This window comes from Lycorma delicatula, chromosome 5 (genome assembly GCF_047948215.1).
Source record: "Lycorma delicatula isolate Av1 chromosome 5, ASM4794821v1, whole genome shotgun sequence".
In the NCBI taxonomy this organism is placed as follows: Eukaryota; Metazoa; Arthropoda; class Insecta; order Hemiptera; family Fulgoridae; genus Lycorma; species Lycorma delicatula.
In genome coordinates, this window is record NC_134459.1 from 39953984 (window position 1) to 40089290 (window position 135307).

The 135307-nt window shown below is 30.1% G+C and overlaps 2 protein-coding genes across 2 annotated transcripts; one reads left to right on the forward strand and one right to left on the reverse strand.

Annotated features, from left to right (window-relative positions):
- Positions 1-48144: 48144 nt before the first annotated feature.
- BBS1 (Bardet-Biedl syndrome 1) lies at positions 48145-90042 on the reverse strand. The gene is made up of 12 exons (XM_075367702.1): positions 89917-90042; positions 83546-83728; positions 82684-82783; positions 80394-80668; positions 77013-77150; positions 74471-74686; positions 70681-70918; positions 66036-66200; positions 59608-59729; positions 55519-55653; positions 50070-50205; positions 48145-48179 (listed from the first exon to the last, which is right to left on the reverse strand). The coding sequence occupies exons 1-12, from the start codon at positions 90040-90042 to the stop codon at positions 48145-48147; spliced, it is 1869 nt and encodes a 622-aa protein (XP_075223817.1).
- A 1251-nt stretch (positions 90043-91293) lies between these two features.
- Positions 91294-120740, forward strand: LOC142324869 (uncharacterized). The gene is made up of 5 exons (XM_075365941.1): positions 91294-91446; positions 94332-94467; positions 109496-109718; positions 113985-114738; positions 120401-120740. Exons 2-5 carry the CDS (start codon positions 94343-94345, stop codon positions 120667-120669), a joined length of 1371 nt encoding a protein of 456 aa, XP_075222056.1. The 5' UTR covers positions 91294-91446; positions 94332-94342; the 3' UTR covers positions 120670-120740.
- The last annotated feature ends 14567 nt before the right edge of the window (positions 120741-135307 follow it).

Consider the following 135307-nt stretch of genomic DNA (forward strand, 5'->3'; position numbering starts at 1 on the left):
ATTTTTTGTAGAACTCTATTCATTAATAAATGTTTATCTTACTGTATTGCCTTGGTTTTGTTGTTCGGTTTGCTTTAGAAGAGCGAGTTGTGGAGTTGTTTGGTTTTTACACATGTATTGCGCATGTTCTGTGTGTGTTTAGTTGAAGTGCCTAGAAAGTGTGCATTGTTAAAAAGAATGTTGCTGGGATACAAATATACGATCAACCCTTCAAAAGTACAGCCTGATTCTGATGCAGATCCTAAATTTCAAGAAAATGTTAGTGATAATTTTTTACTATCATCACCATATTTTATAAAAGGTAATAACAATTTGTTTATGATTATTATTAAATAACAACATAACATTAATATCATAAAGATAAATTTTCTGACGACTAAATTTTTTGTTTTTTTTTCAGGTACATTTCTTGCATATAAAAAAATTTGCTTAATATTAAATTCATTCTATTTCAAAGAGCTGTTCGGTGTGACTAATACATGATGGTCAGTATTAATTCCATAACGGTAGAAAACATTTTTCTCAATAAGTTAGTGCTATATTTTTTGTTGGTGTATACATGTTGATTTATAATTTTAAGATTTTATTGGAAAATATTCCGTAGTTAATTAATATTATAATTGGTTATTGTTTGAGATTTAAAAAATATGTTTATTTGTGTTTCAGATGCATGAGTTGTCATTTAAGTACTGTACTTATTTTAAACTTATGCCGCTTTTAAGACTTTCGAGCTGATTAATATATCATGTTCAGCATAATTTAAATAGCGGTAATGTACAGTTTTGTTAGCAACATCATATTAACTAACAGTTTTTTATTATTATACGATTATTAGATATTATTGGCTAATAGGCACATAGATTAATAATAAAATCATAAATTATTATTTAAGACTATTAAAATACTTTTAAAATTATTATTATTTTTTGTTGTTTCAGATATAATTGTTATCATTTAACACCCTACTTATTTTAAAAATTGATGCTTTCAAGACTGCCTGACAGTGAGTAAAACACAAGGGACGATCAGAAAGTAAGTTAAACCCGGTCTATGAAACAACCATATATTAATAAGACAAACCTACATATTTATATATATTTTTTGACTGCGTGTATTTTTGTGTTGCTCATTCAGTTTAGATAGTGTAATGTAGCACAGAGCTCTCATCCCCTAAGCGGATGTCTTTCAAAACATGTGTTCCAGTCATGGAATAATGTTGACGAAAATAAAAGAGCTGATGGATAAGGTTGACGTTTGTGGTTGTCGGCCAACAGATGTGGCACAATTTGTGCATTCATGTTGGGGTAACCACGCTGATCGTGAATGAAATCGCATACACAATACTTTCACAGACGTTAGCTTGACTTGCAATTTGTCCAAATTTACTGCGCCGGTTACTCATTATCATTTCATCGACGGTTATAGATTAACCCATCGTGTTTTCAGTTAAGTGATCCCAAAAAAGTGAGCTTGTGATGAAAGTTGGCACCGTGTAAGTCGTGGGTGGTTCACCCTATGGCTACTTTGTTCTCTTTACCCACACGACTCGGTGGGGAATCTGGGTTTACTGATGGTGGGAATGGTGACCCTTGACATATGATGAACCTGTGAGGAGTGCGGGAAGGACAAGTGCTAAGCGAGTCTGGATCTGATAGGCTGCCCCGGGAAGGTTAACCCTTCAACAGATTAACACGCCGGTAATGTGGAAAAGTAAGTCGGCGTGTTTCAATGTAGCGGGAGGGATCCGGACGGATAAGCTCCTTAGATAGGAGCAAGAAAGGGTGGGCAAAGACTTTACTCATAGCACTTCAAGGTGATAGTGTTATCCTAAAACACGAAGAGCACTCTCCTTGTGGATGCTAAAAAATATTCATGGAGGTTGGGAATGGCTATGAGGGGTGAGAGGAGGCCATCATTAAAAAAAGAATTTATGTACGACTATCAACCACCTCGTCAGTCACATTTGTCCTCCCGTTTCTGAACGTTTTGCAGGTTTTTATGATCGTGAGGTATGATATTCATTCTCATCGTATATCTCAACAATTTGATGAGGAATTTCACAGCATGTGTAATTATTTGCTTACAAAAATCGGACTACCGAACGCAGTTCTGTAATCGACGAAACCTCTCGAGGAAACGGCGTGTTGACACGATAATGCATATATACTGAATGATGTACAGAACTGCTGCTGGGGGAGTGCTGCATCAAACACATTAGTGTATTCCTTTCAGTTTAAAAGACGGCAAAGGTGTAACTCATTTTTGATGCACTTTTTGAATCATGTACAGTAATGATACAATGTGGTAACGTACAGTTTTTTCAGCATCATCATATATTGCAACACATTATACTTCTTAGATGATTATTAAAGTTTATTGGATGATACCCATATTGTTTATTTATGTAATTTATTAATTTTTGTTTTAGAAAATAAATTTTTTTTTTTTCAGAAGTATGAGTTATAATTTTTACTCTCTACTTTTGTAAAATTATCTCACTTTCAAAACGTCTGGACTCTCGGTAATGTATCATGTATTTTATTAATTACATAGTGGGAATGTACAATTTTTCAGCATCGTCTGGTATTCTAACAATTTACAGTTGTATGATAGCTAGATAGATTTTATAGGATAATAGCCCTATGTTAATTGATTTGAAAAAAATTTTAAAACACATAATTTGATGTAGAATAGCGTCAAACCAATTAAATAACAAAAAAAAAATATTTCTTATGGCGGTATAAATACTATAATAAGTAGCTCATTTTATCAGTGCACGATTTAAATCTGCAGTTCTATTAGATAGCATATTTTTAATTGAAATCTGCATTTGTAGATTTTGAAAAAAAAGGTGTAAATGTTGCTTCTATACTTAGTAATTATGAAATATTTATGTTTGACAAATAGTAATTTTCTTTTAATTTGATTAATAAATAGGGTTTTGTAGTTTTTCTTATGATTATAACTTGAGGAGATTGATTATACTATTATGTTTTGAATGGTGGTGCAGATGTGTTGTTTTAATTAAACTAATAAAAAAATTAAAAAAATATTTTTTTAACATAATTCTTTTGTTCTACTGTTACAGGTACGATACAAGTAATTTACTTCATTGGTTAAAAACTGTGGATTATTTGAACAGCGTTAACTTTACATATATTATATGTTATATTTATCTATGTTAATGTAATACTAACAACTGGAAGGAGAAATATTTATTTTGTAGCAGGTGGTGCTTTTTCCAGAATGTTAAATTAATTATTTTACTGTTTCATCAACAAACATGTTTATAATTATTTTGTCAATATGTGAATATTCGGATAAATAATTACGCATGGTATTTTAAGAAAAATATCGTGTTCGCCCAGGTAAGTCCCTCTGTAGGTTGTGTTTATTTTTTATTTACATATTTTTATACATGTGTGTTTTTTTAGGGTTTTTATGCATTTAATTCATTCAGTTATGTTTTAGTTTGAAGTCGTGTTCGTATCTTACCCAGTACAATTTGGTAAAGGTTATTAGAAACTGGATTTTTACTTTATTATTGATTATTATATTTTAGAATTAGCCGTACATAAGTATGTAAAAAATGACTATATCTTGAAAAGAAGTGGAAAAAAATTTTTTCATGCATGTTTTTTGAAAAATTCCAATTCCGGATCATACAATTTACTTCTCGCATTAAATAGTTTTACGGGGATTTTCTTTAATTCTAATATTTTTGTATATCATGTTTGCTATTTTTAATTTTTTGTAGAACTCTATTCATTAATAAATGTTTATCTTACTGTATTGCCTTGGTTTTGTTGTTCGGTTTGCTTTAGAAGAGCGAGTTGTGGAGTTGTTTGGTTTTTACACATGTATTGCGCATGTTCTGTGTGTGTTTAGTTGAAGTGCTTAGAAAGTGTGCATTGTTAAAAAGAATGTTGCTGGGATACAAATATACGATCAACCCTTCAAAAGTACAGCCTGATTCTGATGCAGATCCTAAATTTCAAGAAAATGTTAGTGATAATTTTTTACTATCATCACCATATTTTATAAAAGGTAATAACAATTTGTTTATGATTATTATTAAATAACATAACTATCGTTTCATTAATATCATAAAGATAAATTTTCTGACGACTAAATTTTTTGTTTTTTTTTTCAGGTACATTTCTTGCATATAAAAAAATTTGCTTAATATTAAATTCATTCTATTTCAAAGAGCTGTTCGGTGTGACTAATACATGATGGTCAGTATTAATCCCATAACGGTAGAAAACATTTTTCTCAATAAGTTAGTGCTATATTTTTTGTTGGTGTATACATGTTGATTTATAATTTTAAGATTTTATTGGAAAATATTCCGTAGTTAATTAATATTATAATTGGTTATTGTTTGAGATTTAAAAAATATGTTTATTTGTGTTTCAGATGCATGAGTTGTCATTTAAGTACTGTACTTATTTTAAACTTATGCCGCTTTTAAGACTTTCGAGCTGATTAATATATCATGTTCAGCATAATTTAAATAGCGGTAATGTACAGTTTTGTTAGCAACATCATATTAACTAACAGTTTTTTATTATTATACGATTATTAGATATTATTGGCTAATAGGCACATAGATTAATAATAAAATCATAAATTATTATTTAAGACTATTAAAATACTTTTAAAATTATTATTATTTTTTGTTGTTTCAGATATAATTGTTATCATTTAACACCCTACTTATTTTAAAAATTGATGCTTTCAAGACTGCCTGACAGTGAGTAAAACACAAGGGACGATCAGAAAGTAAGTTAAACCCGGTCTATGAAACAACCATATATTAATAAGACAAACCTACATATTTATATATATTTTTTGACTGCGTGTATTTTTGTGTTGCTCATTCAGTTTAGATAGTGTAATGTAGCACAGAGCTCTCATCCCCTAAGCGGATGTCTTTCAAAACATGTGTTCCAGTCATGGAATAATGTTGACGAAAATAAAAGAGCTGATGGATAAGGTTGACGTTTGTGGTTGTCGGCCAACAGATGTGGCACAATTTGTGCATTCATGTTGGGGTAACCACGCTGATCGTGAATGAAATCGCATACACAATACTTTCACAGACGTTAGCTTGACTTGCAATTTGTCCAAATTTACTGCGCCGGTTACTCATTATCATTTCATCGACGGTTATAGATTAACCCATCGTGTTTTCAGTTAAGTGATCCCAAAAAAGTGAGCTTGTGATGAAAGTTGGCACCGTGTAAGTCGTGGGTGGTTCACCCTACGGCTACTTTGTTCTCTTTACCCACACGACTCGGTGGGGAATCTGGGTTTACTGATGGTGGGAATGGTGACCCTTGACATATGATGAACCTGTGAGGAGTGCGGGAAGGACAAGTGCTAAGCGAGTCTGGATCTGATAGGCTGCCCCGGGAAGGTTAACCCTTCAACAGATTAACACGCCGGTAATGTGGAAAAGTAAGTCGGCGTGTTTCAATGTAGCGGGAGGGATCCGGACGGATAAGCTCCTTAGATAGGAGCAAGAAAGGGTGGGCAAAGACTTTACTCATAGCACTTCAAGGTGATAGTGTTATCCTAAAACACGAAGAGCACTCTCCTTGTGGATGCTAAAAAATATTCATGGTGGTTGGGAATGGCTATGAGGGGTGAGAGGAGGCCATCATTAAAAAAAGAATTTATGTACGACTATCAACCACCTCGTCAGTCACATTTGTCCTCCCGTTTCTGAACGTTTTGCAGGTTTTTATGATCGTGAGGTATGATATTCATTCTCATCGTATATCTCAACAATTTGATGAGGAATTTCACAGCATGTGTAATTATTTGCTTACAAAAATCGGACTACCGAACGCAGTTCTGTAATCGACGAAACCTCTCGAGGAAACGGCGTGTTGACACGATAATGCATATATACTGAATGATGTACAGAACTGCTGCTGGGGGAGTGCTGCATCAAACACATTAGTGTATTCCTTTCAGTTTAAAAGACGGCAAAGGTGTAACTCATTTTTGATGCACTTTTTGAATCATGTACAGTAATGATACAATGTGGTAACGTACAGTTTTTTCAGCATCATCATATATTGCAACACATTATACTCCTTAGATGATTATTAAAGTTTATTGGATGATACCCATATTGTTTATTTATGTAATTTATTAATTTTTGTTTTAGACAATAAATTTTTTTTTTTTCAGAAGTATGAGTTATAATTTTTACTCTCTACTTTTGTAAAATTATCTCACTTTCAAAACGTCTGGACTCTCGGTAATGTATCATGTATTTTATTAATTACATAGTGGCAATGTACAATTTTTTCAGCATCGTCTGGTATTCTAACAATTTACAGTTGTATGATAACTAGATAGATTTTATAGGATAATAGCCCTATGTTAATTGATTTGAAAAAAATTTTAAAACACATAATTTGATGTAGAATAGCGTCAAACCAATTAAATAACAAAAAAAAAATATTTCTTATGGCGGTATAAATACTATAATAAGTAGCTCATTTTATCAGTGCACGATTTAAATCTGCAGTTCTATTAGATAGCATATTTTTAAATGAAATCTGCATTTGTAGATTTTGAAAAAAAAGGTGTAAATGTTGCTTCTATACTTAGTAATTATGAAATATTTATGTTTGACAAATAGTAATTTTCTTTTAATTTGATTAATAAATAGGGTTTTGTAGTTTTTCTTATGATTATAACTTGAGGAGATTGATTATACTATTATGTTTTGAATGGTGGTGCAGATGTGTTGTTTTAATTAAACTAATAAAAAAATTAAAAAAATATTTTTTTAACATAATTCTTTTGTTCTACTGTTACAGGTACGATACAAGTAATTTACTTCATAGGTTAAAAACTGTGGATTATTTGAACAGCGTTAACTTTACATATATTATATGTTATATTTATCTATGTTAATGTAATACTAACAACTGGAAGGAGAAATATTTATTTTGTAGCAGGTGGTGCTTTTTCCAGAATGTTAAATTAATTATTTTACTGTTTCATCAACAAACATGTTTATAATTATTTTGTCAATATGTGAATATTCGGATAAATAATTATGCATGGTATTTTAAGAAAAATATCGTGTTCGCCCAGGTAAGTCCCTCTGTAGGTTGTGTTTATTTTTTATTTACATATTTTTATACATGTGTGTTTTTTTAGGGTTTTTATGCATTTAATTCATTCAGTTATGTTTTAGTTTGAAGTCGTGTTCGTATCTTACCCAGTACAATTTGGTAAAGGTTATTAGAAACTGGATTTTTACTTTATTATTGATTATTATATTTTAGAATTAGCCGTACATAAGTATGTAAAAAATGACTATATCTTGAAAAGAAGTGGAAAAAAATTTTTTCATGCATGTTTTTTGAAAAATTCCAATTCCGGATCATACAATTTACTTCTCGCATTAAATAGTTTTACGGGGATTTTCTTTAATTCTAATATTTTTGTAATATCATGTTTGCTATTTTTAATTTTTTGTAGAACTCTATTCATTAATAAATGTTTATCTTACTGTATTGCCTTGGTTTTGTTGTTCGGTTTGCTTTAGAAGAGCGAGTTGTGGAGTTGTTTGGTTTTTACACATGTATTGCGCATGTTCTGTGTGTGTTTAGTTGAAGTGCCTAGAAAGTGTGCATTGTTAAAAAGAATGTTGCTGGGATACAAATATACGATCAACCCTTCAAAAGTACAGCCTGATTCTGATGCAGATCCTAAATTTCAAGAAAATGTTAGTGATAATTTTTTACTATCATCACCATATTTTATAAAAGGTAATAACAATTTGTTTATGATTATTATTAAATAACATAACTATCGTTTCATTAATATCATAAAGATAAATTTTCTGACGACTAAATTTTTTTTTTTTTTTCAGGTACATTTCTTGCATATAAAAAAATTTGCTTAATATTAAATTCATTCTATTTCAAAGAGCTGTTCGGTGTGACTAATACATGATGGTCAGTATTAATTCCATAACGGTAGAAAACATTTTTCTCAATAAGTTAGTGCTATATTTTTTGTTGGTGTATACATGTTGATTTATAATTTTAAGATTTTATTGGAAAATATTCCGTAGTTAATTAATATTATAATTGGTTATTGTTTGAGATTTAAAAAATATGTTTATTTGTGTTTCAGATGCATGAGTTGTCATTTAAGTACTGTACTTATTTTAAACTTATGCCGCTTTTAAGACTTTCGAGCTGATTAATATATCATGTTCAGCATAATTTAAATAGCGGTAATGTACAGTTTTGTTAGCAACATCATATTAACTAACAGTTTTTTATTATTATACGATTATTAGATATTATTGGCTAATAGGCACATAGATTAATAATAAAATCATAAATTATTATTTAAGACTATTAAAATACTTTTAAAATTATTATTATTTTTTGTTGTTTCAGATATAATTGTTATCATTTAACACCCTACTTATTTTAAAAATTGATGCTTTCAAGACTGCCTGACAGTGAGTAAAACACAAGGGACGATCAGAAAGTAAGTTAAACCCGGTCTATGAAACAACCATATATTAATAAGACAAACCTACATATTTATATATATTTTTTGACTGCGTGTATTTTTGTGTTGCTCATTCAGTTTAGATAGTGTAATGTAGCACAGAGCTCTCATCCCCTAAGCGGATGTCTTTCAAAACATGTGTTCCAGTCATGGAATAATGTTGACGAAAATAAAAGAGCTGATGGATAAGGTTGACGTTTGTGGTTGTCGGCCAACAGATGTGGCACAATTTGTGCATTCATGTTGGGGTAACCACGCTGATCGTGAATGAAATCGCATACACAATACTTTCACAGACGTTAGCTTGACTTGCAATTTGTCCAAATTTACTGCGCCGGTTACTCATTATCATTTCATCGACGGTTATAGATTAACCCATCGTGTTTTCAGTTAAGTGATCCCAAAAAAGTGAGCTTGTGATGAAAGTTGGCACCGTGTAAGTCGTGGGTGGTTCACCCTACGGCTACTTTGTTCTCTTTACCCACACGACTCGGTGGGGAATCTGGGTTTACTGATGGTGGGAATGGTGACCCTTGACATATGATGAACCTGTGAGGAGTGCGGGAAGGACAAGTGCTAAGCGAGTCTGGATCTGATAGGCTGCCCCGGGAAGGTTAACCCTTCAACAGATTAACACGCCGGTAATGTGGAAAAGTAAGTCGGCGTGTTTCAATGTAGCGGGAGGGATCCGGACGGATAAGCTCCTTAGATAGGAGCAAGAAAGGGTGGGCAAAGACTTTACTCATAGCACTTCAAAGTGATAGTGTTATCCTAAAAAACGAAGAGCACTCTCCTTGTGGATGCTAAAAAATATTCATGGAGGTTGGGAATGGCTATGAGGGGTGAGAGGAGGCCATCATTAAAAAAAGAATTTATGTACGACTATCAACCACCTCGTCAGTCACATTTGTCCTCCCGTTTCTGAACGTTTTGCAGGTTTTTATGATCGTGAGGTATGATATTCATTCTCATCGTATATCTCAACAATTTGATGAGGAATTTCACAGCATGTGTAATTATTTGCTTACAAAAATCGGACTACCGAACGCAGTTCTGTAATCGACGAAACCTCTCGAGGAAACGGCGTGTTGACACGATAATGCATATATACTGAATGATGTACAGAACTGCTGCTGGGGGAGTGCTGCATCAAACACATTAGTGTATTCCTTTCAGTTTAAAAGACGGCAAAGGTGTAACTCATTTTTGATGCACTTTTTGAATCATGTACAGTAATGATACAATGTGGTAACGTACAGTTTTTTCAGCATCATCATATATTGCAACACATTATACTCCTTAGATGATTATTAAAGTTTATTGGATGATACCCATATTGTTTATTTATGTAATTTATTAATTTTTGTTTTAGACAATAAATTTTTTTTTTTTTCAGAAGTATGAGTTATAATTTTTACTCTCTACTTTTGTAAAATTATCTCACTTTCAAAACGTCTGGACTCTCGGTAATGTATCATGTATTTTATTAATTACATAGTGGGAATGTACAATTTTTTCAGCATCGTCTGGTATTCTAACAATTTACAGTTGTATGATAACTAGATAGATTTTATAGGATAATAGCCCTATGTTAATTGATTTGAAAAAAATTTTAAAACACATAATTTGATGTAGAATAGCGTCAAACCAATTAAATAACAAAAAAAAAAATATTTCTTATGGCGGTATAAATACTATAATAAGTAGCTCATTTTATCAGTGCACGATTTAAATCTGCAGTTCTATTAGATAGCATATTTTTAATTGAAATCTGCATTTGTAGATTTTGAAAAAAAAGGTGTAAATGTTGCTTCTATACTTAGTAATTATGAAATATTTATGTTTGACAAATAGTAATTTTCTTTTAATTTGATTAATAAATAGGGTTTTGTAGTTTTTCTTATGATTATAACTTGAGGAGATTGATTATACTATTATGTTTTGAATGGTGCTGCAGATGTGTTGTTTTAATTAAACTAATAAAAAAATTAAAAAAATATTTTTTTAACATAATTCTTTTGTTCTACTGTTACAGGTACGATACAAGTAATTTACTTCATAGGTTAAAAACTGTGGATTATTTGAACAGCGTTAACTTTACATATATTATATGTTATATTTATCTATGTTAATGTAATACTAACAACTGGAAGGAGAAATATTTATTTTGTAGCAGGTGGTGCTTTTTCCAGAATGTTAAATTAATTATTTTACTGTTTCATCAACAAACATGTTTATAATTATTTTGTCAATATGTGAATATTCGGATAAATAATTATGCATGGTATTTTAAGAAAAATATCGTGTTCGCCCAGGTAAGTCCCTCTGTAGGTTGTGTTTATTTTTTATTTACATATTTTTATACATGTGTGTTTTTTTAGGGTTTTTATGCATTTAATTCATTCAGTTATGTTTTAGTTTGAAGTCGTGTTCGTATCTTACCCAGTACAATTTGGTAAAGGTTATTAGAAACTGGATTTTTACTTTATTATTGATTATTATATTTTAGAATTAGCCGTACATAAGTATGTAAAAAATGACTATATCTTGAAAAGAAGTGGAAAAAAATTTTTTCATGCATGTTTTTTGAAAAATTCCAATTCCGGATCATACAATTTACTTCTCGCATTAAATAGTTTTACGGGGATTTTCTTTAATTCTAATATTTTTGTAATATCATGTTTGCTATTTTTAATTTTTTGTAGAACTCTATTCATTAATAAATGTTTATCTTACTGTATTGCCTTGGTTTTGTTGTTCGGTTTGCTTTAGAAGAGCGAGTTGTGGAGTTGTTTGGTTTTTACACATGTATTGCGCATGTTCTGTGTGTGTTTAGTTGAAGTGCCTAGAAAGTGTGCATTGTTAAAAAGAATGTTGCTGGGATACAAATATACGATCAACCCTTCAAAAGTACAGCCTGATTCTGATGCAGATCCTAAATTTCAAGAAAATGTTAGTGATAATTTTTTACTATCATCACCATATTTTATAAAAGGTAATAACAATTTGTTTATGATTATTATTAAATAACATAACTATCGTTTCATTAATATCATAAAGATAAATTTTCTGACGACTAAATTTTTTTTTTTTTTTCAGGTACATTTCTTGCATATAAAAAAATTTGCTTAATATTAAATTCATTCTATTTCAAAGAGCTGTTCGGTGTGACTAATACATGATGGTCAGTATTAATTCCATAACGGTAGAAAACATTTTTCTCAATAAGTTAGTGCTATATTTTTTGTTGGTGTATACATGTTGATTTATAATTTTAAGATTTTATTGGAAAATATTCCGTAGTTAATTAATATTATAATTGGTTATTGTTTGAGATTTTAAAAATATGTTTATTTGTGTTTCAGATGCATGAGTTGTCATTTAAGTACTGTACTTATTTTAAACTTATGCCGCTTTTAAGACTTTCGAGCTGATTAATATATCATGTTCAGCATAATTTAAATAGCGGTAATGTACAGTTTTGTTAGCAACATCATATTAACTAACAGTTTTTTATTATTATACGATTATTAGATATTATTGGCTAATAGGCACATAGATTAATAATAAAATCATAAATTATTATTTAAGACTATTAAAATACTTTTAAAATTATTATTATTTTTTGTTGTTTCAGATATAATTGTTATCATTTAACACCCTACTTATTTTAAAAATTGATGCTTTCAAGACTGCCTGACAGTGAGTAAAACACAAGGGACGATCAGAAAGTAAGTTAAACCCGGTCTATGAAACAACCATATATTAATAAGACAAACCTACATATTTATATATATTTTTTGACTGCGTGTATTTTTGTGTTGCTCATTCAGTTTAGATAGTGTAATGTAGCACAGAGCTCTCATCCCCTAAGCGGATGTCTTTCAAAACATGTGTTCCAGTCATGGAATAATGTTGACGAAAATAAAAGAGCTGATGGATAAGGTTGACGTTTGTGGTTGTCGGCCAACAGATGTGGCACAATTTGTGCATTCATGTTGGGGTAACCACGCTGATCGTGAATGAAATCGCATACACAATACTTTCACAGACGTTAGCTTGACTTGCAATTTGTCCAAATTTACTGCGCCGGTTACTCATTATCATTTCATCGACGGTTATAGATTAACCCATCGTGTTTTCAGTTAAGTGATCCCAAAAAAGTGAGCTTGTGATGAAAGTTGGCACCGTGTAAGTCGTGGGTGGTTCACCCTATGGCTACTTTGTTCTCTTTACCCACACGACTCGGTGGGGAATCTGGGTTTACTGATGGTGGGAATGGTGACCCTTGACATATGATGAACCTGTGAGGAGTGCGGGAAGGACAAGTGCTAAGCGAGTCTGGATCTGATAGGCTGCCCCGGGAAGGTTAACCCTTCAACAGATTAACACGCCGGTAATGTGGAAAAGTAAGTCGGCGTGTTTCAATGTAGCGGGAGGGATCCGGACGGATAAGCTCCTTAGATAGGAGCAAGAAAGGGTGGGCAAAGACTTTACTCATAGCACTTCAAGGTGATAGTGTTATCCTAAAACACGAAGAGCACTCTCCTTGTGGATGCTAAAAAATATTCATGGAGGTTGGGAATGGCTATGAGGGGTGAGAGGAGGCCATCATTAAAAAAAGAATTTATGTACGACTATCAACCACCTCGTCAGTCACATTTGTCCTCCCGTTTCTGAACGTTTTGCAGGTTTTTATGATCGTGAGGTATGATATTCATTCTCATCGTATATCTCAACAATTTGATGAGGAATTTCACAGCATGTGTAATTATTTGCTTACAAAAATCGGACTACCGAACGCAGTTCTGTAATCGACGAAACCTCTCGAGGAAACGGCGTGTTGACACGATAATGCATATATACTGAATGATGTACAGAACTGCTGCTGGGGGAGTGCTGCATCAAACACATTAGTGTATTCCTTTCAGTTTAAAAGACGGCAAAGGTGTAACTCATTTTTGATGCACTTTTTGAATCATGTACAGTAATGATACAATGTGGTAACGTACAGTTTTTTCAGCATCATCATATATTGCAACACATTATACTCCTTAGATGATTATTAAAGTTTATTGGATGATACCCATATTGTTTATTTATGTAATTTATTAATTTTTGTTTTAGACAATAAATTTTTTTTTTTTTCAGAAGTATGAGTTATAATTTTTACTCTCTACTTTTGTAAAATTATCTCACTTTCAAAACGTCTGGACTCTCGGTAATGTATCATGTATTTTATTAATTACATAGTGGGAATGTACAATTTTTTCAGCATCGTCTGGTATTCTAACAATTTACAGTTGTATGATAACTAGATAGATTTTATAGGATAATAGCCCTATGTTAATTGATTTGAAAAAAATTTTAAAACACATAATTTGATGTAGAATAGCGTCAAACCAATTAAATAACAAAAAAAAAAATATTTCTTATGGCGGTATAAATACTATAATAAGTAGCTCATTTTATCAGTGCACGATTTAAATCTGCAGTTCTATTAGATAGCATATTTTTAATTGAAATCTGCATTTGTAGATTTTGAAAAAAAAGGTGTAAATGTTGCTTCTATACTTAGTAATTATGAAATATTTATGTTTGACAAATAGTAATTTTCTTTTAATTTGATTAATAAATAGGGTTTTGTAGTTTTTCTTATGATTATAACTTGAGGAGATTGATTATACTATTATGTTTTGAATGGTGCTGCAGATGTGTTGTTTTAATTAAACTAATAAAAAAATTAAAAAAATATTTTTTTAACATAATTCTTTTGTTCTACTGTTACAGGTACGATACAAGTAATTTACTTCATAGTTTAAAAACTGTGGATTATTTGAACAGCGTTAACTTTACATATATTATATGTTATATTTATCTATGTTAATGTAATACTAACAACTGGAAGGAGAAATATTTATTTTGTAGCAGGTGGTGCTTTTTCCAGAATGTTAAATTAATTATTTTACTGTTTCATCAACAAACATGTTTATAATTATTTTGTCAATATGTGAATATTCGGATAAATAATTATGCATGGTATTTTAAGAAAAATATCGTGTTCGCCCAGGTAAGTCCCTCTGTAGGTTGTGTTTATTTTTTATTTACATATTTTTATACATGTGTGTTTTTTTAGGGCTTTTATGCATTTAATTCATTCAGTTATGTTTTAGTTTGAAGTCGTGTTCGTATCTTACCCAGTACAATTTGGTAAAGGTTATTAGAAACTGGATTTTTACTTTATTATTGATTATTATATTTTAGAATTAGCCGTACATAAGTATGTAAAAAATGACTATATCTTGAAAAGAAGTGGAAAAAAATTTTTTCATGCATGTTTTTTGAAAAATTCCAATTCCGGATCATACAATTTACTTCTCGCATTAAATAGTTTTACGGGGATTTTCTTTAATTCTAATATTTTTGTAATATCATGTTTGCTATTTTTAATTTTTTGTAGAACTCTATTCATTAATAAATGTTTATCTTACTGTATTGCCTTGGTTTTGTTGTTCGGTTTGCTTTAGAAGAGCGAGTTGTGGAGTTGTTTGGTTTTTACACATGTATTGCGCATGTTCTGTGTGTGTTTAGTTGAAGTGCTTAGAAAGTGTGCATTGTTAAAAAGAATGTTGCTGGGATACAAATATACGATCAACCCTTCAAAAGTACAGCCTGATTCTGATGCAGATCCTAAATTTCAAGAAAATGTTAGTGATAATTTTTTACTATCATCACCATATTTTATAAAAGGTAATAACAATTTGTTTATGATTATTATTAAATAACATAACTATCGTTTCATTAATATCATAAAGATAAATTTTCTGACGACTAAATTTTTTGTTTTTTTTTTCAGGTACATTTCTTGCATATAAAAAAATTTGCTTAATATTAAATTCATTCTATTTCAAAGAGCTGTTCGGTGTGACTAATACATGATGGTCAGTATTAATTCCATAACGGTAGAAAACATTTTTCTCAATAAGTTAGTGCTATATTTTTTGTTGGTGTATACATGTTGATTTATAATTTTAAGATTTTATTGGAAAATATTCCGTAGTTAATTAATATAATAATTGGTTATTGTTTGAGATTTTAAAAATATGTTTATTTGTGTTTCAGATGCATGAGTTGTCATTTAAGTACTGTACTTATTTTAAACTTATGCCGCTTTTAAGACTTTCGAGCTGATTAATATATCATGTTCAGCATAATTTAAATAGCGGTAATGTACAGTTTTGTTAGCAACATCATATTAACTAACAGTTTTTTATTATTATACGATTATTAGATATTATTGGCTAATAGGCACATAGATTAATAATAAAATCATAAATTATTATTTAAGACTATTAAAATACTTTTAAAATTATTATTATTTTTTGTTGTTTCAGATATAATTGTTATCATTTAACACCCTACTTATTTTAAAAATTGATGCTTTCAAGACTGCCTGACAGTGAGTAAAACACAAGGGACGATCAGAAAGTAAGTTAAACCCGGTCTATGAAACAACCATATATTAATAAGACAAACCTACATATTTATATATATTTTTTGACTGCGTGTATTTTTGTGTTGCTCATTCAGTTTAGATAGTGTAATGTAGCACAGAGCTCTCATCCCCTAAGCGGATGTCTTTCAAAACATGTGTTCCAGTCATGGAATAATGTTGACGAAAATAAAAGAGCTGATGGATAAGGTTGACGTTTGTGGTTGTCGGCCAACAGATGTGGCACAATTTGTGCATTCATGTTGGGGTAACCACGCTGATCGTGAATGAAATCGCATACACAATACTTTCACAGACGTTAGCTTGACTTGCAATTTGTCCAAATTTACTGCGCCGGTTAATCATTATCATTTCATCGACGGTTATAGATTAACCCATCGTGTTTTCAGTTAAGTGATCCCAAAAAAGTGAGCTTGTGATGAAAGTTGGCACCGTGTAAGTCGTGGGTGGTTCACCCTATGGCTACTTTGTTCTCTTTACCCACACGACTCGGTGGGGAATCTGGGTTTACTGATGGTGGGAATGGTGACCCTTGACATATGATGAACCTGTGAGGAGTGCGGGAAGGACAAGTGCTAAGCGAGTCTGGATCTGATAGGCTGCCCCGGGAAGGTTAACCCTTCAACAGATTAACACGCCGGTAATGTGGAAAAGTAAGTCGGCGTGTTTCAATGTAGCGGGAGGGATCCGGACGGATAAGCTCCTTAGATAGGAGCAAGAAAGGGTGGGCAAAGACTTTACTCATAGCACTTCAAGGTGATAGTGTTATCCTAAAACACGAAGAGCACTCTCCTTGTGGATGCTAAAAAATATTCATGGAGGTTGGGAATGGCTATGAGGGGTGAGAGGAGGCCATCATTAAAAAAAGAATTTATGTACGACTATCAACCACCTCGTCAGTCACATTTGTCCTCCCGTTTCTGAACGTTTTGCAGGTTTTTATGATCGTGAGGTATGATATTCATTCTCATCGTATATCTCAACAATTTGATGAGGAATTTCACAGCATGTGTAATTATTTGCTTACAAAAATCGGACTACCGAACGCAGTTCTGTAATCGACGAAACCTCTCGAGGAAACGGCGTGTTGACACGATAATGCATATATACTGAATGATGTACAGAACTGCTGCTGGGGGAGTGCTGCATCAAACACATTAGTGTATTCCTTTCAGTTTAAAAGACGGCAAAGGTGTAACTCATTTTTGATGCACTTTTTGAATCATGTACAGTAATGATACAATGTGGTAACGTACAGTTTTTTCAGCATCATCATATATTGCAACACATTATACTTCTTAGATGATTATTAAAGTTTATTGGATGATACCCATATTGTTTATTTATGTAATTTATTAATTTTTGTTTTAGACAATAAATTTTTTTTTTTTTCAGAAGTATGAGTTATAATTTTTACTCTCTACTTTTGTAAAATTATCTCACTTTCAAAACGTCTGGACTCTCGGTAATGTATCATGTATTTTATTAATTACATAGTGGCAATGTACAATTTTTTCAGCATCGTCTGGTATTCTAACAATTTACAGTTGTATGATAACTAGATAGATTTTATAGGATAATAGCCCTATGTTAATTGATTTGAAAAAAATTTTAAAACACATAATTTGATGTAGAATAGCGTCAAACCAATTAAATAACAAAAAAAAAAATATTTCTTATGGCGGTATAAATACTATAATAAGTAGCTCATTTTATCAGTGCACGATTTAAATCTGCAGTTCTATTAGATAGCATATTTTTAATTGAAATCTGCATTTGTAGATTTTGAAAAAAAGGTGTAAATGTTGCTTCTATACTTAGTAATTATGAAATATTTATGTTTGACAAATAGTAATTTTCTTTTAATTTGATTAATAAATAGGGTTTTGTAGTTTTTCTTATGATTATAACTTGAGGAGATTGATTATACTATTATGTTTTGAATGGTGCTGCAGATGTGTTGTTTTAATTAAACTAATAAAAAAATTAAAAAAATATTTTTTTAACATAATTCTTTTGTTCTACTGTTACAGGTACGATACAAGTAATTTACTTCATAGGTTACAAACTGTGGATTATTTGAACAGCGTTAACTTTACATATATTATATGTTATATTTATCTATGTTAATGTAATACTAACAACTGGAAGGGGAAATATTTATTTTGTAGCAGGTGGTGCTTTTTCCAGAATGTTAAATTAATTATTTTACTGTTTCATCAACAAACATGTTTATAATTATTTTGTCAATATGTGAATATTCGGATAAATAATTATGCATGGTATTTTAAGAAAAATATCGTGTTCGCCCAGGTAAGTCCCTCTGTAGGTTGTGTTTATTTTTTATTTACATATTTTTATACATGTGTGTTTTTTTAGGGTTTTTATGCATTTAATTCATTCAGTTATGTTTTAGTTTGAAGTCGTGTTCGTATCTTACCCAGTACAATTTGGTAAAGGTTATTAGAAACTGGATTTTTACTTTATTATTGATTATTATATTTTAGAATTAGCCGTACATAAGTATGTAAAAAATGACTATATCTTGAAAAGAAGTGGAAAAAAATTTTTTCATGCATGTTTTTTGAAAAATTCCAATTCCGGATCATACAATTTACTTCTCGCATTAAATAGTTTTACGGGGATTTTCTTTAATTCTAATATTTTTGTAATATCATGTTTGCTATTTTTAATTTTTTGTAGAACTCTATTCATTAATAAATGTTTATCTTACTGTATTGCCTTGGTTTTGTTGTTCGGTTTGCTTTAGAAGAGCGAGTTGTGGAGTTGTTTGGTTTTTACACATGTATTGCGCATGTTCTGTGTGTGTTTAGTTGAAGTGCCTAGAAAGTGTGCATTGTTAAAAAGAATGTTGCTGGGATACAAATATACGATCAACCCTTCAAAAGTACAGCCTGATTCTGATGCAGATCCTAAATTTCAAGAAAATGTTAGTGATAATTTTTTACTATCATCACCATATTTTATAAAAGGTAATAACAATTTGTTTATGATTATTATTAAATAACATAACTATCGTTTCATTAATATCATAAAGATAAATTTTCTGACGACTAAATTTTTTGTTTTTTTTTCAGGTACATTTCTTGCATATAAAAAAATTTGCTTAATATTAAATTCATTCTATTTCAAAGAGCTGTTCGGTGTGACTAATACATGATGGTCAGTATTAATTCCATAACGGTAGAAAACATTTTTCTCAATAAGTTAGTGCTATATTTTTTGTTGGTGTATACATGTTGATTTATAATTTTAAGATTTTATTGGAAAATATTCCGTAGTTAATTAATATTATAATTGGTTATTGTTTGAGATTTAAAAAATATGTTTATTTGTGTTTCAGATGCATGAGTTGTCATTTAAGTACTGTACTTATTTTAAACTTATGCCGCTTTTAAGACTTTCGAGCTGATTAATATATCATGTTCAGCATAATTTAAATAGCGGTAATGTACAGTTTTGTTAGCAACATCATATTAACTAACAGTTTTTTATTATTATACGATTATTAGATATTATTGGCTAATAGGCACATAGATTAATAATAAAATCATAAATTATTATTTAAGACTATTAAAATACTTTTAAAATTATTATTATTTTTTGTTGTTTCAGATATAATTGTTATCATTTAACACCCTACTTATTTTAAAAATTGATGCTTTCAAGACTGCCTGACAGTGAGTAAAACACAAGGGACGATCAGAAAGTAAGTTAAACCCGGTCTATGAAACAACCATATATTAATAAGACAAACCTACATATTTATATATATTTTTTGACTGCGTGTATTTTTGTGTTGCTCATTCAGTTTAGATAGTGTAATGTAGCACAGAGCTCTCATCCCCTAAGCGGATGTCTTTCAAAACATGTGTTCCAGTCATGGAATAATGTTGACGAAAATAAAAGAGCTGATGGATAAGGTTGACGTTTGTGGTTGTCGGCCAACAGATGTGGCACAATTTGTGCATTCATGTTGGGGTAACCACGCTGATCGTGAATGAAATCGCATACACAATACTTTCACAGACGTTAGCTTGACTTGCAATTTGTCCAAATTTACTGCGCCGGTTACTCATTATCATTTCATCGACGGTTATAGATTAACCCATCGTGTTTTCAGTTAAGTGATCCCAAAAAAGTGAGCTTGTGATGAAAGTTGGCACCGTGTAAGTCGTGGGTGGTTCACCCTACGGCTACTTTGTTCTCTTTACCCACACGACTCGGTGGGGAATCTGGGTTTACTGATGGTGGGAATGGTGACCCTTGACATATGATGAACCTGTGAGGAGTGCGGGAAGGACAAGTGCTAAGCGAGTCTGGATCTGATAGGCTGCCCCGGGAAGGTTAACCCTTCAACAGATTAACACGCCGGTAATGTGGAAAAGTAAGTCGGCGTGTTTCAATGTAGCGGGAGGGATCCGGACGGATAAGCTCCTTAGATAGGAGCAAGAAAGGGTGGGCAAAGACTTTACTCATAGCACTTCAAAGTGATAGTGTTATCCTAAAAAACGAAGAGCACTCTCCTTGTGGATGCTAAAAAATATTCATGGAGGTTGGGAATGGCTATGAGGGGTGAGAGGAGGCCATCATTAAAAAAAGAATTTATGTACGACTATCAACCACCTCGTCAGTCACATTTGTCCTCCCGTTTCTGAACGTTTTGCAGGTTTTTATGATCGTGAGGTATGATATTCATTCTCATCGTATATCTCAACAATTTGATGAGGAATTTCACAGCATGTGTAATTATTTGCTTACAAAAATCGGACTACCGAACGCAGTTCTGTAATCGACGAAACCTCTCGAGGAAACGGCGTGTTGACACGATAATGCATATATACTGAATGATGTACAGAACTGCTGCTGGGGGAGTGCTGCATCAAACACATTAGTGTATTCCTTTCAGTTTAAAAGACGGCAAAGGTGTAACTCATTTTTGATGCACTTTTTGAATCATGTACAGTAATGATACAATGTGGTAACGTACAGTTTTTTCAGCATCATCATATATTGCAACACATTATACTCCTTAGATGATTATTAAAGTTTATTGGATGATACCCATATTGTTTATTTATGTAATTTATTAATTTTTGTTTTAGACAATAAATTTTTTTTTTTTTAAGTATGAGTTATAATTTTTACTCTCTACTTTTGTAAAATTATCTCACTTTCAAAACGTCTGGACTCTCGGTAATGTATCATGTATTTTATTAATTACATAGTGGCAATGTACAATTTTTTCAGCATCGTCTGGTATTCTAACAATTTACAGTTGTATGATAACTAGATAGATTTTATAGGATAATAGCCCTATGTTAATTGATTTGAAAAAAATTTTAAAACACATAATTTGATGTAGAATAGCGTCAAACCAATTAAATAACAAAAAAAAAATATTTCTTATGGCGGTATAAATACTATAATAAGTAGCTCATTTTATCAGTGCACGATTTAAATCTGCAGTTCTATTAGATAGCATATTTTTAAATGAAATCTGCATTTGTAGATTTTGAAAAAAAAGGTGTAAATGTTGCTTCTATACTTAGTAATTATGAAATATTTATGTTTGACAAATAGTAATTTTCTTTTAATTTGATTAATAAATAGGGTTTTGTAGTTTTTCTTATGATTATAACTTGAGGAGATTGATTATACTATTATGTTTTGAATGGTGCTGCAGATGTGTTGTTTTAATTAAACTAATAAAAAAATTAAAAAAATATTTTTTTAACATAATTCTTTTGTTCTACTGTTACAGGTACGATACAAGTAATTTACTTCATAGTTTAAAAACTGTGGATTATTTGAACAGCGTTAACTTTACATATATTATATGTTATATTTATCTATGTTAATGTAATACTAACAACTGGAAGGAGAAATATTTATTTTGTAGCAGGTGGTGCTTTTTCCAGAATGTTAAATTAATTATTTTACTGTTTCATCAACAAACATGTTTATAATTATTTTGTCAATATGTGAATATTCGGATAAATAATTATGCATGGTATTTTAAGAAAAATATCGTGTTCGCCCAGGTAAGTCCCTCTGTAGGTTGTGTTTATTTTTTATTTACATATTTTTATACATGTGTGTTTTTTTAGGGCTTTTATGCATTTAATTCATTCAGTTATGTTTTAGTTTGAAGTCGTGTTCGTATCTTACCCAGTACAATTTGGTAAAGGTTATTAGAAACTGGATTTTTACTTTATTATTGATTATTATATTTTAGAATTAGCCGTACATAAGTATGTAAAAAATGACTATATCTTGAAAAGAAGTGGAAAAAAATTTTTTCATGCATGTTTTTTGAAAAATTCCAATTCCGGATCATACAATTTACTTCTCGCATTAAATAGTTTTACGGGGATTTTCTTTAATTCTAATATTTTTGTAATATCATGTTTGCTATTTTTAATTTTTTGTAGAACTCTATTCATTAATAAATGTTTATCTTACTGTATTGCCTTGGTTTTGTTGTTCGGTTTGCTTTAGAAGAGCGAGTTGTGGAGTTGTTTGGTTTTTACACATGTATTGCGCATGTTCTGTGTGTGTTTAGTTGAAGTGCTTAGAAAGTGTGCATTGTTAAAAAGAATGTTGCTGGGATACAAATATACGATCAACCCTTCAAAAGTACAGCCTGATTCTGATGCAGATCCTAAATTTCAAGAAAATGTTAGTGATAATTTTTTACTATCATCACCATATTTTATAAAAGGTAATAACAATTTGTTTATGATTATTATTAAATAACATAACTATCGTTTCATTAATATCATAAAGATAAATTTTCTGACGACTAAATTTTTTGTTTTTTTTTTCAGGTACATTTCTTGCATATAAAAAAATTTGCTTAATATTAAATTCATTCTATTTCAAAGAGCTGTTCGGTGTGACTAATACATGATGGTCAGTATTAATTCCATAACGGTAGAAAACATTTTTCTCAATAAGTTAGTGCTATATTTTTTGTTGGTGTATACATGTTGATTTATAATTTTAAGATTTTATTGGAAAATATTCCGTAGTTAATTAATATTATAATTGGTTATTGTTTGAGATTTAAAAAATATGTTTATTTGTGTTTCAGATGCATGAGTTGTCATTTAAGTACTGTACTTATTTTAAACTTATGCCGCTTTTAAGACTTTCGAGCTGATTAATATATCATGTTCAGCATAATTTAAATAGCGGTAATGTACAGTTTTGTTAGCAACATCATATTAACTAACAGTTTTTTATTATTATACGATTATTAGATATTATTGGCTAATAGGCACATAGATTAATAATAAAATCATAAATTATTATTTAAGACTATTAAAATACTTTTAAAATTATTATTATTTTTTGTTGTTTCAGATATAATTGTTATCATTTAACACCCTACTTATTTTAAAAATTGATGCTTTCAAGACTGCCTGACAGTGAGTAAAACACAAGGGACGATCAGAAAGTAAGTTAAACCCGGTCTATGAAACAACCATATATTAATAAGACAAACCTACATATTTATATATATTTTTTGACTGCGTGTATTTTTGTGTTGCTCATTCAGTTTAGATAGTGTAATGTAGCACAGAGCTCTCATCCCCTAAGCGGATGTCTTTCAAAACATGTGTTCCAGTCATGGAATAATGTTGACGAAAATAAAAGAGCTGATGGATAAGGTTGACGTTTGTGGTTGTCGGCCAACAGATGTGGCACAATTTGTGCATTCATGTTGGGGTAACCACGCTGATCGTGAATGAAATCGCATACACAATACTTTCACAGACGTTAGCTTGACTTGCAATTTGTCCAAATTTACTGCGCCGGTTAATCATTATCATTTCATCGACGGTTATAGATTAACCCATCGTGTTTTCAGTTAAGTGATCCCAAAAAAGTGAGCTTGTGATGAAAGTTGGCACCGTGTAAGTCGTGGGTGGTTCACCCTATGGCTACTTTGTTCTCTTTACCCACACGACTCGGTGGGGAATCTGGGTTTACTGATGGTGGGAATGGTGACCCTTGACATATGATGAACCTGTGAGGAGTGCGGGAAGGACAAGTGCTAAGCGAGTCTGGATCTGATAGGCTGCCCCGGGAAGGTTAACCCTTCAACAGATTAACACGCCGGTAATGTGGAAAAGTAAGTCGGCGTGTTTCAATGTAGCGGGAGGGATCCGGACGGATAAGCTCCTTAGATAGGAGCAAGAAAGGGTGGGCAAAGACTTTACTCATAGCACTTCAAGGTGATAGTGTTATCCTAAAACACGAAGAGCACTCTCCTTGTGGATGCTAAAAAATATTCATGGAGGTTGGGAATGGCTATGAGGGGTGAGAGGAGGCCATCATTAAAAAAAGAATTTATGTACGACTATCAACCACCTCGTCAGTCACATTTGTCCTCCCGTTTCTGAACGTTTTGCAGGTTTTTATGATCGTGAGGTATGATATTCATTCTCATCGTAGTCTCAACAATTTGATGAGGAATTTCACAGCATGTGTAATTATTTGCTTACAAAAATCGGACTACCGAACGCAGTTCTGTAATCGACGAAACCTCTCGAGGAAACGGCGTGTTGACACGATAATGCATATATACTGAATGATGTACAGAACTGCTGCTGGGGGAGTGCTGCATCAAACACATTAGTGTATTCCTTTCAGTTTAAAAGACGGCAAAGGTGTAACTCATTTTTGATGCACTTTTTGAATCATGTACAGTAATGATACAATGTGGTAACGTACAGATTTTTCAGCATCATCATATATTGCAACACATTATACTTCTTAGATGATTATTAAAGTTTATTGGATGATACCCATATTGTTTATTTATGTAATTTATTAATTTTTGTTTTAGACAATAAATTTTTTTTTTTTTCAGAAGTATGAGTTATAATTTTTACTCTCTACTTTTGTAAAATTATCTCACTTTCAAAACGTCTGGACTCTCGGTAATGTATCATGTATTTTATTAATTACATAGTGGGAATGTACAATTTTTTCAGCATCGTCTGGTATTCTAACAATTTACAGTTGTATGATAACTAGATAGATTTTATAGGATAATAGCCCTATGTTAATTGATTTGAAAAAAATTTTAAAACACATAATTTGATGTAGAATAGCGTCAAACCAATTAAATAACAAAAAAAAAAATATTTCTTATGGCGGTATAAATACTATAATAAGTAGCTCATTTTATCAGTGCACGATTTAAATCTGCAGTTCTATTAGATAGCATATTTTTAATTGAAATCTGCATTTGTAGATTTTGAAAAAAAAGGTGTAAATGTTGCTTCTATACTTAGTAATTATGAAATATTTATGTTTGACAAATAGTAATTTTCTTTTAATTTGATTAATAAATAGGGTTTTGTAGTTTTTCTTATGATTATAACTTGAGGAGATTGATTATACTATTATGTTTTGAATGGTGCTGCAGATGTGTTGTTTTAATTAAACTAATAAAAAAATTAAAAAAATATTTTTTTAACATAATTCTTTTGTTCTACTGTTACAGGTACGATACAAGTAATTTACTTCATAGGTTAAAAACTGTGGATTATTTGAACAGCGTTAACTTTACATATATTATATGTTATATTTATCTATGTTAATGTAATACTAACAACTGGAAGGAGAAATATTTATTTTGTAGCAGGTGGTGCTTTTTCCAGAATGTTAAATTAATTATTTTACTGTTTCATCAACAAACATGTTTATAATTATTTTGTCAATATGTGAATATTCGGATAAATAATTATGCATGGTATTTTAAGAAAAATATCGTGTTCGCCCAGGTAAGTCCCTCTGTAGGTTGTGTTTATTTTTTATTTACATATTTTTATACATGTGTGTTTTTTTAGGGTTTTTATGCATTTAATTCATTCAGTTATGTTTTAGTTTGAAGTCGTGTTCGTATCTTACCCAGTACAATTTGGTAAAGGTTATTAGAAACTGGATTTTTACTTTATTATTGATTATTATATTTTAGAATTAGCCGTACATAAGTATGTAAAAAATGACTATATCTTGAAAAGAAGTGGAAAAAAATTTTTTCATGCATGTTTTTTGAAAAATTCCAATTCCGGATCATACAATTTACTTCTCGCATTAAATAGTTTTACGGGGATTTTCTTTAATTCTAATATTTTTGTAATATCATGTTTGCTATTTTTAATTTTTTGTAGAACTCTATTCATTAATAAATGTTTATCTTACTGTATTGCCTTGGTTTTGTTGTTCGGTTTGCTTTAGAAGAGCGAGTTGTGGAGTTGTTTGGTTTTTACACATGTATTGCGCATGTTCTGTGTGTGTTTAGTTGAAGTGCCTAGAAAGTGTGCATTGTTAAAAAGAATGTTGCTGGGATACAAATATACGATCAACCCTTCAAAAGTACAGCCTGATTCTGATGCAGATCCTAAATTTCAAGAAAATGTTAGTGATAATTTTTTACTATCATCACCATATTTTATAAAAGGTAATAACAATTTGTTTATGATTATTATTAAATAACATAACTATCGTTTCATTAATATCATAAAGATAAATTTTCTGACGAATAAATATTTTGTTTTTTTTTCAGGTACATTTCTTGCATATAAAAAAATTTGCTTAATATTAAATTCATTCTATTTCAAAGAGCTGTTCGGTGTGACTAATACATGATGGTCAGTATTAATTCCATAACGGTAGAAAACATTTTTCTCAATAAGTTAGTGCTATATTTTTTGTTGGTGTATACATGTTGATTTATAATTTTAAGATTTTATTGGAAAATATTCCGTAGTTAATTAATATTATAATTGGTTATTGTTTGAGATTTAAAAAATATGTTTATTTGTGTTTCAGATGCATGAGTTGTCATTTAAGTACTGTACTTATTTTAAACTTATGCCGCTTTTAAGACTTTCGAGCTGATTAATATATCATGTTCAGCATAATTTAAATAGCGGTAATGTACAGTTTTGTTAGCAACATCATATTAACTAACAGTTTTTTATTATTATACGATTATTAGATATTATTGGCTAATAGGCACATAGATTAATAATAAAATCATAAATTATTATTTAAGACTATTAAAATACTTTTAAAATTATTATTATTTTTTGTTGTTTCAGATATAATTGTTATCATTTAACACCCTACTTATTTTAAAAATTGATGCTTTCAAGAGTGCCTGACAGTGTGTAAAACACAAGGGACGATCAGAAAGTAAGTTAAACCCGGTCTATGAAACAACCATATATTAATAAGACAAACCTACATATTTATATATATTTTTTGACTGCGTGTATTTTTGTGTTGCTCATTCAGTTTAGATAGTGTAATGTAGCACAGAGCTCTCATCCCCTAAGCGGATGTCTTTCAAAACATGTGTTCCAGTCATGGAATAATGTTGACGAAAATAAAAGAGCTGATGGATAAGGTTGACGTTTGTGGTTGTCGGCCAACAGATGTGGCACAATTTGTGCATTCATGTTGGGGTAACCACGCTGATCGTGAATGAAATCGCATACACAATACTTTCACAGACGTTAGCTTGACTTGCAATTTGTCCAAATTTACTGCGCCGGTTACTCATTATCATTTCATCGACGGTTATAGATTAACCCATCGTGTTTTCAGTTAAGTGATCCCAAAAAAGTGAGCTTGTGATGAAAGTTGGCACCGTGTAAGTCGTGGGTGGTTCACCCTACGGCTACTTTGTTCTCTTTACCCACACGACTCGGTGGGGAATCTGGGTTTACTGATGGTGGGAATGGTGACCCTTGACATATGATGAACCTGTGAGGAGTGCGGGAAGGACAAGTGCTAAGCGAGTCTGGATCTGATAGGCTGCCCCGGGAAGGTTAACCCTTCAACAGATTAACACGCCGGTAATGTGGAAAAGTAAGTCGGCGTGTTTCAATGTAGCGGGAGGGATCCGGACGGATAAGCTCCTTAGATAGGAGCAAGAAAGGGTGGGCAAAGACTTTACTCATAGCACTTCAAGGTGATAGTGTTATCCTAAAACACGAAGAGCACTCTCCTTGTGGATGCTAAAAAATATTCATGGAGGTTGGGAATGGCTATGAGGGGTGAGAGGAGGCCATCATTAAAAAAAGAATTTATGTACGACTATCAACCACCTCGTCAGTCACATTTGTCCTCCCGTTTCTGAACGTTTTGCAGGTTTTTATGATCGTGAGGTATGATATTCATTCTCATCGTATATCTCAACAATTTGATGAGGAATTTCACAGCATGTGTAATTATTTGCTTACAAAAATCGGACTACCGAACGCAGTTCTGTAATCGACGAAACCTCTCGAGGAAACGGCGTGTTGACACGATAATGCATATATACTGAATGATGTACAGAACTGCTGCTGGGGGAGTGCTGCATCAAACACATTAGTGTATTCCTTTCAGTTTAAAAGACGGCAAAGGTGTAACTCATTTTTGATGCACTTTTTGAATCATGTACAGTAATGATACAATGTGGTAACGTACAGTTTTTTCAGCATCATCATATATTGCAACACATTATACTTCTTAGATGATTATTAAAGTTTATTGGATGATACCCATATTGTTTATTTATGTAATTTATTAATTTTTGTTTTAGACAATAAATTTTTTTTTTTTTCAGAAGTATGAGTTATAATTTTTACTCTCTACTTTTGTAAAATTATCTCACTTTCAAAACGTCTGGACTCTCGGTAATGTATCATGTATTTTATTAATTACATAGTGGCAATGTACAATTTTTTCAGCATCGTCTGGTATTCTAACAATTTACAGTTGTATGATAACTAGATAGATTTTATAGGATAATAGCCCTATGTTAATTGATTTGAAAAAAATTTTAAAACACATAATTTGATGTAGAATAGCGTCAAACCAATTAAATAACAAAAAAAAAAATATTTCTTATGGCGGTATAAATACTATAATAAGTAGCTCATTTTATCAGTGCACGATTTAAATCTGCAGTTCTATTAGATAGCATATTTTTAATTGAAATCTGCATTTGTAGATTTTGAAAAAAAGGTGTAAATGTTGCTTCTATACTTAGTAATTATGAAATATTTATGTTTGACAAATAGTAATTTTCTTTTAATTTGATTAATAAATAGGGTTTTGTAGTTTTTCTTATGATTATAACTTGAGGAGATTGATTATACTATTATGTTTTGAATGGTGGTGCAGATGTGTTGTTTTAATTAAACTAATAAAAAAATTAAAAAAATATTTTTTTAACATAATTCTTTTGTTCTACTGTTACAGGTACGATACAAGTAATTTACTTCATAGGTTAAAAACTGTGGATTATTTGAACAGCGTTAACTTTACATATATTATATGTTATATTTATCTATGTTAATGTAATACTAACAACTGGAAGGAGAAATATTTATTTTGTAGCAGGTGGTGCTTTTTCCAGAATGTTAAATTAATTATTTTACTGTTTCATCAACAAACATGTTTATAATTATTTTGTCAATATGTGAATATTCGGATAAATAATTATGCATGGTATTTTAAGAAAAATATCGTGTTCGCCCAGGTAAGTCCCTCTGTAGGTTGTGTTTATTTTTTATTTACATATTTTTATACATGTGTGTTTTTTTAGGGTTTTTATGCATTTAATTCATTCAGTTATGTTTTAGTTTGAAGTCGTGTTCGTATCTTACCCAGTACAATTTGGTAAAGGTTATTAGAAACTGGATTTTTACTTTATTATTGATTATTATATTTTAGAATTAGCCGTACATAAGTATGTAAAAAATGACTATATCTTGAAAAGAAGTGGAAAAAAATTTTTTCATGCATGTTTTTTGAAAAATTCCAATTCCGGATCATACAATTTACTTCTCGCATTAAATAGTTTTACGGGGATTTTCTTTAATTCTAATATTTTTGTAATATCATGTTTGCTATTTTTAATTTTTTGTAGAACTCTATTCATTAATAAATGTTTATCTTACTGTATTGCCTTGGTTTTGTTGTTCGGTTTGCTTTAGAAGAGCGAGTTGTGGAGTTGTTTGGTTTTTACACATGTATTGCGCATGTTCTGTGTGTGTTTAGTTGAAGTGCTTAGAAAGTGTGCATTGTTAAAAAGAATGTTGCTGGGATACAAATATACGATCAACCCTTCAAAAGTACAGCCTGATTCTGATGCAGATCCTAAATTTCAAGAAAATGTTAGTGATAATTTTTTACTATCATCACCATATTTTATAAAAGGTAATAACAATTTGTTTATGATTATTATTAAATAACATAACTATCGTTTCATTAATATCATAAAGATAAATTTTCTGACGACTAAATTTTTTGTTTTTTTTTTCAGGTACATTTCTTGCATATAAAAAAATTTGCTTAATATTAAATTCATTCTATTTCAAAGAGCTGTTCGGTGTGACTAATACATGATGGTCAGTATTAATTCCATAACGGTAGAAAACATTTTTCTCAATAAGTTAGTGCTATATTTTTTGTTGGTGTATACATGTTGATTTATAATTTTAAGATTTTATTGGAAAATATTCCGTAGTTAATTAATATTATAATTGGTTATTGTTTGAGATTTAAAAAATATGTTTATTTGTGTTTCAGATGCATGAGTTGTCATTTAAGTACTGTACTTATTTTAAACTTATGCCGCTTTTAAGACTTTCGAGCTGATTAATATATCATGTTCAGCATAATTTAAATAGCGGTAATGTACAGTTTTGTTAGCAACATCATATTAACTAACAGTTTTTTATTATTATACGATTATTAGATATTATTGGCTAATAGGCACATAGATTAATAATAAAATCATAAATTATTATTTAAGACTATTAAAATACTTTTAAAATTATTATTATTTTTTGTTGTTTCAGATATAATTGTTATCATTTAACACCCTACTTATTTTAAAAATTGATGCTTTCAAGACTGCCTGACAGTGAGTAAAACACAAGGGACGATCAGAAAGTAAGTTAAACCCGGTCTATGAAACAACCATATATTAATAAGACAAACCTACATATTTATATATATTTTTTGACTGCGTGTATTTTTGTGTTGCTCATTCAGTTTAGATAGTGTAATGTAGCACAGAGCTCTCATCCCCTAAGCGGATGTCTTTCAAAACATGTGTTCCAGTCATGGAATAATGTTGACGAAAATAAAAGAGCTGATGGATAAGGTTGACGTTTGTGGTTGTCGGCCAACAGATGTGGCACAATTTGTGCATTCATGTTGGGGTAACCACGCTGATCGTGAATGAAATCGCATACACAATACTTTCACAGACGTTAGCTTGACTTGCAATTTGTCCAAATTTACTGCGCCGGTTACTCATTATCATTTCATCGACGGTTATAGATTAACCCATCGTGTTTTCAGTTAAGTGATCCCAAAAAAGTGAGCTTGTGATGAAAGTTGGCACCGTGTAAGTCGTGGGTGGTTCACCCTACGGCTACTTTGTTCTCTTTACCCACACGACTCGGTGGGGAATCTGGGTTTACTGATGGTGGGAATGGTGACCCTTGACATATGATGAACCTGTGAGGAGTGCGGGAAGGACAAGTGCTAAGCGAGTCTGGATCTGATAGGCTGCCCCGGGAAGGTTAACCCTTCAACAGATTAACACGCCGGTAATGTGGAAAAGTAAGTCGGCGTGTTTCAATGTAGCGGGAGGGATCCGGACGGATAAGCTCCTTAGATAGGAGCAAGAAAGGGTGGGCAAAGACTTTACTCATAGCACTTCAAAGTGATAGTGTTATCCTAAAAAACGAAGAGCACTCTCCTTGTGGATGCTAAAAAATATTCATGGAGGTTGGGAATGGCTATGAGGGGTGAGAGGAGGCCATCATTAAAAAAAGAATTTATGTACGACTATCAACCACCTCGTCAGTCACATTTGTCCTCCCGTTTCTGAACGTTTTGCAGGTTTTTATGATCGTGAGGTATGATATTCATTCTCATCGAATATCTCAACAATTTGATGAGGAATTTCACAGCATGTGTAATTATTTGCTTACAAAAATCGGACTACCGAACGCAGTTCTGTAATCGACGAAACCTCTCGAGGAAACGGCGTGTTGACACGATAATGCATATATACTGAATGATGTACAGAACTGCTGCTGGGGGAGTGCTGCATCAAACACATTAGTGTATTCCTTTCAGTTTAAAAGACGGCAAAGGTGTAACTCATTTTTGATGCACTTTTTGAATCATGTACAGTAATGATACAATGTGGTAACGTACAGTTTTTTCAGCATCATCATATATTGCAACACATTATACTCCTTAGATGATTATTAAAGTTTATTGGATGATACCCATATTGTTTATTTATGTAATTTATTAATTTTTGTTTTAGACAATAAATTTTTTTTTTTTTCAGAAGTATGAGTTATAATTTTTACTCTCTACTTTTGTAAAATTATCTCACTTTCAAAACGTCTGGACTCTCGGTAATGTATCATGTATTTTATTAATTACATAGTGGCAATGTACAATTTTTTCAGCATCGTCTGGTATTCTAACAATTTACAGTTGTATGATAACTAGATAGATTTTATAGGATAATAGCCCTATGTTAATTGATTTGAAAAAAATTTTAAAACACATAATTTGATGTAGAATAGCGTCAAACCAATTAAATAACAAAAAAAAAATATTTCTTATGGCGGTATAAATACTATAATAAGTAGCTCATTTTATCAGTGCACGATTTAAATCTGCAGTTCTATTAGATAGCATATTTTTAAATGAAATCTGCATTTGTAGATTTTGAAAAAAAAGGTGTAAATGTTGCTTCTATACTTAGTAATTATGAAATATTTATGTTTGACAAATAGTAATTTTCTTTTAATTTGATTAATAAATAGGGTTTTGTAGTTTTTCTTATGATTATAACTTGAGGAGATTGATTATACTATTATGTTTTGAATGGTGGTGCAGATGTGTTGTTTTAATTAAACTAATAAAAAAATTAAAAAAATATTTTTTTAACATAATTCTTTTGTTCTACTGTTACAGGTACGATACAAGTAATTTACTTCATAGGTTAAAAACTGTGGATTATTTGAACAGCGTTAACTTTACATATATTATATGTTATATTTATCTATGTTAATGTAATACTAACAACTGGAAGGAGAAATATTTATTTTGTAGCAGGTGGTGCTTTTTCCAGAATGTTAAATTAATTATTTTACTGTTTCATCAACAAACATGTTTATAATTATTTTGTCAATATGTGAATATTCGGATAAATAATTATGCATGGTATTTTAAGAAAAATATCGTGTTCGCCCAGGTAAGTCCCTCTGTAGGTTGTGTTTATTTTTTATTTACATATTTTTATACATGTGTGTTTTTTTAGGGTTTTTATGCATTTAATTCATTCAGTTATGTTTTAGTTTGAAGTCGTGTTCGTATCTTACCCAGTACAATTTGGTAAAGGTTATTAGAAACTGGATTTTTACTTTATTATTGATTATTATATTTTAGAATTAGCCGTACATAAGTATGTAAAAAATGACTATATCTTGAAAAGAAGTGGAAAAAAATTTTTTCATGCATGTTTTTTGAAAAATTCCAATTCCGGATCATACAATTTACTTCTCGCATTAAATAGTTTTACGGGGATTTTCTTTAATTCTAATATTTTTGTAATATCATGTTTGCTATTTTTAATTTTTTGTAGAACTCTATTCATTAATAAATGTTTATCTTACTGTATTGCCTTGGTTTTGTTGTTCGGTTTGCTTTAGAAGAGCGAGTTGTGGAGTTGTTTGGTTTTTACACATGTATTGCTCATGTTCTGTGTGTGTTTAGTTGAAGTGCTTAGAAAGTGTGCATTGTTAAAAAGAATGTTGCTGGGATACAAATATACGATCAACCCTTCAAAAGTACAGCCTGATTCTGATGCAGATCCTAAATTTCAAGAAAATGTTAGTGATAATTTTTTACTATCATCACCATATTTTATAAAAGGTAATAACAATTTGTTTATGATTATTATTAAATAACATAACTATCGTTTCATTAATATCATAAAGATAAATTTTCTGACGACTAAATTTTTTGTTTTTTTTTTCAGGTACATTTCTTGCATATAAAAAAATTTGCTTAATATTAAATTCATTCTATTTCAAAGAGCTGTTCGGTGTGACTAATACATGATGGTCAGTATTAATTCCATAACGGTAGAAAACATTTTTCTCAATAAGTTAGTGCTATATTTTTTGTTGGTGTATACATGTTGATTTATAATTTTAAGATTTTATTGGAAAATATTCCGTAGTTAATTAATATTATAATTGGTTATTGTTTGAGATTTAAAAAATATGTTTATTTGTGTTTCAGATGCATGAGTTGTCATTTAAGTACTGTACTTATTTTAAACTTATGCCGCTTTTAAGACTTTCGAGCTGATTAATATATCATGTTCAGCATAATTTAAATAGCGGTAATGTACAGTTTTGTTAGCAACATCATATTAACTAACAGTTTTTTATTATTATACGATTATTAGATATTATTGGCTAATAGGCACATAGATTAATAATAAAATCATAAATTATTATTTAAGACTATTAAAATACTTTTAAAATTATTATTATTTTTTGTTGTTTCAGATATAATTGTTATCATTTAACACCCTACTTATTTTAAAAATTGATGCTTTCAAGACTGCCTGACAGTGAGTAAAACACAAGGGACGATCAGAAAGTAAGTTAAACCCGGTCTATGAAACAACCATATATTAATAAGACAAACCTACATATTTATATATATTTTTTGACTGCGTGTATTTTTGTGTTGCTCATTCAGTTTAGATAGTGTAATGTAGCACAGAGCTCTCATCCCCTAAGCGGATGTCTTTCAAAACATGTGTTCCAGTCATGGAATAATGTTGACGAAAATAAAAGAGCTGATGGATAAGGTTGACGTTTGTGGTTGTCGGCCAACAGATGTGGCACAATTTGTGCATTCATGTTGGGGTAACCACGCTGATCGTGAATGAAATCGCATACACAATACTTTCACAGACGTTAGCTTGACTTGCAATTTGTCCAAATTTACTGCGCCGGTTACTCATTATCATTTCATCGACGGTTATAGATTAACCCATCGTGTTTTCAGTTAAGTGATCCCAAAAAAGTGAGCTTGTGATGAAAGTTGGCACCGTGTAAGTCGTGGGTGGTTCACCCTACGGCTACTTTGTTCTCTTTACCCACACGACTCGGTGGGGAATCTGGGTTTACTGATGGTGGGAATGGTGACCCTTGACATATGATGAACCTGTGAGGAGTGCGGGAAGGACAAGTGCTAAGCGAGTCTGGATCTGATAGGCTGCCCCGGGAAGGTTAACCCTTCAACAGATTAACACGCCGGTAATGTGGAAAAGTAAGTCGGCGTGTTTCAATGTAGCGGGAGGGATCCGGACGGATAAGCTCCTTAGATAGGAGCAAGAAAGGGTGGGCAAAGACTTTACTCATAGCACTTCAAGGTGATAGTGTTATCCTAAAACACGAAGAGCACTCTCCTTGTGGATGCTAAAAAATATTCATGGAGGTTGGGAATGGCTATGAGGGGTGAGAGGAGGCCATCATTAAAAAAAGAATTTATGTACGACTATCAACCACCTCGTCAGTCACATTTGTCCTCCCGTTTCTGAACGTTTTGCAGGTTTTTATGATCGTGAGGTATGATATTCATTCTCATCGTATATCTCAACAATTTGATGAGGAATTTCACAGCATGTGTAATTATTTGCTTACAAAAATCGGACTACCGAACGCAGTTCTGTAATCGACGAAACCTCTCGAGGAAACGGCGTGTTGACACGATAATGCATATATACTGAATGATGTACAGAACTGCTGCTGGGGGAGTGCTGCATCAAACACATTAGTGTATTCCTTTCAGTTTAAAAGACGGCAAAGGTGTAACTCATTTTTGATGCACTTTTTGAATCATGTACAGTAATGATACAATGTGGTAACGTACAGATTTTTCAGCATCATCATATATTGCAACACATTATACTTCTTAGATGATTATTAAAGTTTATTGGATGATACCCATATTGTTTATTTATGTAATTTATTAATTTTTGTTTTAGACAATAAATTTTTTTTTTTTCAGAAGTATGAGTTATAATTTTTACTCTCTACTTTTGTAAAATTATCTCACTTTCAAAACGTCTGGACTCTCGGTAATGTATCATGTATTTTATTAATTACATAGTGGGAATGTACAATTTTTTCAGCATCGTCTGGTATTCTAACAATTTACAGTTGTATGATAACTAGATAGATTTTATAGGATAATAGCCCTATGTTAATTGATTTGAAAAAAATTTTAAAACACATAATTTGATGTAGAATAGCGTCAAACCAATTAAATAACAAAAAAAAAAATATTTCTTATGGCGGTATAAATACTATAATAAGTAGCTCATTTTATCAGTGCACGATTTAAATCTGCAGTTCTATTAGATAGCATATTTTTAATTGAAATCTGCATTTGTAGATTTTGAAAAAAAAGGTGTAAATGTTGCTTCTATACTTAGTAATTATGAAATATTTATGTTTGACAAATAGTAATTTTCTTTTAATTTGATTAATAAATAGGGTTTTGTAGTTTTTCTTATGATTATAACTTGAGGAGATTGATTATACTATTATGTTTTGAATGGTGCTGCAGATGTGTTGTTTTAATTAAACTAATAAAAAAATTAAAAAAATATTTTTTTAACATAATTCTTTTGTTCTACTGTTACAGGTACGATACAAGTAATTTACTTCATAGGTTAAAAACTGTGGATTATTTGAACAGCGTTAACTTTACATATATTATATGTTATATTTATCTATGTTAATGTAATACTAACAACTGGAAGGAGAAATATTTATTTTGTAGCAGGTGGTGCTTTTTCCAGAATGTTAAATTAATTATTTTACTGTTTCATCAACAAACATGTTTATAATTATTTTGTCAATATGTGAATATTCGGATAAATAATTATGCATGGTATTTTAAGAAAAATATCGTGTTCGCCCAGGTAAGTCCCTCTGTAGGTTGTGTTTATTTTTTATTTACATATTTTTATACATGTGTGTTTTTTTAGGGTTTTTATGCATTTAATTCATTCAGTTATGTTTTAGTTTGAAGTCGTGTTCGTATCTTACCCAGTACAATTTGGTAAAGGTTATTAGAAACTGGATTTTTACTTTATTATTGATTATTATATTTTAGAATTAGCCGTACATAAGTATGTAAAAAATGACTATATCTTGAAAAGAAGTGGAAAAAAATTTTTTCATGCATGTTTTTTGAAAAATTCCAATTCCGGATCATACAATTTACTTCTCGCATTAAATAGTTTTACGGGGATTTTCTTTAATTCTAATATTTTTGTAATATCATGTTTGCTATTTTTAATTTTTTGTAGAACTCTATTCATTAATAAATGTTTATCTTACTGTATTGCCTTGGTTTTGTTGTTCGGTTTGCTTTAGAAGAGCGAGTTGTGGAGTTGTTTGGTTTTTACACATGTATTGCGCATGTTCTGTGTGTGTTTAGTTGAAGTGCCTAGAAAGTGTGCATTGTTAAAAAGAATGTCGCTGGGATACAAATATACGATCAACCCTTCAAAAGTACAGCCTGATTCTGATGCAGATCCTAAATTTCAAGAAAATGTTAGTGATAATTTTTTACTATCATCACCATATTTTATAAAAGGTAATAACAATTTGTTTATGATTATTATTAAATAACATAACTATCGTTTCATTAATATCATAAAGATAAATTTTCTGACGACTAAATTTTTTTTTTTTTTTTCAGGTACATTTCTTGCATATAAAAAAATTTGCTTAATATTAAATTCATTCTATTTCAAAGAGCTGTTCGGTGTGACTAATACATGATGGTCAGTATTAATTCCATAACGGTAGAAAACATTTTTCTCAATAAGTTAGTGCTATATTTTTTGTTGGTGTATACATGTTGATTTATAATTTTAAGATTTTATTGGAAAATATTCCGTAGTTAATTAATATTATAATTGGTTATTGTTTGAGATTTAAAAAATATGTTTATTTGTGTTTCAGATGCATGAGTTGTCATTTAAGTACTGTACTTATTTTAAACTTATGCCGCTTTTAAGACTTTCGAGCTGATTAATATATCATGTTCAGCATAATTTAAATAGCGGTAATGTACAGTTTTGTTAGCAACATCATATTAACTAACAGTTTTTTATTATTATACGATTATTAGATATTATTGGCTAATAGGCACATAGATTAATAATAAAATCATAAATTATTATTTAAGACTATTAAAATACTTTTAAAATTATTATTATTTTTTGTTGTTTCAGATATAATTGTTATCATTTAACACCCTACTTATTTTAAAAATTGATGCTTTCAAGACTGCCTGACAGTGTGTAAAACACAAGGGACGATCAGAAAGTAAGTTAAACCCGGTCTATGAAACAACCATATATTAATAAGACAAACCTACATATTTATATATATTTTTTGACTGCGTGTATTTTTGTGTTGCTCATTCAGTTTAGATAGTGTAATGTAGCACAGAGCTCTCATCCCCTAAGCGGATGTCTTTCAAAACATGTGTTCCAGTCATGGAATAATGTTGACGAAAATAAAAGAGCTGATGGATAAGGTTGACGTTTGTGGTTGTCGGCCAACAGATGTGGCACAATTTGTGCATTCATGTTGGGGTAACCACGCTGATCGTGAATGAAATCGCATACACAATACTTTCACAGACGTTAGCTTGACTTGCAATTTGTCCAAATTTACTGCGCCGGTTACTCATTATCATTTCATCGACGGTTATAGATTAACCCATCGTGTTTTCAGTTAAGTGATCCCAAAAAAGTGAGCTTGTGATGAAAGTTGGCACCGTGTAAGTCGTGGGTGGTTCACCCTACGGCTACTTTGTTCTCTTTACCCACACGACTCGGTGGGGAATCTGGGTTTACTGATGGTGGGAATGGTGACCCTTGACATATGATGAACCTGTGAGGAGTGCGGGAAGGACAAGTGCTAAGCGAGTCTGGATCTGATAGGCTGCCCCGGGAAGGTTAACCCTTCAACAGATTAACACGCCGGTAATGTGGAAAAGTAAGTCGGCGTGTTTCAATGTAGCGGGAGGGATCCGGACGGATAAGCTCCTTAGATAGGAGCAAGAAAGGGTGGGCAAAGACTTTACTCATAGCACTTCAAGGTGATAGTGTTATCCTAAAACACGAAGAGCACTCTCCTTGTGGATGCTAAAAAATATTCATGGAGGTTGGGAATGGCTATGAGGGGTGAGAGGAGGCCATCATTAAAAAAAGAATTTATGTACGACTATCAACCACCTCGTCAGTCACATTTGTCCTCCCGTTTCTGAACGTTTTGCAGGTTTTTATGATCGTGAGGTATGATATTCATTCTCATCGTATATCTCAACAATTTGATGAGGAATTTCACAGCATGTGTAATTATTTGCTTACAAAAATCGGACTACCGAACGCAGTTCTGTAATCGACGAAACCTCTCGAGGAAACGGCGTGTTGACACGATAATGCATATATACTGAATGATGTACAGAACTGCTGCTGGGGGAGTGCTGCATCAAACACATTAGTGTATTCCTTTCAGTTTAAAAGACGGCAAAGGTGTAACTCATTTTTGATGCACTTTTTGAATCATGTACAGTAATGATACAATGTGGTAACGTACAGTTTTTTCAGCATCATCATATATTGCAACACATTATACTTCTTAGATGATTATTAAAGTTTATTGGATGATACCCATATTGTTTATTTATGTAATTTATTAATTTTTGTTTTAGACAATAAATTTTTTTTTTTTTTCAGAAGTATGAGTTATAATTTTTACTCTCTACTTTTGTAAAATTATCTCACTTTCAAAACGTCTGGACTCTCGGTAATGTATCATGTATTTTATTAATTACATAGTGGCAATGTACAATTTTTTCAGCATCGTCTGGTATTCTAACAATTTACAGTTGTATGATAACTAGATAGATTTTATAGGATAATAGCCCTATGTTAATTGATTTGAAAAAAATTTTAAAATACATAATTTGATGTAGAATAGCGTCAAACCAATTAAATAACAAAAAAAAAAAATATTTCTTATGGCGGTATAAATACTATAATAAGTAGCTCATTTTATCAGTGCACGATTTAAATCTGCAGTTCTATTAGATAGCATATTTTTAATTGAAATCTGCATTTGTAGATTTTGAAAAAAAAGGTGTAAATGTTGCTTCTATACTTAGTAATTATGAAATATTTATGTTTGACAAATAGTAATTTTCTTTTAATTTGATTAATAAATAGGGTTTTGTAGTTTTTCTTATGATTATAACTTGAGGAGATTGATTATACTATTATGTTTTGAATGGTGCTGCAGATGTGTTGTTTTAATTAAACTAATAAAAAAATTAAAAAAATATTTTTTTAACATAATTCTTTTGTTCTACTGTTACAGGTACGATACAAGTAATTTACTTCATAGGTTAAAAACTGTGGATTATTTGAACAGCGTTAACTTTACATATATTATATGTTATATTTATCTATGTTAATGTAATACTAACAACTGGAAGGGGAAATATTTATTTTGTAGCAGGTGGTGCTTTTTCCAGAATGTTAAATTAATTATTTTACTGTTTCATCAACAAACATGTTTATAATTATTTTGTCAATATGTGAATATTCGGATAAATAATTATGCATGGTATTTTAAGAAAAATATCGTGTTCGCCCAGGTAAGTCCCTCTGTAGGTTGTGTTTATTTTTTATTTACATATTTTTATACATGTGTGTTTTTTTAGGGTTTTTATGCATTTAATTCATTCAGTTATGTTTTAGTTTGAAGTCGTGTTCGTATCTTACCCAGTACAATTTGGTAAAGGTTATTAGAAACTGGATTTTTACTTTATTATTGATTATTATATTTTAGAATTAGCCGTACATAAGTATGTAAAAAATGACTATATCTTGAAAAGAAGTGGAAAAAAACTTTTTCATGCATGTTTTTTGAAAAATTCCAATTCCGGATCATACAATTTACTTCTCGCATTAAATAGTTTTACGGGGATTTTCTTTAATTCTAATATTTTTGTAATATCATGTTTGCTATTTTTAATTTTTTGTAGAACTCTATTCATTAATAAATGTTTATCTTACTGTATTGCCTTGGTTTTGTTGTTCGGTTTGCTTTAGAAGAGCGAGTTGTGGAGTTGTTTGGTTTTTACACATGTATTGCGCATGTTCTGTGTGTGTTTAGTTGAAGTGCCTAGAAAGTGTGCATTGTTAAAAAGAATGTCGCTGGGATACAAATATACGATCAACCCTTCAAAAGTACAGCCTGATTCTGATGCAGATCCTAAATTTCAAGAAAATGTTAGTGATAATTTTTTACTATCATCACCATATTTTATAAAAGGTAATAACAATTTGTTTATGATTATTATTAAATAACATAACTATCGTTTCATTAATATCATAAAGATAAATTTTCTGACGACTAAATTTTTTTTTTTTTTTTTCAGGTACATTTCTTGCATATAAAAAAATTTGCTTAATATTAAATTCATTCTATTTCAAAGAGCTGTTCGGTGTGACTAATACATGATGGTCAGTATTAATTCCATAACGGTAGAAAACATTTTTCTCAATAAGTTAGTGCTATATTTTTTGTTGGTGTATACATGTTGATTTATAATTTTAAGATTTTATTGGAAAATATTCCGTAGTTAATTAATATTATAATTGGTTATTGTTTGAGATTTAAAAAATATGTTTATTTGTGTTTCAGATGCATGAGTTGTCATTTAAGTACTGTACTTATTTTAAACTTATGCCGCTTTTAAGACTTTCGAGCTGATTAATATATCATGTTCAGCATAATTTAAATAGCGGTAATGTACAGTTTTGTTAGCAACATCATATTAACTAACAGTTTTTTATTATTATACGTTTATTAGATATTATTGGCTAATAGGCACATAGATTAATAATAAAATCATAAATTATTATTTAAGACTATTAAAATACTTTTAAAATTATTATTATTTTTTGTTGTTTCAGATATAATTGTTATCATTTAACACCCTACTTATTTTAAAAATTGATGCTTTCAAGACTGCCTGACAGTGAGTAAAACACAAGGGACGATCAGAAAGTAAGTTAAACCCGGTCTATGAAACAACCATATATTAATAAGACAAACCTACATATTTATATATATTTTTTGACTGCGTGTATTTTTGTGTTGCTCATTCAGTTTAGATAGTGTAATGTAGCACAGAGCTCTCATCCCCTAAGCGGATGTCTTTCAAAACATGTGTTCCAGTCATGGAATAATGTTGACGAAAATAAAAGAGCTGATGGATAAGGTTGACGTTTGTGGTTGTCGGCCAACAGATGTGGCACAATTTGTGCATTCATGTTGGGGTAACCACGCTGATCGTGAATGAAATCGCATACACAATACTTTCACAGACGTTAGCTTGACTTGCAATTTGTCCAAATTTACTGCGCCGGTTACTCATTATCATTTCATCGACGGTTATAGATTAACCCATCGTGTTTTCAGTTAAGTGATCCCAAAAAAGTGAGCTTGTGATGAAAGTTGGCACCGTGTAAGTCGTGGGTGGTTCACCCTATGGCTACTTTGTTCTCTTTACCCACACGACTCGGTGGGGAATCTGGGTTTACTGATGGTGGGAATGGTGACCCTTGACATATGATGAACCTGTGAGGAGTGCGGGAAGGACAAGTGCTAAGCGAGTCTGGATCTGATAGGCTGCCCCGGGAAGGTTAACCCTTCAACAGATTAACACGCCGGTAATGTGGAAAAGTAAGTCGGCGTGTTTCAATGTAGCGGGAGGGATCCGGACGGATAAGCTCCTTAGATAGGAGCAAGAAAGGGTGGGCAAAGACTTTACTCATAGCACTTCAAGGTGATAGTGTTATCCTAAAACACGAAGAGCACTCTCCTTGTGGATGCTAAAAAATATTCATGGAGGTTGGGAATGGCTATGAGGGGTGAGAGGAGGCCATCATTAAAAAAAGAATTTATGTACGACTATCAACCACCTCGTCAGTCACATTTGTCCTCCCGTTTCTGAACGTTTTGCAGGTTTTTATGATCGTGAGGTATGATATTCATTCTCATCGTATATCTCAACAATTTGATGAGGAATTTCACAGCATGTGTAATTATTTGCTTACAAAAATCGGACTACCGAACGCAGTTCTGTAATCGACGAAACCTCTCGAGGAAACGGCGTGTTGACACGATAATGCATATATACTGAATGATGTACAGAACTGCTGCTGGGGGAGTGCTGCATCAAACACATTAGTGTATTCCTTTCAGTTTAAAAGACGGCAAAGGTGTAACTCATTTTTGATGCACTTTTTGAATCATGTACAGTAATGATACAATGTGGTAACGTACAGTTTTTTCAGCATCATCATATATTGCAACACATTATACTTCTTAGATGATTATTAAAGTTTATTGGATGATACCCATATTGTTTATTTATGTAATTTATTAATTTTTGTTTTAGACAATAATTTTTTTTTTTTTTTCAGAAGTATGAGTTATAATTTTTACTCTCTACTTTTGTAAAATTATCTCACTTTCAAAACGTCTGGACTCTCGGTAATGTATCATGTATTTTATTAATTACATAGTGGGAATGTACAATTTTTTCAGCATCGTCTGGTATTCTAACAATTTACAGTTGTATGATAGCTAGATAGATTTTATAGGATAATAGCCCTATGTTAATTGATTTGAAAAAAATTTTAAAACACATAATTTGATGTAGAATAGCGTCAAACCAATTAAATAACAAAAAAAAAAAATATTTCTTATGGCGGTATAAATACTATAATAAGTAGCTCATTTTATCAGTGCACGATTTAAATCTGCAGTTCTATTAGATAGCATATTTTTAATTGAAATCTGCATTTGTAGATTTTGAAAAAAAAGGTGTAAATGTTGCTTCTATACTTAGTAATTATGAAATATTTATGTTTGACAAATAGTAATTTTCTTTTAATTTGATTAATAAATAGGGTTTTGTAGTTTTTCTTATGATTATAACTTGAGGAGATTGATTATACTATTATGTTTTGAATGGTGCTGCAGATGTGTTGTTTTAATTAAACTAATAAAAAAATTAAAAAAATATTTTTTTAACATAATTCTTTTGTTCTACTGTTACAGGTACGATACAAGTAATTTACTTCATAGGTTAAAAACTGTGGATTATTTGAACAGCGTTAACTTTACATATATTATATGTTATATTTATCTATGTTAATGTAATACTAACAACTGGAAGGAGAAATATTTATTTTGTAGCAGGTGGTGCTTTTTCCAGAATGTTAAATTAATTATTTTACTGTTTCATCAACAAACATGTTTATAATTATTTTGTCAATATGTGAATATTCGGATAAATAATTATGCATAGTATTTTAAGAAAAATATCGTGTTCGCCCAGGTAAGTCCCTCTGTAGGTTGTGTTTATTTTTTATTTACATATTTTTATACATGTGTGTTTTTTTAGGGTTTTTATGCATTTAATTCATTCAGTTATGTTTTAGTTTGAAGTCGTGTTCGTATCTTACCCAGTACAATTTGGTAAAGGTTATTAGAAACTGGATTTTTACTTTATTATTGATTATTATATTTTAGAATTAGCCGTACATAAGTATGTAAAAAATGACTATATCTTGAAAAGAAGTGGAAAAAAATTTTTTCATGCATGTTTTTTGAAAAATTCCAATTCCGGATCATACAATTTACTTCTCGCATTAAATAGTTTTACGGGGATTTTCTTTAATTCTAATATTTTTGTAATATCATGTTTGCTATTTTTAATTTTTTGTAGAACTCTATTCATTAATAAATGTTTATCTTACTGTATTGCCTTGGTTTTGTTGTTCGGTTTGCTTTAGAAGAGCGAGTTGTGGAGTTGTTTGGTTTTTACACATGTATTGCGCATGTTCTGTGTGTGTTTAGTTGAAGTGCCTAGAAAGTGTGCATTGTTAAAAAGAATGTTGCTGGGATACAAATATACGATCAACCCTTCAAAAGTACAGCCTGATTCTGATGCAGATCCTAAATTTCAAGAAAATGTTAGTGATAATTTTTTACTATCATCACCATATTTTATAAAAGGTAATAACAATTTGTTTATGATTATTATTAAATAACATAACTATCGTTTCATTAATATCATAAAGATAAATTTTCTGACGACTAAATTTTTTGTTTTTTTTTTCAGGTACATTTCTTGCATATAAAAAAATTTGCTTAATATTAAATTCATTCTATTTCAAAGAGCTGTTCGGTGTGACTAATACATGATGGTCAGTATTAATTCCATAACGGTAGAAAACATTTTTCTCAATAAGTTAGTGCTATATTTTTTGTTGGTGTATACATGTTGATTTATAATTTTAAGATTTTATTGGAAAATATTCCGTAGTTAATTAATATTATAATTGGTTATTGTTTGAGATTTAAAAAATATGTTTATTTGTGTTTCAGATGCATGAGTTGTCATTTAAGTACTGTACTTATTTTAAACTTATGCCGCTTTTAAGACTTTCGAGCTGATTAATATATCATGTTCAGCATAATTTAAATAGCGGTAATGTACAGTTTTGTTAGCAACATCATATTAACTAACAGTTTTTTATTATTATACGATTATTAGATATTATTGGCTAATAGGCACATAGATTAATAATAAAATCATAAATTATTATTTAAGACTATTAAAATACTTTTAAAATTATTATTATTTTTTGTTGTTTCAGATATAATTGTTATCATTTAACACCCTACTTATTTTAAAAATTGATGCTTTCAAGACTGCCTGACAGTGAGTAAAACACAAGGGACGATCAGAAAGTAAGTTAAACCCGGTCTATGAAACAACCATATATTAATAAGACAAACCTACATATTTATATATATTTTTTGACTGCGTGTATTTTTGTGTTGCTCATTCAGTTTAGATAGTGTAATGTAGCACAGAGCTCTCATCCCCTAAGCGGATGTCTTTCAAAACATGTGTTCCAGTCATGGAATAATGTTGACGAAAATAAAAGAGCTGATGGATAAGGTTGACGTTTGTGGTTGTCGGCCAACAGATGTGGCACAATTTGTGCATTCATGTTGGGGTAACCACGCTGATCGTGAATGAAATCGCATACACAATACTTTCACAGACGTTAGCTTGACTTGCAATTTGTCCAAATTTACTGCGCCGGTTACTCATTATCATTTCATCGACGGTTATAGATTAACCCATCGTGTTTTCAGTTAAGTGATCCCAAAAAAGTGAGCTTGTGATGAAAGTTGGCACCGTGTAAGTCGTGGGTGGTTCACCCTATGGCTACTTTGTTCTCTTTACCCACACGACTCGGTGGGGAATCTGGGTTTACTGATGGTGGGAATGGTGACCCTTGACATATGATGAACCTGTGAGGAGTGCGGGAAGGACAAGTGCTAAGCGAGTCTGGATCTGATAGGCTGCCCCGGGAAGGTTAACCCTTCAACAGATTAACATGCCGGTAATGTGGAAAAGTAAGTCGGCGTGTTTCAATGTAGCGGGAGGGATCCGGACGGATAAGCTCCTTAGATAGGAGCAAGAAAGGGTGGGCAAAGACTTTACTCATAGCACTTCAAGGTGATAGTGCTATCCTAAAACACGAAGAACACTCTCCTTGTGGATGCTAAAAAATATTCATGGAGGTTGGGAATGGCTATGAGGGGTGAGAGGAGGCCATCATTAAAAAAGAATTTATGCACGCCTATCAACCACCTCGTCAGTCACTTTTGTCCTCCCGTTTCTGAACGTTTTGCAGGTTTTTATGATCGTGAGGTATGATATTCATTCTCATCGTATATCTCAACAATTTGATGAGGAATTTCGCAGCATGTGTAATTATTTGCTTACAAAAATCGGACTACCGAACGCAGTTCTGTAATCGACGAAACCGAGGAAACGGCGTGTTGAACACGATAATGCATATATACTGAATGATGTACAGAAGTGCTGCTGGGGGAGTGCTGCATCAAACACATTAATGTATTCCTTTCAGTTTTAAATACGGCAAAGGTGTATATAATTTTTTTATGCACTTGTTGAATCATGTACAGTAGTGATTAGAATGTAGTAACGTACACTTTTTTCAGCATCATCGTATATTCTAACACATTATACTTATTATATAATTATTGCATTATATTAGATGATACCCATATAGTTTAATTAATGTAATTTATTAATTTTTGTTTTAGACAATTAAATTTTTTTTTTTCAGATGTATGAATAAAAATAGAAGAAAAAACACAAAAAACCCATTACAACAGGAGCACTTTCATGATTTTTTTTCCTGCTTTTTAAGATCATTTCCTGCTTTTTAATAATCACTAACACTCCCCGTCCTTTTACTTCTTTTCTTTCACAATGCTTGTGTGATCATTTAATACATATTTCCAATTACTCAATTTTTTAATGACAAGTATGTGAGAATTAATTTCTTCAATATTTTATCAATGAAACATTAATAGGTGTAGGTTGATCTACAGCTGGCCAATGTGTTTGTTCTGTATATTTTTACTATATTTCAAAGATATTCTTCATGTGACTGGTGGGGCACGTGTGGAAGTAATGTGATTTTTTGTTATATCTTGATAAGACAGGTTTTAATTTCATTTTTGTTTCATGACAATATGCAAAATGTTTTTGGAGATATTGTTAAATAAAAATGGGCATTTCAAATGGGGACCCCTTTATAATTGTTACAATTTACTACAGAAGTTTAAGTTTTAAATAATTTTTTTTTTTTCAAAATGCATACTAGCAACCAAAAAGGATGAAAATATTTAAAATAAAACTCTCCTTTTTGGTAATCTGTTTTGCCTTTTATAAACATTTTTCGAAGTTCATCATACTTTATCATTTGTGAATTCACAAACACCATCTACATTTAATAAATAATTTTTAGGATTCATTTCTGATTTAATTTAAGTAAATACTTGTAACAATTTTTCATTAGTTACAGTGAAAAAAAAAAACACAAGCATTAATAAATCAGGATAAGAAATGTTTGTATGAATGAAATCAGAAAGATTTAAAGTAATAAATGGTGTTAACTTCCTTTCCGAATACTTTTTTTATAAGAGTTGATTGTTTTAAAAATAGTAATTTTGAATACCTGGTGTCTTATGAGAAAAAAAATACAAAAATTAGATGTTACAAAGAAAACGTTCAGCTAGTTAATCCAAAAAGTAATTGCTGTTAACTAAAATCTTGAGCATTAGGTAAATAAGTATTTCATAAATAATAAACGTATACGTTTTTCAAAGAATTTACATTTTTAGGATTTTATGTAAAAGGATAAATGAACTTATGATTTTTTTTCAAATTGTTTTTATTTATAAATTATAAATGTAAATATGGATATTAAATGTACATGAATGAGTCAACTGCAAGTAATTAAAGGACTTAGTGAATGCATTATTGTTGATTTGTGACATACTGTCCTGTCAGACACAACAGTTCAAAATATTTTGGTTTATTTATTTAACTTATTTTTTTTTTTTTTTATTATTTTCATTTACATTTTATTTGACATTTTGTTTTATTAAACATTTTAGATTAAAATCAATATTTCAATTTTTATTTTTATTTATGCTTTTGGAATAATTATTAATTCTACATTGATTTTTCAAAATATTCTCAGAAGTATAATTTATACCTGGACTGCTGCAGCTGTAAAAAAAAAATATATATATATATGAAATTATCTTTTTTGTAAAAAAATTTTGCTTAACTACAGTACCCATGTGTTGAGTTGTTCATGATAAAATAGTACAACTATGGAAGGAAGACAGAATACAAGCAAAAATTTAAAATCATATTATCATAATCTTTGTAGTCTGTCTTACGTTATCAGTTTAACTGATAATATAAGCCTTCATCTGAAATGTACACATTAGTAGCAAGTACAGGGAAGCTCTGACTTCAAGTTTGTACAGGGATTACTTGCTGTAAGTGAAATTTTGAAATGTGATGAACAAACTCATGAGAGAATCCGTTTGTTTTTATTTTTTCTGATTTCAATGGTAATTTGCATTTTACAATTTATTTTTTTGTGTAATTAAAGATTTTTTAAAGTGTATTGTACATTTAATTTTTCTTTTTAAGCGGCATTTACTGTTATTGTAATTAGTCTCTAAAAATGATAAAAACATGCATGCTAATCCTTGAAATATTCTGAGCATATGGAATTTTTAGGTTGTAAGGAGAATTTAAATTAATTATAATTAATATTAAAGTTATTGAAACAAAGTGTAAAACGTATATATTGAAGCTTTATTACATATAAATTGTTCTTACAGAGGATCTTAAGTAATTAATTTTGTTAAAGTAAATTATGTGGCTATTGGATTATCATTTTGGTTAAATATGACTAGAATGGTATTAACTGTACTGAAGAAGAAAATGAAAAATTAGCTCTTAAGAGTGCTCTGGAAGAAGTTACTGCCATTCTGCTGAAAATTCACTGTTATTTAGAACATTTACTGTGTAATATAAATATTAGTTGTTTATAGTTTTAAAGTGTTACATCTCATCATACTATTCATACCATCATTATATATTATTCACAGTTCAGTTAGGTACACAACTGAACTGTGAATAATATATAATTCCTAATTTTATAATTTTTTAATATTTACTATTTCACTTGACAATTTTGTAATGGTAATTTCTATTTAACAATTTTTTAAAGAACCACTTTAAAAATGTAACAATAAAAGATGGGAAATATAAGCAAAAAGAAATTTTAAGTAAAAAAAATTTAAAGTACCTGGAGGCATATTGATGACCGCAGATAATAATACCCTTGAAGCAAAAACAAGCACTTGTAAAGGACTAGCTATACCTAATTCACATGTCACCAGTGTTTCTAAACAACATGTTAATCCAGGCACTAACATTGGAACCTATAAAATAATACATGAATATTATATGAGTAAACACACCTTTGAAATGACAGTAGCAAGTAAATTCCCTGTTTTACTAGACAGCAAATTTATCAACCTATCTATTTATATAAGGGTACATATTAATTCAAAATTCAAATTTCTTGTTTACTCGAGCAGTTCAAAAAATTTCAAGTTAAAAAATTGATTTATACTATAAATTATACTAAAAAGACTGATTGAAATTATGTTGAAATACTAAAAAGATATATAAGCTAATAATTTAACTTTATTAAAATAAATTTATATCAATTGTTATAGAGAAATATAAACAGGTTTTCATAATCACATGTGTATTTGAAATGGATGAATTAATTTTTGTTTAATTAGTTCTATACAGAAATCATCTTAACACAAATGATTAAAAAAGAACTTTACAAATTGTAAAGTTCATGGATATTTTCTGTGAAAGCTTACAAAATCTATGTCACAGATTTACAAATGTAACATAGCCCACAGCCACAAAACTTTATTGCCGTGGACTATATTTTTACTAATTATTTTTTTAATCCCAATCATGATTTCATTCACATAAATAATGATAATTTTGTAATAGTTTTTTCAAACTTAATAATTAGATAGAATTCTCTCTAAATATAAATTATGCCACATGGAAACTCTATGAACAACAACATAAATAACTGAGCAAAATAATTATATGCAATCTTAAAAATTGAGAAAAAAATGGGTTCCAGAACTGTGTCTGCAGTAATCTGGGGAAATTGTTGTAAACTCAAAAAATTGGTTGTCAAAAAACACCCTTTTGACTAAATTTTTTTCATTTTGGTATAAATTTACTTTTATTGCTAGTAACCAAATAAAATTTGAAGAAAAAGTTTGTAGAGGATTTAATTCTGAGAAAATTGGTGTAATTAAATTCAATAATAAAAACTGAATAAAATTTAAAAAACTAATATTTATTGAAAACCAAACACAAAAAAAAATCTGAAAACCTTGCACTGTGAATGATAAGTAAAGTGTTAGGCCTATTTCCCTCAAAATAATTACATAACAAAATCTTATTATTGTTTAAATCATAGATTCTCAAACTTTCTTGCGCACTGCTCACATTGAGAATCAAAAATGTTCTAGTGCCACCCAAAATGTTGATCAAGCATCTAGATCAAAACCCTTTAATTTCCATATTTATTTGTATCAACACATTGCTCAGATCAGCAGATATGCAGCATTAAAGACAAAACTGACCTTTTCTCTTTAAAGTGCAATATTTTGGTTCACAAAAATTATATAGAGAGAGAGAGAGATACAAAAAATTAAGTTAAAGCTAACGTTTTAAGCTTTTAAATGATTTTAATGCAATTTTCTGTAAAAGTTTCATTTCCCCCATGCACGCGAACTAACACGAAGAAAAACTTTCAAATTTTTAAAACTTTTCTTCTCGCTTATTTTTTTTTTAATTTGATGATTTTTGAAATCTGAAGTATACTGTCAAAAAGTAAAATATTCAAGCAATCATTTTCTTTATTTGTCTCTCTAAGCTTCTTGGTTGCAAAGTTAAAGTAATTTGAATACAATAATTTTTTATCATAAAATATGAGTGTCCTGTTAATATTTTGTATCTCTTTCTATGATTTTTGTGAACCAAAATATTGCACTTTAAAGAGAAAAGGCCAGTTTTGTCTTTAATGCTCCATATCTCCTGATCTGAGCAATGTGTTGATACAAATTTTAGTTTGCAATATCAGGAAAACATAATTTTTACCTTTCTTTTTTTTTAATCAGCCATTGCTTTCCTAGTCTGCCTGAACACCCCCAATTTTCTGTGGGCCTTCTACCACACGCTCTGAAGGCCGTCATCACCCACAAGGGGGTGTTATCGCCCACTTTGAGAACAAATGGTTTAAATTATTTAATATACCACAATAATTAATGATAATATAACACTAGCTGCTCAAAATATCCATTTCCAGTGTCAATGCACATTTCAGCACAATGATTTACAGATCCAATGGCCTTCTCCAGTTTCTTGCAATTTTGTTTAATTGTTGAGCAGCAAACATAATTCTGTGTAAAAGTTTATTTTCATTGTCAGATTTTTTGGCATAGATTAATGCCTTCATGTGTCTCCCCACAAAGAAATCTAAAGGATTCAAATAGGAGATCTAACAGGCCACACTTGCGAACATCCTCAGTCAATCCACCTGTTTGAAAATGTTTCATTGAATATACGTGGAGATCAAAATGAGTTTGTAGATAGTCTAGCTAGAAATCTATGTGTTTTCATATTATCAGGGTACATCCACGAGAGAAAGCTCATTTTGAAGAAAATGTAGAGATAGCTCTCTAAATTTCCTTAATGGGATGCCTTTGTCAATGAATGAGGACATGAGGTTTAATCAGAAAATTTTCTGTTATTACATGGAACCAGACATTTTTTCTAAACTGATTTCAGAGGTTGTGTGGGGATTGTCATTATTCCAAATATATTATTGTTTCTTGTTATTGTTAATTCTGATTACATGAAAATTTTGCTTCATCAATGAGGAGTATATTTACAAGGCTATTGCCTTGTGGTTATCTTTCAATAACCACTGGCAGTAACCGATTCTCTGATGGTAATCATGTTCTTCCAGATTTTGTTTGTTAAAAATAAATTGGATAAAGATCTTCATGATGTAATGTTCTCTATATGCTAACATGCAATTTGCAAAATGCTTGTTTTTTAAAGGATTTTGTTGTATCTGTTTATTTCTATTACTTCCTGTTCTTAATTTACTATGAATGACCTTTCTGTCAGTTTTATATGAGTGTCCTTAAAATGTTTTATATGAATACCTTAAAATTGGGAATAATTTGGTTAGGAAATTGTTAACAATACTCCTCAACAGCTTCTCTAGCATTACTATTGAAATACTTGTAGATATAAATGTATATCTGTGTACTCCTCATTTTTAAATCTACAGAACATTTTTTTGTGTTACTGTTCCAAAACTCTTACATAATACAAAAAAGAATACTGTACAAACGATTACTATACTAAAATCACTAATAAAAGTTGGCATTCTTCTCACTTACATGTTACACAATTTAATTTCATTGATAAGAGCTTAATATAGCACTATTACAAGAATGTTTAAGTAGTCAATCAATAGCATGTCTTGAATTTTGAAATGGAACACATACCACTAATATTATATAGATTATTGTTCCTAGTGACTAAATAATGCTACTAAGAAACAAATAAAAAATTAAATATAATATAGAAAAAAGAATTTTTTTACTCGTTTATAGTTTAAGGTTATCAGAAATTTTTTAATTTTGTTTAATCTGTAATAAAAATGTATTTTTTTAAATTTACTCACATTTTATTGACTTTAATTATATCATTTGTCTTAGAAAGTTCCTAAAAATGTGTTGAAGTTTTATTCATTATTGGAGAATTAACAAGTAAATTTATGCCAAAAAGGCATCTTTTCAAGTTCAATTTTTTGAACGTTATAATTTTCTTGAAAGCAGTTTGAAGATTTTTTTCTTGTAAACAGTTCTTGATGTTGATACAGTTCTGCAGCCCACTTTTTTCAATTATCCATGTAAGATTGAATATAGAACAATTAATTTTGCTCAATAATTTGTGTCTGTAGAGTTGTAGTTTAACGTTATTTGAGCTTTAAAGCAGATATCTGATCAAAGTTTTTTGCTGCTTGTAGCTCTAAAACAAAGCAGACTTTATGTTTAAATGATTTTTTTTTTCATTAATTTGATGAGAGTTGTAAGCCAATAAAGTATGACAGAAAGTTCCTGAAACACTCTACACACTCTAGAATGAAAAAAAAATAAATTAAATAAAAAACTTTGTTTATAAATTTATTAGTTGAAACAAGGAATTAACTCAAGTCAGGAGTTTAATAAATACTTCACATATTCCTAAAATAATTTTAGTAAATTTCATGGGTTTTAATTTTTGTCCCCTTGAAAGGAAATCCTAATACATCCTAAGAAGTTAAATCAGTTTCAATAAGAGAATAATGGCTATTGCTCAAAATTGTTTAAAATGTTACAAAAAAAAACTTTACCATACTTTAATAAGCTCCAATTTGTATTCTCTAAATTTGTCATACAATTGTTAAGAGAGAGAAAAAGAGCTTTCCATAAATATTTTAAATAAAGACAACATAAATTTCAATCAGGATTAAGATAAATTCATTTAGTTGGATTTATTAAAATTGGTTCACTCATTCTTGCATGAAACAAATACATTTTTTGAATTTTAAGTGGCAATATAAAACTACTGTAATTTACAAAAATCAAAATGTGGCTTCAGCTGAATTATTAGCAATAATTAATTAATCAAATTTTAATTATAAATACAGAAAAAGTTAACATTTGAAGATTTTGAATGGCATATGTTACATTATTTGTACTTCCTTGTACAAGGTATTGCAAATGCAAAAAATCTAGGTTTTCAGATTTCAACAGAAATATCCGTTTTGACCATCCCTGAATCCATTTTGACTAGTTTCGGCATGACATTTGTACATACGTACGTATCACGCATATCTCAAAAATGATTAGCCGTAGGATGTTGAAATTTTGGATTTAGGACTGCTGCAACATCTACTTGTGCACCTCCACTTTTGATTATAGTCGATTGAACCAAAAGTCTCTAAAAAAGCTCAAAATCCCCAAAAATTTGAATTTTGGACTCTTTCTTAACTGTATTAATAAGCCCTAATTGAGAGCTTTTCAAATATATATATATAAGTGGTGTTTATTTTTATTGGTTCCAGAGTTATAGCCAAATAAAATTTTAATTAATGAAATATTTGGTTGTTACAAAGGGAAGGGTTAATTGGTTCGAGTCAGATTTCATCTCTTTTTTAAAATTTTTTTTTTTTAATTTAAATATATTGATTTATTAATAATTAATTATTAATCTGTGATTGTAAAAAAAATTTACAATAAATAATAATTCAGTAATAACAAAAAAATAAAAATAAAAAAAAATGTAATAAAAATTATATGAAATTTAATAGGCGTACAAGAAAGTCATTTGGTGTCCACAACAAATTTTTTATTACAATGAAAATAAATTATGAAACAATGCAGATGCTGTGTCCAAAACCAGAAGAAGTCAGGTCATGATGATCATAACACCAGACTAACACTGCTTTCACTTAAAAAATTAAAATAAATAATTAACTTACATAATGAGAAAACTACCAAATGTTTAATTAATATGAGTGACAGAAAAGTAATTATAAAATCAATATATCTTATATTAATATTCAAATAAATAAAATATTTTATTCTTACAGGAATGTATGGTGTGTGTATAGTGTACAGCTTAGGATCATAAAGAAACGTTATAGCCAATCCAGCAGGAACATAATCATTTGCCATATTTTCTAGAAAGAGTTGAATTTTCAATCGAGGACCCAATCCTAACACCTATGAAGAAAAAAAGTTAATATTGAAAAATTAAAGACAATCCCAATATGCTATCCAAATAATTTTTAAAATGTTACTTTTACACTGCAACCAAATTAATGTCATAAACAATGAACAATGAAGAAAAACTAACAAAAACTTATATGATTTTTTTGTTATTTTGCATTATGGCTCATGCCTCGACACCAAACAAGATAGAAAACAAAATTCAATGTAAGAACCCAAAGACTAAAGCTCAATCTTGTTACATAAAACTTTTATTAAATAACAACCTCACCATTTCTTAATGTCTCTTTCTCTCCTTAGACAATCATAATTCTCTTTCAGCTAAGTTCCTACAACTTTATAAGATGGTATACTTTCAATTGCCAAGTTTTTGATATCCAAATTTACTCGCTTTATTAACATTCCTAGATTATCTCAGCAATAACCCTAAAAAAAAAAATATTGACCCAAAAAACTTGAATGTAATTATGAGTCGCTGTCAAAAAATTAGTTGCACTAGCATAAAAGAAGAAAAACAAAAAAAATATTTATGACAGTTCTTTTGTTGAAAGTACAGTCCTGAAGTACAATTGAAAATTTACTTTTCTGCGTGATCCCCAAGATTATTTAAAGATATATTATAGCAAGAAGTTTTTCTGTGGCTTTGTTGAAAAATTTGTCCCATATGTGATAACCATACCTGTAATCTATGTTAGACTTCTTTGTCATATGATATCACTGTTTAATGAGGATCTCTTTCTGAGGACAAACATTTTGAAATCATACATTACAAGGACTCTAAGAGAGTGTACTCACACCAGCCAGTGATATATTTTCAGGATGCCCTTCATGATGCGTGTATGTTGCTTTATTACACAGAAGCACAATATCTTTTGCGGGATATCTGGGCAATCAATATCATCTTAACCACCTTTCTCATCCTTTTTAAGATTTCACTGAATGATTCCACTTTAACTGAAGAAACCTTTGGCATGAATTCAGTATGCATAACACCTTGTTTATCAAAGAAAAAGTTTAGCACATAATATCAGCAGGAATAAATTTTCATCACCTTTCAGAGGTGGAAAATGCAGATGTCTCTGCTCAAGTGAACTCCATTTTTTCAGGTGAAAATTGATGGATCCAACACTATTCTTTCATAATTTTATGCAAAAAAATTACCTTCTTCCTAATAATTTAAAAATAGATGAGCCATTTGAAAACATTATTCTTGTACTGAACTGTCAGTAAACAATACCCACTGAGTACAAAGTTTCAGACATTTCAAAACTCAGATACAATATTGTGCACACTTCCATGTGAAATACCCAAATAACTCAACTATTAAAAAGTTAACAAAACAAAAATTAATTCAACATTCATTGTTCATAATCTAATTCAACTTTCATTCATGTACTTCAGTTGCTATTTTGTCCACTGTGTTTCATCTATTTACTAATAACAGTTCATGAACCCATTCATTATCATCATCCATTGTCAAAATTGAACACCTTCCCTATTGGTAATCATCTTTGAAATTCATGCATCCATTTTTTAACAATCATTTTGTGATGTTTGGTTAAAAATAATATCTCATCATACACTTCACTTAACTGGTAATGAACTTCAGCTGCATTATACCTAACTGCTTGCAGAAACCAAGTACCTGTGTGGACTTCTAATCTGGATGTTATTTGTAACTCGTGCATTATATTTGTGGTTAATAAAACTTCTACCAAACACATTGAATTGCTACAACTCAGAAAACAGAAATAAAACCAATGTTGCTAGCAACTTTCATTAAAATATCTCTTTAAGAAAAAAACAATTTAGGGAATACATCTAATATTTTGACTACTCTTAATAAGTATATATGAAGAGAGATTAGGAAATTCAGTTTTACTTAATATGCACTTAAACCTTCCTGTCAGGACTTTTCATATGGGATAGAAACCATAAGTTCATAATTAGACCCTCATCAAACCACAAAATTCCATTAATCCATTTCTAAAATTCCTACTTTCTTAACAGAGTTCATGAATTGTTCATCCAAACCATAGAATATTACTAAGAAGGAAGGAAGAAGAATATAGCTAAAGGATGGATGTAAGAATGGATGATCTACTTACAGAGAACCAAGAAAAAAGGCAAATAGTATTATAGTAAAATATTACTGATCAACAACTTTTCATCAGTTGATAATATGCTGCAATAAATTCTTATTTCTCTAGTTAATAAACAGCCATTCATGAACAATCTAAGGAAATCTTAAGTAAACTTCTCATCATCCCTAGACATACGAGTATGTGGTGTGTAGAAGAAGTGTAAAACTGAAATCAGCCAGATCCCTACTGAATGTCAGAAAACTTACTTCTTATTTACATTAGTGAGCACTAAGCATCAGGTAATGCCGATGGCTCAATGTCCATGTTATGTCACACAGTACCCACAATTTTTATTTTTTGGAATTGTTTTTAAGGTCCTCTCTTTAATGTGATCTCTGAGAGAGCTTCTCACACACTGTTTGCTGCAGAGCATGAGCAGAGTGTGCTCTAGTGATTCATCCTTGCCACAGTCCCCACTGGCCAAGGAATCGTTTAAATGGAATCAGCAGAGATACTGTCCAGTAATGAATGTGGCCAACATGCGTTCTAGCCATAAACGTGGCAGTTGCCCTTGGTGTATTACAGAATAGAATCAGATTAGTAGGTTCTTGTTAAATTTCGTGTAGATCTCAATCTGTGTCTCTTGTTCTCCATCTTTCTATTCAAGTTGCTCTGAGTATGCTGGCAGCTGCCCTCCTGTATCTGATCAGGGAAGGAGTGAGAAGTTGGAACAGCTGCATATTTGCCGCAGCTTTTGCAATTTCATCAATCCACTCATTACCTAATACCCCACAATGTGCAAGTGTCAATCAAAATACCACTCTTGATACTATTTTTTTATTTGTGTCAAGACAAACTTATTCTCTACCGTTCCCCAGTAATATCTAATTAAATGGGTCCCCAGGATCCACTTTTTTCAGAGATTCTATGGTCGATTTAGAGTCTGAAAGGATGCAGATATTCATAGCATTAATATCAGGCATCCTGTCAGGGCTGCACTGATGGCCACAAGTTCAGCGACCTTGCTAGAGGTTGATTTTCCAGGAAAATAATAGTGCTCACCTGCATTCTCCATGTAATATCCAATACCAGATTTGGCTTGGGCCAGGTCAACTGACCCATTGGTGTAGATTTTCATGAACCTGTCATATCTGTTTACTAGCATTTCAGTAAGTTTCTTGTCTTAGAGCTTCTGCTGTTTGAGACTTATTTATTGCAGTAGAATTCCAGCAATGCCTCCACTTCCACTACCTCCAAAGGTGATTCTGGGTAGCAAATAAGGATTTGTTCAGGGGTCACTGAGTATTGTCTGTGCCTGAATGGTAAGAAAAAAATTTCATAAAAAAATTTATTACAATCCTCAAATAGAACATTACTTTGCATTAATTAAACAATTATTGTAATTAGAAGATAAAATATGGATTTTTTTTTTTTACTTAAAACATTCAAAATTTTAAGTATTTTTTTCTGCAGAAGACAAAGTGAGAATAAATAATACTAATGAAAGAAAGATTGAATAAAATAACATAGTTATTCCATGACAGTATTAATGTGTTCTTTTGCTGTAACTCTTTTTTTTTATTAAGTATAATTTTTAGTATGAATTTTTTCAAAGTACACTCAAGTTTTAAGTAAAAATAATTACATAAAAAATATAAATTATTTTAATTCTTTAAAAATAAAGTAAAAGTTTTTTCAAGACTGAAAGAAAGCACTTTCTTTATATTGAACTGTTGAATCTGCCACCAGGATAATTTGTATTCAGCTAGATGAATATACTAATCTAAAAGTCTCTCATGATTTAAATTATAAAATTACCCTTCTTTGAGCAACTAATACAGTTTTAAGCAAATAAATTACATACTTGTGCAGTAAGTTTCAGGGCTTCTCTTTGACAGACAGAAGAACTTTGCAAACCATGAAGGTACGCTTCACTTGCTGCAACACTAAGACCAATCCATGATCTTTGAAAAAAGCTATGAATTTCTGAAATCATTTAAAAAATTAATATTATTACAAAAGTACAAGAGGGTTTAATGATTAAATTTTTATATTCTAATATCACAGTTTGCATTGTTACTCTCACAATAAATTTTACATTAAAATAGTACAAAATTTGGTCTTTAATTGGAATATAAAACAATAAAAATAATAATCTTTTATTATTTTTCTTTTGAATCAAGTTTTTCTGTAATAAATATTTTAATTTTTCTTTGTGATGACCACTTGGTAAATCTCTGTTTTTGTGTAAGCACCATTGTGTACACAAATAATATTTAATATTCTACAAAAAAAAAATTGCTTTATTTTATTTCTTTAAAGATGTGTTTGATGTTTAGGCATTCAGAGCTAAGTCTTGAACTCATCTATCTGAATGTATTATTTATCAGAACACGACTGTGTTATGTGAGATCTTTCAAGGTTGTACATAAGATTTCAATATAATCAGCTGAAGTCTTGTTTGGACATCTATAGTCATGCTATGGACCCTAAATCTTTTTAAGAAACAATTAATAAAATTATTATTCAGAAAATATCACCAATTTCATCTGTAAACCAATAGAACTAGATGTCAATTTTGCTTCGTTCCAGCAACATGATGCCACACTGTATTATTACTAGTAGGACATTGAGGCGCAGTTGCAGGTTATTTGAAAATTGGTTCATCTTGAAACATTTTTAGTTCCCCTGATCACCAGATTACTTTATTCAGGAATCAGAGAAACTTTTATCAAAAACAGTTATCACAACTGACTGTGCAAGCTAGAAAAAAAATTGATACTTATCTCATATGAATCATTTCATTAAATCTACTGAATAAAATATGTTTGGAAACAAACTGAAAGAAATCAATGACTTTACATCTGCACAAGAAGAATACTTGCACCTTCTTTCATAAGGTACCTTATTAATTTGTAATCTGTAAGAGATCTAACAATTAATATAACAGATATTGATCTATAAAGTTAAGTGAGGAGCAGATTTCTAAATGCTCAATATTATGTCAACTATTTTAGTTTCACGTAACTAAGTATTTTATCTTACTTATACATAATGAGGATTAACTCTTAAAATTATCACATGTAAAGAATCAGTTAAACATAAATTTAATTAATGTTTATGAAATAAATTAAAAGCCACAAACAATCAATATGAATAACACTATTACTAGTGATAGTAGTAGTATTATTATCCTAGTGTATTTTTTCCTTAGTAATATTGCAATATACTCACTGTTAAGAATCATAACATACTGCTTGTAACAGATCAAATGAGTTCTACTCTACACAATTCAATAATCATAAGAACATCAGATTATTATCATTGTTGATGTTTATCATTAACATCAGATAATGATGCATAACTTGTTATATACATGCAAGCACGGCAACCTTCATAACAGTTTTTTTTCCAGCAGGATAGTTCTTATAATAGGCATACAGTTTATTTTCTTACACTGCTACATATATTACATACATACATATACACTGCTTACACTATAACACAATTAAACTTCATAAAATCTCATGAAACAGACTTCCTGAAAAATATTCTGAACAAGGTATCAGAAATAACAAAATGATCTTCTTAAACTGATAATTCCAGAAAAGAACAACAGAGTATAACTGTTCATAAGAATTCAACCATTCGTAATTGTTTCTTTACTTATCATTATGTGAAATTGTTTTCAGTTATGATTTTGTTTAACATTATTAGTCTACAATCAACATTTCATCTACATCAAATATGTATAAAAAAAAGTATAGAAATTTTTATATTATTATATTTAAAATTTTATACTTATTTTATATATATATATATTTTTTTTTAGGTAGTTTCATAAGAAAGCTACCTATTGTAATGGGTATCATGATTTAACTTCCGGAAAAGTTTTACATATCTTAGTGTTTCACATTCCCCAGACCCCAAAACCACTGTCAGTTGAAAAGTTTATATATACTTTTATGTATATATATATTTCACTTTCTTGTGGACACGATAACTGCCATAATTTTGCGCCAATCACTTTCAAATTGATACATAAAATATAGCGACCCAAAATCTCGGTCGAGTTCGTTAATGGGTAAAATCAGACCATGGGAATGGATATGGGAGCTTTTAGAAAAAAAAATATTGCTATAACTCTTTTATTAAGTAAAATATCAAATTCCTTTAAAGTTCCGAATATTCATTGGATAAGGGCCTAAAATTTATCAAAGTAAATATTTGATATCACTAACTATTGGCCCAGAGGTGGGAAAAAATGCGGTTTCGAAGACCAAAAAAATAAATCATACCTTCCTTAATAGGCACAGTCGAATCGGTTTAAAGTGGTCATTAGTCCTCTTAACATTACCTAAAACTTTTGTCTAAAACAATTTTTGATATGACCAACCCTTACGGCAAGGGATGATCAAACTGTTGCTGGAATTGTAAGAAGATGGGGCTTGTCATATACTTAATATGTGAAATTTTTTTCACATGCAACCATTGTCATATTGAGTAAATTTGAAGTTTTTCTTACTTTAAGGTGGAAACTTTTTTATTCCCTATTTAGCCCTGGTGAAATCTACCTCTGCCTCTGATGTGCTGAAAGGGATTTTTTCCTTTGGGTTTAAAAAAAGTTGTAAAAATAATAAAATCTCTTCTGATATACATTCAAAAAATAGTATACACACTGATAAGTATATTGCTAACAATAATTTTCATTCTACGACAGCTTTAAATCCTATCATGGCACCTAGTTTAAAGACCAAACTATGTGCCACTTGGCTTGAACACTTATCGCAAAAATAAGTTTTATTAAAAATAAGCTGAGATCAGTGATTTACTCTTTTTCTGTTTAGTCTCTAGCACCATTGTAAGGTATTACTTCAGAAGATGAATGAGGATGATATGTATGAATGTAAATGAAGTATATTCTTGTACAGTATTAGGTCAACCATTCCTGAAATGTGTGGTTAATTGAAACCCAACCACCAAAGAACACTGATGTAGTAATCAAATTCATATAAAAGTAACTGCCTTTATTGGGATTTGAACCTTAGAACTCTCAACTTTGAAATCAACCGATTTGCAATGACAAGTTTACCACTAGACCAACCCTATGGGTCATGAATGATTTACTAGAACAAACATTGACAGTAAACAGAAAAATTTGAGAAGAAATTTAATAAATGCAACAAAGCAACTTTACTTCAGAAAATAGAGAAGTAGGAACAGAGAAAGCACGGACCGTGATAGCATATTGCCCTCTTAACAGCAACATGTAAAAAATATTTTTTTAAAATAATTTTATTGCTACTGTGACTATATCAAGAAAACTGGTCTTGGTCCTTGAAAACTACTTGAGAAAAAATAAAATTGAATTCAACAAAAGAGCAGATGTTTATAAACACAATAACTGTGTAGTTATATCCTCATTTAATTTTGTTCATGGTAGGGATACCTTTTTATTTCATTTAAGTTTCATGTTATTTGTATTTTGAGATAAATTTCATCAATCCAACCTATATAAATGAGTATAAAAGATGTTCATTAAGTCATAGTGTGCATTTTGGATTGGAGGTTTCAGTGGTTTAAATGTTTTAAGCAAAATTTACTAAGATGATGACGATTGTTTGTATTTTCTACCTTTATTCTAAAATCACTGATAAAAATACTTGTTTTATAGTGTTTTTTAAGTACTATTCATTGGTCAATTAATACTACTTTTATAATTACTTTTTCTTTTTCATTTTGTTTTTTTTACCTGTATTCTTCATATTCTTTCTTTATGTTAATACTTACTGATTACAGTTTTTTAACAATCAAAATGTCCATCTAGTTTTAGATCTTAATTAACATTTTTGTAAACAGTTTTTGAAAATAAACTTATTTTGCAATATATTTCAATTTCTATTTAGCATATTTATGCTTTTTTTAATTACATTTTCTTTTTCATTTATTTATTTGCCTAATTTCTTTCATATATATTTTCACCTTAATGTATAGTTAGTTCATAGTTTTTTAAACTCTCTATCAGTCTTTCTTGGCTAATTCTTGTTCTTTTCGATCTATGATGCTGTAAGAGAACTTGAGTGTCAGGGGAGTTTGTTTCATTCTGCTTTTCTATATCTTCTTTCTCTGCTGACAATAGCTATACCTTGAAGTTGCCACTCCATTGTATACAAAGTCTAAAGTCAATGTTCAAGGTTGGAGAAAACCAAGACTAATGTGTGTCGTCTGCAAGCAATACTTTTTATCTAGGTGACTGAAATCACTAAGTAGACACTTTAAATGGGTGTTATCTCTTATTGATAGGGTTAAGGAAATAACAGATTGATGGAAAAAGGTATTAAAGATTTAAGGCTGGATGAAATAAAATGGAAAGATAAATAACTTAGAAACAGGTATACTTCATATTAAGTAGAGTAGAAATTGAATGGGAAAAAATGGAGAGGGAACAGTTGTTATCAAGGAAGTAGATTATATGAATGCTAGGACACTAAAAGTAAAAATAAGTTTGAACTATGTAAAGATACACTTATTTACAACTGCTTACTCCCCAAACAGGAAAACTAGAAGAATCCATAGAGGTGTTACAAATGGGGAGAGAGATTAAGAGAAGGTCATCACGGATATGAAAAGAAACAGGGAGTGAACACAGTTGATCGATTTTTGTGAGAGAAGTGAGTCAGTTGTGTGTTAAAACAGACTGAATTTCAATAAAAGATAAGAGTGGAAAAATTAGCAGAAGAAAATCGAAGATAGATAAAGAAAGTCTCGGCGTCTTGGCCTTTCATCTGTAGGTCCCAGGTTTGAATCCTGGTCCCAGTCAGGCATGGCATTTTCACACATGTGCTACAAATCATTCATCTCCTCCTCTGAAGCAATACCAACGATGGTTCCGGAGGTTAAAAAAAAAAGGAGAAGGTATTTTAAAAATTAATAAATGTGAATTGAGGTTTGGCAGAAGACAAAGAAAGATGAAAGCTGTCTAAAGTGTGATAATATACTGATCAACTTAAGTACTGAAAGTTCCACTGGCAGAAATAGCTATGTTGGACAAGCAGGAAAAGAATATTATAATGCCAATTCTTTTAAATTGTGAAAGGGGAATAATACAAGTACATTTATTCTCTTTCTAACTACTACATTTCTGCAGAAATGTGGCACTTACTTTGCAAGTCCCAAAATAAAAGCCATAAAAATGTAGCACTAAAGGAAATAGAAGTTTTTAAAGAAATTGAATCACAATTGTTTTATTGCATGAATGCTGTTGGAAAAGAAATGCGCAATTAATAGAATTTTGTGATAGTATTTCTGAATGTACAGAAAGCATATGACCGTTTGCTTAGAAAATTAGTATGGAGTTCGGTATTGGAAATGATGTCAAAGAGAGAGTATGTTATTATCTTTGTTTATAAATTTCATCAACAAAATGGATGAAATTTATAAAGAATTGAAGGCATTATGAGAGGAAAGGAAAGCGATACTATTTGCTAATGACATTTTCATTCGGAGTGAAATAGAATTTCAGAGAATCCTTGACGTTTTGAATGGAAGAATTGCAGAATAGAATGTGAAAGTAAGTAACAAAAAACACTAAGGCATTAGAAGTAACCAGCAAATATAGAGAAAAAGGAGAAAAGCTAATACAGTGAGATAATTTCTTAAAGAGGTAAACCAATTTTAAATATTTGGGTATTGAATGATAGAAGATGATAAGTTTGGTAGAAAAATAGGAAGAACGGTACTGATTGAAGAAATTTTTATCAAAGTGTAAGAGGACTAATATTAAGTAAAGAAGTACTGAGAAAATGTAAAAATGGATTTACAAGATATACTTCATACAAATTCTGACATATAATGTGAGACTTGGGTTACAAAAGGACAAGAAGAAACTTAAACTACAAGCTTTGAAGATGAAATTTTTTAGAATCATAATAGGCAAAAAATGAAACGAAGACTAAGACAGTAGTTCAGACATCTTAATATAGTAAGGGAAGAAAAAACACCTTTGGAAATGTTGAATCATGAGGTAACTGGGAAAAACCAAAGAAAAAATGCGCAGATAAAAGTTAAGAAAGATATTATGAGTAGGTGCATAGAGTGGAAAGGGGTGTTGAAGAGGAGTGATGGAGAGATAGAACAAGATGGAGGTTTTGATCTGTAACTTATTCAGGATACTGGATAAGAATAAGACTGTTAGGTAGAAGACAAATTGATATGATATGTCATTAAATAAACTTCAGCAATTTATAATCTCTAATGTTATCATACACATTTCTGCAATGAAATTAAAATTACCATGACATTGATCTCGTTCCCTTAGCGTCTGTTCAACAAATAATCTGCTCTTTTTGGGTACTAATAATTTAATATTGTGAGGTTGACTATTTGTTACCATCGATGATTTTTCCCCACTACCAAAATGGGCAGTTCGTTTTAGTAATTTAATAGAAAGACCACCACCTAAAATAAAAAAGAACCAAATGTTTACAAAAATTAGAAGCATTAACACAAAAAATAAATTACTGTTAAATGTTAACTGACTTCTGATATATGATAATAAATATTACTAACTAACTTATATTTGCATATAAATCAGTATTTATATATAATTTTGCTCATACTACAGTTTACTTAGGAAAAACATTTATTTTGACAGTTAACCCAACTTTCGAAAACACTTAAAATAAATCTAACCTGATGAATAAAATTACAAAAACTTATTGCAATATATATATTTATATAAAAATTACAAATAAATAAAAAGCCTACAATTATTACATTATAATATTTATAACCTATTTTTGGAAAATAAATGGATTTGATAATAATCAGTAATGTACTTCGTACGATGTAAGTAAACAAAAATTATCTGAAAATTTGTCATAACACATTTTTAAGTTTATCACATGCTTGAGTTGATTATTACTGAGGTCACCTTATTGAAGCTTGACAAGAACGATACATGAAGAAGAAGCAAGATAGCTGTTAATCTCCACTACTGACAGGAAGATTCAGCAAGTTTAAGAAATGGTACTGGCAAGTTAACATCAACAATGTAGTGTACAAAACAACAGTACAAGATACAGTGATTTGCAGGCCTACAATCTGAAGACAATAATTCATACCATTCAGTGAGGCCTATTACCGAAAAAAGTGTTGTTATTGCATAACGATTCATGCCCACACATAATCAGCCAGAGTGCTAACCCTAGATCTGGACTGTTGACCCTAGCAACAGTCCAGATCAAATCATCTTTTTTTTAATCATATTTATTTTATTTGGCACTTTTGATCATTTATAATAAAAATAAAAAGAGAAATTTCTGTTTGTATGCGTTGCATCTTGATAGGACTGTAGTGATAAATAAATTTTTATTCATTATTAAATATTAAAAAAAAAGAAAAAACCAGCAAAACTGAAGCTACATAAAAGAAAAAAATTATTTCTATATAAAATCACATATGAATGAAATTAATCACAGACTTCAAGTCACTATCCGAAAGGCTTCCCTTTTAACACTAAAATGTACCAAAAGAATGTACAGAATAATTAATGCACATGCTCCCATTAAGGAAGACAACAGAAGAAACCCACAAAATTTTGAGGGCTTCTGCGACTTACTTAAGGGGATAAAATCCCTCAAAATAAGTCAAGGAAATTTCAATGCACTAATAGAAAAAAACAATATAGATGAAAGAGAAGTGGGTAATAGAGAAGTGGGCATGGCACATAGGAGAACGAATAAAAGTGGTTTAAGATTAATCTCTCTCTATAAATTGAAAAATCTAAAAATTATGACGACACACTTTAAAAGAGGAACCCCTGGGAAATCAAAACATGAAAGTCCTCATGCGAGAGAACAAGTGAATTTCAAATTGATCATCTGCCCCTTTCCATACAGAATACTCGAAAAATCATGAATGTTAATATGAAGAAGGGACTTAATATAACTCAGATCATTTCACCACAATCAAAGTGAAATTCATTCCTCAGAATAAGAAGACCATGGTTCAAAATATAATTTGCAGAATAGATACCCAAAAATTGTAGAAAATAAGCGACAGCTCCAAGAAAGACTGGAAAACCTCACTGCCAAAATTGGTAGGACTTGAAAAAACATATAGTAGAGACTGCACAAGAGATACACATGAAGGAAAAGGAGGCACAGGTGGTGGAATCAGGAGTGTGATGTGTTAGAAAACTGACTGAAATCCTGGAAAAACTAGTACACTAATAAAACTCAAGAAAACCTTGTTGAATTTAGATTACAAAGGAAAAAAACAGCAAAAATCCTAAAGAGCATGAGGAAAGACTAAGAAATGGTCTCCTTGATCAAATTAACCCAGGTTTCCTAACAATTGAAAGCAGAAACTACTGTAGAATTTTTAAACAGAAGTTAACCACACTCTTCTAAGTTTCTGCTTTAAAAGGAAAAATGGAGTGATGACAAGTAAGGACAAGGAGAATTCCTGGTGAAATATTTCAGGGAACTACTCAATTGCGAAGAACCAAAGGAAAGATTCCCAGAACCAGAACAATGGTTCCCAGAGTCAGTACCACCAATCCTGAAGATATTAAAAACATAATACAGAGCCTCAAAAAATAACAAAGCATGTGGTGCATACTCCATCATAGCAGAAATTTAGAAATATGCCAATAAGAATACAATCTGCTCACTACATCGAATGGTTACAGAGATTTGGGTAAAAGAAGAACTCGCAGAGGAGCAGAAAACTCTAATACATCCACTTCACAAGAAAAGGGACAAAACAAAGGTCAACAATTATCGAGGAATATATCATCTGCCAGTGTGTACGAAATTCTTTGTAAAGTTACCTTTGACAAATTAGAAGAATAAATTGATCCATAAAATCTAGAGTATCAAGGTGAAATCTAGAAAGGGAGATTTAGCGCAGATAAAATATTTAGCCTGAAAACAGTCATCAGGAAATATAACTTGGCAAACAAGAGAATAATGATGACCTTTGTGGATTTTAAAAAAGTCTATGATTCAGTTGACCAGGAAACATTGTTTAACATTCTTAAAGAATTTGGGACAGACTCAAAACTAATAAACCTCTTCTTTTTAGTTTAGTCTTGAAAAAAGGCCATAAGAGAATGGAAGAAAGTTTGCCAAGGTAAAGGTCTGAAGCAAGTCAAGTTGGAATGTGTTAGAGAGAATCTAAACATTGATTGCCTAACCTTTGCAGATGATTTCACCCTCTTAGCAAAGATATAGAAATGGCAGAACATAAAATAAATATTCTACGCAGAATGGTAGAAGAGAAGGCTTACAAATTTCCATAGAAAAAACAGAGTACATGACGAATATTAAGAAAGCACCAAAATTGTTACAGACAGAACTCAGAAGAATTAAAATGACAGGAATTTAGGTTGGGTGAAGTTATCCAACAAAATGGAATGGACAGGGAAGCAAACATCAGGGTCAATAAGATTCTAAAATCCTATGACCTAATGAATGACATATACAATAAGGATCTCAAGGATGGGCAAGATCAGATACTACACAACAGTAATCCAACCAGAAGTTTTATACCCAGCAGAATGCGCAGCTTTAAACCAAGAGGAAATAGATAAACTGAACTTGCTGAAATACGAATACTAAAGAAAATCCTTGGCCCCAGAAAAACTAATGTTAGTTAGAAATTAAGAAAGAATGAGTAACTTTATCAGGAGTTAGATAGAATCATGGAAGCAATACATAAGCAAAGACTGGCATTCTATGAACATCTGAAAAGAATGGATTCAAACAGGCTTATAAAGAAATTTTTTTCACAAGTGTAATGGTGACAAGTTAAATGGTTCAAGCAAGTTAACGAGGACCTAAGGGTATCTAAGATAAATGTGACAGATTTAAAAGTCAGAAAGATGCTTAGAAAAACATCTTAATTTTGAAGGGATCTAGAAGGAGAAGAAAGCTAACCTAAAGTGGTTGGAAGAAAGGAGGAAGCAGCACAGGGGAAGAATGAAGTCATATTGGAAAGCTAAAAATGTGTTTTCAACACGTATTGGTATTGAAAAAAAAAGAAAAAGTCACATATGCAAAACAGTTATGTTTAATCTTTATTACTATTTTTAGGTATATCTTCCACTTTTTATGACACAAAAGTGATAAAACTACAACAGGTAAATTAAAACTATAAAATTTACTCCACATACTGTAATGATAACCAAGCAAAATTATGCCATTTTGTTGATTTCAGTCTCATATAACAGCTAATAATCATCATAATTTTATTTCAATTACATCACATTATTCACTGAAATATTCTTTCACAACTTTACTAATATGTGCTTTCACAAGTTTACTAATAAACATGGTTTATAAATTTTAAAAAAATGCTTCATAGGGAATGATTATTATAAGATTGAATGGTCAATTCAAAATGTTTGATAATATCTTAATTATTCTGATTAATGTAATTAAGATATATGATCATACCCACAGTCTATTCATTAGAAATATGATCAGATCAATGAAATTAAATAATTTAAGGATTACAACATTTAATAAAAGTGACTTATTTATGAAACAACTTTGAATTAATTGATATAGTATTTGTCCACGTAAAAGAAATCAGCAATCCAAGAAGTATTGATTAATCTGCTGCAAATCAATAATATATAATAATGTGAGGCAGTTAACATAATAATAACATTAAAAAAAAATTAACCTATATATATTCTAACATCAGCTGAGAAATGAAATCACAGACACAATTTCATTCAATCAAATGACTGAAATATCATTTTCATTCTTTCAAAATCATCATAAATAAATAAAACAAGACATCAATCTAAAAAAAACCTTTATATAACAGAATTTGAGCTTAAATTGAATAATTTACATTTTGCAATACTATTACATTATATTTTTAATTAAAAATCTATTTACAAAAATGGAAAAAGATACTTGACCTGATGTAACTGACACTAAAGCATGCTCTTCCTGACCATAACGTCCAAATGTAATTGCTGAAACTGGGTATGAAGTAACAAATGAATGCATTAATTGTGGTCCAGAATAAAGAAGCAATGAACCTCCAGTTTCTGTGGCTACAGAAACAGCAACTAAGTTAAGTGCTAATCCAGTTAATGGAACTGAGCACATAGTAACTGGAGAACCAGGCAAAGTATTACTCCATTGTTTTACACCCTGTAAATCACATTTTTAAATATATATTTGGTTATTTTCAAAAAGATTTTATAAAAAATAAATATATGTTTGTGTTTATATATATACTAAACACACACACACACACACACACACACACACACACACACACACACACACACACACACACACACACACACACACACACACACACACACACACACACACACACACACACACACACACACACACACACACACACACACACACACACACACACACACACACACACACACACACACACACACACACACACACACACACACACACACACACACACACACACACACACACACACACACACACACACACACACACACACACACACACACACACACACACACACACATTTATATTAACCCTATTAATATATTATTTCCATTAATGTCTTATGAACTAATGAGCCATTAATGTCTTTATTTCCTTCTTTCTTTTCTTTTTTTCCCAAAACCTCTTCATCCATTCACTATGTATCTTCTTCCCTTCCTCTATCCATCTTCTTCCTATCGTTTTAATTTTATTAATTTTCTTATTTCTCATTTCTCATTTCATCCCTAAATTACCTTCTGTCCTTGATTTCTTCTTTTGAGATGTTCAGTCGCTCCAGGTTGTCTTGTGTTTCTTTCATCCAAATAGACTTTAATTTACTTGACTTGATGATCTTGAAAATTTTCCACATCATCCAGACACACACATATATGCGAGGGCAAGTCAAAAAGTAAAGTGAAATTCAAAAAGTCAATATTTTTATTTGTACTTACATAAATGATATGGCATTACTTTTCAACATACTGCCCTCCTACTTCTATGCACTTAGACCAACTTTTAACAAGCTTTTGAATTCCTTCCTGGAAGAAGGTTTTTGGTCTGATGTGTAAAAACGTTTTCACTTCTTCTATGGTCTCTTCATGAGACTGATAATTATTCCCTCGCAACTCTTCTTTTAATGAACCAAAATGATGAAAATCGGTTGAGCCAGGTCCAGACTGTATGAAGGGTGGTCCAGCAGCTCAAAACTGAGACCTTGAAGGCAAAGTCCTGTTTTTTGGTCTTAAGGTCAAATGTTATCCTGAAGCAAAATCACACCTTTAGAAAGTTTACGTTTGGATTTTTTACTTCAGTAAACGCCATAGCTCACAGTAGTTGTCACTGTTTACTGATTGAGCTTTAAGTGTGAAGTAAACCAAAGATGAACCTTCCATATCCCAGAATATCGTCATCATCACCTTTCCTGCAGACATCTGATTTTTGAACTTTTTTGCTGTAGGAGATGAAGGATGTCTACACACTAAACTTTGTCGCTTACTCTCAGGTTCAAAGTGATGGACCCATGTCTCATCAACAGTTACTATTTGCTTAAAAAGTCATTCTCCTTTATCTTCATAACGTTTCAAAAGCTTCTGGAAAATTTTCAAACGATTCTCTTTGTGGATGCTGGTCAATTGATGTGGAACCCAGAGAGCACAGACTTTTTGAAACTTTAAAGAATCATGGACGATTGAAAATTCTGTGTCATGGCTTATGTTCAACTCACAATGTGATCAACTGTATTTCGTCAATTACTGAGAATCATGTGTTTAATCGCTTCAATATTGTCGTTAGTCTTTAAAGTGGAAGGCTTACCTTCCTGCTGTTCATCACAGAAAGAAATCTTACCATTTTTAAAGTGATCAATCCATTTGTAGATCTTGCTTCCACTCAAAAAAACTCTCTCCATATTGCTGCTGCATTCGATGAATAATTTCTGCTAGTTTCATCCCTTCTGAACTGAGGAAAAGTATCACTGCTCGCATTTCTTCCTTGGTGCAATCAGACAAAGGAACACTCATTTTAAACAGATTTTTAAACACAATCACAAATAGATAACAATGAAGCAGTACTTTCAATGAACAGCTGATAGAGGTTATGAGTTATAGCAAAACAATCATTGCTGTCTTACATTTGATTGGGAGGGAAATCAAAATTATCCTTTACTTTATATATATATATATATATATCTAATTATTTATCAATAATTTTATTAATTATATAACTAGGAGAGGTCTTGAAATTGATTAACGGTCTCATAGGGAACATTTTTCATGTAGTTTAGGCAGACCAGTAAGTTTTGGGGCATAAGGTTTATATGGGTATAATCTAATATGGTACTTTAATTTATTATTATAATTAAATATTTCTTTGTATTTAAAATTTATTTCTAAAAATTACAAAAGATTTCATAGTTAAATACAAAGAAATATTTTTTATTATTTTATTTAAATAAAATTATAATTATTTTAAAATAGGTTGTGTGTGTGTAAGTCGTGCATAAGAAAAAAGTCGCGTGACAGGAAAGTCCTACAACTCTGTTGTCAGCTTCTTTTTTTTATTGAATAACCCTCTGAAACAACAAATTTAATATTTTTTAACATTATAGTTAAAAGTAATTTTTTAAAAATAAATCTATGACATTTCATAATGTCTTTAGTCAGTGTAATGAAGGATAATTGCCAGTGACAATGGGATATCATAGAACTTCCTTGGAGCATAGTAACACTTTTGAGAGCTGATTAGGAAAATTAAAATAAGTAAAAAAAACTCCTGTAAACATATACCTGAAAGTACTTTTATTTTTAAATTATGTCTAACAATTACCTACTTTTCTTCTCTAAAAATAAAATGAAGCCATACTGAAATTTTTTGGACTCAGATTAAGAGACAAATTTGATATTGTAATAAGATTTTTGGCCTGAAAAATTGAATAAAATGTATTCAAGAACTGTATCTCTAGTAGTTACTGAGAAAATTGTTGCATAGCCCAAAAATTGGAATTGATAAAAAAAGTTTTTAAGTTACTTCGTTAAATTATAATAAAAAAATTAAAATTTCTTAAAAAGTTTGTGGAAATTTTAATTTAAAGAAATTGATATATGAAGACAAGAAAATTAGAGTGTGATGTACATGTTTAATTTTACTTATGTAATAAATGTAATAATATTATTTTGTTTGAGTAGTTAAAAAATTTTTAAATCTGAAAACTTTACCTTTACAAAGAAGTATTGAAAAAACATGATTTTGAAAGAACTTAAAAAACAAGATAAAAACACATGAAAACTAATTAAACACTACTACCTACACTATAAAAAGTAATCACATCATGCGTGAGAGCAATAAAATGACAAACATCACTTCTGTGAAATGGCAGGGTATTGTATGCAGGTGGTGTACTGTTAAACAAGCTACGATGTTGCTACTCAAGGATTCATATATTCCCTCATACAAGCTACAAAAATGATACTGATAATATTAAAAAATCTTTCCTGAGAGAGAGAAAGAGAGTGAGCACTGTGTTAAAAATATGAAAAAAGTTGGATATATTATACCTAAAAATTTTTCTTTTGTATTTTTAAAAATTGCTATGTGATATCCTGTTGAACAAATTAAAGAAAAGTAGAGAAAACATGAATAAAAACAAACTACTCTGAAATCAGATAATAACATTAATCCAGGGGTTAAAAAATAAAAATTACATCATCCATATTTATTAGTAATTACCTTAGTTGAGAAACATTGAAGTGTACAATCCATAGTGGCAGTAATGAATGATTGAGAGTATAGTACTAGACCAACAGGATGTGAAGTAAGATTTGTCAGTGATGATGTAACTCCACCTCTAAGTGATACCACTTTACCAGTTCTACTAACAATTACAACACGATAGTCAACTGTATATAAACCAGTTGTACTAATCAAAGATGCTACACATGATATCTGGGGAAAAAATGTTATAATCATTAATAACTCAATATAATTCTATGGGTATATTCTTTTTAAATTCGTAAACATGTACTAACAACAACTTAGTTATGTTATCACAGTATACGGAGTCCCATATTGTCAGGTGCCAAAACCGTATGGTTACAGCCAAAAAACATTCACTGTATTCTATTCTCTACAAGTATTATAGCAATAAAAAAGACTACTCTTTCAGAGTAGTTGGCTCCCACCTTAAAAATGGTAGTTATGGTGGTTATCCATCCTTCGTAAGGAAAAAAATATTAGCCAATAAATACCACAAGGAGGTGATTGCGAACTTTGTTTCCTCCATTTTAATTCTTTTTTTTGTTTTATTTATTTTGTTTTTTAGTCAAGTATGATACAGTCACGGTGTATAGCATCGCACACACAGTAATAGTGGCAATGGCTATGTTGGTCGAGCCACCACGCAGTACACCATCTTATCTTTAAAGCTACTTTTCTCAAAAACTAAAAAAAAGACCTATTTTTTAGATAATTTAATTTTAAAAATACTGCAAGTGGTCTCAGAAATAGATTTGATCAACAGTTTGGCCATAGTAAAGTTGAAGATTGGCAAGGGATATAATCCAGTTATTGTAAGCCATTAAAATGGCCACTATTTTGAAACATTTTGTAACTGTAATAGACCTATGTTCTTCCCAAGTATAAAAACTATGTTCATGCAAAATTTCAGCTCAATCAATTTAATAGTTTTTGTATGAAAGAATAACAGACTCATGGAAACTACTAGGATTTTTATATATATAATTATATCACTGATTACATACTGTTAGATTCTCAAGTCTTCCTCTCTTAATTAATTTGCAATCATACATTATATATTAGTTTTCTTAGGCAATAATTAAATAATCTATTAAGAAAAATTAATTAGTTTTATTATTAATTGATTGGCTGTGTTACATCACTCTCAGAGATCAGCCTTTTCTTTCTTTTTCTGTTAAGCCTCCGGAACCATTGTAAGGTATTACTTCAGAGGATGAATGAGGATGATATGTATGATTGCAAATGAAGTGTAGTCTTGGACAGTCTCAGGTCAACCAATTCCTGGTTAATTGAAACTCAACCACCAAAGAACCGATATCGATGATCTAGTATTCAAATCTGTATAAAAGTAACTGCCTTTACTGTGATTCGAACCATAGAACTCTCAACTTTGAAATCAGCTGATTTGCGATGACGAGTTTACCACTAGACTAACCAGGTGGGTTCAGAGATCAGCCTGAGAATGGAAAAGAGTAAATACCAAACTGTAGTTATGCTTGAACGAGTAGTGACATAATACAATAACAAATAAAATGTAACTCTAAAACTTGCTATTTGCGTGAAAGAAGCCAGAGCACAAACCTGGGCATCTCACTTAAAGGGTGGCTTGTCAAATTCCATAGTTTTTTTTTGTTTTTTTTTCTCATAAAATAATCAGATTTTTTTGTTTTTTTCTCATAGAATAATCATAAAGTTTCTACTACCCATTTACTTCCTTGTAGTATACAACGCCATATTATTGATAGGAATAGCAGCATACTTTTTTAGGGAGCATTGTTCAACTGCCTGCTTTGAAGATGAACGTCTTAATCCAGCTTTGTATGGATTAGATAGTAAAAGTTAATTTACTGATTGATCTTTTTCTTCATTACAACTCCTAATTAATTCACCCATAATTAGATGTGATATGTCATAGGTTATCCTTTTCCTTAATACATATCATGATTATTAGCATATTTAGAGTTTTGTTACATATTACTTGAATATTATTAAAAAACCTGTTCAGCAGATAACCATAGCACAACTGTCACAAAAGCTAAAAAAAAAAAAACATTTGTGGGATATGGAAATCAATGGAAACATAGTAATACTCTTTCTTATTTTAAATTATAATGTCCCATATTAGAATGATATTATCATTCAAGGATTAAAAGTTGGCCTTGTTAAGACATAGATTAACAAATAGGCTTTTGAATCAAAACAAATATAACAAAAACACTTTTATCTATGTATAAATCTGGTTCTATAGAAACACAATTGTTATATCAAGTGATTTATACGAATTTTAACCTCGTACCCAAATAAGTGTTTGGTCTTCGAATAAATCAAAGATTTTATTTACGATATATTACCAAAAATATACAATCCCCAAAGAGTTATCAAGTAACAACTTATAATAGTTAAATACTAGATACATTTCACAATAATAAAATATAAACAGATAACAATTAATTATTGCAATAGACATAATCATAAAAAAGTAATCACTGGATACTTATCCACTGAATATATTTACTGGATACTTGTCCATGATAACAAAAGCCTCTGGGTCAAGAACAAATATTTGGCAGCTTTCTGTTGCTAAAACAATGCATGATACTGTTTTATCTTCAGCTAAACTCTTTTTTATAGATGTCATACAAGTTACCACCGTCTGTAAAATATTAGTAAAATTAATTATTATACCAGAAGTCAAATTATGATGCAAGGACATGTCTTTTTATTGACATCTGATCATTAAATAAACTTAAAAAAAGGTGAATAAAAAAATTATCGCTATTGCAAGAAAATTATTAAATTAATTGAACTTATTTAAAGTATGTGTAATCTGTAATAAATCAATTACAATAGTTAAAAGTAAGGATTTTGAACAAAGAACAAAAAGAAATTTAAAACAAGCTAAAATATTATTATACTTTGTAGACAGATTAAAACTGATTTAAGTACTCTGATTTACATTGCAGAAATTCAACAAAATTTGAATTGTTTCCAACCTTCTGAGACTTAAAAGGGCACTTCACAGACATATTAGGAGAAAAGTTTCCCCCTAATATGTAGTTACTAGATGAAACACATCGATTGGTGTAGGCAAAATACAGTTGCATCTAAAATTACTGAGAGAACAACTTTTTATAACTAAATAATTTCATAAATTTGTTTTGAGCTCAACAGAAATTCCTCTTTTTAATTTCATTCCATTAATAAAAAAATTAGAAATACATTTACATTCTTTAAACAATATTAAATTTCTGTGATTAAATTATTTATACTAACATTAACCAGTAAAACAGAATGAAGAAGTAGGTACACTAAACTCATTTCATATGAACCTCAACATCAATTGTTTAAAATTAAAATATGAATAAAATGCATTGTTAGAAAACAAATTACTCTTGTTTATGTTTATTATAAAAGCAAAGAATGTATTTAAATATTGCTTTATACACATTGTATTATCAATGGGGCCAGATTAAGTAAAAAATGGAAAATTCCAATACAATTTATCATTTCAAATTTATTTTTGATATCTAGGTTAGCATTTGGAATTGCATTTGCATTAATTGTAATTTGAATTTACTGAAATAAGAATATATTAAGGAAGACTCATTTAAGTAAATGAGAATACCTATAAGTATTTAGCCATAAGCCAACAGATTTGAATAATTCATCACAATTCAACTCAATGTACTGATACCATCAATTATAAAAAGGCTGTGTAAAAGGTACCTATGATAATGGCATCTTATCATGATGTTATGCTTACTGTTTTATTGGGCTAGTAATGTAGGCTGTACCTTAATTTATAGATTGACTAAATCTTGACTCTGGTTGAAACTTAAACTATAGAACATTTAAAAAATTGCCAGGAGTGCCAACTTGTTGGCTGGAAACCTTTCTGCCATTAACTATATTTTCCCTTAATTTTTTTTGAAGCGTAGTTTATTTAAAACTAAGGATGATAGAAAAATTGTATTTACAGATCTGTAATGTACGCAAAAAATCAATTCAAGAAATGGTGTGACACTTAGAGAAACATTAAATTTTTTTTGTCTATCAGTGCTATAATCGTACATACCAAGATGAAACCATGCTTCATATGTGAAAAACACTTGAACTAAAATCCCTATATTGCCTCTAATGAAGTTTTTGAACCGTTGACAGCAAAACAGCAAAAGGATCGCACGTCACATCAGCTCGAATACACAAACAGCACTAAAATGAATTCTATGATTCTTATCCGCTATTATGATGAACAGTTAACTGACTGTGTTTAGTGAGAAATTTACGACAAACTTCTGATGAGTCATGTTTAATCTTATTTTCATAAATAAATTGCTAAAGAGCCTTACGTAACAGTTAAATTTCAATTCATCAGATATAAAGCGGAGACCGTATTAGACGGGACAGAGTACGCGTATTAAGCAGAAATATATACAAGTTTTTTGCCTTATTGGTCTAAGGTTTTAATAAAAATCACGTTTTAAGCAGAAAATTGTTTTATCAGTAAGCGTATTAGCGAACTTTACCGTAATTCCAATAATAATTTATAAATTTGGAGTTACAAACATTCAGTGACAATTCTAAAGCCTTTAATAAATGATTAACTTCATAAATACCACACAGCAGCAATTAACTAAATACGCTTCATTTATATATTACTGGTAATCATCCTTCGATATATTTATAAATATTATAAAAAAATGTTAAGTTCCTGCTCTATTTGTGACAGCAAAAAGCTGCTATGAAATAAGATTACAGTAATAATTCAGTTGCACATGTTGATGCAGATACATTGATACAATGCTATGAATGTAACAATGCTGCCATGTTTGTACAGGTATGTTTACAAAATAATTAATATAACTGCAAAGCAGTTAATTTTAACTGATTGAACTTTGAACCTATGTGTTACTGACAGTCAAAGTAGTTACTGTCAAATTTTATACTTGAAGATCTAAAAGATCCTAAAGTACCTCACTTCTATCACGAAGGTTATTTAGTTTGTTCTGAAAATCATTTATTTCCCAGTAAAAACTATAACTATATAATAATAACTAAATATAATAAAAACAATATTTAACTTAAGCTAAAATAAAATAATTATATTATAATACACAAAAAATTCCTTAACAGTTTAATATTTACTTTTTTCTCTTTCTTGTAAAATTTCATTATAACCAGAAATAATAGCAATACCAGGAAAGTACTACATGGAAAGGAACACAGAGCTCCAAATATATCTGTAGAACTCACTACATAAAACATATACAGTGAAAATTCCATAGCACAGAATAAATAAGAAAGATCATACTGTTCACCCACACATGCAATTGCATTCTCGATTTAACAGTGCAGGGAAGCGATTAGGTAATGTATTATTCTCTCAAATGTTGATGAAATACAATGAAAATAAAAGTGCCTGTTGATTATGCTTTGTAAATCTCTTAGATAACAACAAAAATCGAGCAATTAGTTTCCAATTATTTCCAGTAAACAGATTTTTTGTTTTGAATTGCTTTAACATAAAACTTTATAAGAAATTTTACTATGACCTCTGTTTAATTTCTGCCAAATTTCATCTCAAAAATCTTAAGATGCATGTTATATTGTTTTTTTTTTTTTTTGGTTGAAGCTTGACACAGACAAAGCTAGGTTTATGGCTAATAAGATATAATAATAATATAATATAAAAAGAGGATCAAAATCATGGATATAAAGATTAAAATGTTCCTAAAATTCTAAATCTAACATATAACAAAAAGGCAACAGAATTGTCAAAGATAAAAAAAAAGAAGGTTAAAATATTAATGAATAAAGAATAGTATGTATATAAATTTGTATAAACTATATATTGTGTAATACTATGTTTCAAGAAGAGTGTGAAACAAACTATTACCTGCTTCTTAATAGAACAATGCTTATTTTTAAGTATAAACTCATCTCTTCGTGAAGGTTCAAGAGCAAGAAGGGTTTGTGAAGGTGCACTTAAATTGGAGTATCCAACTTCGTCAGACAACTCTTGCAAAAGACGAACTAATTGTGATGTCTGACTTCTTTGCCTCCATAGATCTGCTTCAAGACTTGATGCATCTAATGGTGGCAGACAAAATTTAAAATATGGTCTACAATTTCTATACACCAGTACATGGCATCCGCAAGCTACGACTATACCTGTAAACAAATTTTATCATCATTTGTGATCATCATCACAAATTACATCAAATTTGAACAACAGTTTCATACAAAATAATCATGCCAAATGAAAATAAATCTATGCTGCAGGATCTACAGTACATAAAGCAGAGCTCATAAGCTCAGTTTATGAATTATTATCATTAAATAGATTAATGGCAAATTTATTAGATCTTAACACTCAAAATAAGATTGTTTTTGACAATCATCATGACATATTAAAAAAAAAAAATTGTGTTAATAACATTGCTATTTCTGCTGGAACAAAGTAAAAGAATTTTCAACTTTTTTTCAACCTATTACTAATTACACAATAAAAGTGAATTTTTAACTCTGCAATAGTTGATTAATTAGTAAATATTATTGATCTTTTTGAATTAAGGTAGAAAGGAGGATCATTTACAAAATAAATTTAATTCAACAAGAAAAAAAATAGAATGCTGGTTATTTTTTACAAAATTGAATTTCTATATACTTCATCCATCTGTTAACAAGCTTATTAATTCCAATGTAGAAGACATTTGATCTTGTTTTGACGAACTATTTGAGTCTGTTCATGGTTTCATTGTCTGACCAATTCATCTGTTACAAACTTTCATTCTCTCAGTTCTTTTTTCAATGGGATCAAAAGGTAAAAATTGCTTGGTCAAGGCTATGTGGCTGGTCAACACCTCAAAACCAAGATTATGAAGGAAAAGGAATATATTGCTGGCTGTATCATTGTGAATGATGTTCCGGATCAGTCAGGACATGTAATCTACAAAAACGAAACATCTAAACTATGTATTTTCTACTTAATTTTTTATGTAATTTTGAGCTTATTTCTTGTTTAGATGTAAAATGAACGTAAGGTAGATCTTGTATTTCCATAATAATGTCATCATTACTTAATTGCAAAATGTGGGTTTTGAATTTACTAATTAGACTCAACAGATGTTTATACATTAAATTTTGTCTTCTATCTCAAGTTCAAAGTGATGAATCCATCAGCGGTAATGATTCAAGTAAGAAATGAATAGTCTTTGTTTTTGAAATGTTTAAAGTACTTTTTATGTAACTGGCAAAAATATATTTAAAAAAGATTTAATGATGTTTGGATAACTAAAAAAGTAGAGGTTTAAGTTCTCTTGAATTGAAATCATTTAAAATTTTATCAGTTTTGACTTACTGATCAACAGAAATCACTGGATAACAGCTTCGATATTGGATTGGTGTTTGAACTGAAAAGACTACCTGAGTGCTTCATTACAAAGAAATCTAGCAATTTTTTTAAATGATCAGTTGTAATTAAAGATCTAGTTGTTAGAACAACTATCACCGTACTGCTACTCCATTCTATTAAAACTCATTTCATGTTTCACTCCGCTCTAAATAAAGAAAATGTAACATTACCAACAGACAGTTTCCTGTTGTCTTCTTCATTAATCTGTATACACTTTTGTACATATACCATATCTGCTGAAATGTAGTTGACATTCAATCCTACAATTGAGTCCTTCACTCTGTTCACCAGAAGGGCTGAATGTAAAGTGAACATAATTACTTTCAGGGAAAGCAGATTATCTCTGTCTCTTATATCGCTAGCATTTCATAGACATAACAAAGAGTGGGGCAAATTAATGTAACTCTTTCTGTTATGAAGTAATATACTGTATTATTTCCACTACCTCAAATCAATAGAGGAAGAAATAAATACTGAGTTAATAAAAATATAAAATTAAAACCACTATAAGAAATATACTTGAATAAGAATCATGAATAAATCAAAGTTTTAATAAAAAAAATAAGTGACAGCAAAATACCACTGACTCTAATAGTGGGCAGCATACTCAGTTGAACCCTACTTAATCAAGTTAAATGAACAAATTTCAAATAGTTTACATCTCACCCAATATTTTACCAGTTACTAGTATTTTCTTTAATTTTTTTTTTAATTTTATTATCTGCTATCATAAATATTTACAAAATAGTTCAGTTTATAGTAAAAAAAATACCTGGAATTCTTGGTTCATTAGTGTCTGTATATATGGATAAAACAGCAGCAGGAGCATCCAAAAGCACAATCTCTGATGAAAGTGCAGTGCCACGATATACCTGATAAACAATAAAAAAAATTTACCATAAAGCATGACTGCATTTCTTTTTAGATAGTAATTATGTAATGGTGTGTTCTGATATATTAAAATTATTTTTTTGAAGTCTTTTATAATTAATTATTGATCTGTTTAATGGATATATACTATATAAAAAAGATAGGTGATTTTTATTACATAATTTTTAACTTACTAAAGGGCTGGAGCATTTCTTTACTTTGTTAACTTCAGAATTATACTTCTGCATAGACTACTCTATGTAGAGATAGACCAATACACATATCTCTTAAAGATATACATCCTGTATTTTATGCTACTACGTTTTACAGGTACTGGAAATATAATTTGATTTTGTGTATTGAGCTATATTGAGTTTATTATCCATATCTTTCTCATGGTAAATAGAGCATATAGTGTAAACTGAGTTACTATAAAGTAAAAAAAAAAAAAAAAAAAAAAAATGATATCTAAAACAAAAATGTATTATTTTGAATTAAATAAAAAATGAATTAACCTATGTAACTTACAGTAACCTTCAGAACAATAGTTCTCAAGATCACTAATTAACTAACCTTGACAGAGCTATTAGATACATATGATACTAAATAAGACAGTAACTAAATTCAGCCTGGTACATGTAACTGAATTTTGATATCATAAAACATAAAATAAGCAAAAACTCACATCTTTTCCAAAACATTATAAAATGTATGAAATAATAATAGATTAAAGGTATTGCATATCAACAAAATTCTCAATTTACCTTGAGTTTAACATGTGAAGAACCATTTCCTAGATCAGCTAAAATTAATTTATAATCTCCATCAGCATTAAGATCACCTAAAGCAAGACAGGGAGTAAATGTCTGTATTTCTGCTTTTGGATCAGAAAAAGCATCTATCCATGGTTGCTGAAGCTGTAGACTTCCCCTGTTAAAAAGATTTAACTTTTATTACTAAAGTAAAGAATAATATAATGTAAATCATAACAACCGCCATAACTTTTTTTAAGTATCAAGATTAATGACAGTTACAATTAAAATAATAATATACATTCAACAAATGCAGAATGAAATTTTAATTTTGGCCAACTGAACAGCCTAGTGGGTAACATGCTGGCTTTAGATCAGATGGTCACAAGTTCAATTCCTGGCAAGAGTGTAACATTTGTTCACCTATCATTTCATTCACCTATCTTGTTTATTAAAATAAATGCTGAGTTATGTACAAGACTGTAAAATAAATATACAAATTTCATATTGATTTGTGCTAAATCAGTGCACAGGATAGACACAAAATAAATTACAGTGATGAAATAACATTAGAATGTATAAATAAGCACATCATTAAAATAAAAAAAAAGTAAACCATTGAGTAGGATATCGAATATATTAGTTGAATGTAATTAAACAATGAAATTAACGAAATTAAACTTTTAAGATTTTATCTTGTTATACACGGCTGTCTGCAATTATATTAATTTAAAATTTAAGACACTGACAAAAAGTCAAGACAAGAGCATCTTACCGTAATGACATTTTATTAAAATTATTCTAACATAAAATATAATGTAATGCTCGTAAAAGTGTATACGAAATGACTATCATAATGTTCTCCAGAGCATGAAACTTTAATCAGCACGGCGTGTTTTGAAAGTGCACAGTGCCGGTTCCTAGGCAACCACGATAACACTGCTGACAACATTCTTCGGATAACTATAAAACTTTTAAGACTAATAAATGATGGAATTAAATTTGACCTTTCTTTTACTAATATTCTTATTAAGCGCCAAACGTTGGTTAAATAAATTTAATGTAGGTACATTTATGATTAATATTTCTATTAAAAATATGCAAAGTTAACTAACCAAAAAATAAACAAAACCTTTTTTTTAATGAAATAATAGTATCAAATTTAATTTTACTAACTATTTTAATTTACGATGGAGCCACTTTTAATTTATATTGTCCTCTTCCTTAATGACCTTTATGTGACCTAATTTACGGTTGGTCATTAAAGCAGTAAGTATTGATTTCTATTTGTATTTATTTCTAATTAATAGAAAAGTAAACGTATGTGTAGGTATAATTTTCGCCGCCGCTTTAACGTAAAACAACTTTGTGAATTAAACTACGTAGTCGGAAAAAGAAGTGGTAGGAAAATAAAAATGCACGGAGGCATTAACCAGAACTGAGAACACCTCTTTTTCTTTTTATAATGATCTCGTCATGGTTTTGAAGGTATTTTAACGAGGAAGATGGATGGATGACGTGAAAATTAGAAAAATTCTAAACCACTGCAAGGAAATAACCAAGACCAGCAATTCTAGAAGCCATCATGCCAACTAATAAATGAACTGGTTGTTATAACTGTTTTAATTACAACCCACTAATTTTGAACTATATTAACCTTTAGGTTGTTTTACGTCATCCCGTTGTCAACATTACCCGGAGCCTAACAGCAAAGAAAACACATCAAATATCCAGCATCGAGAAAAAACGCCCTATCCACCCAATCAAACCCAAATTCTACTTAGCTCTACTGATTATAATCTCAATATTAGGAACAAATGGAAACTTGATGACGAGCAGACCAAGATTTTTAACCTCCATTTCTCCCTTGATCTTTCGAGAACCAGAAAAATACTGCCTATCATGCCGATTAAACTTCCATGAAAACGCCGCCGCGATTGTCTTTTCTGGATTTAATGCGGCCCATATAGTACCGAACATACAAGAATCCCTTCAATTGCCGATTGTAATGTGTGCTGATCATCCTCAGACAGGATCCAAAGAAAAATCTTTACATCATTTGTGTAAATTAAAATTTTAGATGATATGCCTTCAGTCATATCACTGATAAAAAGTAAAAATAAAAGGGAACCAAGAATAGATCTGCGAGACACCAGAATGCATAGAGAATCTCAAAGAAGAGATTCTCCAAACATTACTCTAAATAATTATTTATTTTATTTTGTACAATAGAACAACAAACTCTTGGTATATTGTACAATAAAGACAGATGATACAAATTATATTAATTATAATATTAATGATTTTAAACAAATTCCATTACATTTAGCTGAACTTTGACCTTCTTAACAAAGCTCACATCAAAATATCAGTGTCCCTGCATAATTCACGAATGATATCAATACTTCTGCAAAAAGGTGCCTCTATAAAAAGGTATCATTACCTTGATAAAGGTGCGTTTTCTGACTCAGGCATATGAGACAATGAACATATGAGCATATGAGTACACTTAATCTCGGCACTCTAAGCCCAACATTTGAAATATCAATATCTATCTTGGCATTAAGGGCCTTAATGCCACAAATGATAGCTTATTTGTCACAGATGATAAAAAACTTCTTTTCAATTGTCTCAATCTTAGTGTTAGTACACACCCTCTTGTAGTTCCAAACTACCATGCAATATTCCAAACTTGATTTAACATTAGTTCAGTATAACTTAAGATTGACTCAATGTTAATAAAATGACAGCTCACCCACAATATCAATCTTAAGTTTCTCCTAGCTTTTGATACCATGGCATCTACATGCTGTGTGAACAATAATTTCTCATCAAATGTTATGCCTAAATCAACAGTTGTCTTTACCCTCCTTATACTAGAATTGCCAATATCATACACATACTTGATAGCAAGTGTTTTCCTTCTTGTACTAATCGGAGATTTTCTCAAGGTTCAAGTCAACCTGTTCCTTATCAACCATTCATGGACTCTGTTAATATCATCCTGTAAGACCATCACACTTCCATATTTGTCAATCTTTGAGTAAATTTTCAATGCATCACAAATGCAGAACACTAGATACAATACCCTTAAACAAGTTGTTGACAAAAAAATAAATGATAATAAAATATTATTATTATTATAATTATTTTTATTATTAATTACAAATGAATTTGTTATAAAGATATATATTTTTTTAAATTATATGATATTTTATTTTTAAAATAATATATACATCATGTGTATTATGTAACGTGTTTAAAAAATTATATTATAGTAAGAAGGTGATGTTTATTGTACTTACAAAAAAAAACTAGTGGCCTATTCTTCCAGGCTTATTCTAGGTGGCAATATCTTCCAGAATAGACTAGATGGATTCTGACCAAATACAACTACTTTATGGCGCTAGAGAAATCCATGTAAATAGCTGTTTAATGAAGTGCAGTGCCACTTTTTCGACAAAGCTTATTTTTTGCTACTCCCCACACCCTTTCCATAGTCTGCATATATACCCCAGTAACAGGGTATATAAAATTGTGAGAGTGGTTAAAAGTAATGTGTACATAATTTTAGTTCAAATTTTCTATCTTGGTGTAGGCTGGCCACTGATCAGCAACACCAAACATAAAACAGTTAGTTACATGTTTCACAGCAGTTCCTGCTGAAAACCCACTGCTCTCACAGTATACTGCCAACGTCATATTTTCTTTTAATGAACATAGATTCATCAATTTTGACAGTAATAATGACCATTATTACTGACCCTGACCATATAAATGACATATTAATGACCCTGACCATTAGTAAGCCTGATGATACTCTTCTGTTACATGTCCAAAAAAGAGTTATTAATAAATCCAGTTGTAATCTAGAAGTAATTTATTTATCTAGTTTTTTATTAATATTTTATTTGTTACTGTATCAACAGTCATTGTACATCCTATACAGAGTTTCTTTACACAAAACTGAAAAGAACAAATACAATTAATATTTAACAATTTATTCGCACATACCTCTCAAGTAATTACTGTAGTTAACAAGTGTATTGTGGTTAATTTCTAGTTCAATATATTCTAAATTGTTGTAAACCTAAATTTGTTTTATATTAGTAAATTAGAATCTATTTACTAATCAAAGACTAGAATCAAAGGGTCGTTTTTGTGTCACCAGAAAGGTGTTATCAGAAGGTTAAGTGTCTTGACTACAATAGATCAAGGGGTTTCAATACTTTAATATCACTGTGTTTTTTTTTCACTTTTTCTTGAAGATAGAACCAGATTTGGAAATAATGGTTTAGATATTGGAATACTAAAATGCCATACATTACAGGACACAAAAGCAGTAGAGCATGGGCAAAAAGGCAGTTAAAAACCACAAAGTTTTTATCTGAAGGTAGAATGGGTTATGAAAGAGAATGGTTTGAATAACAGAATATTTTATTTTCTATATAGAGTTAGACTGACTAGAATCTGTAGGCAAGATGGCTTGAATTTTTTTTTAACACTAAGTTTTTAATTTTTCCTAATGATTAAATGTGATTTTCAAATTAAAGTTGCTAACATCACAATATTTTCTTTTAACTTAATATTAACAGAATACTATTAAAAAAATATAGACAAAACATAACAAATGATTAGCAAACCTACTGTTTTATTGTTGATGTCCAATTGATGATGTGCCAGCCTTCATGGTGTGAGTGGTAGCATCTCAGCCTTTCATCCGGAGGTCCTGGGTTCAAATCCCAGTCAGCATTTTCACATGCTACAAAAATTGTCATTCATCTCATCCTCTTAAATAATACCTAACGGTGGTCCCGGAAGTTAAAAAAAAAAATTGGTGATGTGAATAAAATGGGAATAAAACCTAGCAGTTGCTAACTCTTACCTTTTTCTAAGAAGGTGCTAAGTTTTGAGTGAATAAAAAGCTTAGATGTAACTAGGCTTAGTAATTTCTAGGTTTTTCTGTGCTTCTAGCTGTAGCTTAAAAATTGGTGTGAATACAGAAAAACTTCTAACTTTTATTCGTAGCAGTTTCTAAGGGATTAAGTCAGGCCAGAGGCATGCTAGCTTTCAAGCTAGTCGTTAGTTTTATTCGAGCCATGGCAGAGTTTATGCATGTGCAGAAACAAAAGGAGAAAACCAGAAAATACGTAATTGTTAAGATTTGAGTCTGATAGTGTGGATTACTTAGCCGCCAAATTCTTAAATGAGACAGACACACTTGGAGATCTTTCTTGAAGAAAGCAAATGTAAAGAAAGCAAAACCACATTTTGTTGCAGACTCAGGATTTAAGTCAGGAATTGCCAAAGACATGGGTGTATACAGATCTATGGCTTGTAAATCTATATGTTATGTAATGGTTTGAATAATCGACAACTTTCCTAAATGGATCCACTTTCTAGCAACAGCAGCAGAAGTAAATGAAGTGAAAGTTCTCTGGCAAAGACATTTCCATTTACTGAATGTAACAGGTGCTCGGACTGCACCCATATGAAAATAACCAAACCCAAGTTACATGGGTATGAGTATATAAATCGAAAGGGATATGTTAGTATTAATGTCCAGGGTACTTGTAACTCCCTTGAAAGATTTGTGAGTGTGGGTGTAGAATGGCCAGGGAGTGTTTATTATGCACGAATATGGTGTAGAAGCCCTATTAGGCGAATTATGTCACATTTTGATGTGGATAATAGTCATGTCTATTTGGCGCCTTCAGCTATGGAATATCTCCATCGTTCATAACACCATTCAAACCAACTGCTAACACAGTAAAGAAAAATATCAACTTGCACCATTCCAGGGAAAGAGTCATCACTGAAAGGTGTTTGGACAACTGAAAAAAAGATTCCCAATTTTGGGAAACTGTGCCTGCGTATCTTTGGAAAAAGTGTACTAGGTATGTTGCATAGTTTCACAACATTGCAAAATTCCTTAATGATGTTTTTGATGACAACAATGTCTTTCATAAGGAGGAAATTAGAGAAGAGCAGTGTGAAAATGCAGGAACAACTCTTAAGGGGCAGAAGAAATTCCAAGAAATGATGTTTTGAACGAATGAAATATATTATTTTCTTTAAATTGTTTTATGTTATTATTAATTTAGATTTATTAAATTATTATTGTAATGAATTTTTTGTTGTAAGAATTAAAAAATAAACTTAAAATTAAAGAAATACAAAAATAATTAAACTCACGCGCACTTCTAAACATGCACGTTAGCGTACGCACAGTGGTATGTATGCCTCGTTTTGCAATTTTTGTTGGTTTTCAAATTTTATTTTTTATTTATTGATAGTAAGAAGGATTGAGTTTAAAGGAAATACATTTGTTTATTACAAGTTTTGGTAAACAACATAGCTATCTAATTCAGTTGAGTAGATACATCTGACGTTTTCTTAATACGTTCAAGTTTCATCTTGTTAATTTGCATTTTCTGCAGTAAAACAATTCGCTGAATCTGCAGTGTCGAAAAATCAATTGTCTCATCACTTTCATAAGCTGAAGCCATTTTTGCACTTTTTCTTATTTTAGTTACCAACTGTTAGCAATCATCATTAAGTTCTTCCGAATTTCTGATAAGATAATCACCACTCTCCATGAGTGTATTTATAGCAGAAGCAAATGTCTTACATCCTGTTCTAACAGACTGCCTGCCACTTTAGAAAATACCGGATTATTATCTTGGCTGATAATTCATAAAATTCTTTTTCCCACTTTTTTAGTTTGATAGGCTTGTTGCCTAAAACAAGTTTTGTCGGTTTTCTTTTAGACACTACTCTTCATACTGTTGATCAATTTATTTAGTTGTATAGTTGTCACTTCCTTACCAACAGCTGACTAAAACTATTCATTATAATTTTCCAAGCTTCTTTTTTGGTTTTTACTGACGAGTCTTGGATTTTTCAATTATTACTGGATGTTCTCTTAAAAGTTTAATAAATAGTGACCTTTCTTTCTTTTTCCTGTTTAGCCAACGGTAATTACCGTTCGGATAATTCTTCAAAGGATGAATGAGAATGATATGTATATGTGTAAATGAAGTGTAGTTTTGTAGTCTCGTTTCGACTATTACGCCAATGCATGCGTTGTGCAATCCGGATACGTACGAGGCGATTCGAATAAGCCGGTCGTCAAACCGCCGTGTACAGATAACAGAAAAGTGTTGGGGACAGACAAGTTACGACATGAAAGCCAAAACCTAGCTCTAGCTAAGCTTAGCAAATGTTGACTCAAGAAATTTCTCAAGTTTTCCCGAATACTTCAAAACTAACATAGTTCTTTCTAGCTAGAACCAGCATTTTTTTATTCAAAAACCTAAAACTATCTGTTAGATTCTAGCTCGTAGTTATTATGTTTTATTCACTTCACCAAATATATTTTAATCACTGTTCGGAAAAATCTCTATTCTCTGTTCGGAAATCTCGAATGATAAAACTCTATCATTTAATTAAATAATTTTTATTCTGAGTAATAGACAAATAATAGTAATTATTTTTAAAATAATAAAAAGACAGAATATTCGAAATGGTGAGGTAGCAGTAGTGTAGAATTAAGTTTGGAATTGTAGTAGTCTGGAGGAATATAATTTTTTTCCTACTTTTTTCTCAAAAGTATTTTTTAATATTCTTTGAGTAAAAATATGACGTTTTCCCGCAATATATGTCTCCTTAAACAATAATTTTTTTTTTTAATTTTTAATCCTGACGCGTGTTGTGTTTCTTAGCTCCATGTTGCTTGTATTCGAATCGCAACGTTTTTACAACGATGCTGGTGGCTGTGATTATTTTACCGTTGTCCATGTGTTCTGTACTGTTGCATAGGTTAGGTGTCGCTAATTATTGCACGAGGCAGTTTGTTACTTTTCAATGTTACTGTTCGGAAGTTAGCTAAAGATTATTTTGCTTTCTTTGAGGTGAGTTTGTTTCTATTACCATTTCCCTTGTAAGAAAATTTTCAGTTTATTATTTGAATTGCTGTATGTGTTTTACGTGGATTTAGAATTGTATTAATTTTTAACTTTCCCGATGATACTAGAGAAAAATTTGTTTTTCTCCTTTTCATATATTTTTTGAGGGGTTCGGTTTGAATTTTTGGAACCCTTTTTTATTGTTGATTTGTTAAAGTATGTGATTTAAAAGCTGAAAACGGGGAATGTTAAAAACTTATTTTCTTTATTTTACAATTTACACCGACCGTTTTGGTCTTACTATAATTATTCGTGTATTTTTACTTGTAGAAGTTTGCAGAGCCATCTTCTGTTCTCTGCAATCCTTAGTTGTTTCTAATCTATTTGTCCTAGATTGATTGTGTCTCCAGTTTTTTTCACAGCTTCTCCACTTTTATCAACGGTTTAAGGGGGGACTGGCCCTCAACACCGTAACAGAATGAAGAATAGGCCGTCTGTTATAAACCTTGTTTTGTGCTATTGAAATTTTGTAAACTACCTTTCTTGTGCCATAAAGATTTTTACAAGACCATCAGGCATCTACAGTGGCCATGAAGTCTTTCCATAAAAATAAATAAACATAAATTGTTTAACATCAGTTTATTTAATATGTTTTATTCATAAAACTTGATTTAAATTAATTCTTTATGTGCGCCTCTATCGTCTGCACACAGTTTTATCAGTTGCCAAGTGTATTTAGACATTCTCTTGCATGTTGAAGGCTCACAGTCATAAAAGCAATTGCCGACTGCTGTTTTCAGCTCATCCATGGTTTTCAGATATAAGTGGGAGATTTTTTCTTCGATTACACCCCGGAGGGATTTGTCACTGTTGGTTAAGTCTATTTCTAGCAGACCGTGGAATTTTAGAGTCTCTCAAATCCACCAGTCTTCAGAGTGTTAACTTCTTACCAATGAGCAAAATGAATGAAGCTCCATCTTGCTGTAAAATGGCAGTTAGTTTTATAACTATCGGTCAAAGCCAAGGAATAAAATAATATTCTAGTATGCCAAGTTATAAAATTCTGTTAACATTTTTTCAAAAAAATATGGTCCTAGATGCATTTCAGATATTGCTGTTCACATCATTACTTGTGATGAGTGGTCTGCCTTCCTCATAAAAGTAGGGAATTTCTATACAACAAAAATACGTGTTTTGAGTTCTGTTACTCTGGTAAATTGCACACCACTCGACTGAGAAGTAAACTGGTGTCTGTGATTAAATATTGGGAAAATGCTTAGAACAGCTTTGGAACAAGTTTTCCTTAAAGTGTCCTGGTCAGAAAGTTCAGTAACTTGAGCAGGCTTAAAGGGTCCAAGATCTCATTTTGTTATTTTATGAACAGGGAATATTTATAACTCTGAAGGCCTTTTCCTGTTTCACTTAAGATCTTAAAAACTGATGTTGTACATTGTTATCAACCTATTTGTTATACATGGAAAAGGACTTTGTGGTCACTCTTTATTTATAACAGGATAATTTCCCTTACTCCTGCACTGTTATTATTCTCTGCTGGAATTAGCTAAGTAACGGCTTGCTTAACATAACAGGATATTCTCATATAAGTATTGTACGGGATTTGGAGTGGAAAGACTTAGAGAAATATCTTGCAAACTCCTTGTTTTATTAATGCTGATAGATACATTGAAGTACAACATCTGTTTGTCATAAGCTGAAGCTATCTCCACGTCAATTTTCAGGACCTAATCAGTGACAATAAGAAGAAATGAACTTCGTATTAAAATTACGTTTTTTAAAAACATAACATATTTGCCCCATTACAGGTTGCGGTTTTTTCTGACATTTTCTTACATAAAATGGAGGGTTCTACCTACATGCAAGGCTGACTTACATTTGGATTCAACCAGGCTTTTAAGTTGTTTGGTAGTTTATTTTCCTTTCTATATTTATGATGGAAACTTATTACAGTTAGTATCGATACCTATTATTACTAATAAAAGTGCCTAATTAAGAATTTCTTATTTTCATAAAGATTATGACTTTTTAATTTAGAATATAGGTAAATTTAAAAGATAATTATATTTTCAAACTTTTAAAATAATAATAATGTAATAGTATAATAAAAAGTATGTATAATATTATGAATAATAAATTTTGAAATTAATTTCTTAACAGGGAAAAAAATATCTACAAACTTTTTTCTTGAAAATTAAATTTAATGGTGGGGACTCAACATATATTTGAGCAAATATGGTGTGTGTGTGTGTATATATATATATAAATCAACCCAACTGACAAAAAAAAGCAAAATAACAACAAAACATTAAATTATTGGGGTTTTATGCATATAAAACCTCACATTCATAAAAATGAATGTTTGTCTGTGTATGTCTCTTATGCCTTCCTAAACTGTTCATCAAGTTGCGATGAAACTTTGGTGAATTGTTATGCGCATGCCCGCGAAGGTTTCTGAATTAGTTTGGACCCGCTAGGTGGTGCTGGGGTCGAGATATTTTGAAAAATTGTATTTATGGTCTGACCGATGGTCGGACTACTGGACCGACTTACGCACGGATAAAGGGAAGGGGGAATGGGAAAAGAAGGAGAGAGGCAAAAATTGAAAGGTTAATTTTGTGAAATTCTGATATGTTCAGTTTTATCAAACTTTCAATTGTGTTCATTTAATCTATTCATTAAAAACACAAATATCTAACAAGTATAGATATACTCAAATCTAGCAATAGCGAAGCATTGCCGAGTCTGCTAATATATATATATACAAACTAATAATGTACAAATAAACAACTAGTTTATGTTATAGTTTTAAGATTATGTAGTTTTTTGTTAACATAACTCATGTAGGTTAAGTTTATACACGTTTCTGTTTTCAGATAACTTAGCAATGGTATTTTTTACATGCCAGCATTGTGGGGCTTCACTAAGTAAAAGTAAAGTTGAAAAGCATTATTCATATGAGTGCAGGAACCATCCCTATGTAACTTGTGTTGATTGTTTAAAAGATTTTAGGTAAGATATACTTTATATATCAGACATAATTAACGTTAACATAAAAGTTAGTTTAAGCATTCAATAAATTGTAACACAGGACATAATATGAATTAGAAAACTTATAGAAATACTCTTAACTGTGAATAAACATATCACTTTAAGAATTTTGTTAGTGTTGCTAGAGTTATATTTGTAATAAATTTGACTATTTCATTTATTGTTTTTGTTTTACAATTAAAAAGTTCCTGATTAGTGTTATTTGCTAATTAATAATAGTTAAAGACTAATTATTTATTTTTATTAAATTTTTAATAATTTTTTGTTCTGTTTCATACGTTTTGTATGTCTATTTGTTCATCAAACTACTTCTTCAGTTACATATTAATTTTTGGTACTTGCGTATTAACGCCACCGCAGCTACAGCTTTATTTAAAAACAAAGTAGTCAATCGCATTTCAGTGGATTAACATTAACCACTGATTTCGGTGCTATAACATGAAGGTTATATTATTAATAAGTTGTATATATTATGCATATTTAATGTTAATTATAAGAGGTTAGCGAGCGTAGGTTATATTTAGTTAGTTATTTTGATATACGTATGATTTATCAGTACACGAAGTCAACATAGCCTAAATAGCAGCTGTAGCTACGATGGCGTTAATATGTAAGTACCTAATTTTTTTAGTTTTAAATTTTTTAAAACATTAAACATTTACAAGGACAAAACAAATAAATATATATTTTATAGATCTTTTGAAATCAGTTTTATTTAAAAAATCTTTATTTCAAGCTTTTATAGGCACTTTTTGTAGTCATTTGTTGTTTATATTTGTTTATAATGAGTGCTGCAATTCGTGATCCATCCACTGAGTGTGAAATAGAAATAATCCAGGTTTTGATGACAAAAAACTATTCTGCGTTTGAAATTCACAGGCTAATTTATGATGTTTACTGGGCAAATATTATGAATGATACTAAAGTAAGACAGTGTTGCTATTCGTTTTCAGAAGAGGGAATCAATGTTTATGATGAACGTAGCAGCTAGCCGGCCATGGGGGATAATGGATAATTTGGCTGAAAAATTTGACAAAAGATTTAAGAAAACCAGTGCTTATAACCATGTCACAATCTGATTTGTGAAGTTTTGGCTGAAAAATTAAGCTATGAACTGTGTGCCAGATGGATGTTGAAGATGTTAACTGTCGCATAAGGAAAAACATTTTGTTGCAGCATATTAATTTTTGTGGCATCACAAATATGAAGGTGATGAATTGTTTGATCAGATTATTACTGGGATGAAACCTGAATTTCTTATTTGAATGTTTGAGACAAAGAAGCAGTCAATGCGATTCAAACAAGAATGTTCGGTAAAGAAGCTTACAGTTTTTTTTTCAACAAAAAGAAATGTCTTGCTTGTGGAATTTAGTGATAGCAGAATTATATGAATCCTGATACATACAGTGAAAAATTGAAAGATCTTAGTCCATAAAAAAACAAACAATGAGGCAATTGGAAAAATTTCTGTGTTAAATCTTCAATTATCCCCACTGTATTGCCCTGACTTGGCTTCCAGCAGGGTCAATCCATTTGAAGTGACCCAGGGTGGTTGCTTGTCCAATTCAAAAAAATTGAAATTACCCACTTGTCTCCTGCACGTCTCAGGATCTTAAAACTTTTTTTTTTTTTTAAATTTTTTATTTAAGCAGTTTACCTGTAGCAACCATTTTTGTTACAGTGCACACACCTATTTTGTGATTGTAAGGGTTTACGGAAAAAATCATAACTAAAAAACTATTGGTACTGGAGGGATGAAACAAAAAACAATTTGATTGTATATTCTCAAGGTAAAAGAATGGTCTTGCGGTTTATTTACCTATCTCTTCTTTCTAAGAGAAAATTACCAATAAAGTTGAACTTTAAAAACTGTGCAATTTCACTTTTGGCAATTTTTTTCAAGGAGGCAGGGTGGTGGCATACACAGTTTGAATTATTTTTTTATATGTAGGTATATGTTAGTACTTTTACCATAAATAATATTAATGGTGATATCCTTACCACTAAATTTTTATCAATCTTTGAAAACTAATTTTTTTTAAAAGATTCAAATTTTGGCTTCAAATAATTCTGAGGCTGGTTATAAAAATTTCAAATTTGCCCAAATTACAGTGTTTTTGTAGATGGTTTACGGCAAATAAAAATGTTTCTTGTGTATTGTCCTAATAAAAAGTTATATCCTCTCAAAAATCATGAAAAATCTATTAAAAGTGAAAAATTTTGACTTGCTAAATAAGTGCTTCAATGTGAGTTCTTGTCTTCTTGGCACTTTAATATTTTTATACTTATTACTATAGTTGAAATATACTTGTTTGAACCATTCAACTTCAGTGCTCATGTTACAACAGGTGCGTGAAGTCATTTCCATTCGTCAGGAAAATTTATGTTGCAACATGCTCATTTATGCTTGATGCATCTGTGTCCTGGTAAAAAGTTAAATCAGATGAGATAGCTAAGTTTCAGAAACTCTAAAAACCATTTTTACTGCTGAGAAAGAGTTATTGGTACTAGAAGCTACCACAAGTATGTTCCCGTGTCAGAAGGCATTGTAAGATGTTACTTTACTCAGACTCCAAGGACTATGAAGACTATCCTGTGTCGAGTATTGTACCATTTTCACTTGAGGGAAAAGACTCTATTGCTTATGTGTATGACGATCAGTGGGTGGATAGGAGAAGTGGTAGATATTAGCCTCGAAAATTCCACCCAGCTGGACCACATACATCATTTCAAGTCTCAACAAGACAAAGTGTGGGTACTGATCTGCAAAGTCCTGAGAAAGTTGACATCACTTGAACTAACTACAGTGATGGGGCATTCTCACACAATTTCAAGAGAATTATTTGAAAAGGTATCACAGGTGTTGGTTAACTGCATTAAATAAACTTTCATTGCTACAAAAACAGGCTATTTCATTGAAGAATAATTAAAATTTTGTTACAATTTATTTTTTCTTCAATAGTGTTTAAAAAAATAAACCAATATAAAAATAAAAATGAATTCTTGAAAACAGATGTAGGCGGCTACTCATTGAAATCTCAGTTTGGGTAAGTTTTACAAGCATTTTTGAATCAAAATTGTATTAAGTTACTGATATTGGTTAAGTTATCATTAAATTGTGACCTATCTTTAATCATTTTATAAAAATATTTTAAAAATATTGAAAATGTTAACTTCAACAACATAGGGGCTATATATAAAAAATGTAAAATGGAAAGAAGACAAGAACCCCCTTGCAGCACTTAATTGTTTAGTCAAAATGGTATCACTTTTAACAGGTTTTCCATGGTTTTTGAGAGGTTATAATTTTATTAGTACAATATACATGAAACTTTTTAATTTGCCTTAAATATCTAAAAAAAAACCACTGCAAGCTGTGCAAATTTGAGATTGTTATCACCAGCCTCATCAGAGTTATTTGAATTTTCCTAAAAAGATTAGTCTTCAAAAATCCATAAACATCTAGGAGTAAGTATATCATTAATTTTATTTATGGTAAATCTACTAACATATACCTACATATAAAAAATAGTAATTCAAACTGTGTATGCCATCCTTGCCTCTTGAAAAAATTACCAAAAGTGAAATTTCACAGTTTTTCATGAGGTGGAGGAACCCCATTTACGAGCGCTGAAGTAGTGTTGAACTCGCTAACAGGTTCCGCAAGCTGTTATAGAAAATGCGTGTGTATTCTTGCACATTACCGACTAAACCTCCACCCCTGGTGTCCCCACCTCCTGGGAAACTGCTAATAAAGCATTACTTCAGGAGGGAGGGTAAGCGCCCACAGCTAGTGGAGACCATTAGCTGTGTCTCCACTTGCAAAAATCATGATGATGATTATATTTTCTCTTTGGTCTCCACTAGCAAAAAATTGAACACTTGTAACAACACATACCCCACACATCTTTACATTCATACAATCAAGCCAACACAAGACAAGTTCACCACAATCAAGAAGACATGGCCACAAGACATAACTTATCCACCAAAGTACACTCAAAAGTTAATTAAATTTCCACAATCTCACCCAGAGATTGTGTCATATTTAACTTTATTGTTAATTTTCTCATAAAAAGAAGAGAGATAGGTAAATAAACCACAAGACCAATCTGTACCTTGAGAATATATGATCAAATTGCTTTTTGTTTCATCTTTCCAGGACCAATAGTTTTTTAGTTGTGACTCTTTCTGTAAATCCTTGCACAAAAATAAATGTGAGCACTGAAACAAAAATGGTAGACACAGGAAACTATTTAAATAAAAAATAGTTTTAAAGTCCTGAAACATATAGGAAACAAATGGGTAAGTTTCAATTTTTTTTGAAGTGGTCAAGCAACCAGCTTATGTTTTGGGACACTTCAAATGGATTGACCCTACAATTATTTTCTTTTTCTTCACCTAAAACAGTGGCTGCATCATTAAGGTTTAATGATGATCTGATGAATTGAAAAATGGTATTACAGCGTTGTTTGAAGTACTGGCGACAGAATTCCTTAAAGAGAGAATGAAGAAGGATAACACTATCAAAAATGTGTTAAAGTTGAAGGCAGCTCTGTAAAAAAGTAGTAAATAAATTTAGTTTTTAATCTTATAAAGTTTGTCCATATCTTTCAATTTTGTTTTCATTTCAAAACAGACATACTTTAAAATCAAGCCTCATATAAGTAAAAAAATTAGTTACTTCAAATTTGTTACATATCATTCACCATCTGTAATTGGCTAGTAGTCTATATTGTGAACATTAACAAGTAATTAGTACTTTCAATATCAGAATATATCATTGTCATTTAATCCAATTGCTAAGATAAGTAATGATGAAAAAAATAAAATAAAAATGTCTGCAAATTGTTTATGTAAACAATATATTCTCATTAAAAGAAAAAAAAATGCTTTATATGGAAAAACTATAAAAGGCTGACTTCCTCTACAAAAAGGAATCATCAGAATCAATCAGTTAATTTTCAAAGTAATGCTTGAACATACCTAAAAAACTCATATAGGCATCAAGTTGAGAACCTCTAAATTTTCAGCTAATTTCAGTTGAAAAAGAGTTATTTGAAACTGATAAAATATAGAACATTAAAGTACAATTTGTATTGCAAGCGATACTTTAAAACATTTTTTTTTTTAATGCTTTTTTATTTAATTCGTTACTGCAAATAAGCTTTTGAAGAAGTACTAGGAAGTTTTATTGATAATAAAATGGAATTTATTTAATTAATTATTGATGATATAAATGTGATTATTGAGCATCAATTAAGTTCTGCTTCAGTCAAGATTTTCTTTGAAAGATTATGATATAATTGCTAATGCATGTGTAAATCTTCAACAAGTATATCATTAATTGTTTAAATTATTTAAGTTAATTTACATGTTAGGGTGAGGTTATAGGGATTTCTAATATTTGTTTTTCTAAGATTAATTATGCCTAACATTTAATGCCTTAATATATTTGTTTTGGTGAAGGAGGCTGCTCGGTTTTCATGCAATTTTGCTACTGAAAATAAATCATAGTTTTCCTAGAATGTGATTTTTGGGAAGGCTGTTGCTATTGCTTATCTACCTGATCATTTTAATCAGGATTTAATGTGTGTTTTGGTTATAAATTGCAATAATGAAATAAAAAGTAATACAGATAATGACAGAAATGTAAATTGTTTGGTTTCTCTTTTGATGAAAAAGTGGCAAAAATTTGTTAATTTTGTTTATAAGTACAATTGTGTTAACCACAAGTGGGATAAATCATATATTTTTTAGAATTTTATTTCATGAAGGTTTCTTAGTGTGAAGGTTAAAAAAGTCAAGAAACAGTATAATAGTTGAAAAATTAAGTTATTTATAGATGAAGTTTTTTAGCTTAAACTTTTATAGGTTATCCAGTTTCACTAAAGATCAGTTTGATTTTTATAAAAAAAAACACCAAATCAGTTTCAATCCATTTATTTACAGATTTATTTAGAAAGAATTTGTTCCAGATTATTTATTTTTGTTATTCTTCTAAATGATTTGTTAGTGTTTCATATACGCGGGGGAAAAATAAATTTGTTTTAACAAATTGTTCTGGAAGATAATTTATACACTTATTCAGCAGATAATTTACTTGGTTTTTATATTTTACTTCTAACAAAATCAGAAATTAAATAAACACAATGTTGAATATACAAATAAAAACTAAAAGAATTCACTTAAGACAACGTATACAATCACGATTATGGCTTCTGATAAAAAGGGTGGTGTTATCACTTTTACCAAAGATAAGGAATAAGTTGTAAAATTAAGTAATAAGTAAAATAAAATAATTAAGAATTTGAATTTAAAGTATTGAAGAAAATTGGAAGTAGTCAGGATTTTTAGTTTAATTTACTTATTTCAAATTGCAGGAAACCTTCTGACAGTACAAAAAGTACAAAGTATAGCATACTAATTTATTCAGAAAGTATGGCAAGAGAGAACATCAAATTACTGCTAGACTAGAAGCATATGTAGCCGCTGCCAAGTAATGGTGAGCTTGTAGTGGTGAAAATTACTATCCAATGTAAAAACATGCTCCTCGCTCTTAGTAATCCCTCTTATCAAATAATTGTTCTATTTTTAACAAATGAATGCATCAATTTTGAAATAAATACAGTTGGCTAATTCTGTACTGCACATTGTACAATGTAATAATGGATGGTAAAATATTATCTATTACTAATTACACAGTAAATATTGCAATAGATGGTTATTTCTGTAACTAACTACTTACTAGAAAATGAATTAACCATTTAATTCCTCAGCTAGAATGCTCTTCTCATTGTCACACTATCATTAGTGTAATTGTCATTGTTATCAGTGTCACTACATAAAGAAACAATGAAAAATTCTGTCAGAGAATCTTAACGATTCATTGCTCCTATATTCATCTATGATTTTTTTTAACCTTTTCATAGTAAACTTTTCAGTGTTCATAACTCATCAAATTCATTTTATCTTTGCAAAATTTTTGCACTTCTGACATTTTAAATGTTGTGGCTCGCTTTACCTCTGATCATACCATCTCTATTGGATTTAAATCAGTATGGTAAGGTGGAAATTGTTGGACTTGATCCCCACTTCTTTCCAATAATTCGTCAAATTGTTCTCATTTTCTGTTGCTTTTGTTCAACTTAATTAGTTTCTATAATTGTGGTTTAAGCACTTGGAATAAAAATGGAATATGATGTTTCTGTAGTCAAACAGTCATGTCTTGTCTCTTGCTTGATGATACAAAGTTTTTCAGAAAATGTAAAATGATATGGAGCATTGTCAGTAACTATTACAGACTCAGGAGGAAGGTTAAGAACTAATTTTTCTTCAGCCCATTTCAGATAATTTTTAGTATTCATGCTATCATGGTAATTGCCACTTATTGATTTGGCTATCCAAGTTAACATTGCACTTAGAATAAAGCCCATTTCACTTCTGGTGTGAATTATAATTAAGAATTCACTTTTATTTATTGGTAAATGAAGTCCTGCATCGCTGTTGTCAATCCATGGTTTTGCCGTTGAATGAGATGATAAAACTTAGAATTCATCTAAGTATACAACTGCCTGGTTACATTTTCTAAAATCACTGATTGTCTGTAAATATGAAATCCTTTTCTGCCTAATATCATTTTTTTCAACTATACTTTTCCTTTCTTTTTCTGTTTTACACCACTTAAAACCTAATTCATTCAAAATTCTTCATAAACTAGTTTCACTGCCATTAAAACTAATTTTAATTTTCAATTCTTTAACGAGTTTGTTGACTGTTGGCAGCTCCCCTTTCTTTGAGTGAAATTCATTCACAGTTTGCCTAACCACACCTTTATCAAGATCATCTAATTTGGTAATTGATTCAGAATTTTTCTTTTCTTAGACTTTGAACTGAGTATTGAAAGTGCTACTGGCAGCTGCAGTTCTCGCTTTACACTTTAGTATAGTGATTAAATGCTTGTCATTTTTTGATTTTCTTGCAGTTAAGATTCTTTCTTCACGAAATCATACATGTTGTTTACAGTTTTGTGCACCTGTCTTTTCAAAGTTTTTTACCTTTCACAACAGACTTAAATGCATCCATAACTATTTGCACGTGAATGAACTACTTTAAAAAGTTTGAACTGTAAACCATGATAAAAATTTCTTACAAAATATCATACCTTAGATTAATTGACTATGTAACAAAATACACAATACACGCCAAAAGAACTGTACTGAGTGGCAGAACCACAGAACTAAACCTATATACATGGAGAAACAAAAATAAAATAAAAATGTTCTGTATTTGAAACATGATGTCATTTTCTTAAAACTGTAAACACATAAAAATAGATTGCTTCGTAAACAACAATTGCATCATTTTTATGCTACTAAGAGAATGGTGTGCCAATGTTTCAGAGAACAGTGGTATAGAAGTGACGTGCGGGCTGATTATCCAAGCTCGCCATTATGGTGGCAGCTGTAAGAGTTAGCATTATTTTGTTTCATGCATGTAAATTTAAGTTGCTTATTATCAAATTTGATTAATTTCTGTCTAAATTTTTATACTTCATCTGAAGCTTAAACAGATACTAGAATGTTTTAGAATTTAGCAAATTTTGCCATCCCCATTCTCTATATTTTTAATTTTTCAATTGGAAGTTGTCACAAGTTTGCTCTTTGTGATGAATCCATAGTTTTTGGAGAAATACACCCCCCTTGTGACATTTGCAGTCACTACACCGTGATGAGCTTAACCAAAAGTTGTCTTATTGAGCTGTAAACCTTGAAGTCGTCGGATATTGATTGCAGATCACATTCATCAGCTTAACCATCAGGATTCCACCATTGCAAATCACTATACATTTCCATTGGTGATTTATGTGGAGCTTTTGCCTTTGCTTTAGGCTTCAAACATCTTCACTTTCTGTCCTACTTAGCCCTCACAACTGTTAATCTTACTGTTACTCCATTTAGCTTCATGTTTACATGTTTTGCAATAATTCAACTTATCATGGTTAACACCAGAACTTGTACTACAAATTTTAGCAATTTCCCAAATTTTTACTTCTCTGTCCTTGTGAATAAAATCATTAATGTATTTTTGCAAAGCATCACTTGAAACTTCCATCACTGTTATGGTGAAAATCAGTGACATGGTCAGCCTGATTTAAATTGTCCAATCCATTTATAAAAATATGCATGTTTAATACACTTTACCGTATTTTTAATATATGCAAGTAAAGTTTGACTGGTTTTTTAGATATTCAAAAAATAAAAGTCTTAACACATCATGCTACTCTTCCACCGTACACATTTCAAGTATAGTTAACATTTTGAAATAAACAAAACATTTTATTACAGTGGTAATTGTTTTTGAACGACTGATATTTTCTATACCAGGGGTGCTAACTTGAATGTCAGACAGACTATTTAATAGTTTTCCCGCTGTTGCCATTTGTCCTAATTATTGAACAACCCTCTTACATAAAGAATTTAATAACACTATATATTTGTATCCTTTAAACTATAGCTGATGATTATATATTTATGGATGTGTATTACAGATGTACATTAATAAATTATATTTTGATAGATAGAAGTGACAGTAAGATTCATAATGAGATTATGAGTTATCTGATCATAGATATTAGGTAATAAAATTTTTAGGAAATGATAGTAAAGGCATAATATGTGATAAAAAAATAGAATTTTGAGAGCTAAAGCCCAGCAATTTAGTTGAAGTTGAATAATGTAGTCTGGTTGAATATTATCAAAGGAAATGAGCCTAAGTTGAAGTTTAATAAATTTATTTATTATACTTTGCCCATCTTGCGGGGAAAAAAGCTTAAAATAAGTACTTTTCAAAAAATTAATATTTATCCAACACATTTATAGAATTTAAGTGAATGAGTTAGGGAAAAGGATAATTAGTGAAAATAAATAATCTTTCAGGATAAATTGAGATTTATTTATAAGTTTAAAAAAAATAATGAAAAATAAGTGGGGTAGAAGAAAATTGCATGCTATTAAAAAGCATCATCTTAACCATTTGTTGATAGTGTGGAAATCATTTTCAATCCAAGAATCAGCAAATTTCACAACTTGTAGATAAGTAATGAAAATGCGTCATATATTAAGAAAGGTAGAAACTCGTTTAGTGAATATTTTTTGATTGCATCAGTAAAAGTTAACGTGTGCACTGCAACAAAGATTAAAATTTTCTTAGAGATAGTTTCATAAACTATAATGATGTTAGAAACAGACAAAAAAGAATAGATAGATTCAGTAATTAGCTCTCTAAAAAATAACACAGGTCAGCAAAAAAATAATTATTTGGAACCGAGATATAAGTAGGTTAATTAGAATGTGCTTTTTATGCTGAATCTTAAACTGAAATCAGATTTTTAGTTATCACCCTTTAAAATATTGAGAAACTTCTTAAATAATAGAATAAAAAATAATAATTATAATTAAAATTCCTACCTTTATTTTGCAGACATTTACGTTTATTTTAATTTCTTTTTTCTTATTTTCCTTTTGTGTTTAGTGAAGGCTTCTCTTTTTATCATCTGGCAGTAGTCATTCATCATAGATCATCCCATCTGCCTTGATAACGTTGTTCCATATGCAATATATCTTGATGGAACATTTAAAGGGAAAAAGTCCAAATTAGAATTAAAAAAATTTAGAATTTTCAATGACATTCTGCAGCCTAAATTTTTGTAGTTCATTTATAAGCTGATTTTGTCTTTCAACATTTTTGTTTCCATGAAAGCCAGTAACGACATCTTTGAATGACTTCCATGCTGCTAGTTCTTTTGGATTCAGTTTGCTGTCAAATACATTTTCACAAAATTTTCTTATTTCTGGCTCGAAGAATATTCGCTCTTTGCCATCACTTGTGTAAAAAAACCTCAGCTAAATATTTAAAGCTAAAGTCTCCACTTTATCTAATGCTTTTAAAAAATCCTTCATGCCTACTTTTATGTGTAGAGGTGGTAAAATAATACGATATGCTTTGACAAGGAGAATATTAACATTTTCCTTTCCTGGGATAAACTGATTTCTGTTTGGCTGGTTTTTAACTGTGTAGTCTTTAACTGTAGCTTAACTATCCCAAAAACACAAGAAACACATATTTTATAAAGTCATTCTGGGGACTGAGAAGAAGTTCTATCACTTTCAACTCAGCAATGATTCATCATGAGTGTTCATCATACCTAATAACTTTTAAAATTTTTGACATACTTTCATATGTTTCTTCCATTCCTACAGCATGTGCTACTGGTATAGAAGAAAACATATTTGAGTTATGCAACAACATTGCCTTTAAGTTTTTTTTTGATGAGTGTAAATAATTGTCAATCATGAATAATATATTCAATGTCCACTTCAGACAGCCCCCTAACATCATCTCAGGAACAAACTAAACCATCTCTTCTAAAGTATTTCAATACATTTTCATTTCAATTTCTGTATACTGAAATTTTATTATCCTTGTTTAATAAATTCCATTCTTTAAGACATGAACCTAGGAGTTTTGCATGTTGTTTCGAAGAATACAAGTCACAAATTAGGTTGCTCAGTTCTGCTTGTGTGATGAGGAGAAATTAGTACTTGATTATTCTGGAATATAATTAATATTGAAGTTGAGGATTCATCAGTTGAGCCTACTGGGGAATCAGAAATTTCCTTCCAAGAAGTTGAAACAATTGGAATTGGTAAATCAGCACCGTGAAGTACTGATCTCATAGCTGAACGAACATTTGTGTATGCAATACTGCTTTTATTGTTTGAATTGAAACCTGTAACATTTGTTAAGCAAAAATAGCAGTCATTGTAATTTTATTTTTAATGCTTGGCATTTCTTTCGCCACCACCCCATTCAGTCGCCCTAAAGCATAAGACCAAATATCTGTGCCACAAACGGCAACTGAGCCTCGAACAGTTTAGCGACCATTACCATAACATAGCTCCTAGAGCTTACCTAACAGTGTAAGTGAACAATAAGCAGGGTGCCATACACAATCGGCTTACATGTCCCAACCGCTCACTTGTTATATATTTGCTAAAATGGGTAATGTAATAAAAAATATTTGGAGAATTTTTTCTAGCCTGAATTTTATTCATTGTAAAATTCAAAATGTTTTAATGAATGAAAGTAAACTGAAATATTAAGAAATACTTTATTATAAAAATATAATTAAGTTTTAATTTATAAATACTTAATTGTTTAAAATACTTTGTAAAACTGCTTCACCATGGAGTGCAATAAAATACAGCGCAAAACACCCACATAAGCACAACTTAACAAATTTTGAAGTTATAAAATAATACCAAAAGTTGTTATGTCATAAAAATCTTTCAGTAATTTATGGCATCACTTATGACACAATCTTTATAATATGTGTATAATGTGTATGATAAAACCACTACCACAACTAAAGAACTCGGGACCGAACTCATACTGAAGAAAATTTCATCACGAATTACTCATTACTAGACTCACTGACATGTCTATACATGTCTGGCTTGACATGAATTGACATCATACGACTGTTATGTATCAAACATAGGTCTACAGCATGCATCACAATATAAATCAGATATGAATAAGCAAACATACAGTCGTACTAACTTGTTTGTATTGTTGTTCCATGAATGATGAAGCAAATGAATTTAAGAGGTTATAACTTAAGAATGTTACATGATGGATTGTTTTGGAATACATATTCAGATTCAGCATATAAAATACTATATAGAACACTTATTCCATTTCAGTTTCATATTTTATGTTGACCAGTGTATCAATCCCTTTTAGTAGATGAAATATAATTTATCCAAAAATTAAGTAGGGAACAAGGTAGATCTGTACATAGGTTTAGTTAATGCTTCACTTGAAACAGGATTAGTCCCTGAATAATTAAAAGTTGCTAAACTTAAACTTGCATATAATCACAGTAAGATGAAATTAAAAAGTTACTGACTTATAATTTTGCTTACATCTTTCCCAAAAATATTTGATAAGGTATTTTTTCATATTATTGGGAAGTCTTCATCTGAATTAAAATACTATATCAGTAGCAAAACATTACTGGTTTAGGTAACTTAAATCAACGAAACTAACTTAAGCAGAAATTATAATAAATAGAATGGTTATATTCAGAAGATTCAGAAAAATTATTGTACAGTGTAGGATCAAAAAGTAGTAGGACTGAATTTCTATAGCGCAAATGGAGCGGTGGAGGGGAATTAGACCACCTGAGCGTGGTAGTGGGGCGCCTTCCGAAGAGACCAATATTTTTTCCAGTCGCCTGCAGGCAAGCGGAGAGTAAGCACGTTGATTTACGTGAATCTCTGTGAAGAAGATTCGTCGTGATCTTGAGCAGCGCTGCGTCATCAAATTCTGCGTCAAACTCGGGAAAACCGCAACGGAGACCCTCTGAATGATTAAGAACGCCTACGGGGATGCTGCCATCAGCCGCTCAACAGTGTTCGAATGGCATAAGCTGTTCCGGGAGGGGCTGAAGCTCGTCGAAGACGACCAGCGCGCCGGTCGCCCGTCAACTTCAAGGATTGATGAAAATGTGGCCAAAGTGAAGGCGTCCAAAGTTCGTACCCCCTGGACAGACTGTGAATGCCAGTTTTTACATGAACGTGCTTAACAGGTTGCGCAAACGCGTCCTCCGCGCGGCCAGATATCGCTTGATTCTTGGAAGCTTCACCACGACAACGCGCCGTGCCACAGGGCGCTGCTGCTTAGGGAGTTTCTGGACAAGCACAGGGTTGGCACATTGCCTCAACCCCCTAAAGTCCAGATCTGGCACCGCCGGACTCGAAAAAGTGTTCGGTCAATGTGAAAAGTTATGGCCACTGTTTCTTTGGGATTTTTGTGGTGTGGTACTCATAGACTATTTGGAAAAAGGAAAAATAATCACCAGATAATATTATGTAGCATTGTTGGAGCAATTGAAGGAGGTCACTAAGACCAAACGTCCACATTTGGGCAAGAAAAAAGTGCTTTTTCACCATGACAATGCACCTGTGCACACATCTTCTGTTGCTCCTAAAATTCACGAACTGAGCTTCGAATTGCTTCTACATGCACCATATTCACCAGCTTTAGCTCTGAGTGATTACTTCCTGTTTCCGAATTTGAAGAATTGGCTTGGTGGGCGAAGATTCGCCTCAAATGATGAGCCATAGTTGAGACAGACGTCTCTTTTGCAGAGCTTGAGAAGTCGTATTTTACTGAAGGAGTAAATAAGCTGGAAAAGCAATAGACTAAGTATATTATTTAGGTGACTATGTTGAACAATAAAAACAAATTTTGGTAAGAAGTTTTGTGTTTTCTTTCTTAGGGCACAAACTTTCTGAACCATCCGCCCTTGTATTAAGTATTCATTAAGTTATGTATTTATTTTTACAGTACATACTTTTGGTATTTAATAGAAGTGTATATAAATTATATATTGTTGAAATGTACAGGTTTTACTTTGGTGTATTATCTGCACATATCCTATTCCTGTCATCAGTAATACCAGATCTCAAATCTTCTATGTTGTCGCTTTCTTGCTTTAATCTGCCTTAAATATAAAATCTTTTTCTCTTTAGTTTAAAAATTCTTATTTTTAGCTTATGAGGTGAATGAAACTCGTATGTTGATAATGTTATGTCCTTTTCTCCCTAAGAAACTGCCAATTTTTCTTTTTACTCTACTTAGTGCAAGTAGGATTAAGCTCATATTGTCAACCATTTTTATTACTGAGTTAGTGATCCCTGTGCATACCTATTTATTTGTTTCAGTTCTTGTGTACTTACATGGAAGAAAGTGTGTATGTATGCATTCATCCATCTTGTAACTGTGTGTGCATGTGTGTGTGAGTAAAATGACAACATTAGTTACTTAAAGCATTGAGAAAATACCAGTACTTATTTTATTCTTGATTTTGATTACACATTTATTCAGGAATTCCTTTGTTTATGATGTTTTTTTTTTCTAGAGGTAATGAATATGTTGCTCATACTGAATGTATCACAGAAGATCAGAAATATGGAGGAAAAGGATTTGTTCCAAAAACACCTCCGAGTGTTAAAAAAAGAGCAACGTGGCTGAGTTCTGTTGAATCGGCTTTAGAAATTCCTGGTCTTACTCCAGCACAGAAAAACTTCATTTCAAGTTGTTTAGAGTGTTCAAATTTACCTCAAAAAAGGAAAAAGTTCCATGTAAGCCTCTTTATATATATAGATCTTTTTTTGTTTACATTTTTTTATTAATTATATTTTGATTTCTCTGTTTATACCTCATTAGTTTGTGTGTAAGATGATATTATATTCAAGAAATGTCAAATACATGTAATCATCTTTGTATATTTTCCTAGTGTGTATTTTAATAATAACCTTCTTTGTTGTTGTGTGGATTAATACATGTAGAGTCTAATAGTTTAAACTGTCTTTTACTATATATTTAAAATAATAACTGTTCGTATATTATGTACCTTATAGCAACAATTTAAATGAAAATAAGATTTGCATAAAAACATAAGAAATGCGTAGTTGAAAGAGTATATTTATATTGGACTATTTAAATTTTTTTGCAGCAGTTGTGTCAGATTAAAAGAAAAAATATCATTTGACTCACGGAGTAGCATAAATTTTTTCATGAAAATATGAATTATTTTAAGAAACTGCCATTTTTTAATGAAATGGTTTCAAATGATTCTTGAAAGAGACACTGTCGTACAGGATATAAAGAAAATAGAATGGCTGACTGTTTGTATCAGCTGAAAAACCAAATTTGTTTGAAAATAACCAGATGGGATATCAAATAAAAATATTTGTTTAGCAGATTTAAATGTACACTTGTAAAATAGTCCGTAACAGTGCAATGCAATGCATGAAGATTGACAGAAATAATTATAATTTTAAAACATTTTTAATAAAGTAGTATGTGAAAATTTTTCTGAGTAGGTAATGAAATCATTATTTGGAGAAATTTTTTGAAAATGGTACTGAAAGAACAGAAAAAACAGATGTATTATAAATTTCATTTACATGACTGATTTTGCCACAAAAAATGCAGATTTCTTGTATAAGCTGTTTTTCAGTAGTAATCTTCAGATAAAGCTAAGTAAACATAAATCTAAAAAAGTTTAATTTTACAAATGTTATTTATGATAATCTTGTCATATTTGGTTTGGAGAATCCTGTAAACAAAATTGTATGATTTTTATTTTCTCTTTATTCATAATAAAGATTATTGACACAGACATTTGTTCGTTTTTTGGAGAATATTTACAATAATGAGTATTGTTATGAAAACAAATAATGAAGCATGCTAGTTAAAATTGTTATCTTAATTCTTAGATTGATTTTTTTTGTGTTGCATATGCAACACTGTTTTCTGATGAAAAAATTTCTTCTTAAATAATTATGGTTCACTTTTACATTTTATTGTGATCATTAATTATTGTTTGCCCAAGCCTTTGAACGAGTAACAAATTTTATTTTTATCTAAATTTTTACTAAAAGGTACAAAATCTACCAACAGTTATTATTTTAAATATGTAGTAAAAGAAAGTTTAAGCCATTAAGTTAAGTTTAAGCTAGCTTATATGTATTCATCTCGCACAACAAAAGCAAAGCTGGTTTTTAAAATACATCAGCTTTTTTCTCATATATTTAACATATTTTTGAATTCTTTGAAATTCAAGAATTTATTTAATTTTGTTTGAGGTAGAGCCGTGTATACCATTCAGTAACAGGCTACATGGTTCAGGGTGAATGTAAAATTTCATGTTGCCATTCTACTATTAGTTCAGTCAATGAAACATGTTTTATTTTAGGGCTATTTGTAGTCACAATGGTATCATCTCATTCAGTTTGTGTTCCTATATTTAATGGTAATTTTGAAAAGTATGTGAGTAGCTTTTTCTGTACACGTGATAATGAAAGTTTTGGGATTCTGACAGTAGTATTGTTATTGGTGGAGATAGTAGAAGTAGTACTAGTGATAGTGATAAGTAGAAGTAGTACTAGTGATAGTGATGAGTAGAAGAGTAGCACTAGTGATAGTGATGACTGTGAAGTTTGCTCTAAAGTAGATGCTAAAGAGAAATGTGAAAGGCATCATAAAGAAAACAATGTAGAAATCCCAGTTCCTGGTAGGCAATTCAGGTATGAATCCTGTAATTCACTGTTAGGCAAATTTTTAGAATTAGATGCTATAAATGAATTTCGGGATGCAACATTTTGGGTTTATGCTAAGTGAAACGAACATTTATGCCAAACGAAACTGTAAAAATGGGTCAATAATATACCTGATGTATGTGTATTTTGTGTTTTCATGCAGTGATTTATTACTGGTCATTAGAAAAATTATCGTTGTCCAATGATTCTGAAGTAATTATTTCAAGAAGAGAACAGTGTAAAATTATTTCTATATATCTCCATTTCTGTTTTATTGATGAAAATAGTAAGTTGTAAAAGGTCTGACCTGTAGTTGAGTATTTACATGACAAATTCAAAAAACACTTTACTCCTGGGTAGAAATATTTTTATTGATGAAAGTCTCACAGCAACATACAATTCAATTAAATCTCAATAAAACCTGTCAGATTTGGTATAAAAAGTTAAAAAACAAAATATGCCAAAACTGGATAAAATTTTCTTGGATAATTGGTAGTCATCTCCAAATTTATTTTTAAGACTTTAACTGGGATATTTATGTAGTGGGTACAGCTAAAAACAAATAGAGTAAATTTTTGTAAATAAATGTTAAAAACAAATTTGAAAAAAGGAGAAGTGACATTCTCTTGTCACAATCTTTGTACCTAAAGTGATCAGATAGAAAAAAATGTGGTCTTCTTTTCATACAAAGCCCTACTACATGTCAGTTATTCTTCAGAGAGAAAATAGGGAAAAAATGTACAGCCTGTTTTAAAAGCTGCGTGTTGTTTATAAGTACAACAAATTTATGTGTGCACTGGGTAAACAGAATCAAAGACTTTGTGTTTTACTTGTCTGTTGTTTCAGCAAAAGGTATAAAAAAGTGTTTTTATTTTTTTTTTAATGTAAAATTTCACAGTGTTAGTGTCATTCATAGATTACTTTGTAAAAGTAAAACGTGACATACATAAACTTTCATTGGTTTTCACTTAAAGCTGAACATTTAATGGAAAGAGTAACACTAACTTGCTGGAAAAATAATCCAGGGTGTTCACCTTCATCAGCCAACTGTCTAATGTAGCTGTGAGCAAAACGGTTAAAAATATTTCACAGACTACTAAAACAAGGTCTAGAAAATGTACAGTTTGTAATGCTTATAAAATAAGATCAGAAACTGTTTATCAGTACAAAAAGTGTAAAGTGTCTACACTTTTTGAAAGTATTTTGAAAAATATCTCAATGTAATTAATTTTACAAAAGTTAATTAAAATTAGGATTTAGAATAAGTTTAAAATAAAAAAAGGAGAATTGTAATTTTGTTAATTAAAAGAAATGTTATACTCGATGAACAGCTTGTAGTGTGTAAAAATAACTTGGTCCCTATTGATAGATATGTCCAGAAATATTCAGGCAGGAATAAGTTAATCTTAAAAAAACTTAATAATTGTATTAATGGTTTGTTTTCTTTTTTTCTAAATGATTGTTCTGTTTTATGCTAGTATTTAAAGTATTTGAGCATTTTTCTTTTTTATATATTGAAATATTAAAAATCAGAATATCATCAAATCTATTCACTTCAGTCTTCAGTTGAGGTGGAAAATGTGTCTGAATTTATTTTTATGTAAAGGACATTTTTTGTGAAGGAATCTAATTTTAATAATAAAATTATCATTTAATGAAATAATTGTATACATTAGTGTCTCATTAATGTTAGTACAGAGTCCTTTTAGTGTTCGTTTTTCCTCAGATTAATATTTTAGTGTTCCTTTACCTTGCTTTATACAGGACAGAAACAGCAGAGCCAAAGAGAACAAAGAACTGTTATAAGTTAATAATACAACTTTTTTATAGCATTCTAATCTTCTTCTTCAAGTTATTATTTTTAGCCTTTAATTTTTGGTAAGGAACATAGATTAAAAATTATGCATATTATAATATACTGTAATTTCTCTTATTTATTCATTTTTATTTTTATCATTTTCAAAACTTACTTTAGTTCAGGTTATTATATTTATTATTAATTAATTCTGTAATCCATTAGAATTCTCTCATCCTCCCCAAACAACATACACCTCTAAACAGCGGTTGTTTTGTCAGACCCCCAATCCTGTATGCTTTTAAAAAGTTTGCTATTATTATTGTTTTAAAGAGAAATTGAGGGCTCAGTACTGTTTATTGAATCATTCTGTGTGTGAAGTGATTTTCCTGAGACTACAAAATTAAGATTGTAAAAATAGCCAAAGTTATTGTTTCATGTTTCTTCTTACATGCTTATACATTTCTTAGTATGTATGTAACTGAAATTAATTTTTTGTTTTTCTGTAGAATTTTATTAAATCTGCTTTTGGAAGAGCATGTCCTAATGATAAGTTAGTGGATGGTGTTTTTGATATATTGGAAGAAACTCATAAAAGAAATGTTGAAAAAGAGCAAGCGGAAAATAATAGTAATAAAGAAACTGCTATTTCAAATAATGAAAATAGTAATACCCAGATTAGCGATCATGACGTGGAAATAAACAATGATGAAAATTCTAAAAATGAAAATAATAAGAAATCACAAAAAAGAAGACATTCTGAAGAACAAAATGATGAAACAGAAATAAAAAAGAAAAAGAAAAAAGATAAGAAGAAAGAAAAATTGGAATGTAAAGATAATGCAGATATTTTAGGAGATCAAACTACAACTTCTGTGGAGTTAGAAGATACTGTTGAAGATAATACTACTGTTAAAGAAATTAATGTAAATTGTAATAATTTGTGTTCAGTTAATCAGTCTGAGAAAAAATTAACTAAAAAAGAGAAAAAAGAAAAAAAGAAACGTGCAAAATATGAAGCGGAGTTAAATGAAATCGAGAGTAATAAAAATCAAACTAATCATGAAGAAAGTGCAAATAATAATGATATAAATGGTAATGAATACAGTAAAAAGAAAAAGAAGAAAAAAGATAAAACCAAAATGTCCAATGGTAATGATGAAAATGCTGAAAACATTGATGAAAAAGTGCTTAATAAAAAGAAACGACATGATGATGATATCGAGGAACCTGTTAAAAAAAAATCAAAACCACTGAATTGTGGTAAGTTTTTTATTCTTATTTATCAATAATTAAATTTTTCTTTTTACCATTTTTCAGTCCTTTTAAGTTTGTAAGGGGTAGATGCAAACACAATTGTAATTGATATTCAGAACTTAATGTTTTGACTGATGTTTATTTAAATGATTGTTGTATGCATTATTTTTTTGTTACATGAAATGTGTTAGTAATTTTCATCATGTAAAATGTGATAAGTTATTTTTTAAGTGATTTAAGTTATATTTTGTAATTTTCCTTTTCTTCGTTCCTTCTAAGGAATTTTTATTTTATTAAAGTAAGAAGAAGAATTTTTTGAGAAAATATCTAGAGGCATACTATTAGTAGAGTATGGAGGAATCGGTGTGGCAGATGGTGCTTATTTCTTTTTTCTGTTTTTCCTCCGGAACCTCCATAAGGTATTATACTTCAGAGGATGAATGAAGATGATATGTTTGAATGTAAATGAAGTGTAGTTTTGTACAGTCTCAGGTTGACCATTCCTTAGATGTGTGGTTAAGATGATGCATATTTACACAAATTGTTATGTCACTGTGCAGTGAAATTGCAAAATAAAAGATATGAATATTATATTAAAACTACAAGACTAGAGAATAGTTAAACCAAACTTTAAAGAAAAAATTAAGACATCATTTATTTACTAATTGAGAATATTTTGAGGTGATTGTTGTTACTTAAAGGCATTGGTTAATTTTCTTTATATTTTACCATTGACTATTCTTACTAACAAAACATTTCAGATCAGTTAAAATTCCTTTTGGTAATAACAAAGCCCTTCGAGATGTGTTGCTTTAAAGCTCCCAAGCCTAGAGTAGGTCTCCTAAGGCATAAACCATTACAGTCCACTTGTGTTTTAATTTATATGAAAACATTTTTCTTTATTTTTCTTAAAAGTCTGGTCTGGTCTGGTCTGTTTACTTGTTGCATACTAAATTAAAAGCAGACATAAAATGTGGATTATTATCAAATAATAAGAATGCAACATAAACTGTTTAGTGTACCCTGAATGGAAATCTCATGAGAACTGTGTGTTGATCATTTGAAATTTATTCTTCATAGGATGAGTATTACAGAAGTTGAATCACCTGTTATCCTGTTTCTACCTCTGATATCTTAAAGGTGTTTTCTAATAACCAGAAGAGCAGTCACTTCTGTAATTGAGGTGCAGTGGTACCAGAGGAATTGTCAATAAGCTGTTTCTATCCAGAGATTACATAAAAAACCTTACTAGGTCTCGCCACTAATTTTGTATATTCATTTGATATTCTGTGTGAGAAATAAGCCAAGCATGTTACATTTTAAAATTTTTTTCCATGTTAAGCATTTTTTTTTTTATTTTACTGCTGCAATCTGTCACGAATGACTAAGTAATTGTTTCACATATGTTTCGTATGATGTTTGATGCAAAATATTAATTTCTTTATATACAAGTATAATCCTGGATATCTGAAATAATGGAAACAGCTGATTTTGGATAACCAAAAATTTAGGATAAACAGGGTTTGCTAAATAGAAAGAAAATAAATAATATTATAAAAATGTTTAAAAACTTGCTATATACTTTTTAGTCATACTTTAATCAAATTATTATCATACATTACAAGAGTTTAATTAGTAGGTTTATTTGGAATTCAAAAGATACATCATATATTGAAATTTTTAATATATTCTTAAATATCAAACAAATTTTCAATCAAACATTTAGTATACAAAGTAACGAAATAGAGAAGTTTTTATTTCATTTACTTAATTAAATTATTAATTAAAGAGCTGTGTCTCAACGTACTGCCTACCAAAATCATTATGTGTGTGTGTGCGTGTGCGTGCACATGTGAGTGATGATGAATTGTTGTCAAATTAGAAACCACAAAAACTCTCATACCAAGTTTTTGTCATTTTTTTATATCAAACTTCTATCGGATTTTTCATCTGCGACCCCAAAAAACTCACATTATGCAGATTTTGCAATTTTTTACACCCACATCTATAATTTCCACCCTTAATTTACTCCCGTACAGGGGGGGTGTTTGCAGAAGTAATGGTGGAATATTGTATTGTCACCCGACCTTAGTAACTGTGCAAACTTTCATCAACAGGCAATGCCAGGAAGTATGTTAAATTATTGCACCTGCACCCTTAATTTACCCCTGCATGGGGGAGTGTTTGCAGAAGTAATTGTGGAATAGTGTATTGTGACCCAACTTTAGTAACTGTGCAAATTTCATCAATGGCCAATGTCAGAAAGTGTGTTAAATTATTACACCTGGATCCTTAATTTACGCCTGTATGGAGGAAATTTGCAAAAGTAATGGTAGAATATTGTATTGTCACCTGACTTTATTAACTGTGCAAACTTTCATCAATCGGCAATGTCAGGAAGTATTTTAAATTAAGGATGCAAGACTTGAGGACAAACATGAAAAAAAGACATCGTGAGTTAAAGAAAAGCAAGTAAAAAATTTATTTTATTGAAAAAAAAAAAACAATTATTTTGTGTGAAAAACTTTATTTATGCAATTTAATTAAAAAAAGTTACAGTAGCCTTTTGATTGTTTTTTTAGAAGAAAAAGTTTTTCTGGGTTTGATTTTCTATCTGTTTTCTTGCTGCAATGTCGCACCAGCATTTAATTAACAATATTTTACTATGTGTCGACTTATCACTTTGTTTGATAGTAATGATAGTACAAAAAAAAGTGGCGATAATGTCATTTAAAAATTGCAAAAATACTTAGTTCTATAGGTTGTAATAGGCTTGTAACATTGGGTGAAAAAAATTTCACACAAATACCATCGTTGGCTATATCTAGTGGATGCACTGCACCATTGTTGACAAATAAAATCACTTTTGAGGTAAATTTTTATTAGCTAAAAAGTTTTTCAATGCTGGGTACAAATTTTTCATTTAAACCATTTTTCAAATAAATCACATGACACCTACCCATTTTTTTTTTTATTTGTGTAATACACTGGAAATGAATTTTTTGAAATATATTTTTATTGCTCAAGGATTTTGAATTTACCAATAGACATTAATGGAAAAAAATTTTTCGAATCATTACTTTGTAATTTACTCTAGATTCATCAGCATTTGTATAACTCTCTATTATTTTTTTAAATTCAGTTTTGTAAAGATGAGCTGCATTTTATCTGGCAATAATAACTGCTAACCACAAATATTTAATTGACAGATTCTGTATCTGATTTTCTACTTATCCAACCATCCAAAACTGGCTTAAAGTTCACATATTCATTTTCAAACATTTCTCCTATTATTCTAGCCTTTTTCTCAATCATAATGCGAATTGTCAAAAGTCCTTTTTCCCCATTCAGTCTCATTCCCCATAAACCAAAAAAAGACAAGATTCATTTAGTTTTTTATATTCCGACAGTTTCATTGTTTTCCTATTCAGTGTTTTAACATTATGCTGTTCAAGTTTGGCTATATTTTTCAACATATCTTTTGAAATCTTACAGCTTCCAATCTTTATTCCAGGGTTATAACTACATACTTACTTTTACACAACAATACTGTTAAATTTTACTCAATTCTACTAATGAAAATTACTGCAGTCTATGTGGAATAAAAATCGCATTTTATCTTTAAGTATAAACAGTGACATTATACATTCAACCACAACATAGGACTAGACTCCTTGCAACAGAAATGATACTACAATAAGGAAATAACTGCACAATTATTACAATAACATCCTGTCTGAAGTAAATTAATGTTTGGCTTCTGATAAGAGAAATAGTTTTTGTTTACAGATTCCTACTTAATTGCATTTGGGTTTTAATGTTTCTTTGTGTTTTTTTAATAAGATATTTAATACATATTTTTAAATACAGAATGTAGTAAAGATTATTTAAATATATTGAAGTTTTGGTTAACCCAAGTTGGGCTGATTGGGATTCCCCCCCTCTCACTGTGTGTTTATATATATATATCAAAGACAAAAGTATAAAAAACAGTTTACCACCAAGAGCACAGAATTAACCTTATGCTTATTGTTTTTTCATAATAGCACTTTCGAGGGGTCTCTCTCATCATCAGTTAAACTTTTTCTTTTAAAAATCACACATTAAAATTATAAACATGAAAAAAATATGTAGTCATAAGTATTAAAATATTTTTAAAAAAATTTGTTATATGGCTAGCCCCTCGCAGGACTAAGATCAGTCATAGGAGCAATTAACTTTATTTCAACAACAATAAACATAGACCAAAAGGAATAACCATAGAAAAAATACCTCCTTGAATAAAATCCAGAAAAAAAAGGAAATCCACATAAACAAATTAAAGAAACAAAAAACGCTGTACTAACATAAGGGCACTGCTTAGAAACAACCCCCACATAAGGCACTGTATTCAGAGTGAGTGCAAAAGATTACAAAAAAATTGCAGTAGTATAAATATATATATATATATATACATACATACATACATACACACTCAGAGTATCTATAGTATGTATGTACTCAAAGTATAGTACTGTTTGTGTGGCCAGCCACAACAAGAATTTTTTTTTTAATCTGAACAAATTGCTTGCTGGATGAAGATTCACTTCAAATGATGAGGACAAATATGAAACTAAGTATTGTTTTGCAGAATTAAAAAAAATTGCATTATACTGAGGGTATTAAAAAATTTAGAATCCATTGGTCTAAATGTATCTGATTTCAAGGTGAATATGTTGAAAAATAAACAAAATCTCTCTAAAATCTTGTATTTTCTTTATCAGCTGAGAATGTTTCAAATGGCTGTCGTAATAAAATTTTTATTTTATTGAGAAAAAGATTCATGTAAACTGTCAGTTTGGATTAATGTTTACATTAATATTTATGTTAATGATTCAATGACATTCCATGTTTGTTTATATAATGACTGCAAATGTACTTTATTGCTTGTCGTGGTTTGGTATTACCTTTCTGTTAATCTATTTGTATGTTTGTTACACTATCGTCTTTAAGTGTTTTTGTATGAACATTACAAAAAGAAACTTATGTTTTATTTTATTTAAATATGTGAATTTTTATTTTTAATTTTTCAAAGTCGTCATTCTGATACAATTTAGGTGTTTGTTAATAAATTAGTAATTTGTTTTATGTATGTTTTTTATTTTGATTTAGTTGTATATTTTTTATCACATTGATTGTTTATTAGCCATATCATTTTTCCCAAGGTTAGTTCTCAAGAGTTGATCATCTTAAATGATTTATAAACATAAGATATGTTTAATGTCAGGCAGAATAAACTGTAACCTCTGAATTGAGCAACTGAAGGCATTTCTCAGGAGCAATGAAGAAAAATGTCTATAACAATTTTTGTACAGATGTGGTTTTAAAAATTTGTATTGTTATTTTTAAATTTTTCACTAATTCATTATGATATTTCTGTATTTACATGCTTTAAATTTATTACAACTTTGCTTCCAGTTCTCAGAAAATAGAGTTAAAATCATTATTTCAGTCTTTTTGTTCCACTTCCCATAGGTTAACTAGCAGAAGGTAGATTAGCTATGTTAAAATTTTTATAAGTACTAAGTATTATATAGTTATAAATGAATTCTTTTGCTTTCTTATAAATTTTTGTATTATTGTTGTGAATTGAACTGTTGCTTATTATATCAATTTTGTATTGTTACAGAAGATATTAATGAAGATAATATTCTTAATGATATCGATGCTGGTAAAACAGCTTTTAAGTGGGATGAAGTAATAATTAAAGTATTAGAATCACGATCAGATAAAAAGTTATCTGTTAACAGACTTTGTAAAAAGATTATCAACGAATACCAATCTGTTTGCAGTGAAAGTCATATGACTTATGAAAAGTTATTGGCTAAATGTAATAAAAAAATTCATAAGACTCCAGGGGTAAAGGTTTTTAAAGATAAAGCTAAGTTAATTGATTAATTACAGTGTTGTGTTGTGTATTATTCATCTTTACATTTTTATTATTTTAAATACATGATGAAGAATTTGAACTGTGTAATTTTATTCTCCTAACAGTATGGATTATTGTAATAGCATCTGAATGAGTGGTTGTGCAAACTGATATTATTATTTTGATATCAGTGCAAATAATACTATTTTCACGCAGGTAATAGAATTATAGAGAGGGTAATTTAATGTTGTAGCACTATTTTTTATTAGCCAGCTTCTGCTATACTCATTTCTTCTTGGTAGTATTGAATGTAGTTTCTCTTATTTTTCTTCACTTTATCAATTGTTTATATGTTGGGTTAGAGGAGCCTGTGTAGCTGATAAACAAAAATAGTTGAATTAAATAAATATTGTTAAAATAGAAATTTAAAATTATAAAATTTTACTTTCCCGTCTAGATAGTGCTATAGCTCTAGAAGGAAAAGGATTGTAATTGGTCCAGTTTGGGCATTTTCCCAGTTGCGGTTTTCACTGGATGCGGTTTGACATCTAAGGAACTCAAAAAACCAAAAATGTCTATGTTAATGTTCATATGTACATGTGTATGTGTTCGTTGTTGGCCTCTAAATCAGCTTATATCTCCAGTAAACAATAATAGTATTTATTTTATGTCAATAACAAACAAATAATCATAAATGTCAATAATAATAAACAGAGATTATATACATAACAAATTTAAAGTAATTGTCAGGATTTATTTACAGGTAGATAAGTAAATAATGAAAAGATATAGCATGACCGCTGCTAGTCTTAATACTTTTAACCACTAGGCTTGTATTAATAACAATAGTACAATAGAGAAGACAAGTATAAAGTCCTTTCTCTGCAAATACACCTTTGCTGTTCACAAATAAATCTACCCTAACAATTTATGAATGAAATTTAGTACATTTCACTTAACCAAACCATTACATTTCACCAGTACATTTCACCAAACCATTTCTTATTTACAATAACATTTTTCTTCTTTACCTTTTTTATTGTAATCAAGACTCATAAAATTGAACTTTGACTCCCCCTTGGGATTCATGCAAAAAGTTTCACTTTTTGTATGATACACTTTCAAGGCTGCTTTAAACGATTTTAATATTTAAAGTTGTTGAAATAGATGCTTTTTTTTTGTAATACTACATTTGAAATCTGTGGTTTTAACCTCAAGCCAATATATTATCTTTTAATATAATGTGGGATTTTTTCAACATGTCATTATTGTATTAATAATTATATTTTATTTATAAATAGCCGCACGATGGGAAGTCCTACAACTGTGTTGTCAGATTTTCAAATAAAAATGAAAAATTAGCAACATTTTTTCTCATTTTAAAGAGTAAAAACACTTGTTTAATTAAACCAAGTTATAATCAAATTTGAATTATTTTTTTTATTAAAAGTTATCAATTGAAATGTGAGGTAAACATGAAGATCTGAGCAGTTTTATGTTTCATGTCTACAGAATTTTGTTTGATACTTTCATTTTCTCCCTTTCTATTTTGCTACTTTAAGGTGTATTTTTTGTTTTTTTTGTCTTTATTATTGTCTTTTTAACTGGAAAAATTAAAATTTCTTAAGAACAGAAATATTGTTATATGATGCAATACATTATATTTACTTTTAACGTTTTGGCTATATTCATTTACATTTTTAAAAAAGGATATCTTTTTGAGGGTGTTATTTGTAATATGATTTCTATATGTGTATTAGGTGAATAGTGTTGATTTAAAGCTAGAATCAAAGAGCTAAAAGGACACTTAGTTGTGCACATGGCCGTGATTGATTCCCCATCCAGTGCCTCTAGCAAAGTGGCGACTGCTGAACAGAAAGCCTTTTGTGTTTTGTAGGTTTGTAAATGTTAATGAGGTTACAGTTTGATATCTGTTGCGTACAAAATTTAATTGTGATCCTCCAATTGACAATAATCTATAATCATCAATAATTATAATTACATTCATCAATAATTATTGATGACATAATCAGTTTGAAATGACCAGTTGACTGTTTAAGGGGAAGAGTGCAGGATGACTGAGGGTGTCAGAAGAAAATGTTGAGGAATCTTTTCTGCATAATCCTAAAATGTTTATTAGGAAGGCCAACTACAAACTAACAATGCTAGTAATGGCAGAATAGAATGTTTTAAGGAAATGCTTACATATGCGTCCACATCGTTAACAGTTGTTAAGAGGCTTTGAAGTCTATAAACTATGCTGTGCTTGCCAACTTTGTGATCAAAATGTTGCAGCATGATTATGTCTTTCTCGATCGTACTCTGTTTATTGATGAGTCAACGTTTCATCTTAGTGGATAGGTTAAAACTGAAAATTAGTATTAGTATTCACAAAATCCCCATTAACTCTTGCAGTGCGAAAGGAACTCCCCAAATTTAAATGTTTTTTTTTTCAATATTCCAGCAGCAAATTTATAGGCCATCCTTTTTCACTGAAGGAAGCATAATAGGAGGTTCTGATTTGGATGTGCTAAATGTATTGTTCTTTCTTCAACTGCAAGATAAACCAGAGAATTTTATTTGGCAACAAAATGGTGAACCTCCTAACTGGCATAACTCTGTAAGGAACTGATTAAACTATGTTTTCCCAACTGCTGGATTGAGCTTGTTTGCGCTGGTCTCCAAAGTCACCAAATCTGACCTGTGCAATTTTTTCCTTTGAGGTTTTATAAAGGATTTTATGTATGTACCTTCAAGCACAGGGTTGAAGCATCTGTCACTTTCATTAATTCAGACATCTGGTTAAACTATGGAATGAATTGTATTGATTGGATCTGGGTGTCACATGATGAAAGATCTTCACATTGAAACTTGTAGGAATAACAGTCTTTCATTACTGTAAGTCACAATGAAGAGAAATAGTTTTAAAACTCCAATATTCTCTTTTTTTATACCTGTAGTATTATTTATCAGTGTGCCAAGCCCATCAAAATGCAGATGATTCAGCTGTTATTATTATTAGATTATGTATTTAAAAATTAAGATTTTCCGTGAAAATTATTTTTTAAGTGTTTCTAGAAAAAATGTATTTTCTTTCAAAGGTGAAACAGGGGTGAACTTTATAAACTTAATCTTTACTTTCCCATCTAGCACTATAACAGAGCTATAGCTTTACAAGGGAACCTATTCCAATTTGGGCACATCTGGTTTTCTCTAGATCTTGATGTTTTAACATCTAAGGAATCTAAGGGAATTTTCCAGATGTTTGTATGTACGTGTTTGTTTGGTGTCGCACTTTAAATTACTATATATCTCCAGAACTATTGGACCAGTTTTGACCAAACTTGGTCAGAAAACTTCTATATATGGAGCACATAGTCATTAAATTTTCAACTTTAAAGGTCAAGGGGATAAGGCTGTACAGCAAGATCATCCTCAGTATCTTAAAATTTTGCCTAATTAAGGTAATATTTTTCTTAGGCGCATTCGTTAACAATTAAAAAATAATATTTGCAAAATCCCACTCCCCACCCCAAAATTGATCAAAATAAACTAGCGGCTAAATGGATATACTACCTCAGTAGTACCCCGTCTTACCACAGGGAGCGCTAGTGTAGCACTGATGTACAGCTATTGTAGTCATCTGCTATGTTGTGACGTCAGGTGAGCAGTAGAATTAAATAAATGAATGATGTTTAAAGTGTAAAAAAGGATTTAATGTGGCCGCTAGTACTGCCACACCCACGCAAATGAAGTACAGTATTTGCACGGGCTTTAGTTAGAATCATTGAATTAAATAAACAAAAATATTATATTTAAATAAAAGGTAGGTATTTTAAATTAAGTTGTGTGTGTGTAAACCATGCATCAGAAAAAGGTCACGTTATGGAAAAGTCCTATAACTGTGTTGTCAGCTTTTTTTTATCAAATTGAATTTTAATTTAAAAAAGAATAGTTTTTAGGCTAGTGAGGATTGAATAAATGGCATCACCCTTAGCTAAAAAAATGTTCTACAAATAGTTAATTCATGAAATATTTATTGCTGAATTTTTTTTTGAAAAATTGTAGATAGTACAAATACACCTTTTCTTGTTCTAAATCGAGGTTTTGCATCTGAGATTATAGTACTGTCTGAAGGGGGACTGAAATAAATATTAACATTTTTTACTGTTAATTAATTCCGTGAATAAAAAAAAGATGAACATTTAATTCAGTGAAAGCTTTTTTATAGTATGTGTAGATTAATGGCATTTGCTATAATTAATGGACTTCTGTGTTACCTTGTCTACCAATAAATTGCAAACTTTTGGGTTATTGTTATCACCTGATGTAATCATTATATTACCATTTCTATAACCATTTATACTTTTTTTTTAAATATAATTTAACCAAATGTAACCTACACTTACTTCCCTTGCTAACCTTGACTAATTAACACAGTAATGTTTTGAGTATTTAAATAATGAATTCATAATTATTGCAACTATTTATTGTTTAAGTAATCAAAACGTAATGTTTTGATAATTGAAATAGTAATGTTAATTAGTCGAGGTTAGCAAGCATAGGTTAAGTTTGGTTAATTTATAATTATAAGCAATAATGTTTATATTTTTAATATGTAACATATGCTTATGATCCTATAACTTTGTAGTATTTTTAAAGTTACAGGATCATTATGGTTATGGTCAACAAACTAATACGTTAGTACCAATTAATGTTGTTAGTACTCAAATGCTGTTAGCAGATAGTTGAGTCTTTTCTGCATAGAGACAGAGTCCAGCACATTACCATATTAATAAGGTTATGTCTAGCAGTACAAGTACATAATGTAGACCAAAAGTTTTATCTGTGGTACTGCATAAGTTATTTGTGTATGCATAAGTTATGTATATGAGTTTTTTTCTCATGACATCAAAATTTGTTGTCATTTGAAATGTAGTATCATATGTATATAAAATCATGTTAATATTCCTTTTTGAAAATAAAATTTTTACTCATTCATATTATACTTATTTTTATTTATTACATCTACTGTTTATGAATAATTAATGCCTTTCAATTGTTCATCTTTTGTTTAGTGTGAACAATTGGCAAGTCAATTTGCCCTTCACTTACAATAACTGCTTTATATAGCTCACTTATATAGGATGAGTGAAATGTTATGCGACCTATTTGGAAAAAAAGAACATTCATGGAAACCAATGTATAACAAACTATTAAATTTTAAGAAATAAATACGTATTAAATAATTTTATTAACATACAGTAATATTATGTAATAAATGTTCGAGATGTGTTCACTTACAGGCTCTTCATCTTAACAGCCACCTTTTTAATGATTGCAGTAGTGATAAGGAATATTTCAACTTCAGTCTTCCATTTGAGTTAGTTGAATAAGGATTATTTCTAAACACTTTCGCTCCTGGGCTTCAAAAACATGAATTTACAATTGGCACAAGGTCTTTTAACAGTTTTTGATGTTCGCTACCATGTGTATATATTTTATACACAAAAAAAGTTTTTACTCTGCCTTTGTGTATATATTTTATGCGCACAATTTGGTTATGTTTCTCTCTTCTGTGTATATTTTGTCTTTACAGATATCATAACTATTTGCTCTATGTGTTGGTTTGGTCCCTGGGTGTAAAAGTCAGTCGTGGTTCAAAGATTGTCCAACAGGGGCAGAACCTATCACTCTGTTTTGTTGTTGTTTGTTACAGAAGCAGGATAGGTGACTGTTGAATCACGTTCAGCTTAACCTTATTGTTTAGTGTGTTGTTAGTATTGATAATAATGAATTCAGATCAAATACGTGAAGAATTGAATTGTATTTTTAGTAGCAGTGAAAGTGTGTTGAGTGTTTAATACATGCTATTAATATATGGCACATACAGCGTGTTTGAAAAGTAATGATACATCTGTCATGCACTAGTGCAACAATATGTAACATCTACTTACCTTACAGCAATTGTTGGAAATGGTCCCCATGAATATCCAGGTATATCTGCAAGCATTTCTTTTTGTTCTCAAAGACTCATAAGTTGTTTTCATATGGAGTGTTCTCTATTGGAGAAATCGTAGATAGCAGTTTTAAGTACCTGGAGTCTGTGGGGGTCTCCTCAATAAACACTACTTTTTACATGATCCCAGAAGTAAAAATCCAATGGGTTTAAGTAAGTTTGGAAAATGAGGTGGCTACAAACTCTTAGAAATAATTTGATCTGCGAAAACCATTTGCGTAACTTAGTGGACTGCCTGACTGTATGCACAGTTGTAACGTCTTGTTGAATCCAAATATTATTAATTCTGTTTTGTTAGCTCTTCCATGAACCAGTGAATTATTTTATAAGCTGAACTTACAGTTTCTGGAAAGAATATTACTGACTAATCTTCTCCTGGATACTGCAGTCCACAACCCAATTTTATGGCCATGAAGAGGAATTTCATGTGTGACATGTAGATTGTCAGCAGACCATAAACGTGAGCTCTCTGACAAATGGAACCATGCATCATCAGTAAAGAAGACATAGTCCAAAATATTGTCTGCTAGAAATAATTGAAACCATTTTTCACAATATTGAATTCACTTTCCACAGTCTGTGGCTGATAACTTTGAACTGCTTTCACTATGTGGAATGAGACTGACCTTACTATCTTGCATACACTGTGATACCCATGTTTTCTGTCAGGCCAATTTTTGCATGCACTAGTTAGGATTTTGTTGCACAGCAGCTGATAATCTTACAATTTTCTCCAAGTACTGTTCCAGTCATCTTGAATTTCTTGATTAATGCTCTTACACTATATCAAATAGGAACCAATGTATACATTCAAAAGGCTTGATGTTTAACCAGAAAACTGTTATTTCACTGTGTGTAGGTGTGTGTGTCTGTGTATGTGTACTTGCTGTTCTAAAGTTAAAACCATGCTTAGTGCACATGATCTCAATCGAATACACAAAGAATCAAACACACTTCTGGTCCCAAGGTTACTAGCCTGACCTACTCGTGGAAGAAAATTCCATACAGTGCAGGATTACCAACCATTGCAGAAAACATTACTCACAGCACAAGGAATAAAATTCCTCAACATATGTTTAAATAAGTGTATAGTTACTTTTGAACTCGCTGTGTAATAAGATCCAAGTACTGAGAATATGTAAACATCAACATAGATGGCTGTCCTCTTGCACTTTTCCTTTCCTTACTATTTGGAGGTATTCTTGGTTAAACATACCTTTTATATTGTATATCTGACTCATATGCATTAATCTTTGTGTTCACACTTTCATCCAGGTCTAGAACCAGTTCATTAACTGTGATACCTTAATATATGGTTTTTCAGCCTTCTATTTTTTTTTTTTTTTACAAGATTCCGTAAAAAGTTCTGTCATCAATTTGTCTCAAAACCTCGTCATAGTTTACTGACCCTAATTTCCAATATTCTCCTCTTAACATTGTATCTTGAGAGCTTTCTATGTTTTTAATCTGTCTCTTATCTGTGCTTCACTGGCATAAAGCGTCATACTTGTCACAAATATTTAAAAAATTTCTTTTAAATTCCTTAACCTAAATTTAATAACAGATTTCCTTTCTGCATGAAAGCTCTCCTGGTGTGCAAGTCTTCTTTTGATATCTTTTTATTTAAGTAAAACATTTCTTCAATTGTTTTATCATATCTTAATATTTAATTCTTATTTTGTAATATTTTACCTTCCTTTATATTGCATCTCATTACCTTTTTTTTTTTTAACTTGAATTCTTGTTGTCAGTGAATTTTCTTACCCATTTATTTCTAGCCAAAATAGGAATATTATCATTAATTCTACAACTACTGATTTCATAATTACATTAAACATACACTTCAGAGAAGGTGGTAAGATGACTAGACTGCTAATAAAGTGGATAATAAATGCAGACACATAAAAGACTAGGTGTTATCATGGGACTCTTCATGCAGTAAAATTTGCTGAGAGGAAGTGGTCCTGTGTCAATTGTGATTAGAATATACCAGAGCTACTCATGGACACTTGATGTCAGAGGATAGTGCACTACTGTGTCAAATGCGACTGCCACTTGATTGTGCACCACATCCTTGTGGACTGCATATGCTATGTGGTTTTAAGTTGCAAATTTAAATTGCTGAGGGACATACGGCACATCCTAGGAAATGACAGGAATGTTCTAGACCAGGTATTGTTACTTATAAAAAGAATTAATGTACTTAAGATTTAATCCGTCCAAAATGTTGATATCTTGATTGTTAAGTTTCTTTTATATCTTAATTTTCATCCTAGTTTTAACCCTATTTTAATATCCAAGAAGAAGCCTCTTGTTATTACTTTGACCTGGGTGATATCGTGAAAGATTTTTCCCCCCTCCCTCCAAAAAAAAACTAAATTAAATCTAGATTTGTATTTTTTGTCTCTGTTGGTAAGTGTTTCTATTAGATATTTTTATTTACAAATTAAAAGAATAAAGGGAGAGAAAAAAAATCTTTATCATACTGCATTTCATATTATGCATTTCCTTGTTTTTTAATTGTTATGCAAATTATAAATAAATCTTCTTTGTTTATTTCAATCTTTTTTTTTCTTTTAAAATATACGATTTGTAATATGTAAACTAGTGACTGAAGACAGTGTGTAAATAACCACACTGAATGATTCACATGTAAAATTACTGTGAGTTGTGCTGTTTTAATAATGTTTAATAATTTAATAATGTAACAGTACAACCAAATAATTCCAAAAAATTAATATAATGGCATAAAGGAACTAAATTCTGTTGAGTTTGGGTTCTTGAGAAGTGGTATTCAAATTTTAAAAAAAAATTATTGATTTTCATAATTTCTCATTAAATGAATTGAGCACACTAACTATACAGCATTTGCAAACAAGTTGTCCTAAAGATTGGCTGGGTAATTTAGAGAATTCAGCTTGTTTTACTAATATAAATTTTTTTGTAATGTAAATAGTTTTTTCTTACATCCAGACTGTTTTAATTATAAAATTAGTGTTCTTATTGTATTGTTTATTCTGTATTTGTCTATGTATTTATAAGGATGTTTGATGTTTTAAGTGGTATAACAAAGATATTGTACATTGAATTCCAAAGTTCATAATGATAACAAAGTATTTTTATATCTTAATATGACATTCCAGAGAACTGCATTTAATGGATATTTCATTCTGTTAATTGTTAATTCAAATCGTGTCCCATATTGAAGTTTTTTTTAAAAAAAAGTAAGATCTGGTGTAATTAAAGTCTCCCTGTTATCATTAAGAAAAAGATTTGTTTAATTTGATGGAATAATTCTTAGAACTGAAATTACTGTTAGGCACCATCAAAGTGCTCTGTATTAGTTCATAGACCTTCTACTTTATGTTTACTTAAAGGTAATTGTTACAGAAAGAACTTGTCTTATTAGTAATTTTTTTTATTTAATGTAAACTTTTTTCTTTTAAAAGAAGAACGCTTTAAAGTAGTGTATTAATTATTTGTTACTGAATAATATTCACATGTATTATATTTATACTTAAGGTCTGTCTGTATGTTATATCCAATGCATTAAAGTTATATGATTTAGGTTAACATTTTTCATACTTAATTAAAAGTAAAAAATATGCTAAATGATTATTATTGAAATAAATTGCAAAAAGAAAACTTTCAATAGTAATTAGAAAAATAAAGTAAAAACTAAATGAGTATTTCGATCGTTAAACAATCATAAATACATATTGAGGAAATATAGAAATGTTAATAATAAAAGAACAAATATTAATTAAAAAATAAACAGCACTTACTAAGTAAAAGAAAAAAAAATGACTTGTCACTTTAGATTAACGTAATCAAAATTTTAAATTACCTAAACCACTGAAATGTAAGATGCATTCTTTACTTTCTTTTCCTATTAATACTAGTAGGAATTGTTTTTTTGTTTTTTTTTTAAGTCGTATTATTATTTCTTCCTTTATTTATTTATTTTTTTGTTTATTTACTGAATATCTGCTGGTAATGAGTGTTTAATAATCAAAATGTTCATTTAGTTTTAAATTTTATGTAATTTTTTTTTAATGTCTTTTAAGCATTTTATTATTTTTAATATTACCAATCATCAGGTCAGGTTGCTGGATGGATTAAAACTAACAATGATTTTCTATTACTGTTATCAATCATAAAATGTTTAAAGATTTTTTTTCAATATTATCAGGTTTTTTTTGGTCTTTTCTTTTGTTCTACTCAGAAGTCATGGGAATACTGGTACAGAAATTTTATGATTCATTGTTTAATGTAAAATTTGTGTTTTTAATATTATCATAATGTTTTAATTTATTGTTTAATTCATTGATGGTTATGTAAAACAATTTTTACAAGAAAATTTTATCATAAAAGCTGCATTTTAAACATTACTACTTTTTTTAATTATTGAAAAGTCTGTTGTAACATTTTTTAATTTATAAAAATTACCCTGTAATTCTACTTAAAATGAAAATGACTTAGGTTTATTAAAAATCATGTGCCCTATATCTGTCTTCTTCATCCACTAATATGGACACGCACGCGTGCACACACACACACACACACAGTAATAATAATATTATTATACAATAATATATATATATATATATATATATGTATTGATGTATGCAGTGTATATTAAGAGCATTGTTTTATGTTTATACATATTTCTTGTGTGTGTGTATATATATATATATACATATATACACACACACACTTATGATATTTTTCACTGCAAACTTTATAATATAATAATGTATTATTAAAAATAACACTGTTCTAACATTAAAACTACTTAGTTTTGTTAATATGCTAGAAGTATAATGTAATAAAAATAAAGTACATTATAAGAAAGTAAATTACTGAGTAGACTAAAAAAGAACCAGGTTCAGAATGATTTCACTTGTCATATTATATTGACTTAATTCTCTTGTAAAGTAAAAAAATTACAAGTATATAAATTTATCATAATGCGAGAAGAAATTTTACTATTTTATTTCAACATACGTATCTGTAAAATATATATTATACAAATGCACAAATTGTATGTTCTTGTGCACGTGCAGAGAAAGTGAATAAATGTCTGAATTTATGTAGCTAACATAAGGCTGAGCTCTTTGTCTCACTCTCTGAAAACCATTTAACCAGAAAATGTATTTACAATATATGGTTTCCTTATTTATAACATGTATTTATAAATGTTATTAAGGAGCTCTGTGTTAGATATAAGAGGCTGTGATATGGAATGTTTTTTCATTACTTTAACCAACTAGGTGCTTTTTTAAAATCAAAACAATGAATTATTTGTATTAGTTATTATTATTAGAATTACGGTTTTCTATTATGAAAATTAAACTTATGTAAGAATCTCATGTATGCTGCCATATGTACATATAAAATGTGAAAAGCACTGGAATAGTAGGTCAAAATTTTTGACCAGAAGGTCTTTCTCACTCGTAAGAATACATTACTGGATAATTATTGATATATTAAACGTATAAAATATTCTTGTGTAATTATTATGATTCAGGCAGGCTCATGTTTAAAGGATATAAATTAAATTGTATCTCATAAATCAATCAGTATATCGGACATAATAATTGAACCTTTGTAAACGTTATTTCTTAAACAACACGTTATTATAAAAAGGGTTTCTGTTATAACTAATTCCAAGTAAGGGTGGTGAGTAGGTTTGCCGCCAACTGTTAACACAGCTGGAGTTTTGCCATCGTAACTAGCAGTATGAACCTATGTGATTACTTCACAAGAAAGTGCTCATACAATTTTGTAATCTGGAGATTAATTATCTTTTTAAGAAAGTCTATTTACATAGTCTATAGCTATATGTATTTTTTTTAATAGCGACTTGTTTACAGTAGTTGTAAACGGTTTCCAGCCGTGATGAATTAATTGTTTTTTTAAATTTTATTTAATTTTAGTTTACTAGCATACAACTTAATTTTTATAATTATAACTAATGTTTGTTTAATCAATATTATGTTTTCAGATTTTTGTATTAATTAAAAATAAAAAAAACAATTGTATAGAAAAATATTGATCATTCGTGTTGACATTATTAACATATTTGTAATTACTTTTTTTTTGACGAGGTTTTTTATTTGAATATTTATAAAGTAATTGAAATTGTTTTATTATTCTAATAATATAACATTTCTATTACTTATTTATAGTTATGAATTATTTACCAGTGGAATTATTATGTTCAAAAAAAGAAAAAACAAAACTGACGTAAACAAATTACAGTAAATGTTGGAAAATAATTCTTATTTGAATTTAGATTTTAGAATTTGGTACCTAATAAACAAACAATAACTATCAACTAATTCGTAACCCGGAATTTCGCATAATCTTCAAAAAATGAAATTTTAAAAAAGTTAGAAAGTATTAATATTTAATTTTTACATTGTGTTTTTTTGGAGAAAGATAATTTTATTTTACTTCATTTTTAATTAAAATATTTTTTTTTCTTTTACTAGGCGAAAAACACTTTTGCGTTATCATCGGCCGGAATAAAATATTTTAACAAAAAAAAACATGTAAAAACTAAAAAAATTGAACAAAAACATACGACTAATATCACAGCTGAAACTTTAACAAGTCCGTAAAGGGCCTCTCAGGGCCGGCCCTAGCGTTTTTGACGCCGTAGTAAAACCCAAAAAATGTCGTTCCCAAAATTCAAAAAAGAGTTTGAAATTAGAAAAAAAAGAATCTGATACGACTTGACTTCCTTGTACGCTTATTAAATTACATATACACATTTTATTAAAATGAAAAGTACATAAAATTTTATTTCATTAATAACTTTGATATTTTTTCATTTCTTTTTTATTGTCATTATTGAATTATTATTTATCGTAAACTTTTTTTACAATCGGAGATTAACAATTATTAATAAATCAATATATTAAAAAAAAGGAGATTAAGTCTGTTTCGAACCGATGCGCCTTCCCCTTGTAAGATCCAAATATTTCATTAATTAAAATTTTATTTGGCCATAACTCTGGAACCAATGAAAATAAGTACCACTTATGATTTATCGTTGAAAAAGTCTCAATGAGGGCTTATTACTGCAGTTAAGAGAAAGTTCAAAATCCAAATTTTTTTGGACCCTTTTGGTTCAGTCGATTGCAATCAAAAAGAGAAGTGCACAACTAGATGTTACAACAGTCCTAAATCCAAAATTTCTACATCCTACATGTAATCTTTTTTTTGTTGTGCAAGGTATTTACAGACGTCAAGGTGAAAGTATTTGAAATGGATTGGGGATGGTTAAAATAGATATTTCCGTTGAAATCTGAAAACCGAAATTTTTCACGATCACAATACTTTATTTATTTCGTACAACGAAATAAAAAATAGAATTATAAAAGAACCATGTTAATCAGAAAAGTGAAATAATTGAATTAAGACAATAACGCTAATACAGATTTACGTTTTCAATGATCTAACGACAACTAAAATAGTATCTACTATTTTCAGAAATAATTTAAATATGCTTTTAAAAAAATAAACAAAACTAGTATACAGAAATAAATTATTGTATTAATATATAATGTAATATTCTAGATTCAAGTAATCGAAATAAATTTTTGTGGGTTGTGTTTATTTTTTTTTGCGCTCTAGTTCAGGCGGTTTTGCCGTTCCTAAATTTTGCCGCTACAGCCCGTCGCCTGCCGCCTAGGGCCGGTCCTGGACCCCTTCTCATAACAGACTAACCTAAAAACTAAAATATTAAAAAAAATAAAACTTAAAATTAATTACCCAGACAAAATATCACTAAAAACTTGTAATTAATATCACGTTCGGTATCTTAATAACATAAATTTATACATATCAAAAGCCTACGTCTTAATGAAAATAAGAAAAGGAATGCGCAATAACGACGTGAAAAGACTACTGCAGAGCGTGAACTAAGAAAATCTAATATTTTCCTATTGTTTTCTTAAATTTTTGTGTAAAATTGTAATAAATAATGACATTAGAGGGGTCAATATCAATAAATTAGTAAGAGAAGAAAACCTTTAAAAACCGTTTACAAAAGTTTTATTTAAAATCTAAAGCTAGATGGGTATTTCTATTTTCGAAGTGATTATCATCAGTAGCCGCTAAGGAAAAAGTATATGTTTTAATAAATGAATGTGTTTTAAAAGTATATTTTAATAAATAATAATTCTATAATTAATAATAATTTTTTTTTTTTAAATTAATCAATAAATAAATTGTACTTACGAAATATAAACTAGTAAGTACGAGTATTTTTAACAAATAAAAGTAAAAAAAATCTCCTTTTAGGCAATCTCAGTCGAAATTGAGATTTAACTTAAAAACATCGAAACTATTGAAATATCCAACAAAAATTGTTGTGATGAGAATCTTTTATTCAGTAAGAGATGAACAAGATCTACTACGCACAGAACTATTACGTTACATTAAATCGGTTAAGTTACAGGATGGCAAACAAGACAGGCAATCTAGTGTACGAATTTATAAACAAGCTTAACAATATACCAGATTCAAATGTTACAATTTTCTTTACTGTAATAGCATAAATATATCAATTCACCAAACGTGTGAATTTATAATATATATATATATTTTTTTTTTGTCTCCGTACAACTTGGTAACCC

Excerpts from the sequence above, each read along its gene's own strand:
- BBS1 (XM_075367702.1), bottom strand. The coding sequence starts at position 90,042 with ATGGCTTCAGCTTATGAAAGTGATGAGACAATTGATTTTTCGACACTG. Across the intron at positions 59,730-66,035 it reads GGAACGAGATCAATGTCATG|AAATTCATAGCTTTTTTCAA; the intron begins GTAATTTTAATT and ends AAATGATTTCAG. Across the intron at positions 50,206-55,518 it reads TACACACACCATACATTCCT|GTTCCAATGTTAGTGCCTGG; the intron begins GTAAGAATAAAA and ends ATTATTTTATAG.
- LOC142324869 (XM_075365941.1), top strand. The coding sequence starts at position 94,343 with ATGGTATTTTTTACATGCCAGCATTGTGGGGCTTCACTAAGTAAAAGT. Across the intron at positions 94,468-109,495 it reads GATTGTTTAAAAGATTTTAG|AGGTAATGAATATGTTGCTC; the intron begins GTAAGATATACT and ends TTTTTTTTCTAG. Across the intron at positions 114,739-120,400 it reads ATCAAAACCACTGAATTGTG|AAGATATTAATGAAGATAAT; the intron begins GTAAGTTTTTTA and ends GTATTGTTACAG.